General features: G+C 51.6%; 3 protein-coding genes across 8 annotated transcripts; 1 reads left to right on the plus strand and 2 right to left on the minus strand.

Annotated features, from left to right (window-relative positions):
- Positions 1–24,916: 24,916 nt before the first annotated feature.
- MED8 (mediator complex subunit 8) lies at positions 24,917–35,140 on the minus strand. The gene is made up of 7 exons (XM_086462868.1): positions 35,095–35,140; positions 32,138–32,256; positions 30,802–30,946; positions 29,987–30,127; positions 29,494–29,575; positions 28,203–28,451; positions 24,917–25,374 (listed from the first exon to the last, which is right to left on the minus strand). Exons 1-7 carry the CDS (start codon positions 35,098–35,100, stop codon positions 25,310–25,312), a joined length of 807 nt encoding a protein of 268 aa, XP_086318994.1. The 5' UTR covers positions 35,101–35,140; the 3' UTR covers positions 24,917–25,309.
- An 82-nt stretch (positions 35,141–35,222) lies between these two features.
- SZT2 (SZT2 subunit of KICSTOR complex) lies at positions 35,223–93,607 on the plus strand. 5 transcript variants are annotated; one of them, XM_086462863.1, is made up of 73 exons: positions 35,223–35,252; positions 35,528–35,653; positions 35,815–35,988; positions 36,326–36,496; positions 38,235–38,366; positions 40,295–40,454; positions 40,906–41,012; positions 41,203–41,413; positions 42,467–42,637; positions 47,941–48,172; positions 48,820–48,949; positions 50,228–50,370; positions 50,957–51,109; positions 51,462–51,576; positions 53,591–53,796; positions 54,200–54,424; positions 54,842–54,920; positions 55,285–55,382; positions 55,642–55,810; positions 56,270–56,384; positions 57,811–57,924; positions 58,418–58,615; positions 58,735–58,847; positions 59,348–59,489; positions 60,017–60,181; positions 60,877–61,081; positions 61,297–61,409; positions 61,912–62,170; positions 63,589–63,754; positions 63,837–63,929; positions 64,114–64,195; positions 64,332–64,613; positions 64,968–65,106; positions 65,358–65,474; positions 65,586–65,649; positions 66,042–66,227; positions 66,298–66,636; positions 66,767–66,956; positions 68,231–68,305; positions 68,515–68,653; positions 68,888–69,008; positions 69,250–69,379; positions 69,495–69,647; positions 69,759–69,861; positions 70,264–70,381; positions 70,603–70,714; positions 71,168–71,286; positions 71,691–71,855; positions 72,474–72,558; positions 75,545–75,733; positions 75,856–76,053; positions 76,421–76,590; positions 76,769–76,935; positions 77,383–77,480; positions 78,363–78,495; positions 78,612–78,739; positions 79,032–79,162; positions 79,662–79,844; positions 80,277–80,547; positions 80,750–80,829; positions 81,178–81,303; positions 82,999–83,204; positions 83,327–83,420; positions 84,796–84,876; positions 85,278–85,352; positions 86,429–86,494; positions 87,689–87,902; positions 88,187–88,370; positions 88,682–88,804; positions 89,068–89,569; positions 89,890–90,006; positions 90,371–90,439; positions 92,898–93,607. In XM_086462863.1, the coding sequence occupies exons 1-73, from the start codon at positions 35,223–35,225 to the stop codon at positions 93,042–93,044; spliced, it is 10,986 nt and encodes a 3,661-aa protein (XP_086318989.1). In that variant the 3' UTR covers positions 93,045–93,607. The 5 variants fall into 5 exon arrangements, with proteins under 5 accessions (XP_086318989.1, XP_086318990.1, XP_086318992.1 ...); XM_086462864.1 differs by having other exon boundaries at positions 75,545–75,718; positions 75,829–76,053; positions 92,901–93,607; XM_086462866.1 differs by lacking the exon at positions 86,429–86,494 and having other exon boundaries at positions 58,415–58,615; positions 92,901–93,607.
- Positions 93,608–94,218: 611 nt separating this feature from the next.
- Positions 94,219–97,236, minus strand: HYI (hydroxypyruvate isomerase (putative)). Of its 2 annotated transcripts, none has more exons than XM_086463094.1 (8): positions 97,041–97,236; positions 96,849–96,960; positions 95,586–95,700; positions 95,360–95,438; positions 95,137–95,186; positions 94,873–94,942; positions 94,540–94,674; positions 94,219–94,349 (listed from the first exon to the last, which is right to left on the minus strand). In XM_086463094.1, exons 1-8 carry the CDS (start codon positions 97,234–97,236, stop codon positions 94,261–94,263), a joined length of 846 nt encoding a protein of 281 aa, XP_086319220.1. In that variant the 3' UTR covers positions 94,219–94,260. The 2 variants fall into 2 exon arrangements, with proteins under 2 accessions (XP_086319220.1, XP_086319219.1); XM_086463093.1 differs by having other exon boundaries at positions 95,360–95,459.
- Between the last annotated feature and the right edge of the window lie 31,182 nt (positions 97,237–128,418).

Genomic DNA, 128,418 nt, shown 5'->3' on the forward strand with positions numbered 1-128,418 from the left:
TGCAAAGTCTCCAAGGTAGATTGAGAGCTGGCCCACACTCTCCACAGAGCAGTACTTTTATGAGCAGCTTTGGGCTCCTGCCCACTGATCCCCAAACAGAGAAGCAATACAGCATCACTGGCAGACCCATCGCATGAAAGGAATCCATCAGTTCAGAAACAAAAAACAGTTCCTGGTGTCAGAGTTCCAAGTTTCGCATCCTTGTACAAAACCCTCCTGGCAAGAACTACCACCCCATAACCCAGCACCTCAGAGGCTATGTGCATCCTACTTGGCAATGACATTTCCACTCCCCTTCCAGACAGGGGACAGTATATCTCCAGGTAGTGGAGAAAGCTGCAGGATAAGGATATAAGGCTGCAGGGAGGAGGACTGGCACTCCCCACACTTGCTCAGCCTCACTATGAGCACACACCAGAGTGATCCAGATGGATGCTCCCCAGAAAAGCAGAAAGGGTCCAGGCTCTTGCTGCTGCAGGCAAGTTTGAAACACCCTCACCCAGCCCCCTTGTGCTCCCCAACCTCTCGCCAGCCCACAGGATACCAGAGCAGCAGGAAGGGAGAACACAGGCCCAGCCTCACATGATTCACCCACCTGCAAGGGAGGCATTCCCCACAGCTGCTACAAGACACTTCACCTACCCCTTCCTCCAGGAAGGTGCACAGGAATCACTGCCCTCACACAGGCCTGGGGAAACAGGTCCCCAGCCCAGCCTCCCCAGGAGGTTTATTGCTGTCACCACGAGGAAGCACACAGCCTCTCCCAGACGAGCAGCCAGGAGGCTGAAGCCAGTGTAACCTTCTTCCCCATAAGCTGCCAGCTGGGAGTATCCAGCAGCCACTGCCACCTCACCACCCAGCACCAGCATTGCTCCTTCACCTTCACTACAAGAGGAAGAGCTCAGCAAAGTCCTGTCCTCTAGATAGGACTCCAGCAGCAGACATGACCTGTATGTGCTATCAAGCACCAACATGACAGGCTTCACTGGCAGCAATCTTCATGGGGGCCTGGCACACACCATTCTGGCTCACCATTCTCTGCAAGTCACTTTAGTGCAACAGTGCTGACTCTGTGGCTGCCTAGTCACACCCTCTGTGCTCCTCCGAACTGGGGAGTGCCACCCAACCTCTCTGCAGCAGCAGTGAGGCAGAATAGGTCTCCCCCTTCACCCCCACCCCCCAAAGTACCCATTCCTCCAAGCAAGGCTCCAGAGCAGCCTGCACAGCCATGCACCCCAAGGACAGAGCCCAAGAAGTTCTGCTGTACTTCAGAAAGTGGTTCCTCATACCACCTTGGAGGCAGCTACAGCAATAGGGCAAAGCCCCCTCAGGACTAATCCCCAGACCTCAGGGGCACCATCAGCAGAATAGATGCTCACCTTCTCAACTCAAGGTTTCCAGGGATTTAATATCAAGTAATACTCGCTCGTATCACTGTGATACAAGTAATATTTAAGGTTTGGGCACTGCCAAGATTATCCACTTTCCCTATGCAGCAGAGGCCAGAACAGTGTACCAGGAACTATAGCACCCTCAAGAGCCACTCAAGGCTCCAGCTGTGGGAAATGCAGGAAGTACAAGTCCTGAAAGCTGCTGAGCTTTATGCTGTTTTAATGGCTAAGAGCAAGCTCCAAACTTGTCTGTCTAGTTTCAGCTTTCAACCACTAGATCCAGCTACACTTTTTTCTGGATTGAGGAGCCCTCAAGAGTTAGTTCCCAGCACAGGTACCTGACTATTCAAGCTCTGTGTTTATCTTACCAAGCTGAATGAGTCAGCTTTACTATAGGTCCATGGCTGAGACAGAACTCCTGCAGAGTACTTGCCTATTTTGGGCAGGCTGGGATGAGAAGGTAGTATCAGTTGCCCAGGAGCTCAGTGCTACCTATCACATTGCAGGAAAACACTTGAGCTCAGGCACTACAGATTACTTTGATGACCCTGATGCCAGCAAGGCTGCAGCATCACTGGCCATCTAGGACTCCAGCTCTAAACAATCTGGTGTCCCAGGACACTGGAGACTCAGGTGAGAAGACTCACATTGCAGTTTCGCCCTGACAGACCTGCTGAAGGCTGCACAGGGCACACAGCAGACCAGGGTCATCCTAGCTGTCTGTGTTCAGGGCTGCTGCCATCCCCCCAGACACTGGGAGAAGCCCACTTCAACCCAGCACTAGCACAGAAGTCCCCACCAGCGTGAACAGCAACAACTCCCTCTTACTGCTGTATCTTGTGAAGTACCTCCAGCACTCCTACAGCATGCCACAGGGAGACAGAAGGCATTGGACTTGTCCTGAACATGGGCTCTGGGCAAGCACTAGGACTTCTACCAGGGCAGAACTAGCAGAATTAGGCTACAGGCCCTTATAAAAAGGGACTTATACATTTTCCACAGCTTCCCTAGGCAGAACAACATCCTGTTGCATTCAGCTAACAGAGAAACTGCATCTCCAGCGACCCCCCAAGGTTTTCAGGTCTTTGCAAGACCTGGTATCCATACTGGCACGCTACATGGTCTTGCAATAGACAGACTGAAGTGTGCTTCACTCAGTAAGCAGATCAGGTCTCCTCTGTCTCCCAAGGGGCAGCCACCAACCTTGGGGTGTTGGCAGTTGAGCTGCAAAGGGGGAGTTGTAGAGCAGGCCCAAGCATTACTTTCACTAAGCAGGAAGATGCAAAGTGCACTGGCCTACCTGAGCTGTGATTGCTCCATGCCAGCCTTTCTGATGCAGGCAGAGTTTTTCCAGCAGAGCAAGTGTCTGAGAACCTGAACTCAGCTGGGCCATTTCCTCTGCACTTTGAGAGGGGTTCAACAGCCAGCCAGGCATCACTCTTACTGCCCTCCACACTACACTGCACATCACACCAATCACTAAGCTGTAAATGCCTGCGGTGTATCTGTCCTCTGTGCAGGAGAGACACTCTCCTTTGACTCCTTCCAGATCCTGATCCTCTTGGGCAAGGAGCTGGGAAGAGATGGGGAACCCAAAGTTGAGCCTTGAACAGCTGAAGAGAAGTCAAGCAAACAGGTCCAAGCATCCCAAAGCACCAGGAGCCCTTGGGGCCCAAACACACCCTGCACAATACCTAGACACCTTGCAACACATTCCCTTCTACCTCTCACCAACAGGGTGTCACTTCCCTATCTCAGCAAGAAAGTTCCCACTACTTGCAAGCCAGACTATCAGGCCACATTCTGCCCCAGTAACCAACATCAAGGATTAGATACTTGCTTACACCAAGCAATGTGTACACTGCATATTTACAACAAGCTATACAGCTAATTAGTGCTACTTCAGCAAGAACATCAAGGCCTTTTATAACTAGCCCCAGCAGCCCAAGAGCAGTCAGACCATAGCACTGTGAACCACAACATTGAGAGACCAGAGCTCAACCCAGCTAGTTTTGTTGACAGCCTTGCAGGGTGCATCTGTCCCCAGACAGCAACCATCTGCAAGGAACAGACTCAGACCCAGCCATCCAACACTCCTACCCCACCAGCATTCAAGTCAGAAATCAGTCCTTTAATAAGTGCAAAAGCAAGCCATCCTAATCTCCCCACTAGTTTAATTACAGGCAGCATCAAAACTACCTGGTAGGTGGCCACAGAGCTGCCACCCCAGCAAGAGCTGGCACCAGGCTCTTGCTGAACTGGCTAAAGTAGGCCTTGCCTCATAGGGCTCCCAAGGGAATAGCAACCCTCAAAAGTCAGGAGATAACCAGTTGGCCAGATATCAAACCCACCCACATACCTGACCTACAAGCTGGCAGCATGGCTTGCTGCTTGATGCAGCTCTGAGCTCCACAGTCTCTTAGGAAAAAGAGATCTTTTTCCCCCAGCTCGCCACCACAGCACCTGCCTAGCTTCCTGAAGCTCCAGAAAGTCAGAGGCATTCAGCAAGGCCTACACACAGCTCCATGTACCCAGAGAGTTATGTTTCCCAGTAGAGCTATGGGGACATGTGGTTCAGAAGCATCTGCCACTGTGGACAAGAGAGACCAACCAACACAGGGTCTGGTGGCCTCAGATAAGGTATAGACAGGGCTGTGCACAGCACACACTGAAGCTGGCACCTCAAACCATCACCAAGAGCTGCCAGTCACAGCTCCAGGAGAAGCCTTCCTGAGTTTATGCACAAGTGAATCCAGCAAGATGAGAAACACAAAACCATGTCCACCCTGAAGAGCACAGGAGCAGGAAGGCAGTCATAGCAAGACAGGAGGGAGAAGGAGCCCAGCCAGCCCCACGCAGCAAAACCCTGCTCTTTATCAACTATGCAGTGGGATCACTTTAAGATTAAAGTTTATCATGAAGAAAACTGGATTTGGGTCTCCTTCTGCCACTCTGTACCCAGGTGAAAGGGAGAGGAGCCCGTAAGCAGACAGTGCACATTTGCTTCACACACATCTCAGAACACCAGCTCAAGCACATGCAGCAGAAAACTCAACAGGAGAACTATAATCAAGTCCACCTGCATTACTGCTAACAATTTTGTCTGACTGAAGACTCAGTTATGGCACTGTTGTCTACGTGCTACTGAAATTTTTCTTCCAAGAGAATTCAGCCTAAAGAGATGTGTGCACCACCTCATAGGGCACAGAAGACCAGCCTGGCAGGAGAGCATGAGATGCTATGTTTCAAGTGTGGAAAGCCATACCAGCAGACTATGGCAGAGCAGGAAAGTTAGCTCTCCTAGCCTTGCACCTTGGCTCTGAGGATTTGGGGCAGACTCTGACCAGAGTTTGAGGACAACCAGCCCTAACTCTCAGCCCACAACATAACTACAACATCTACAAGACAACTGTGTGCTAACACCACCAGGTAAGTTTTCCTACTTGAATCGCACCCATTTATCACTTCCTATGGCTCAGCTATTTCATGCTGAGTGTCAAAGGACATGGCTAACAGCCTAGTACCATATGCCCTGCATCAGCATTCTTTGAAGTCAGTATAGGAGGACTGTGTTCACAAAGAAGGGATGCAAACCCTCAGACCCCTGATATGTAACAGCTCTTGGAAGAGCTGCCATTGCAGCTGGTATGGGAGTCACACCAGCTGGGTGCTGCTCCTGACACACTGGCTCCAAGTGGCAGGAAGTGACCTGTCTGAAGTTGAGGAGTTTCCCCCATCTTCACCAAGTGTGTGTTAATACTCTACCACTACCTCACACTGTAAACTCTTGAGGCCTTTGCATCCTATGAACAGGCTAAGCTCTCCCCTTTCCATGCTCACTAGAAGCAAGGGGAACAAGAGGAGATTCCCAGATTAGCAGGCAAGCTCTGCAGAGCCTGGGCAGCATAGCACCTCACAAGATTTCAGGAGAAGGAGCAATCCATTACAATAGGGTACTGGTAACCTTGTACAAAAACTAAAGCATATAATCAGACTTCAAGGTCCCACAAGAGCAGCAAAAGGTCTATACGCACAGCACACTTTTTTCAGGGACAACACCTCCTTAGGCTGATCAGGCAAGCTGTTAAGAGTAGTCTTACTCCTTATATTCAACACTGGTGGCTATGTATTCAGGGCACTGATATCAATACAGATGAGAGCAGCCAGGGAAAAAAAGCAAGGAAAGGCAACACTGGGCAGAAAATCTGACTCAGTAAGGAACAAAGGAGTAAGTGAAGGAAGAAAAGAAACAGAGGGTGAGTGGAAAATAAGGTATTTCCTTTCTGAGACAAGGACACTGAGCTCTGTCCACTCCCTTGTGCAGCACCAGGTGAGGGGGGGGGGGGAAGGAGGTGGAGATGGCTGGGCTCCTTCTCTGAAGTTATGGCACCTGGCAGCCCCTCCAGGGTGCACAGGAGAGCACATTCAGGAAGGACAGAACTAGGCAGGGCTAGACCAACCAAGGCCAACTCCCAACACCTGGTTCTAGAAATAAGTCTTCTAAAGCTCTCTAGTAGAGGAACACAGAGCACCCCTATCTGGAGAGGGAACAGACTGTACCAGAGCATTCATCTCTGGTTTTAATCATTATGCAAGGGACTCACTACAAGGCTTCACCTCTGCTCTCACAGCAGTGTCTGTAATCATCACATAGTAATGATTACCACGTTCTGCTCCATCAAGGCCTGTGCATTAACTGGACAGGCACACCAAGACAAGATGGACAATAAAAGTCTACAAAGCAAGATGCAGAAAAGGAAAGGCTCCTAAAATCCCTCCAACCATTCAAGAAGCCCAAGTGTGAACCCAGAGTCTCTTCTCACTGAGACAGGGGTCACTGCCTGGAACTCACCATGACATCAGCTTTGGACCCCCCTACCCTCTGCACTAAGAAGGCAGTGCAGTCACACAACAACCTTCTAACAAGAGAAAGGGGTGTTCTCTGACAATACAAAAGATGTCAGACTCCAGCAGCACAGTATATGCACCACAGATCCCAACAGGCATAAGGCTTAACAGATACCACCTTTAACAGGGTTCACAGCCCTCCACACACACACGAAAAGCATTAGGCCTGATTATCTCCACACAGGTGTAGATGACCACTCAAAGCCAGCACTGTTGCTCCTACTGCTGGTCTTGTACAGACCGGGAAAGCCTCTTATGGTTAAGTAGAAGCAGCATGAGATATAAATCCATATGCATACAGAGCAATTCTATTAACAAACCATGAGAACAAGCTAGCTGATCTGATCCACAGGGTAAAAGCACTCTTTGCAGCAAGGCTGGAAAACTTGCTGCCACAGTGACAGCTTACTAGCCTGATCCATCCCACAGCAAAGAATCAACCAGAAATTAAATGCCACATGAGATGTTAAGGGGAATCAAGAACGAACAGACCCAGTTATCACCTCCACAATCCCCAAGCCACTAAAGTCTCAGATAGCATCCAGACACAGGCATGCTGGTGGGGAGCTGGCTGTGGCAGCTGCAACTTGTCATCTCTGAGCAACAGCAGCCCCACAACTCCTGCAGGGAAGAACCCTGGCTCCTGGGGACCAGCTCCTCCCTGCAGGAGCCCAGGCTGCCTCACCTGTTTGACTAGCAAGAACCAGACTTTCCAGCCCAAGTACTCCCACCATCAGACAGACAGCAGGGCACATGCTAGCACAAATCCAATACAAAAGCACAGACACACTGATCTCTTGGGCCATCACAGGCACCACTCCCAATATCTCCTGTAAACTTCTTCCTAAATGAAAGATCTCAGCCTGAGTGTGGACTGTGCTGTAACTCCAGCAGAAAAGACAAAAGCATTCACCCACAACCTTCAAGGACAGTGCCAAGCCAAGCATGCAGCAATGCACCTGCTTGACACCAGCTTCAGAGCTTCCTGCTGATACAAAGCTTTTGTCCACCAGGATAGAAAGAAGGCATTATGCACCTTGAACAAGCTCACTTATTTTCACCTGCAAAACATGATGCAAGGTACTTCCAGGGCAGAGTGAGGTTTTACTCCCCTAGCCTCAGTTTTAGCAGTACTTTATCTCATATTACATTCTGCCCTGCAGGACCATACAATACCCCCCTATCTAATAGACTTTCAGGAAACAGATGTGAGAATACAATGCAGGGCAGGATTGCAGAGGCCCAGGCTGTGTGGGTGGCACAGCTTAATCCCCACAGCGAAATGCAGCAAGCAGATGCTGCAACAGCTGGCATCATGCTGCTTCTCACAGGAACATGCTGTCAGCAGCAGCTCACACCCATGAGCTAGAGGGGCTTCCTCAGAAAGAGATAAGACACAGTAGTCTCAGTCAAGCCCCAAGGGCTCAGCCAACTGTCTGACTCTAAAACATCCTCAAGAAGCTGCCCAGCAGGTCTGGTGGGAAGGTCAGCTCCATCAAGACAGGAATCTGTCCTGGCTGCATTCTGGTAGAAGAGAAGGTGGTCAATTTGGGGCAGCACAGCAGTATGGATGCGCTGCTGCTCAGGCAATCCTGGCTCTCAAGAGGGAAAGAGATGCTCTGAGAGAATGCACCAGCAGGGAAAGCACCCAGTATTATACCATGCTGCCCACTGAGCACAGAAAGAGGTATTTGCCCAGCTTCATCCACCCCTTAGGACTTCAGAGGTGACAGTGACCTCCTCCTACCAGCATTCCAGAGGCAGAGGGAGGCCAAGCACCTACACAAGCCAGCACTCAAAGCTAACATTGTGTCACAGCAGCAAGAGAGGCCTGGTACTGCCACCCTGCCCAGAGGAGGGGGGAAGAGCCATCTCAATGGTACATTGATGCTGAGGGTTGTGTAGGAGAAAGCTCTCTGGCCACCGAGTGGCCAGCGCTAACACCAGAGGCTGCTCTCACCCTGCTGCAATGAAGCCCCAGCAGACCACAGCCCTCCTCAGCTGTTTAACATCCTCACAGCTTTCAGCCAGGGCCGAGCTCAGCAGCCACACCAAGACAGAGTGTGTCAGGGAGGCGAGCACAGGGAGGGTTCCCGGGCAGCACCCCGCACAGGCCTTACTCCCACCTCCTGCAAGGTGGCTCCAGCACATGCTCCCCACATCCCACTGTTGGCTGGAGGGGGCGCCGAGCCCCGCACGGATCACCTCCCGCCAGCGGGAAGCGCAGACGGCTCCTGGCAGGGCCTCCGGGTGGGGCACCACCGGGGCCTACCGCCGCTCCGGGCCCCGGAAGCGCCATGCCGCGGCCCGGCCGAGGGCCGACACTGCCACCAACGGCGCCTGTACGGCCGGGCCCGGGGCTGCCAGGATGGGCCGCTGCGTGACACCTCAGCGGCTGCTGGCCCCAGGGCGTGTGCCAGCATAGCGATGCCAATCGCCTTCCCTGAAGTTGTGCAGCCACCAGATCTTGACGCGGAGAGGAAACAAATTCCTGGCTCAAGGCCCATCTCTGTCAGCAGCAGGGAGGCAGCCACAACACAGCCGGGACCCTGTCCCCAACACAGGTGCCAGGCAAAGACCCACTGGGCCAGAGACCAGGGTATTGTGCCCTGGCACACAATCAGCAAGCAGAGACAGCTCTTCCTCCTGGCAGGCTGGGAAAGCATCCCAATCACCACACCAAGACAGTACAGAGGGGAATGTCTCTGGCATAGAACTGCCTTAAGGGAGAGCAGCCCAGCTGCCAGAAGGGGATTACACCCTTCCCTAGGCACCCCCGTGGGTGCTTTGGGGCACCACCACCAGGTCATGAGCCTGGATCTCTGAGGAGCACTGCAGCTCCTTGCACCATCAGGACCCAGCTGCTCTTAAAAAACACTTCAACAACCTAACTTGGACTCCACTTATCTTCCTCCTTCTGACACAGGCAGGTTTGCATACTGCTGGCCTGCCACAAGGATCCACACTGCTATTATAGTTATCCCCCCTCCATAGAGGGGTGACAACTTCCACTAGCACCTCCCCACCAGGTGGCAGCCACACCCAGCCTCACCACCTGCCAAGGGCATGTCACAACACCTATCCCACCCATCAGGCTACAGCCTCCCCAGAATCATCTCTCCACCCCTTCACCCCCCAGGAGAGGGGGACACCACCCACCTCCTCCCATGCCCCAGAGCATCCCAGGTGACAGGGACACAGACACACATACAAGCCTCCTACAGCCTCTTCCACTCCCGCAGGCTGTTTAGGAGACACCAAGCCTGCACATGGCCTCACCAGAGCAGGGCCCACCACCCCAGCAGGCAAAGCAGCTAAACCCCACTAAGGCTTGAGCACTCTCCCACTCTGCAACAGCCTTCAGCAAACAGCCCCAAAAGTCCTTCCAGCACACCCCAAGAACAAACCCCAACCAACCACCAAGCTGAAACACCGCCTCTCAAGCCCCCCCCCCCCCCCCCCCCCCGCCCAAACGCAAAAGGACACCTGGGAAAGACCACACACCCCCAGCTCAGCCCCACCAGGCACAGCTGGACCAAGCACCCAACGCCCCAGCAGGGTCGTCACCACCACTACTTCTACTTCTTCTTCTTCTTCCTCCTCCTCCTCCCACCCGCGTACGCAACACCCGCGCAGCCGCACACACTCACCACCAGCCGCACCCCACTCTGCCCGCCACAACCGCTGCCCCCGCCCTTAAATAGGGCTGCCCTACCCCCTCGCCACTGCCGATTGGTTTGGGGGGACGAGCACCACCCTCTGAGGCGGACCTCATCCCCTCAAGGCCAATCGACGCTGGCGCCGGGGCCCGCCCATTCGGTATCCACGCCCACGTCACTGCCCCTCACGGGCCGGGGCTGCGCAGCGCCCTGACATTTTCGGGGGGGCGGTGCTGGGTTTTGGGGCGGGTCTAGCTGATTTTTAGGGCTGGGGCACCTGTGGGGGGAGGCCGAGGGGCTGGAGGGGCAGTAACAGGAGGGAAAAGATGGAAAATGGCTGGGAAAAGGCTGTGGGTTTGGGCCGGGCCGGGTCGGGTGGGGTGGGGTGGGGTGGGGTGGAGTGTGGAGGGTTGGCTTGGCTTGGCTTGGCTTGGCTTGGCTTGAGGGCGGTGGTGAGGGTGTGAGGGAAAGAAGGCCCACTCTCACGGCGACCTCTACTTTCTCTGGTGTTTGTGAGTTGTCCTGTCGCAGTCCAATACCATCTCGACATTGTTTCAAATGGGAGTCCCAGTCCTCCTGCGGGTTCCCACAGGCTGGCTGTGGTACACTACAGCAGACAAAGCAGTAGCATGGTAGGCAGAGAGGCCAGGCAAAGCCTGTCACAGCAGCTAAGGCACAGCATCCTGGTCGCTCACAGGTGGTGGTGCATTCACCTTCACAAGAGCTCAGTGTCGACAGGAGGCCCTCAGCTTGGGTGGTTTAGGTGGACTTTACCAGTCTTACACTTCTAGGAAATGACTAACTATAGATTAATAAACAAGTGGCACATATGCTCTTTTTTTTTTTCCCAGTGACACCACAACAGCTACTGCAAGCATTTGGAAACACAGGACAGAAGGATACCCTGACTGCATGCTGTTTCCAGCACCACTTCATCCTGTATTGTCTTCACAGACTCAGCAAGCTTCATCTTAAAAAGTGGCTGGGCTTTGATTTATGCTCATCTGATCAGTTTCAGGATTCACTATTCTAATTGTCAGGAATCATCTTCTCATTTCCAGCTTAATTTGGTGCATGGCCTGTTCATATCCATTTGTTCCTGTACAAACGTTGTCTTTTATCTCACATAGGTACGTGTCTTGGTATTTATGCTCCAATGTATTTGTAGACAGCAATCATCTCACTGCCAGCCATTACACAGAAGACTAAACAAGTTTTTCCAGCATTTTCTTACTAGTCGGCCCGTCTCTGCACCTAATGTAGTGGTGACTCTTCTGGCCATGCTGCTGTTCAAGTTCCGTCTCTTGAAGATTTGTGACCAGGAGTGGTTACAGACTTTGTTCTCACCTGGTGAGAATTCCCTGTCTGTATACAGACAGGGCTGCATTTGCTCTTCTCAGTCCTGCTTTGCAGTGACAGCTCAGAGTCACTTTTGTAACTCCTCTTCTTCAGGTGCTTGCAGGTCACAAAGCCCTCAAAATGAAGTAAAGAACTGCACTCCTGGTGACTTTCATGCCTTTTTTTTTGGTGGTACAGCCTTCCTTCACTTTTCCCTACAGTGCTAGTGCTCCACAACATTCTGATTTCATCAGATTACACCTAATATTTTTGCCAGTCCTAAATGAAATCAATTTATAAGAACAAAGTACCTCAGTAGTAACCTTCTATGTGTCCTGATATGCTCCTTTTTACCAGGCTCTGCTTTCATCTTGACCTTAACCACTCCTTCCCACAAGACATTCCTATGCTTGTTTCTGCCCCAACATCTGTCAAGGTTCCCAACTAGCTTCCCTGGAGTCCACACAGGACCTATAGCTTTATAGAAAGGTGGTTTTAACTATCAGGTTAGTTAGACATAATAGACTATTTTATCCCACTTCCTATTTCCTGTCCATATGCCGCATTACTCTCTAACTGAATACTGTTAACATGAGACTGGCAGGCCTGCAGCTGTCTGGATCATTCCTTCTCACTTGTTAAGTATAGGCATCAGTCTTGTTTGCTGTTCTTCACTTCTTTTTCTCTTTTGCCCTTCTTTTATTTTGTACCATTACTCTTATTTTCAGTTGATTCATGGTCCAATTCAGTGGAAATCTTGCTATGTTGTTTGTCATGAAATGAGAGATCACCACTGGATTCCTTCACACTCCCTACTAGATACTTTTCCACCTTGTATCCCACATTTCATAGCTTTCTCTAAGCATTCCTTCTTTCCTCTGGATCCACCCTTGCTGGCAGGCTTGTCAGGCTCTAAGAGCGAGCCCCAAATTGCATAGCCCAGGCTCTGCCTGCTGTTGGAATAAATTTCCAGGTCACTCTCTTTTCTTCTACTCTGAATGCTGTTTCTTTCTCTTGTTCCTGGACTCTACTTCCCTGTTGCATCTGCTGTCTCCACCATTATTCCTGTGCGGTATTTGCTTTTTAGTTTTTCCTTGCTATCACATCTTCTGGTTCTCTCCTTAATTCTCCAACACATCAAATATATTTTTCCATTTTATTTCTCCTCTGTTAGTTGTGATTTCTTTTCACACTCCCTTGGTTTGATGCATTATCTCTTGTCTGCATGGCTGCCTTTTTTTACTTCTCATGCTCAGCAGGTGTCTGTAGTTCCTTGATGTTCCCCCTTCCCACGATGTCCCTGGAGCTGCAGCAGCCTGGGCAGGAGCTCCAGCTGGCATGAGGATCCTGGTCTGCCAGAGCACCCTGGCTGCAGGTGAGTGGATCTGGCACAGTGCTGGCCCAGTTACAGCTGGCTAAGGGTTATGATGCAGAGTCCTCTTCTAACCCTTGGGGACAGGCCTCCAGCAAGGACTTGACTAATCTGTTACATGTTGTGGATCTGAGTTTCTGCCTTCCGGCTTCTTTGGAAGCGGGGTAGCATGAACACATGTAGCAAAAAAAAGGGAGGTGAGGGTGAGTGAGACAAGCCAGACTGATGTTGACCTGTTGTGTACAGTCTGATGTTCCCAAAGTGTCTGGAGAGAGACTTTTATAAATGGATATACTTTTGTTTCCATCTTGAATCCTGCCTGTCCGACCTGAAATCTGGGAGAGAAGCTGTTTGCAGCCAGCCAAGCATGTTGCTCTGACTGCAGTCTGTACTGCCAAACCAGAGATTGTGTTGCATGTCTGCACAAGGGTGTCCTTCCTGCACCAACCACTCTGGCAGCATGCAGAGCCCTGTGCGGTCACTAACTCTTTACCTGCAGTTCAGGAAACAACTTGACTGTTGTGCTTTTGGTCACAGAAGCCTGGGCTGCATGAGGCTCCAGTTTGGGAGACCTTAAGCTCCTTCCTCCATTGCTTATCCTGGAGAACAACACACCATTTCCACTGTAGCTTTAGTGGGGGTCTTGCTGATCCTTCTCAACATGGAGATCAGATCAGATGGAGATGGGTGTGAGTCTCTGCACTCCTCCTTTCCGTTGTTCCCTCCACCAGTCCTTGTATTCTGCTTTCTCCTTGCTTCTTGCAGAGCCAGTTGTGCCTCTTTTTCTTCTTGTTGCAGTGCCTTGGTGCAAAAAGCAGATGTGCACTAATGTAACTTGCTGAAGGCTCAAAGATGGAAGCTATCATCAGTACAGAGGATTATCAGACTATCAGATGGGAAGGTCTGGAGGAACTAAGCAATGGAAAAGGAATTAAGTTCAATGAAAGGTTATGACAATAATTTCTTCTGCATGTGATGAGAGATGCTGGTGCAGTTTCTTAGTGTTGCACCTTTTCTGGTGCCAGTCTTGAAGTGTCATAGGTTCACTGTGCAGCTGCATGGGGGAAAGGGAGGTTTCAGCCCCTCCAGGTGCTGAGTTTCATAGGTTTTCTGACAGAGATAGAAGTTCTCAAAATCCTGGCTTTCTGGGGAACTTAAATATCTTTTTGATCATGTCTGATTTATATAGTAAGTCTATATTCTCTGATTCACTGAATTTATAACTATGAAATTTTTTTTAAATACTGAAAAATTGAATCTTGAGCTTTTTATGTGGCAAAAACATTGACATTATCCAACTTGAAAAATCTAAAAGATAATAAAAAGACCAAATGAATTTAGTGAAATTAAACACATGCACTTGGCCCTGTAATTTTTCAGTAATGTATTTGAACATACATAGTTAGCAAATTCACCTACCTTATCACACTTGGGGAGTGAAAAGATGATTTCCAGATCCTCCCATCCTTTTCTTTTTAATCCTGAAAAGCCAGTGATTTTGCATATGATCAGATAAAAACACTGAATGTAAATTGGCTCTCTAACGTTGTTTAACTCTTCTCCCTTTCTCAGGAGGTTGGACCCTAAAGTGCTATCAACCACACATCATTTCTGCACATGTTCTCTGTGACTGCATGACAAAAAATGACAAGTTGGTTATGCTGGCAACTGCAAAACATCCGAGAAATGCTCCTACACCACCTCTGTCTATAGTGAGAGAATAAAACAAGGCTTTCCTGGCCACTAAAAGTGGAGCTAGATGATACGACTTGGAGCCTGAAGGACCATTAAATGCCATAACGTCAGTTTGCGATTTCAACAGATGGAGATGGGCAGATAGGCCATGCCCAAGTGTGCATGCTTCGCTAAGCTCAGGCTGATGTGCTGCCTCCTTCCACCGTTGATATCAGCGTCGAGTGACTCATCTTGTGCACACTTTTGTCTGTTATTTATGCTGATTACATCATCCTGGCAGTAAAGGCCAGTTACCCCATCACTGCCAGTGTTGCTCTCTTCCCCTTCAGCCAGAAGAAGTACCTTCAGTCCTGGAATCGGAAGTCCATAGAAGCCCCTAAAGCTACCAGGAGACAACTCACAACATTGCTGTAGCCTCCAGGCATGAAATCACCCCACTGAAATCCCTGCTGTAAAATGATGCTGTAGTTTTTCTTTAAAACATTACCTGGAAAAAGGCATACTGTGACATAAAAGGGAAGGCAAAAGCATCACCTGGAAGCTTGCAGGCACAGTGATGGTGCACTGGAGCACAGGTGCTTTGATGGCAGACTTTCACCCTGGTGTGTTTAATTGCTGGACTTTGCCTGCCAGCTGGGGTGGGCAGCACACATGACTGCAGCTTCCTGCCAGGACAAGAATTCTTTATCAGCTGCAGAAGAGCCAGCAGCCTCTCCTGTGTGAGCCCTGACACTCACCTCTGTGGGCTGACAACATCACCCCAGCAATGTGTGACACGATAGGGTCCTCCGCAGACATGCCAGAAGTCTCAGCCCACCCTGGACCTACTAAAGCATCCCCATTTGTTCCTGTGGCCTGTAGGATAACCTTATGGAGTAACGGTGCTTGTTCCAAATGCACACAAACCCTGGGTGGGGAAAAGGCAGCAGAGCCATGGCCAGAGCAAGGTGCCCAAGGAGACTAAAAGCCCGGAGAAGCCCATTCTTCTGTGCCTCTGCATGGTAGCTGGCACAGCAAGGCCAGCTCAAGGCCCAGAACAGACTGGTGGAAGGCTGGAAAGTGTGAAGAGGTTTGAGGGCTTCAACATATACAGCACAACAGGAGTCCTTTGTCACTAGCACAAGCATTTGTGACCGTCCACATGCAGCGTGCAGTGGCAGAAGACCACGGCAACTCTGTAAGCTCTGTCTCTGGTAGGAACTTGAAAACTGCCCCTTCTCAGGGAGCTTTCAAGGCTGTCTCATGGCTGCATGCTTCTGAAGACAGAAAATGCAGGTGATGGGAAAGCCCTGGACCTGCTTATCCCCAGAATCTCTCTTTCCATCTGAAGCGATTTCATTTTATCTCTGTGATTTAGAGCCTGCATGCTCTTTTGATTGGCTCCAGCAACCTGACCTAGACTGCCTGGAGCCTGAGATAGCAGCTTGGAAAAGCCACGTGACTTCTCCACCCCCCGGCAGGCAGTTGGGATTGCAGTCAGATTTGGTGACTCGACAGCCACATGCCATGCTCCACAACTGCGTCCCAGGGCTCCCCTCCTAACATGTGGTACAGAAGCTCCATGCAGCTCCATGGAGCGAACAAAGCCAGAAGAAAAACCTCTCCCAAGTGCTCCAGGTTTTGCTGGAGACTTTCCTGGGAAGACTTTGCCTTAACCTGAAGTGGCCAGAGTCACGAGCAGAGGCTGCCCAGGCTGGGGGTCCCAGGTGCTGCACCTCAGCTGTGGGGCAGCAGGGCTGTGGGCAGGCACTGGTGCAAGCTGCCAGGGGTCAGGCTGAGCATGCTGCTGGTCGCTCTGCAGGGACTAAGCCACAGAAAGGACATTGTCAGACCGGTGGATTGTTCTGGGAGAACAGGCCGCACAAAGAGGGATTGTTTTGCCATGAAATGAGGCCGTGTTTTACCTTCAGCCAGGGCTGGGCTTCGCCTGCCCATCTGGGCTGCAGGCTGGCAGAGGACACTCACTGCCTGCTCCCCAGTGGCTGCAGTCCTCCCCAGCAGCTGCAGTCCTCCCCAGCCTGCCTGGCATCTTCTCTGCTTCTGAGGTTCTCCACTGGTGCAGTCAGCAGCCCAGTGCATGCCCTGAGACCCACAGTGAGTGGGGAGGAAAAGGAAATTGAGGGATAAGAGAACTCACGGCAGGTCCTTCTGTGGTCTTCTGTGCCTGCCTGGCAGGTCCAAGGGGCACAGGGGCAAGGGAGAGCAGCAGTGGGGTAGCTTCCATGGTGAGGGGCTGTAGTTTCTCCCAGATAGCCAGGTGCAACGGTCCTCCCTTGAAGTGACAGATATAACCAGGAGGGAAACAGAGATATACAGTAAACTTCTCTGAGATAGTGCGCAGAGAGCCTTCTTTCTGCAAATACTCACCTCTCCAAAAAGTGTTTGTGGTGAACATCACAAGCCCTATTGGATGCCCTTATGCCTTCACTGTGTATGGGGACAAGCATCTTGCATTTGAGCTCCAGCAAGACACAGAAGGGAGCACAGGACACGAAGAAGCAAAGGAGAGGGAGCTGTGTGCTGAAAATGTGGGTTGGAGCATTCCTATTAATTCCTGATTTTTTTAGTCCTTATGTGAGTGAATACAAATGGTTAAGAGCAATGGTGGGCACACCCACAGAGGCTTCATGTGAGCTGTTCCTGGCTCAGCAGCTGCTGTGGGGCTTTGGCAGCCCAGGGCTGGAGGTCCTGCTGCCAGACTTCTGCCCACAGATCCATGCTTCCCAGCTCCCTGCCCAGGCCCAAGCTCTGCAGTGTGGGGCTGCACATGATGTGTGCTCCCCCAGAGCCCCATGCAATTGAGTCATGACCTGGTATGTTTTTCCGCTGACTGGAACAAAATGCTGTGCTACGATGATGATGATGATGATGACTGTGGCTGTTTCTATCACAGGGATGCCGATGGGAACCTAAATATACAAAAACAAGACAGCCAAAATTATGGCTCCTTGGCCCCACTTATGCAGAATGCATTTCTCAGGGGGGATAAAAACCAGTCCTGTATTAGCTACTGCCATTAGCTCTTTAGGCAGTGCTTTGAAGTCCCACCATGCTGCTGCAGCAGAGCAGGAGAAATGAGCCATCTCTCCCATCCCACACAGCTGGACTCTGGCTTCAGTACTGCATCAGTACCAAAAATAAACTCCACATAAACATCCACCTCACACTTCAAAACCCAGTTCCTGTGGGAGCAGCACACCTCTGTCCTGCATGCCAGGGTAGGCAGAGCCCAGGACTGGCACATGACAGTAGGAGACAGACATGTCCCACCAAAGCCACCTGGCAATAGCCATGGAAGGGGGAGGTCTGGGTTCTGAAGAGGAACATCCTGGGGAGTGCTGCAGCTTCAAAAATAAAATTCACAGAGAGCAACAATGCCCCTTTGGCCCAAAGCATGGCCAGCAAACACTCAATGAAAAAAATAATGCAAAAGTACCCTGGGGCACAGCCTTTACTCAGGAGGAGCAGAGGAAAGGAGCTGCCATGCCAAGTGAGACCTTAGCACCACTGCTAATTTGGTGCAGAAACTGATGGTAGCAAAGGGAGAAGCCATATGGCAAGTGGGTAAATCAGTGTCAGAATCTGAGCAGCACTGACAAGATAGCTGCTGCAGGAACCACAGCTCTTGATCCCCTGACTTTAGAAAATAAGCATCTCACTTAGAAAAATACATGCAGTAATTTCCTTTCTTTAAAAAAATAAACACATACATACACAAAAGTGGCACAATTTGCATTACACTTAGGTGCTTCCTCATGTACCCTGAGCAAATTGCAGGTTTTCATTAATTTCTAAGTGCACATTTCCAGCAAGGCAATGTTCATGGATCCAGCCAGAAAGCTACAGTATCATAAGGACAATAAATAAACTGTGGAGTCAGATCAGCCTGAACTATTTTAATGGCATGTATTACAAATACATCCAAGCATCCCTCTCTCGAGCATGTACTTTTACTACAACAGCATCTATATGAGGTGCAAAGTGGTAACATTTTATTTCTAAGACAGGTGAAGATTTATTGCACTCAGTTGGAAGGGAGAGCTCCATGGGATTTTTCAAAGCGCCTGTATATTCATTTGTAGGCACCAGCTGTCACGTAGACATGCCATTAAGCTCATGGGGCCACCAAGCTCGCGGGGGAGCTCAGGGAAATCAGAGAGCCAACCTGGGGTTTCTGCTTCCACCACTCGGCTGTTTTCCCTCTGTTTGTGCCTTTGACTTTCAAGCAGTTTCTGTGCTTTTCAGTGGCTGGTTCAGAGGCATGTTTTGCTGCTGTTCCCATGTGTTTGTCTCGCCTCTGTGGGCTGCAGGTGAAGCTGCTTTGGGAGTAATGCAGCTGCAAAACTTGGCTTTCCGCCTTTTGGCAGCACACACTCCATTATGTTGCCTCTTAGCATAAAAAAGTGCTCAGGATCCCTCAACCCGACCACCAGAAAACTTCTCCTTTGGTCCCAGGTGTTTCTGTCAGAAAGGTCCCATCCCAGCAGGAGGATGGAAACCAGCCCCCCAGCCCACACCGAGACCCTACCTTCCTGCCTTAGCTGTAGTATGGAGAGTGGAGAACTGCAGAGGTTCCCCTCCCTCAGCTATTCCCCTGATCTTTTCAGTCACATCTCCCCTCACACCTTATGTACTTCATCTCCAATGTAAAGGCTTAATGACACCCACATAAAAGATCTGTAGGTTAAAAAACCAAACAAAATTGTTATGTTTTTCTTTCTTAAACAAAAGAAGACACCTTTGTGCACATCTCTGCTTGGGGATTGTAAAAGAGAACAAACATGCAGCAGATGTTAGTCGTGCTGATCAGTGGATGCAGAGAGATTTGGGGAAGTGGTGGCACCACACCAAGCTTCACGCCTTCCAGAGGCAAGGTGGCCCAGGGCAGCAGCAGGACAGGCTGCAGACACCACCCAGCATAGCTGGAGGCACAGTACAGGCTGGAACGGTGGGACTGCGGATAGCTGAGCAGGAAGGAAAGGCAATAAATATCTCACTCCTGCATTTGGGAGGAAGCCAGATGAAGCATTTGTGTCACGAGGGTGAAACGCTTACATTATAACAGCAACTCAGGAAGATGTTAAACAACAGTTGCATAGGGCAAATGTTTAAAACTCAGCAGTGCAGGTATCCTGCATCTCAAAATTAAAAAAAAAAAAAAACCCAAACATAAAAATCTGTTTTAAAAATCCCAATAATTAATGCTGACATTCAGTAAGACAAGGAAGCCTGGAGAAGCTCCAGAGAACAAGCAAGCTGATGTTATGCCAGCATTTTGAAAAAGTAAACAGGATGGCCTTGTAAACAGGTGTGTCTATTCAACAGTCACCCTATGCAAAATAATGACCCAAAAATATGTGATCATATTGATAAAGACTTAAAGCAGAGAAATATAAATACGAATCATCAGGGATTACAGACAATAAACCTGTCAAACTAACATGATAATTTTTGTGGCAGTGTATACTCTTAAATATCAGAGAGCAAGCTGGCTGGTACAGCAGTGTGTGTGATCAAGGAACAAGAGTGCTGGCAACCTGGCCAAGTGCGAGGCAGCAGAGATGTTTCCTGGGAAATTGGCACTGAGGATGTGTTTCTAGCAGGGAGTGCTAAATAATGTAAAGCTCATGACCTGGAAGGAAAGGAAGTCGTGACGGGTAAAGCATGCTGTCCTGGGAGCTGGGGGCATGTCTGTGATCTGGAGCCCTTGGGATCCCTGAGGCAGCTGGGCCACGTGGTGAAAGGTGTCCATCCTCTGCACTAGAGCCTGACTGGTGCTGAGGGGGGGGCTTTGGGGGCCAGAACAAACCAGTGCCCACGCTCTCCATCACACTCCCGCATGTGAGCTGGGGCCCAGACAGCCTAGCAGTGCCTGCAGAGCTGGGGCTGAGACTCCTCCCTGCAGAAATTATCCTACTGGGAAGAGATAAGTTCAAAAAGGGATTGGACAAGGCGGGGAAAAAAACCCTGAGTGCTCAGAGTGGTAGCACATCCCATCCTCATGGGGAGAATGTGCTTCCCCAATCGCTTGCTTGGCCCCTACAACAGCAGGGCACAGACTGAGCCTTTGCCATGACCCAGTAGGGCTGTGCTTTTATTCTGACACAGTGCATTGGGAATGTCAAATCCCTGTTGGACTTGCAGGCCACAGTGACAAGCAGTGGACCATGAATTTCTGCTGCAACTTTATGAGTAAAAGGCCTGATCCTGTTCCCTGTTTAAACATTCAAGCACTGGAAGCAACTGGATAAGAGGTTAGTGGCTCTGCATTTGAAATTCCCATTTCCATTCCCACAACTAGAATAGCGTGTCCTAGTCCAACGTCCCAAAGGACACAGATGCATAATAAGATTTGGATGTGAGCCAAGAAGTGGAAAATGGAAAATATGCCTTAAAGCAAAAGGGACTTCATCAGCTCAGTTTATTGTAAGAAAGGATCAGGAAAGCCTGATCATAATATCCAACTTCTCTCTCTGGGACTAACAACTCAGGGGCTCACTCCCTGGCTGAGAAGATCCAGCAACCTGAAGGGGAATTAAAGAAATGCAGCCTCAATATAATGTGCAATAAGAAAATTAACCTTTAGAACAAGCTACCAGCCACTGTAGCAGAGACGTATCAGTTCAAGATAAACTGTTTTGCTAACAGTGCTGTAATTTACACAAGAACTAATTCAGGGAAGCCTGTGTCATGCAGGAAGTTACATTGGCAAGCCTAGCCGGCCTCCCTGACTCTGTAATCTACGGAAAAAACCATGCCTGTATTTCCCTTCCTCCTGTCCAAGTGTGTGAAAGGTCTGGCTTGCCCCACTGGAAGCATTTTCGGGAGAGCCAGTTTAGCATGGGTAGCAGGCAGCCGCACTCTGCCTGTGTCCCAGGCTGCTCAAATCATGAATCATAGAATAGTTTGGGTTGGAAGGGACCTTAAAGATCATCTGTTTCCAACCCCCCTGTCATGGCAGGGACACCTCCCACTAGACCAGGTTGCTCAAGGCTCCATCCAGCCTGCTCTTCAACACTTCCAGGGATGGAGCATCCACAACTTCCTTAGGTAAGCTGTTGCATTGTCTCACCACCTGCAGGGTGAAGAACTTCTTCCCAGTTCTAGTCTAAACCTGCCCCCTCCCAGCTTCCAACCGTTACCCCTCGTCCTGTCACTGTAGGCCCTTGTAAAAAGTCCCTCCCCAGCCTTCTTGTAGGCCCCCTTCAGGTACTGGAAGACCACTATAAAGTCTCCTCAGAGACTTCTCTTTTCCAGGCTGAACAAGCCCAACTCTCTCAGCCTCTCCTCATACAAAAGCTGTTCCAACCCTCTGACCATCTTGGTAGCCCTCCTCTGGACTCACTCCAACAGCTCCATGTCTTGCTTGTGTTGGAGGCTCCAGAGCTAGACGCAGTATTGCAGAGGGGGTCTCACAAGGGCAGAGTAGAGGGACAGAATCACCTCCCTCGACCTGCTGGCCACACGTCTCTTGATGCAGCCCAGGATGCTATTGGCTTTCTGGGCTGCAAGCACAGGTTGCTGGCTCATGTCCAGCTTTTCCTCCACCAGCACCACAAGTCCTTCTCCCCAGGACTGCTCTCAATCCACTCATTGCCCAGCCTGTATCTGTGCTTGGGATTGCCCTGACCCAGGTGCAGGACTTTGCACTGGGCCTTGTTAAACTTCATGACATTGACCTGGGCCCACCTCTCAAACCTGTCAAGGTCCCTCTGGATGGCCCCCCTTCCCTTCATTGTGTCAACCTCTCCACACAACTCGGTGTCGTCGGCAAACTTGCTGAGGGTGCACTTGATGCCACTGTCCATGTTGCTGACAAAGATGTTAAACAGCACCGGTCCCAGTACCGATCCCTGAGGAACACTGCTTGTCATTGGTCACCACTCGGACATCAAGCCATCGATCGCAACTCTTTGAGTGCGACCTTCCAGACAATTTCTTATCCACTGAGTGGTCCATCCATCAAATCCATGTCTTTCCAATTTGGAGACCAGGATGTCGTGCGGGACAGTGCTGAAGGCTTTGCACAAGTCCAGATAGATGACATCAGCCGCTCTTCCCTTGTCAGTTGATCCTGTAACTCCATCATAAAAGGCCACTAGATTTGTCAGGCAGGATTTTCCCTTGGTGAAGCCGTGTTGGTTGCCACCAATCACCTCCATATTTTCCATGTGCCATAGCAGAGCCTTCAGGAGGATCTGCTCCACGACCTTGCCAGAGGTGAGACTGACTGGGCTGTAGTTGCCCAGGTCTTCCTTTTTTCCCTTTTTGAAAATGGGAGTGATGTTTCCCCTTTTCCAGTCAGTGGGCACCAGACTGCCATGACTTCTCAAATATGATGGAAAGTGGCCTAGCAACTTGGTTTGCTAGTTCTCTCAGGACCCGTGGATGGAACTCATCAGGTCCCATGGACTGGTACACCTTCAGGTTCTTTAGATAGTCACAAACCTGATCTTCGCTTACAGTGCGCGGGCCTTCCTTCTCCCAGTCCCTGCCTTTGGCTTCTGCAACTTGGACAGTGTGACTAGAGCACTTGCCAGTGAAGACTGAGGCAAAGAAGTCATTGAGAATCTCAGCCTTCTCCATATCCCTCATGACCAGTTCTTGTTTCCATCTAGAGAGGGCCCACAGCTTCCCTAGTCTTCCTTTTATCACTGACACACCTATAAAATTTTTTCTTGATGTCCCTGACCATATTTAATTCTATCTGGGTTTTAGCTTTCCTTACCTGATCCCTGGCTGCTTGGACAACCTCTTTGTATTCTTCCCAGTCTACCTGTCCTTTCTTCCACTTTTTGTAACTTCTCTTTTTGTCTTTAAGTGTGTCCAGGAGTTCCCTGTTCATCCATGCAGGCCTCCTGGCATTCTTGCCTGCCTTCCACTTTTTTGGGATGCATTGCTCCTGGACTCAGAGGAGGCAGTCCTTCAATATGGACCAGCTTTCCTGGGTCCCTCTCCCCTTCAGAGCTTCATCCCATGGTACTCCACTAAGCAGATCCCTGAAGAGGTCGAAGTCTGCTCTCTTGAAGCCCAGGGTAGCGAGCTTGCTGTGCAGTCTCCTTGTTACCCTGAGGATCTTGAATTCTAACATTTCATGGTCACATGAAATCGCCCCGGCCAGCCGCTGGCCTCAGTGCTCCTGCACTGAGACATTTCAGCTTTATAAGGAAGCAAGTCTGGGGGGACGAAGTGAAGCAGCATCCTAGGGCTGAGGCTCCATGGATGACAAGTGCCAGGGATCTGACACGTTTCTCTGACAGTTTTCTGCCTTCCTTCCTAATCAAAGCAGGGACATGAGCTAGAGCAGGGAACAGCTGACCCTGTGGTGCTCTACCCCTCACAGGGCATAGCCATGCAGGCTCTGACTCCCTGCCATTGAGCTCCAGGTGTGTTACACCCTGCACAAAACCCTCGCACCAGAGCCAGCAGCGTGCCCCTGCCTTCACATCAGCTTCGTGCTCCCAAGAATGCCAGGAGCTCTGCATTCTTTAGGAGCAAAATGCAATCCCATCAGTCTGGCTGGGCTAGTGCCATTGCAGACATGTAGCTGGGCTCATTCATAGTGGAGCAGCTTTGTTTATTGTGTAAGCTACTTGTGCTTCCAGCTCAACTTTCTACTTCCCAGCTCAGTGCTTTTCAAGGGCCCGAACATCAAAATGGGTCAGTAACTGCCCTAGTCACAGCTTTATGGAAGGTTTTGTTTTGGGACAACAGCCCACAGCCTCCACAAATAAGATGGATCTGATTATCTCAGAGGCAAGCAGTGCAGGAGCAGCTGCAGGCTGTATCTGCTGAGCGGAGATTTCCTCACTCGTAAGATTGCTGACAGATGCTATTGAATAAAATACAGTGCTAGCTTTCACAAGTCAAAAGGGAAGTCCAGGCAAGAGCAGCAAGAGGCACAAGTTGTCTTTACGACAGTGCTGCATGTACTGACATGCTCTGTGGGCATGCATCCCCACCCTTTATTCTCAGAGGAATCTTTCATTAGGCAGATTGCATGTTACAGCTCAAAGGCAGAAAGTACAACAGGGATGGCTTCACAAGGCCCAGTTCCAAAGAGAAACAGGCCAGACCCCACAGCCTGGCCAATTCAGAGGTGCCATGGTCCTGAGCAGACTGAAATACCTCTCTGAAGTGACGAATTAATCCTGAAGTAGCTAAGAAACTTTATAGGAAATGAGGAAGCAGAAAACTACAGAAGTGAAATCAGATCCCACGGGCATTTGCGGCAGCATCAGAATACAAAAGCTCTGTGCTTGTGTTCCTGAAATGCTGCCTTCTTGCTGTGGGCCTTGTAATAAATAGTTTTTCCCAGTATTTTGCTTTCTGGGGAATAGTCATAATGGGTTTACAATGAACAAGATGTTTACTGCTTATGTTTGTACCCTGCTGACTCACTTTATAACAGCTCTTTACACATAAGCGTGTAGCTCCAGCACTCAGCCTCCAACATTTCCTGTTTATTTTAGCTTGGAGCTGCTCTGTAGCCTTACCCAAAGGGAAATGAGAGTCCTTACGACCTGAGAGATGGACACCAGTGTCTCACAGTGTGCATAAAAAGGTCTTTATTCAACAAGAAGGAGTAAAGAAAGAACATCCCGAGTGAACAAGCAGAAACAAGGAGCAGAATGCTTCATGCAGCTCTTCAGGTTCTGTATCAGGAAAGGGTAGTTGTCCTCCAGGCCAGACCTGAAGAAGTTGGGATCAATACCACAAGGAAAATCCTCTGCTCTGACTGAACAGAGAAGTACTTGTGTCCAGGAGACATGGCCACTGGCAGCTCCACGCAAGCCACCCATCATTAAATAAAATCCAGGGAAGGGCCTAACAACCCATACCTCCCTGGATATGGTGTGTGGATATATGAAGGGACTTGGAAGTATGGTGGCTGCAGCAGGAACGATACTGGTAACTGTTGTTCCCTGGGTCTGGTTCATCTCCACTCATCTCTGATATGGATGCATTGAGGCAGATTTGATGTTTGTTTTTATGCCACTTGGCATTTTTCCTGCAGAGAGAAAAAAGCAGTGCAAAACTAGCTCTGTGAGAGGACATTTGCTCAGGAACACGCAAGACTTGCAACAACCTGTTCCACTGCAGGTACCACACTAGGCTTACCTGCTACAGCATCTTCCAAGTTCTCACCTAACACAACCAGTCTCTTCTACAAATTGACATCTTTCTCTGTTGAGAAATCTTGACAATTCTTGTGTCCCCCTGCTATAACCTCAAATTCTATCCTCGTTCCATCTTAAACAAGCCTTTCTCTTTGTCAGGAGGCTCCTACACGCGTGTGGGACTTGTTCAGTCTCACAGAAGTTGCTGGCAGCAGCACTCACGGAAGTACCCAGACTGATCTCCACTTCCGTTTCAGACAGACAAACACAAGAGCCTGTATCCCCTTCTATGTGGCATTATTTATAGCCAGGGCGTACATTTAAATTACTAAGCCCCTCAGATCTCTTAATTTCTCTTAACCACATTGACCTCTTGGGCATTATTACTCTTTGCTGATACCAATCACACATGGGATTGTGTTAAAGACATACTAGCAGCTTACAATAAGTGTACAGTGCTAGACAAAACTAAGATGATCAGAAAAATAATAAGAGTGATTTAAGAGCAGCACAGAGAGATATTCAAAAAACACTCCTTGAGAAAGTGGAATGTGTGTTGAAATTAGAACACAAAAAAAGGACTGCTTCTGAAAATTAAAACTGTAGTGCAGCAGGACAAGTAAAGATTTGATGAGCAAATGGCTAAAAGAATAAAGATTATTAAACTTTCTCAAATATATCCAAAGCAGGTCACTGCCTGCAATGAACTGGCAGGCAATCTGCTATCACTTCAATGCTAACAATCAGTAGACAAATACTGTTAACATTACTCCAAAAGGAAGAGTGAACAGCACTGTGTGGTTCACCCACATCTGGAATACTATGAGCAGTTCTGGTGTTCCCAGTCTTGAAAACAAACAGAAAAGGTGCAGGTAAGAGTGACAAGGATGGTCCAAGATATATTATAATTTTCACACAAAGACATATTTAACAGAACAGGACACATTAGCTGGGGGAAAAAAAAAAAAAGATAGAGAAAGGGAAGAGGACATGACAGACTTCCAAAAGATGAAAACTAGTATGGAGAAAGTAACTGAGGAATGACTATTCACCATTTCTCACAACATGGGTAAAAAGGAAACATGCAATAAAATCATCAGGCAAAAGATTTAAACATAAAAAGGAAATTTTTTTTTTAAGTAAAAGACGCAATAAAGCTGTGGGACATGTTATCATAGGCATTGTAGAAGTCAAAATTGTAATTCAAAAAGGAACTGCAGAAACTGATGACTGCTATACCCACTGGTCTCAAACCAAAGTCTGGCTTAAAATCCCTAAACAACAACTGCTGTCAGGATATACTTTGTTTTTACACTCTTTCAGCCTCGACTATGTGCACTATCAAAAGCAGGATAGTGTGACTGACCTTCGGCAAAACCCAGTACAGCTGCTCTTACCAAAAGGGAACTTCCTGGTTACGCAGGCTGGACAAGTGCTTTTGTTACCAGCTCACTCTGCTTGATGTTCAGAAGCGACTGTCTTCCCATCCTGGAGACAGTATTTGTGGGTATGCAGCCAGAAATCACAGGGGCCTTCTTTGTTTCCAAATCACAGTGGAAATTATTTTCTAACTCTTACATAAATACATAATTAACTTAGGATTAATACTGTTGCTCAAGTTAGTTTCTGAACAACAGTCATTATATAGGCAAGAAAACATCAATTAGGATATCCGATATCCAAAATCTTAATTAACATGAACATAAGAATGACAGTACAGGGTTAGGCCTGTAGGTCTCCCAGGTCAAACCCATTCCTGACAGCAGAGGAGGAATACCAGAACAGAGCAAGCCTGCGGTGAAACCTCTGCAGAATAACCCCCCAGCTTCTAACATACTGTGGCTCAGGGACTTGGAGTCAGAGACGGTATCTTCAGGATTAACTGTTGACTGATTTTTCATCCAGAAATGTACCTACTTACTTATTTTTCCATCTCATATAAACTTTATCTACCTATCACACACTTGGCAATGTACAAGCTATCCCAAATAACAGAGAAGAGGTCAGAACTGCACACAGTATCGCAGGTGTGGGTGCTCAATGGATTTATACAATGGCCTAATGATATCCTCTGTTTCTCTGTTCCTTTTCTAGTAATTCCTAACGTTTGGTTTGCATTTTTGCCCCAACTGAACAACCAGTTAATGTCTTTACAGAACTATTACATCACATATCTATTTCCCAAATACAAGTCCAGGTGCTAGACGTGTAAATTGCTATGCCTATGTGTTTCACTTTATATTTAACACAAATGTAATTACTATTACTAAGTGGAGTCACTTGGTGTATGAAAGCCTTCTGTGACTCTTTAGAGACAGCTTTCGTTTTTTTTCTTACCTTAAATAACTCACTATCGTCAAACTTTTCCACTTTATTGCCTACCCACAACTGAAATTTGACAGCAAAACCCCCAGCATAGATCCCTGCAGAACGACACTGTGATCTCCCTCCATATTGACTCCTATGTTCACTAAGTCTATTATTAAAATGGTATTGCAGTGTGAATTAAGCTGAAGCTGGATGGCTGGGATCCATTTCAACCTCTGAGACAATTTTAAGCAGGTATTTACTCCACTGTTACAACCTGACTCATGTTATTAAGGCCAGAAAGGAACCTCTTGGTTATATCTAAAAGGTGACTGGGGAAGAACGTCTACATCTGCATTTGTCTTTCTTGCTCCCTGTATTTCAATTGTTCTCAGATTTGCAACTTATTTACCTGGCTGTCCTGCTTGTGCCATCTGCACTCCTGCCAGCATTGGCTGCTGCTGAGCTGGTGCACCTGACATTGGGACCTGCTGCATGCCTGAAGCACCTGCAATAATGGCACCAGCTCCTGGTTGGCCTGACTGGACAGATCCTCCAGAGCCAGGAGGCCTCCGGTTTGACAGTCCTTTTCCAAAGGCCACAGCTGCTACCAGTGCATTGGTATCTGCAGGGTTGAAAGTCTGCTTGTTCTGTCGTAAACCTGTGGAAAAAGAAATTATTTTGGAGCATTTTAGCAATTAAGTCTAAAAAGTAGCATAGCTACTGAATTTACTTTTCTGCTATTTTGGTGCACGTAATAGAGATAAGCTTCTAACAAGCTGTCCTACAAGAGTCTCAGCAGGGTCAAAGAAGCTGCAAAATCCAGGGACACTGATGATCCAAGAGCTTCTAAACTGAGAGCAGGGCATACGCTGCTCAGGGAAGGAGAATAGAGCCAACTCCCCCATGCCCACGACAGTGTTCCCACTAAAGGCTCTTCCATGCTGAATCCTATGGCAGGTAACAAGCACTGTGTTTTAGATAAACAATGGCAACATCCCCTTTTGGAGGCTCTTGAGCAGCATGGTGTCTGCAAGTTTTTCTAACACACAACTGCCCAGTTATACTATTAATTGCAGAAACTAAACAGAACCTGTGCTTGGGTCCTTGCTTACACTATGTGTGTGTCAAAGATGACAAAAAAAAAAACCCTACTACCTTTTAGAGTTGTGCATAGCACTCCCAGGAATAGTGAACAGCTGATGGCAGAGACCAATAAAATAAGGATATCCACCATCAGAGTCAGAACCAGAAAAGGTTGTCCATGAGTCTGAAGCAGCTATCATCTAGACGACATCACAGAAAAGCCTGCCAAAAAACATGTTGTGGACTCACTCAGAACATCGCTAAGGGGTTTCCCATTCACTGCCACTGCATTTTCACAGCTATTTTTATTAATCCAAGTTGATCGGGATGTTTTCTTGGTAAATATTTACCACATCCTCAAAGGCATATATAGCAAAGACTTGGAATGACCTTCCTGCCATGCACAGGTCACATAAACAGGACACATCTCACCCACAGGACCCCTTTTCAAATTAGGGGGCTCTAGGACAGCTGACCCTGCATCTTCTGGAATGCTTTTGTCTATGCTGCTCATCTGCATTTCCCATGCTTCAGGCTCTCTGACTTACCTGTTTTGCCACTACTCTCTCAAGCCTGCTCCTTGGACCTTGTACCCCTCTTTCACCTCAGTGACATACCTCCACTTTCAGATTCACGCTCCTCCTTACTGATTTTCTCCAGCAGATTTGAGCACATTTTGTTCAGACTTTGGATCTGTTTCTGCAAAATGAAAACCATCACAAACCACCAGCATACCTCAAATTCAGTACAAGGTAAATGAACAAGGCTTCTCTTCCCAGGGTCTGTGTAACCAAACTTAAGCATTTCAGGAGCAGAGCCTAGAGACCCCAGTGCTGATGCATGCAGAAGGGCACTATGAGGATGCTATAGCCTTCCCCTTTCTCTGACTGGTCTGATGGCACCTCCTGTGAACAGCCAGCAGGCTGGATATCCTTTGTTTGTGAAGCTGTGGAGGAAATTAAATCTCATCTAGGGTCAGCTGAAGAAATCTCAGATAGAAAAGGACACAGCAAAAAAGAAAACTGTCAGGTGGAAGGGTGAAGTAAGCAGAGGTAAAGGGCATCTTGTGCCCTAGGACTAAGAGGCAGAAGTATCAGACTCTTCACCTACCTGTGCCACATCAGGGCTAATTCGAGCTGCATCTGTGATCAGCTGCTTCTCCTGCTCCTCAACCTCAGGGTCAGGTTTAGTTCGAAGATGGTCAGGCACGACCTCATGGCTGAACACTGGCACACGCCCCTCTGTCTGTCGCTGCAATAGTTGGACAAGCCACACTCAGAGCCTTCTCCTCCAGCCCAACACTCAAACAGCTCAAGACCAGAGCACACGCCATGGTGCTGGAACAAGGCTAATAGCATGCTGTGGGGAAACCTCGATTTAGGGAGCATTAGGAAGTTTCAACAACTTGTCTAGGAATCTGCACTGTGCCTGTTTAGTCAGAGCAACCCATGGGGGTCCGCAGTGCAATCCCACCAGCATGGTCATGATCAGTGGAAATGTTTTCTCACTCAAGCAGACAATAAACGTTGCCAGTGCACACCAGAGGTTCTGTAACACACCCCATGTTGGTCAGATGACAACAGTTCACATCTAGATGCAGATGTCTGAGAGAAACAGCACAGCTATGGCAGAGAAAACCAGGAGCTTGCAAGGACGCCTCCCAGTTACACAACAAGACACTGTCTTTTTCAGCCCAAACATCAAGAAAATAACGAACAGGAACACCTCCTGTAAAGTGCATCCAGTGCAAGTGTTTGTAGGTAAAAGCCCCCTAGCAAAAGCAGCTCCCAGGTAGAACTACTCATCATCTTTTCTTTCTCTACACGCAGAGCTGAGGAATGCCAAGCACAAGGTAGGCAAGCTAGAGCAGATACATAAGCACTTTCTGATACTCCAGGGCCAACACTCAGAGGGAAATATCTTACCATGATCTCCTCATCGCGGTCTGGAGACAGCACTAAAGGTATGATAACCTGGTTTCGCAATAGTGGGGTCTTCTCATGCTTTAGCACTTTATTCAAGGTGTTCAGCTGTCCTGAGAGTAATGCAAAGCTGTCCAGAACCGAAGGCCTGGAAAAGCAAATAAAGAGGACAGAACATGGAAAGGGATGCCACAGACGGGTTTTATCTCTTCTTCACTCAAATGGCTGAGAAGTGAGGAAATAACGCTATTACTCCTCAAACCAGTCTACTCCAGACAGTAAGCGGTAAAACCTAGGGCTGAATGTGCAGGTGTGGACAAATCCCAGTCCCTACTGCAAATAGCTCAAATGCTGCAAATTGCGCAGGGACATTACAAGCAGTACCACTGAAAATGTTCAAAAGACGTATAGATGTGTTGCTTAGGGACATGGTTTAGTGGTGGGCTTGGTAGTGTTAAGATAATGGTTGGACTTGTTGATCTTAAATATCTTTTCCAACCAAAATGATTCTATGATTCTAAGTGGCTGTTGTTTGGGATTTCAGTAACATACACAGAAGCAATCTTTTCCTATCACTAACTCTCCCAGCGCAATTCTAGAGCAAGGTCTGAGAAACAATTTAACTCCTAAGCTGTACAGTCAAGAGAGACAATATTTATACCTTGCTATCCAGACTAAGCAATAATGAAGCAAAATAACTGATAATCTTGTCAAGGAGGTCCCCTTCAGCTTGCTGTCACTGGGGAATTACCTCTCCTGCCTTCTACAACGCTATAAACGCTAACTAGAAATGCTAACTGCCTGTGAAGCTTTGCTGCAGTGGCAGGCACTAAGATACTGTATAGTTTGTTAAGCTGTAGCTATAACATCTTTATGCTCCATCAGGAAGAGAATGCCACCTTCCAAGTCTCTCCAAGGGTCTAGTAAAAACGCAGAACGAGCCAAACACAAGAGCTCAGTTTATACCAGAGCCAGAAAAAGCCAGAAAGGTCAAGAAATGCAGAAAGAACCATTGCTTATTTTATAATGTATGTGGGTCTCTAAGATATTTTGTTCAAGAAGCTTCCAGTCACTGCAGATGCAAATCTAATTCTCATCAAGTGTCTAAATTAAAAGGTGTTAGCATGACTCTCTTACAATACAGCATGAAACCAATGGATTTCAACTGTTTTTCTGGTGGAAGACATGTAGTGGTTCCTCCAGCAGAAATGTGAAAAGCAAATAGAAATCTACTGACAATAGGCAATGTTTTTTAATTATACTTTGTGGTTCTTTGAGCCAAGTCTGGGACAGCTTCAGCAATGATCAACAGTGCCCCCAGCTCTGTGTGACACCTTACCACGCGAGTCGGTCGTACTCATTCTCCAGCTTGTAGATAAAACTGACTAAGGAGTTCTTCAGGTCAGCCACCTGACTGATAAGCGCCTCCAGGGTCAGCTCCAGCTGCTTCTCCTCTCTCTAAAAAAAGGCAAGACAAGGGATTAGGACAAAGCTTAACACCTTCCCAAAGTGTTGTGGATCCACACACATGTATCCATAGTCCCATCTCTCCTACAGAGAGACTCCTTTTCATGGGAAGCAAACAGACTCTGGAGATAAAAATCCTATGGTGTGGTCGTGCAAGGACGGACTCTGCCTTCCAACCAATATGATTTCGAGCAAAAGCTGTTTATTGAATGTTCGGCTGCATCTTATATACTGTTTTATTTCCGTACACGTGATGGCGCATTCTGCCAAAAGGACAGAGTCGCCTTGTCTTGTAGCCGACACTTTCTCAGGACTTGCTTATCTTGCAGCTGCAGCTCTTCTTGCTTCTGTCTGTTCTCTCATGGGTAGAGTGGAATCCTCTCAGGGTCAAAGTCGTCCTGTTCAGGGGCCTCAATCCAGCTGAGATCCCCCCACACTGTGGTTTCACACTGACCCCTTCCCCTTGGGTCAGCATACTTGTGCCCGAGACCAACCCTTGGCTAGTTGTCCTCTTTAAGATCTAGATGAGTGTAGCAAAGACATTATCACTTACATCTGCTTTTTACCACATCAGGCAAAGTCATCCAAGTTAGCTCATGCCACTTTTGTGAGCCATTTAAGCCAACCCACCTCAAAGTAGATTAGCATCCCCTCAACCTTTTCTTATAGATGTGGGCACGGTGATGTCTTCATCCAAACCAGCCCTTTGCAAAATGAGTATGAAGTCCATCGCCTGAAGACTCCAGTTTCTGCCCTTCACCTCATTCTTTACTTTCTTCCTGCCCAAGTGCTACCTCCAGCTGCTAAAGAAACTGGCAGCTCATATTCTACTTGTGCCTTACCAGCTGCAGGAGGCTCTGCTATGACAGAGACCACACATACCAACACAAGCAAACATCACCTCCTGCCTTTTACTCTGGATTACATTGTTTAAATAACCTTTTGAACTGACATCCCCAGGCAAGGGAGGATGGTGATAAAATGTCAGGACAGGGGATCTGTGCAATTAAGAAAGTCTACAACAGTGTGCACTGTGTTTGTGCAAGAATTAACTAATGCCTGTATTACAAGTTGGGCTGTTAGCCAGTGTTTTACTGCAGGGGTGCCAGGCATACGCACCCACGACAATCCACCTAGCCTATGCTTATCCAAGAAGCCCTCAAGAGGACGAATGAAATCCTACTGCACACGCATTGCTCTTGCATCAGCAGCATACTCTAAGGCTCCATCTTTCATAGGCTCTCCCCAAAGCCATTGAGTGCTGGAAGAAGATGTAAGCACTGCAAAGCATGCATGCAATAAGACCGATGGGTGTTTCCAAGGAATGCTGTACCTCACTAAATTGCCCCAAGGTAGTAAAGACAGGGCTTATGGGAGGGGTTGCTGAAGGACCTCCTGATATGGAATAACTGAGAGGTAGGTGAAATTCAGAGTAAGTAAATGTAAAGCAACACATGTGGCAAAATAAAAGGGAAAAAAATACCAGTCCTAACTTTCCAGTCACAATGACATTCTCTGAGATATTAACGTTATCAAAAACAAGATCTCCGGATTATCTGAGTGTAACCCATGAAAACATCTGCCCAAGCCTCAAGAAGCAGTCAAGGAAGTAAAAGCGATAATAGGATTTATTATGAAAGCAACAGAAAACTAAGCATCATTATGTCATCATATAAATGCATGCCTCATTTGCATCTTGAATATTATGTGTCACTTTTGTCCCTCCAGATGAAAAGGGATAAGTAGGAATATGTACAAATAAAGGCAACAAGCATGATCAAGAATATTCAGTTCCATAGATGCAGCAGTTAAAAACAGAACAGAGACAGGTATGTGCAAGCAGCTGAAATGAGGAGAAAAGATATAATGAACCCCATAGATGAGGAACTGCAGGAAAATCCATTTTCACTTTCTTTTCCAGTAGGACAATCAGGAGACTTGCACGAAGGCAGCAGGTAGTGGTTTCAAACCAACCAAAGGAGGTGGATTTTACAGCCTGTCATTAGCCTCTGCAACTATTTTCCATTAGACGTTATGGATGCTAAAAACTCACAGCACTTCAAAAAGTAACTAGATCCTTCTTCCATCAGTGAAAATTCATTCAAGGCTATTAAACACAAGGGATGTGCTAGCAATAGTTTATACAGAATTACATCAGTAGCTTATTTTGCTCTCACAGCTCCTTTTGGGCATGGACTTCTTGGCTAGTGGCAAAGCCAGGTTGCTGGGTAGGTGGACCTTTGCGTTTGATGACTCTTACCAAGCAGGGCTGAGAGGGAGAGGTGCACTCAAGATATCCGTACACATGCTTGCCCTACAGCCGTACAGCAAGAGGAGGTTGTTGCACAGGAAAGCATTGCACAACCTGCTCAAGGGCGAGCTCAGTCTCCCAGACACATTGCTTCAGCCCGAGGTGGGTTTGAACCTGGAGAGCAGACGGGCCGAGGACAGGCAGGAATCACCGCCGCAGCCGGCGGGTGAATCGCCGTTTGGCGCCGCAGCCCCCGCTAGGGCCGGGCTAAAGGCTGCAGCAGCGCTGGCCACCGCCTCAGGCCGAGCGCCGTGGAGCTCGGAGCGTCCGTGGCAAGAGACACCGAAACGCGGGGCCGGCTCCGCCACGGAGCGGCCCCGCAGGCCTCACTGACCTCCCGCCTGCGGCAAGGTCCCGGCAGCGGCCCGGGCGAGACTGCAGCGCCTCGGCTCGCCTCGGCCCGGCCCCGACACCGGCCCCGGGCCGGTGCGCCCACCGAGCCAGCACGCGCCCCACCGCCCCCGGATGAGCCGCAGCAACACCCAGCTCCCCTCCGGCCCGGCCCCGGCGCCCCTTACCTGCATGGCGGCACCGCCCCGTTGCCACGGGAGAGCGGCGCTTCCGGGTCAGCTGCGCGCCGCGGGGGGCGGGGCCGGGCGGGCGCGAGGGCGGAGGTCACAGGGCGCGGGGCGGGGCCGCCCCGGAAATGGCGGCCGTCGAGAGGCCTGACTCGGAGGTAGGAGCGGGCTGGGGGAGCTGGGGAGGGAGAAATCGGGGAGCAGGGGCAGGAGCGAGGCGAAGGCTAGCCGCAGTGCGGGGGATAGGGCCGCAGTGCGGAGCAGCGGGGCTGGCCTGGCCGGGGCTGGCCTGGCCTGGCCTGTGGGGGAAGGCGAGGGGTGCGGGGCCGAAGCAGCCTGGGGGTGAGCGGCAGGGCTGGGAGCTGTCCGGGGTGCCCACTTGGGGTGCCCGGCGAGCCCTGGGGTGACCTGTGCTGCTGTGCTCCTGCCGCAGGTGGAGGAGGCAGGGCACGTCTTTCTCCTGATGAAGAAAGACTATCGCATCTCCCGCAACGTGCGCCTCGCCTGGGTCCTCAGCCGACTCCATCAGGTCATCTGGGCTGTGCCTGAGCCAGAGCTGGTGAGTTGATGCCCAGGGCTGGGTGGTGTTGCCACAGTCTAATGTGGCAAGCTAGCTCTGCACCATTGGGCTTTGCAGAAGATTTTAGCCCAGTTCCTTTCTCTGAGTCTTCCCTCGGCTTGGCTTGGTGTTCTCTCATGTACATTTACTTGTTCTTGTAGATAAAGTCAGAAAATGAACTTGATGTTCTCAGCATCCTGCCTAATGGGTGGCAGCCAGACGAGCCTGTTCAGCCCAGGCCCTATCTGCTTGTGCCCTCTACACGGGTCACCTTTCTGGCCCGCCAGTACCGATTTGTGATTGAACTTGATCTAAGCCCTTCCACAGGGATTGTGGTAAGTGCAGAAACTGCCTCTTTGGGGTGTTCTGGGTTAAAAGGTTGGACCTGTTTCTATTTGCTGTGAAAGATTATTGCTCCATATGTTAGTCTTAACTTTTGCAGAAGTCTTGCTTTTCCCAGGGCAGAGGCATGCAGTGCTCCTAGCTAGGCAGCTTAATGGCAGATCCTGTTTCTCTGCTCAGTGTGTGACTTTCGTTTATGGGGAGCTGCCATTTTAATCCTGCTGCCATTGCAGAAGGATGTTTGCTTTGGCTCTGCATGGTGGGGCAACCAGCAGGGATATTGGAAGTCCTAGGAGATGAAAAAGCTATTCCCTTTCTGTGTTTCTGTAGGATGACTCAACAGGGGAGATAATTTTTGATGAAGTGTTTCATGCCCTTTCCCGATGCTTGGTGGGATTGTTAAGACCCTTTCGTATTCCTGGTTCAGACATTATCTACCAGCCAGAGATCTTTGTCACCATCCAGGCGTATTCCTCCATCATTGGCCTGCAGGCCCATCAGGTAAAGTTCAGCCTCTGCCTTGCATGGCTCAGTGCATGAGCAGCTCACTGTATGGACTTCCTGTGAATGCTGAGAAAAGTAGGGCCATGTGGTAGCTGGGCTCAGTTATCTGTGGTGCTGCAGACTTGTCTCATTAAAATATGCAGCCTGGTGTGGTGGGGAAGTGTACGTGAGCAACTTCTCCTTTCTGGGCAGGAAGTGGAGGTTTCTCCTTGGGGAGCAGGGCCCAGCACAGAACACCACCCACAGGCACGGTCTCAGACTGGGCCACGGGCAGTATTTCCCTCATGTCAAATGTATGCTTGTTGTTGTTTTTTAATTTCTGTTGATTAATTCTTTTTGGCCTGTCATAATTAGCTTATCTGCCTGCTCCAACTGTGTAGCAGTGGTTTATCCAATGATAATTGCCTATTCCTACAAACCTTGGTCTCTTTTTGCACTGGTATGAATATGTTTCTCCTTGCTGGCGAGAGCAGCTGGCCTCAGGATTGAGATTATCAAAAAGATTTTACTTGAGCCGAGGCATGTCTGTTTAATAAATTAAAGCCTGGTTCATGGTGGCAATGTGGTTTTTGAAGTTCATCCTTGATTCCTTCCACTTCACCATATTTTCACATTATTTTCACGTTTCTGATGGCATATTTCATCCCTTTGTTAATACCACGGAAAGAGGGTCGTAAAAGGAGGAGCCTGTTAGTTTATGCTTGTTCCCTCCCTCTCTGTCCCCAGCCCGCCTCTGTCCAAGCCTTTAATGGTCTGTATAGTGCTTGGAATTTCGCCATTTGCCAATGATGTTTTGTATGTCATCTTGTCCAGCAGACATCATCGTGTCTTGCCTGGGTATCTTCCCCTGTTTAGACTAAATTGAGCACTCTGAAGTTGCTATATTTTTCTTCTTTGGATCTCTCTAAAGACCCATTTATTGTTTGAGGCCAGGAACTGTAATCTCTGGGTACAACTGGATAGGCTTTGTTTTTATTTCCTTTTATGGGGGAAAAGGCATATATGTTTATCACTTATCCAGGAAAGCTTGTCTATATTGCAATAATTAACTTTTCCTATGTCACTATGAGGTCTTACCCATCTGAGGTTGAGACAATGTGGATAACATGCACTGTCCCACCCGTCTGTTGAGTTCTTTGTCTACACATATCTTCTTTGCCTCCTGGTTGTGGACAGAGATTGCCTGTACAATGGTGGCATCTGTGAACATAAGTGTCATGCCTATCAGTTTGGGGAGTTTCTGTGGTGGCAGGCTCACTCTGTTGCATCACTCAGCCTCTTTTGTAATGTCCAGTTTAATTTTTATTCTTTATTTCAATTTGCTATTCCCTTGTCCAGCCACTTACTGGAAGGTAATTGGATCAGTCTGTAGGTGAGTTAGATTAGAGCAAAGAGGCCTGTCTTAGAAATATCAGCTTAATGGCTTCTAACAAGGATCCCACGTTGCTTTCTCCTGACAACTGTTTATCCTGGAAGAAGGTAAATGAAGTAGCAATTTCTTGCCCAAGAAGGACATTTCCCAAAGAGTGATGTCAGCATCTGCTGCAATGTGCGCTGCAGATGCCGCAGGCAGTTGGCGCTGAGCAGTAATAGTGAGAAGAGGCCTGTGCTGTACCTGTACTTTGTGAGGGATGTGTCTGAACTTACCCGTGCAGAACTGTGCTCCTGTGTACCATTTTGGGGGCTGGTACTACAAAGCTTAACTTGGTGACTGACATGTGTGTCCTTGGGCCAGGTACTGTTCCAGGGCTGTCAGCTGGATGAAACAAAGCGAGAGGCCTTTCTGCACCAAGTTTACACACAGCTATGTGCCTTTGAGAACAAAGTGGCAGAGGTGCTCCAGCAACAGTATGAACCCAGACCACAGGTGAGGAGGGCAGAGGCAGTTGGGGTCTGGTTTCCTGCAGATTTGCACTCTGAGTGCCCTCTGTGGTGGGGTGGCAAGAGGAACAGCAGCATAGGTCTGGAGAAGGAACAGCTAAGGAGTTTATAAGATAACTTTGTGGGATCCAGTAACGAGGCATGAACACTGAGGAAAGCAGAACCAGTAAGTGTTTAGAAGGACTGATGAGAATGGTTACCTTCCCCAAGACTATTGTGCAATAAAGCAGCCTGACTTCTTGTACATCATGGGACAAACTGTAGGATGTGCTCTCTGAAGAAGATGGTGGGAGAGGTTATTATGCCCATATCATTAATCTATAAAGAGCTGCAAATATGCCCTTGGCCCTTGTTACATTCCTTGTTACCATGAAAACTGACCGTGAAACTGAGTAAACAGACGGTGCAGTTTCTAATAGTGCTTGAAATCTGTGGCAGATGCTGTTTAGTAGCCACAGATATAAGTATCAGCAAGTTAATGATAGCACTATAAAATACAGTTTAGGATGAAATTAAAAGTGAGACTCTGTAGGGATTCAGAATGACCATGGATTTCTCATCAAGATCATCTCTTGCGATCTTGGAAATGAAGAATGTGAAGGTTACATTGTGATACTGCCATGTTAAGAAAAAAAACAGTCTCAAAATCAGATGAGCAAGAGGCTACTGGAGGTCTATTGCAGTTGCGTATCTGAAGTGCTTCAAATCTCATATTCTAGGTGAAATTTATATCTTTGAATGCTAAGACTGTCAGTCCTGGAACAGAAGGAAGATTGCAGGAAGTAAATACCTTTACCAGTGTGTCCATCTGGCATTTTTGCAGTGTTTTGTATGCATTCTTGTTTGTTGCATTATTTCTCTCATGGTAAACAACCCTATAACTTCCGTGTGGATGGGGGAAAAGATGCACTTGCAGGCCAGAGGGACTGGCAAGTCCTGCCACAGGCTGTGGGGTGGAGGTGTGAGGCCCCAGGGGAAGGGCAGGGACTGAAACTTTTTTACTTTTGAAGTTGTTAGCTGTATCATTATCAACAAGTGTCTGAATTTAAGGCATCTGGCCAATTAAAGTGATGGGTAGTCAGACTTTTTGCTTACAGCCACAGACTGCTCCCATTTGTGCAGAACAAAAGTTTAGTTAGTTCTAATTTTCTTTTACCAGCTCAAATCATCTGTAACTTTGCAGGGGAGGGTCTTCCCATTCTCTGTATTAGCGGTAAAAATGAAGCAATAGTTTTTTACAGGGTTGAACTGCCAGAGCCTGCTGGAGATGACGGGGCTGTGAACGCAGTAGGTTTGTCACCCATGTAATTATACAAATTTCAGGCTTTGCCTGGGGGCTGTTCTTCATAGAAGATGCAAGAGAAGCCTACTCGCACTTGCTTATATTAGCATGGCATAACTGCCATTTGAACAGGGTTAAATATATAGGCACTAGACTTTGTCCTTACGAGGTTCCTTACCCCCTCTGCTGCAGTGCTTCATAAGTGAGACATAGCTGTCTCTGCCTCTCCAGCATTTCTGGGCTTTACTTAAGTAGATGCTGAATAGCTTCAGCTTCTGTTAAATGACAAGGAAAAAAAGAGATGTTCACCATGTCTTTAATTGAGAACTGCTTTGCTCTGCAGAGGAGCTTTAGTGACCCCAAAGTGTCTCTTCTTTCCCCTTCTGTGAGAAATCAGGTTATAATAAAGTTCTGAGCATGTTGTCCCCTTCTTCCGCCCCTGAGCAGCCTTGCCCAGCTGTTCTAAGGGGCCCAAGTGACCAGGACTTCGGCAATAAAACTAGAATTGGAGTCTGCTTTAGGGCTGTGGTACCATGGGGCTGCTAGACTGAAGGCTGTTTGGGAGAGTGAGAACTAGAGCTAGGCTGAAGTCTGCCCCATGGGGCCTTGTGGGTCTTTTTTTACTTTTCCAGGTGGATTTGTCGCCCCTGAGCCAAGAGAGCCCTGGTGATGTGCAGGAGTCATCTGGGAGGAAGCCCAGTGTGTCTGTTGTCACTGCTGATGTTGGCCTTGTCAGCATGGTTCGGCAGGGGATCCTAGCACTGCAGCTGCTGCCCTCCAACTCCAGCGCAGGTTGTCTTTGTACTCTGGGTTAAGGTTTGCCCAGTTGTTTGCGAAGGGTTGTATTCCTCCTGCCTTGGGCTGAGATTAATTTTAAAAGGGCTGATGTGCGGACCCTTCTGTTAGGGATGAAATTTCCAGAGCAGCTTTTGCTCTGTGCTCTGTAGGAATGGGGACAACATCACAGTGCCACGTGCCACGTGTCAGCATCAGGGAGTTTGTGAGGAAGCACAGCTATGACTGTTGCTCGGGATAACCCAGGGTTTGCAGAGCTGTGCCCTGCCAGAGTGCTTTGCTGTACCTGGTCAGGAAGTTTGCCAGGTCCAGAATGCCTTGGAAGCTCTAAACCAAAGTATTTTCCTTCTTGCTTTTGCCCTGCCTAAATTTTATCTCTGGTGCATATACTGAGAGATTGGTAGCTGATTGAGATGGAAGATGCACTAAGATACTGCCTTATTTACAGGTATAATAATAATTACGGATGGTGTGACTAGCGTCCCTGATGTGTCTGTGTGTGAGACTTTACTCAACCAGCTCCGCAGTGGCACAGTGGCCTGCTCCTTTGTACAGGTATGTCTGCCATTAGCAGGGAGTGTGGGGGCTGCTGCCTGCCAGAGGGAGGAAGGTGGGTTGCTGTCGGTAGTGTTCACCTCCAGAGGGGAAGAGGGGACCTCCCTTCCTGTTTGAGGCCTTTTGCTAGTCCTCTGCCTTGTCCTCAGCACTGCTGTACTCTCAGGTTTCTTCTTTATCCATCCCGTAGGTGGGCGGTGTCTACTCGTACGATTGCAGCTTTGGCCATGTTCCCAATGTGGAACTGATGAAATTCATTGCCATGGCCACTTTTGGTGCTTACCTCTCCACGTGCCCTGAGCTGGATCCCCTGAGCCTTGATCTGAATGTGTATCACAAGGCATTTCTGCTGTACTCCTTTCTGCGTACTGGGGAGTCCCTGAATCCAGAATACTACTGCGGTGAGGAATGTGCATGTCCTCCTTCCAGCAGATGGATGTCTTGCAGCACCCCTCTTTGGGGTGACTCCCTCGGGCTTGGTTATGCTGATGCTCTCCCTTGTCCCGTCTGGGCCAAGCCTCCTGTAGGCTTTGGGCACAATTGGGCCACGAAGCCTCATCTGTGACTCCCCTCCTGGTTCCAGGAATTGGGTGAATTGCGGAAAACTAGTGTCCCATTTTGCACTGTTCCCCTTTCTGTGAACTTCACTTAGCAAACTGCAGTTAGGCCTGCTGTGTTGGGACTTGGAGAGGGTGAGAAGCCTTTGTCTGACTTTTCCCGCACACTGGCTAGCTCACAGATGGGGATATTTTGGAGAGCTTGTCCTAAACAGGCTTGCAGATGGCAGTTTGGATTGAAAAACTAGACCCCTGAGAACTGTCCCAAATGTGTGTCTGTTGTTCTTATTTTGTGAATGTTAGTGACTGAGAGTATGCCAGGAGAGATTAGTTAACAGAAAACGTGGAAACACATTTCGTGCCCTGGCGATATGCTAGTGCCATCTGCACTTTCTGTAACTTGGCAGCAGAAGCCACACACAGTGAGAAGTTTGAAGAGAGCTGGTCTGGGAGTTGTAAAAGTTGAATCTTAAGATCAGATGTTAGTGGTTTAAACTCAAGGCTTCCACATCCTGATACCTTTTAGAAAGCACCTGAGAATTCACGGCTTTCCAGTGAAAGGGGTAAAGCCCAAAAGCTTGCTGTGTGATTATTGCAAGAGCTGTGCAGTTTCTGCCTGTCTAGGCTGAACACGTGCCTTGTCACAAAGGTTGTCTCTGAGTAAGCAGGGCCTGGCAGCTCACCCTACCCCTTTCCCAGGCCTCTTGGCCACACTAGTGGACCTGTTTGCTGCATTGCAGAATCAGGAGTGGGTGTAAGTGGTGCCTGAAGGATGTACTATTCTTCAAGCCAGTGAGTGTTCTTGGCAGCTTTTGTATAGCTCTTTAGGAGGGCTGTTGCTGTAGGATGAGGAACAGGAGCGTTGCTCTCTTGCAACCCAATCTCTGTTTTTTGTAGTGTCCCAGCACAGACTGTTCAATGAGCATCTGGTGTCTGCAAGCAGCAACCCTGCTTTGGCCATGAGGAGGAAGAAGCACACTGAGAAGGAGGTGCATGCTGACCTTGTGAGCATTGTTTCGGTCCGACTGCGTGAGGGCTACAGCATCCGTGAAGTCAGCATCACAAAAGGTGACTGTAGGGGCGTTGGGGGCTGGAGGCTCAGGCAGGACTCTTCTCAACTGTTTAGAGGAAAGTGCAGGGTCTGCCATCTCAGTAGAGTGGCTGGTATTCTGGGAAAGAGCCATTTTCTCCAAACTGTAAGTTTGTTTTCCTGAATAATTGCCTGACACAGGACTGTCTAGTGTTGTTGTGCAGTTGTGCACTTGCCAGGCTCATCCTCTGTGGCTATAAGTGCCTAGGGAGGGACAGACAGACTGTGACCCTCTGTGTCTTGGACATGAGTATCCAGAATTGCAGGAAAACTAGTGACAGAACTTGGGGTTTTGCAGAGTTTCCTGCAATTTCCTCTATATTTCTCCTTTTTTTTCATCCCTTTCTAGTCCTTTGTTCGATGCACTCCAGAATACTAACACAAAGTTGAGCCCTTTGGTATAGCAGATTTAATGCCTCCAAACTGCAGTCTTCCAAAGGAAGAAATTGGGGGAAACAACAATATTATTAGGTGAAAGTGCCAGATCAGTCAGGACCATGACCAATACTAGAAGAATATAAAACTATCCAGTGGTGCTGTTCTCTCATCTGGCACTCTAGAGATTATGGCACCTGGAGTGTGAGAACTAGCTGCTGACTAGGGACCTTGAGGGGTTTGGTTATCCTAAGGAGTGCCACTAAACCCTGCTTAACTTTCCATCTCCAGCTGTGACTAGTGGTAGTGCTTTAACTGAAGGGGAGATGAAAAAACAAATACAGGGTATGAATTGCAAGCAAGAGAAGAAATTGTTCTTGACTGTCATAACGATCAGCAGAAAGCCTGGATGATGGGATTCTTAAAACACAGCGTGAACGTGTACAACACATGGTGATCCAGTGTCTTCATTATTCTTTTTGGGATATTGGTATACAGAATATGTTTTATATCAGAAAATCATTCCAAACTTGCCATATGATGTTTTCTATTAATTTACTGTGGTCTGCCTTAAAACCATGTAAATATCTTATGCCACTGCTCTGCTTGGAGGAATATCCCAGAGCTTCATTGCTCTTTCTCTAGCTTCCTTTCTAAACTGACTCAGACCAAATTAGATCTGTGTGACTTTATTATCCTTGATTAAGTTTATCCTCTTTCTCTCTCTGGCATTGCACAAATGTATTTAAGAACAATGCCTTTCTCCTTGTAACCTCCCTTTTGGCAGGTTAAGCAAGCCAATGTTTCGGGCTTCTTTTGTAAGGGTAGGCTTTCTGTTCTGTTTATTCATCTTAATAGCACTTTTTCTTTCCTCCCTCAGTTGTTCTGTTTTCACAGTTTGATCTCATATTTCTTGAAACAGTTAAGCGTAATGTGGTTTTGTCAGTGCCTTGTTCAGCAACACTAATACTTGTTCTGAAGTAAAATATCATATCTGATAGACTAGGAATCGTATGAGCTTTCTTCATTATTGCATTGCATTGTTACCACAGAAATCCCTGCATCTTTCATGCACCTTTGCTTCCAGCTGAGGAGTCCTTAGAGGGGTTTTATTGTTTTTTGTTTGTTTGATTAGCAGTCCCTAAATGTTGCTGTTCTTCACATAATAGTACTCTTAAGTTCCTCTTAAGTTCATCTCACTCAGTTCAGCTCAATATTCGTGTGTGATGACTGGCAATTGTAGTTCTTCTGGCTTGATGCTTCTTACAAACTGAATGGATCTAAACCAGCTTTCTTGGGAAGGTTGCTAACAGTCATGTTAGGAGGGATAACTTCTAAAGTTGGTCTTCCAGGTATACCCCTGATTTCTTGTTTGAGGAGTTTTTTATTAAAAGTAAGAATCTGCTAAGGTTTCCCATGGAGAATGTCTGCAGATTGCTTTCACTAATCTCCTGTACGTGTGGTATGAGATACTTCCCTTAAATCCAGGCAGATTAGGCCCATCGCACTCTCCTTGTCTAGGATTGTCTGTGAAACAGTCTGACAAGTCAGTTACTGTCCAAGCTGTGCTCAGTATTGTGTCTTTCATTCGTCTATGCATCAATGCGCTTACAGCTTGGACAGCTCTGGAGAAAGAGCCTTTATTTAATCTGGTAGCAATGGTGAAGTGCTCTTGGTCACTGTGAAGTCCTGTATAGAAATGCTGGAAGAGGTAGCAGGTGTGAACCATTCAAAAAGCAATCAGACAAGTTCACGTTGTACCTTTTTGCAGAAAGGTGTAGCTATAACCTCTGGCTCAGGGTATCATAAAGCAGCAAATTCCTGGATCTGGAGGAATGTATCAGAAATATCACCACATGTTCGCCATGCTCCCTGCACTTTTCTCTAAGTATCTTCCTGCTGCCTTTTAGCCCTGGGAATGCTACATGGATTGGCTTTCCATTTTTACAAGAGCAGAGAGCACAAGAGCAGCTGCACTGGATCAGAGTTACATTCTGTGATGAGTATCTATGGGCAGGTGCACAGGAAGGAGTAAGAATAGGATAAACATACACAACATCTTTCTCCTTTCCTTTTTTCTTGCCTTTGAGCACTGTCTAGCTCTTTGAGGAATACTTACTGTGTATTTTGATTACCTTTTTTAGAAGGAATTTAAAAATGAAATGCCTGAGCTATTAAAAATACAGTGAGTATTTCTATGCCAGCCTTCAGAATAGTAGCCGATAGTTTGGGAAGGCTAAATGGACTGGGGAGTTGCTGGCTGTGGTCATAAAAATTGTTGAACTAACATCTTAAAGCAGAATTTACAAAAGAATTTACATGCTAAGGAAAAGCATATTTGGCTAATCAGGGCTCTCTGGTCCATTCTGTAGAGACGTATATAACAAAGAACAGTTAATTAACCTGGATTGCTAAAAGCTTTTGCCAAAACTTACAAACTAAAGGCTGTTAAGGAGCCATCTGTCTGTGAAGCAAGAGGAGAGAGTGCAGTTGTGAACTTTGACACTGTTGGTTTTCTGCTTCACTTTGCCAAAGGCAAAATAGAATAAATAGCTAGCTTTGCGCTCAGAATTGCCTGGAGAGGTTGTTTGTGATATTTGTAAGTGGTCTGGTTACCCTCACTATTTGAATTTAGATATATATAGGCATTTAGAAGGCTATTACGGTTAGTTAGGCATGCAGAAGTGCTTTTGAAAGGGGGAGGATTGGAAGGTATTTAAGGGGGAGAAGCTGTGTCTGAGAAGCTGTGGGACCATGGCATGTAATGGAGCTCAGCTCCTCTTCTGTTTCTTTCTTGGACAATGTCAGAGGATTGCCCTCTTTAACAAAAAGCACGTCTCACTCCCCATTTTGTGTCACTGTGTGTTGAGGAGAGCCTGGAGGATGTTTCTGAAAACCTCATCTTCCTGTGTGAAACAGTCCAGCACCAAAAATAGCTGGCCAGTGAGAATGGCTGTTCTTAGTGTCAGGAATTGGGAAGACAAGGTGAGTTTTCTGAAAACCACAGCTGGACTTTGTGAACGAAATCAAAGCAGCAAAACCTTTTTTTTAGCTATAAATTCACGAATCAGAAATAGATTGCTTTGCAATAAGAACAAGCTAAAGATTCATCTAGGTATGACTTCAAAGTAAACAAATACTGTGCCCGTGCTTTTAGTTTTGCTTTTGTTGGATCATAGGAGTGAAGCCAGGATGACTAATGGAAACGCAAGTGAAAGTAGGAAACATTTTCATTAACAATCTAGGCAAAAAATGTAGGAATTTAGTTATCATGTTTGCTGTTGATGAAATAGAAAGGCTTCGTTATGGGAACCAAAATATTGTGCAGAAAGCAGCAGATGAGCGCTAAAGCAACGAGTGAGGTGGCAGTATGAAATGGAAAGAGACAAATTTATAAATTCTTGTTTAGTCTCTCTGATAAGCTAGAAAATCTTCATATGGAAACAACAGATGGTACAACCCTGGCAAATGCATTTATAGTAATGCAAAGAATCCATTGTGGAAAATATTAGTGACCTTAAATAAAATCCTGGTAATACTTCAGATAGAATACAGGTGAAATATAGTGCACACCTTTGATCGTCTTTGTTCAGGAAAGATGAATTATTGAGGTGCAGGAAGGTCTGGGACTGTTAAGGGGAAAAAATTCTGTCGTAGGCTGATGACCATGGCTTGTTAACCTGCACAGTAACAGCTAAAACTGGGTAAGGATTTCATCCCCTAGTGCACACTCCTTGTCAATGTTCTAAGAAGCTTCATTTCTATAATAAAAATAATTTATCAAAAGAACAACCAAGCATGAATTTGGCATGTGCTTTGGAAGGTTTCTTCTAAACATTGACGGGGGAAGAGTACTCCCGAGGGAGCCACCCAGCAGGGACCATAGGAGCAAAAAGCAAGATGGCTTTAAAATGGAGTGTAATTGGCCTGTGAAGGGGATGGCATGATGTGCCGATGACAGCAGCAAATGCAACTCTGCAGAAAACATAGGATCCAAGCTGATGACCTGTTCGGACGATTTCCAGCACATCCAATCACTTATCTCACAAATGCTGGCAAACTATAGAGCAGGCTGGACATCAAAATAGATGATTGAGCAGTTGAAACAGCAGCGTGGCACTGTTATAGAAAGTCACGTGTTTCCCTGAGTTGTTTTGGTACGAATACACACGCACAGTCAGCAGGAGTGTGACAGTTTTCTGCTCTTCTGGCTCAGTGAGGCTTGCTGTCAGGTGTTTGTGTTAATCTTGCTAGAGATGCAATGGCCCCCTTAAAGAAGAAGGTAGAAATATACAGTTTGAAGAATGGGTGAATATTCATTCTTAACTTCTTACCTTTGGAAAGAGAAGAGAATAAACATGGTGAGAAGCTTTTGATCCTTGAAGTTCTAGATTGCATGGAATACTGTCAGTGCAGGAAGAACATGGAGTTTGTTCAAGAATTCGGCCTCATCTTCCAGGTTGTTTATGATCTGGACCCATTGTGTCCAAATGTCCACGTTTCTACAATGGGATGGATTAACTCTGCAGAGTGCAGATGAGAAAACTTAGCTTAAAGGCCCTGCTCATCTGTGCAAAGCAACAGTTTTCATGGAAACAAAGATGAGGCTGTGAAGAAGAGAGCCCATTGCAAAAGTCAGCACCTCCTCTGAGTTTCAGTTGTCTTCTTTAGTGTAGACACTACATGTACGTTTAAAGAACTGTTCACCAAATGCTACTGTGTAAGCAAAGCCTCCCTCTGTTGGGGAGGAGAGAGAATGACTTCAGCTAGAGCAAACAGTTGTTAGATTACTTTGTCCTCCTCATAGCAATCAAACAATCTCACTGTACTCGGGAGTCCCTGGTCCTAGTTAAAGTCAGATGTGAACCAAACAAGCACTTTAAGTTATTCCTCTGCTTCCATTCAGGTGGATCTCAGTTGGAGGTGAAACTAGTGCTCCTTTGGAAGCATAACATGAGGATAGAGTACTTAGCTGTGACACCCTGGCCCCTGGACCCATCAAAGCGCAGCACATGGGTGGAGGTGACGATGGAGGGAAGCTATGACATCTTGCATGACATCAGTTGCACCATGAGGAAGCCTATCACCAGTCTGTACCGCACAACAGTTATCCGGCGCTTCTGGAACACCTTGCAGAGGTGAGCCAGACCATCCGCAGCAGTTCCCAGTGTCTGATCTAACCAAGAAATTCCTTTCTTGGCATGCTGGGGCATGGGTTATACAGGTGGCCATCCCATCCCAGGGTCCCAAAGGAATGTGTTCGGAGGAAGAGGTGTGACTGGCGACAAGCTTGCTGTCTAGCCAAGGAAAAGACTTGCACTGGCCTGTGACCTAGTCTGTAAGATTGCTTCATGGTGAAGGTGTTGCTGCCCCTGAGTCCTGATCCTGTGATGCAAACCTTAACTCTGACTGCCTTCCCATGGAAGTTCTTACAGCATAGCCTTGCAGCTGTGCGGGATGGTCATGCTAGGAGCGACACCTCCTGTCCCTCGGCCTAAAGGGCCTGTGGGTTATAACCATTACTCCCTGCTATTTGGCACGTTCCTTTTTTAGCACTTCATTCCTGACTCTGATCATCCTCCTTATATATTAGATTGTTATACTTGAACTCCCTTAACATGCTGTTTGCAATCAGGCATTGTATCCCAGCATTGCCCTAGAAAACTATGTTGGTGTAGATGGGTTCCCAATACATAGGAGGTGCTGTGTGGGCAGGCATGGGGCTGACTCGGGCAGCACAGGGGAGAGCCTGGGCTTTTGTGGCTAACTGCCTCTTCTCTTTCAGCATCAACCAGACAGATCAGATGTTGGTTCACCTGCAGTCTTTTGACACAGTCCCAGAACACTTCACCATTCCTGAAAGCACCAAGAATGGGGTTCCCCTCTTCTACATCCCCCCAGGCTCCACCACTCCGGTATGTTCTCTCTCTCTCTCCTATTTGATGTGGAATAGATTGTCACTTCTGCCTATTCTGTCTTGTATCAGGGATGCTTGATCCCAACAGGCAATCAAGATCTTCTGTAACTGTCAGGCTTCATCTCTTGCTCTTTGTCCTGCTCAGTAACAGAGTTCAGGTGCAATGCAGTGAACATCCCATCCCATACTTTTTCCCCTCTGAGACATCACCCTATGTCTTTATTGCTGCAGCTACACCAAGTAGCAAGTCTCCTGTGTTCTGTGAAGCCTTTACCTGAGGTGATGTGGTGTGCGAGACTGATGGGAAGGCTGATATGCTTATTTTTGACGTGTTTTTTTCAGTGGATACCTCGTATGTATGGAGTTGCTGCTGACAGTCTTGTGCCTTGGTGATGTAGCTCAGCACCATGAGGTGAAGGTATAGGATGTGCTGAATAGTTGTTGTTTAATAGGGTTATTACTCTAAGCACTGGTGTGGAAGGTGCAAGAGACATACTTGCCATCTGCACAGCAGAAACTAAACAAAATACGAGCTAATAGTTTCCACTGCAGTGTTCAAACTCATTGAAGCTCACTGAGCAGAAGTGCTAGAATACTATCTGTTGCCTGCTAGCAATGTCCTTGGCCTTGGTAGAAGATGTCTAGCAGATATAAAAGCTAGGGGAACTTTCATTTAAGAGAACTATGCTTTTAATTTTATTGCTTAAGCCCTTTACTGCTTCAGGTTTGCCTAGTAAATTTTCCACTATGTAGGGTTCTATATCCCACAGAATTTCTGGAGCATCCCATCTTATGGCTAACTGCCATTTTACTTCTGTGTCAGCAGAGTTGTTATAATTGGTGGAATCACAGTGTTACCATACAAACATGTTAGAGTTGTATAATGCCACCCATTGCTGGTACCCTATTTGCATGAGCACTCTCAGATGAGTTATCTCAGTGTTTAATTGCTCTGCTGACACAAGCCATATATACCTCTCTCAATCAGAAAGCACACCATTACATATGCCATCTTTTCCATGGTTGATTTACTTGATGCTAAGTAGTTAAACTCCTAATTAACTTGACTTTTCTGGAACTTAATTTCTTTTTGCTTATGTTGTACTGCCTGTTTCGATGTCAGTGCACTCAGTTATTCTGCTAAGAGGCAGTTGGCGGAAGCTAGGGATGTGGCTAGCCTTCTAGGCCTAAACAACTCAGATGCTAGAGAAATTCCTGCTCTTTCTAGATGGAACCAGACAGTTTCTTGCTAAATATTGCCCTGTCATTTTTTCAGGTGCTATCCCTGCAACACAGTGGATCTGACTCAAGCCATTCCCAGTTTGCCTCCTACTGGAAGCCTATCCTTTCCATGGATGCCAACTTCTGGCAGAGGTGGCTGCACATGCATCGTATAGTCCTCCTTCTGGAGCATGACACGTATGTAACTGGCAGGACTGAGCTCATGTGCACAGTGAGCCTGGGAAAGCAGGGCATGCAGTTCAGTCTAGTTGTGGAGTTGCAGCTATCCTTGCTAGTGGGACCTGGTGGATGGTGAAGGCTGATTTATCTGAGAGAGACTGTGGGTTAGGAAGTCATCTTTGTCAAGAGCGGAGGCTCTTCTCAGGACCATAAATTGTTTCTCAAGTCCCTCTTGGGTTTAGATTTCCTGATGGCAGGGGGTCTGGACCATCCAGTTGAAGCTATCCCACACATTTTCATTTGCTGCTGGAAAACATCTTCACCAAAAGATGTTTTCCTGCGGCTGGTCCTAGTTGCAAAGTTATGTGAATAATAGCTATATATTGTATGGAAAGAGAAACAATGCAAGGTGGAGAGCAGGATCCCTGTGCGCTCAGGGAGTGTGGCTCTCTCCAACAGGCACAGGCAGGCAAGGTGCTTGAATATTGGCTGTTGTGGAGGAAGAAGGCTGATGTACCAGACAGCGAATAAGTTGGAACAGATGTAGCAAAGTCTGTGAAGAAGAGAAACTGGGTTTTAAATTACTTTCTGCCACACTCTGCAGGCCGGTACCCAAGCACCTTCACACGCCTGGCAACAATGGCCGCTACAGCACTATCCAGTGCCGCATCTCTCACTCGGCACTCACCTCCTTGCTGCGGGACTGGAGCAGCTTCGTGTTGGTGGAGGGCTACTCCTACGTCAAACTGATACATGGGTGAGTGACTCTGAAACAGCCCTGTGTGGGGAATTGGGCATATGTCCAGACCAAAGATCCAGTTAGACCAGTACGCTGTGATGGTCTGGAAGCAATTGTCTAGAGAAAGGATAAGAGCAACACGAGTGAGTATGTAACTCTGTGTATTCTGAACTGCTGCCACTGTGTTCCAGGCACAGCCCAGAGGGAGAGGGAAGCTGGGTGGGGGGTTTCTGCATGCTAGAATTGACATATGTTGCTTGCCAAGTTGTGTGGGCTGTTGAGCTCTGCCAAGCAGGCCTCTGCTTGGTCTGACACGACAAAGCAGCAAGGTCCATGCTATTTGAGCCCTGTCTTAATCCCTCTTCCCTAGCTCTGAGGATCCCACACCTTCTTCGTTTTATGTGGTGCGGATCATCTCCAAAGCTCCCTGCATGGTTCTCCGGCTGGGGTTCCCCATTGGCACACCTGCACAGGCCAGGAACAAGGTGAGAGCTGGCTGGCTGCTTCTTGGGGTAGGAGCAGAACAGGAAGTTCTGGATATGGAAGTGGTAGCTAGATCACAGGCAACGCTGTGAGCAGGTATGCTCTAGTAACTAACTACTATGTTGAGGCTTAGATGGGTGTGAAGTTACAGTAACAGAAAGGGACAGTTTGGACAAAGCTTTCTGTGTTAAGTCTGTGAAAGATCTAAACCCAAAGACTCAAGGATCAATAGAATAGCTGATCACATAAATGTTTTTCCCACTGCTTAATTCGACTGTGGGGCTTGAAATGACTCAAAGGTTATCTAGTCTATCCTTGTGATGAAAGCACAGTCAATACTGTCTGTCAGAAAGAGCAGATACTTGTCTGACTCATCTGTAAAGACCTGTGTGATGGATGCACTGCATGCTCACTAGGCTATCTGCTTCAGTGAGTGGTGAATTGCATATGTATATTGTATCATTTGGGCAAGGAGGAGTTGAGTTAAAATGCAAACAATGACCTGCATGAGCAGTACAGGGAGAGCAAAAAAAAGTAATACCCAGAAGATGTTTTAAAGAGATGCAAGTCTGCTAGATAGACTTTTAATAACCTCTTTATATTGGAAGAAATGGGCTGCCCTAGTCAGATGTGGAAGGTGGGGTTACTGTGTGGACTGTTTGTCGAGCTCTAATGGCTCAGACAACTCTTGAGTGTTCCTAGGTGAAACAGTAAGTATGAGAAAAATATCCTGCTGTTAAGCTGTGTGAACCTTTTGTTATAAACAGGAGCTTTATCATTAAAACTTGATCTTTTGTTTTCCTGAAAGAAATCTTTGGTTTATCTCACTTAGCTTTGGTGTTAGATTAGTCTGAGAAGAAAGTGACAAACATGGGGAGGACCATCTCTTTCTGAGATAATGAACCCAGATAACACTAAATGCTCTGGCACTCTGGAGGATCTGGCCTTTCATGTCTTTAGGGGATCCAGGCTTTGGGCACTGATTGCTGGGCCAGCAAGTGGGCAGTTGATGCCAAGTGACAGGTTTTCTGCAGGAGTTCCTTCTGGCAGGTGTAAGTTAATACCTGTCTCATGAAGAAGGTGTGAGACAGGCGCCATACCCTGCAGCTCTGGGCAAACTCCAGATCATTATTGCACCAGGAGCTGTACATGGATCGTAAATTGTATCTTGTGCAATCTTTTTTTTTTTTTTAGCTAACCACCTTGTTTAGGGGAAGGGTTTTTCTGTGTTGAACTATTAAAATTTCCAGTGTTTAAGGGAAGGAAAGCACCTGGTACAGTCTGACTTTAGAAGGCTTTTGGTGAGACTCCATACAGGGTGCAACTGTGGAACTGCAGTAGGAATTGGGTGTCGTGAAACAGAAACTGTCTTAGGGAACAAGGCAGGGAAATTGAAAAAGGTGCTCTGTTCTCATCAAAGCAGAAGCTGTGTGTGTGTTTTTTCCGATCTTTTTTCTAATGAAAAGGTAGGGAACTCATCTGCAGGTAAGCCACAGGTAGTGAGCTGGGAAAATCTGCAAGTGGCACAAAGCTGTTTGGTTTTGACACGTGAACAGTAGTGGGGGAACACAGAAGCTGTGGGAACAGTCTGGCTCTGTCTTATATGTACTAGTTTACATTTACTGTAGTCTGTTGAGGAGAAGAGGAGGGGAGGAATGAGGGTGGGTACTCAGTTTGCTTCTGTGGAGGAGCTGGCATGCAATTGGTTTGGTTTTCGTCAGAGTTATGGAAGGTGATTTCTTCAGCCTTGAAATTTTCTTTAGTTTTTTTTTTAACTTCTCTTTTACTTTTAAAAATATTTGTAGTGGTTAAAATGTGGACCCAAGAGCCTTGTGTCATTTTGATCTTGGTCTTGCTAGTGCCTTGGAAGTAAAATTACTTTAACTCCTGCTCATCTGTATATTCAAGAAGTGTTCTATTCCTTTTAGTCAGGCCCTTGTTCTGGAAGCTTATTTTAAGTAGCTTATGTCTCCAGACAAAGGTGGTCATGTTTACCTTTTGCTTTTGCCATGACAGATAGTGGAGGAGTTACGGGACCGAATCTTGCAGCTGCGCTTTCCCCACAGGGTCCAGAGCAAGGAGGCAACTCCAAAAGCAAAGAGGAAAGTGTTTGGCAGTAGTTCTCCCTCCAAGTCTCCAACTGTGGCTGGGGCCCAGTCAGCCCTCTCAGACAGACCCTGCCTTGTTGTTCTGCACAAACCCTTGGAGAAGCTACTCATCAGGTAGTGATGGAAATCCAGGCCATTGGCACAGCCTTCTTGCCCTGGGACGTGGGAGAGAGGAGGGTCTGTGGATGGTGCTGCCCGTTGCAGGATGAGTGCTGTGAAGCTGGTGCTTGTTGGGGTGGGTTTGGATTGCATGGCTGGGAATGGCAGCTATAGTCTGGGAGGGCTGTGACTTGAAGGGGGCCTTGCTGGACAGGCATATTTATTACTCCTAACGAATATTATGCAGAAGTAAATTTACTTATTGCTGTCTGACCAGGATCCTGTTCTGGGCTAGCCATGTTCTGCTGCTGGAGGGCTGTGTCCTAGGCCCAGCAAGCGCGCTGTGAATCCACACAGCTGTGGCTCTGAGCAGGGCATTCTTTCCACCTCAGCAAGCCACACTTCTGCCCTCTCCTAGGTATGAAAAGCTGCCTTCTGACTATCGAGCCCCCTTCATTCTCAACCTGGAGCATCCCCCAGTGTCTGGCCCACTCACTATGGTGGCCAATCGTACTGCCTCTTCCACCCTGGCCTCACTGTCCCGCTACTTCTATCACCAGCGTTGGATCTGGAGTGTCCAGTCAGGGCTGGCACCAGCTGTGCCCATCACTGCTGTAGCCCAACTCCTTTCTACACTCACTGAGTAAGTTGCACGTCTGAGTGGGAGTGCTTTCTCCAGCTAGTCCTGGGGATGCAGAGAAAGCAGGGTGGATCTGGGGCCTTAATATAGGTAACAGTTGAAGCTACTGTGCAGGGGGGTTTGATCCTGTGCACAGCTTCTAGAGCTACTTGGGCCAGTGCTTCACACAGTTCTGCAGCTGCAGTTGAGAAAAAGGAGAGTCCTGGAAAATATACAAAAGGGCAAGAGGTGTTACTGTGTCTGGAGTATGCTGATCTTCGCACAGGCTGTCCTGTGCAAAGTGTCATATCTACCCATTCTCTGTGTGTAGCTCCCTGTCTTAGGAAGGAAGGTATGGGGTGAAGGGCACAGTCATTCTTGTATTTAAGGCTTGCAGCATGGGTAGAGAAGTCCTTCCTGTCTGACTGCCTCTGTTGCCAGGGTGCGTCTGTCAGAGGGTTTCCATTTTGCATCCAGCGGGGATGGAATTATCAGCATGGTGCTGGAGCTGCCTATGCAGGTGAGCCTGGGTACTGCAGTGTGGACACAATCCTTCATTGCTGCTTCTGGGGCGGGTTCACCTTCCTGTGATGGGATTTCCCATCTGCTTCTAGCACACACCCTTCACATGTACAGGGAGACCTGCCTCCTCCCCTGAAGTAAAGGAGCTTGTGGGTTGGGCGTTTTCCTGTCTTCATCTGCAGTTAGAGAGCTGCTTTGCTGGTAGGGGCATGCTGTGCTGGAGGAGTTCTTGGCGCGGGACAGGCTCCCTCTCTCCACTGCTGCTAGTGGAGCTGGGTGATGGGGCTGTGTTGTGTAGGGTGGGCACTGGGTAGGTGTGGGCTCTTGCTGCTGGCAGGGCTCGTGCAGCGTCTCCATTCCAGATTGACAGCTTGAGTGAGAGCAGCAGCGGCAGGGAGAAGCACACCTGTGTTGTCCAGTACATCCTCTTCCCACCACACTCTACCTCCACCAAGGACAGGTGAGGCTGTTGCCCTGCTCCCAGCGAGGGCTGGCACTGGAGTTATGGCTTCAGACTTGCCCTTTGCGGGCAGTGTGGGAAAGAGGGAGTCCCCCATCATCTAGTACAGATGACTAGCTGTCACGGATTGCTCACCAGTTAGGTGGGCTTTGCCTGCAAACCTAGGTTTGCGTGGCTGCTTGCACAGCTCTGAGAGGAGCTGCAGTGGGCCACTGGCCCTGTGCCACCTCACAGGACTTGCGTTATGCCTTTCCTCCAGCTTTTCCACAGATGATGACAATGATACGGAGGTAGAGGCCATTGAGGTGGACACAGAACTGAACCTGGTCACTGAGTGCTGGGTAGAGCCACAGAGTGGCCATGTCCACAGTACTGCTGAGAATTGGAAGCACTTCCATGGCTTGCCCTACCAGAAAATACCTAAAGCGGTGAGTCCCTGAAGGGGCAGGGGCATGAGCTCTTTTGTGGACGAAGAAGGGTTTATTGCAAGTGCACTGCAACACTGCAGGTGAATTGTTCAGGGCCGGAAGAGATGGGAATGCTATTAACAAAAGAGCCTCAGATTTCTAGAAGAGGAACTGGGCTACTGGACAGAAAAAGTTTCTGGTTTGCAAGGCAGTGGATGCAATGCTGCTCTGGGATAGGTGGGAAAATACAGATTACTTGGTAAAGAGCCATTCTATAGGAGGGGTGTGAGCTGGACCAGAGTGGGGATTGTAGGCAGTACTGCCAATGCACCTACTGGACAAGGCAGTAAGAGGCTAAAGGGCTGGCGGAGGAGGAGGGAGCATTAAGTGAGAATAAGGCAAGTCAGGGAACGGGATGAGGGCTGCATTTGGGGGTAAAACTTCTGCTGCGTACAGCTGAGCCTTGACTGCTTATTGCAGCTCTATCCCCGGGACCTTGCATGCATTGCCACCATGCTGACCTTTGAGTACATCAGCCAGTTGTGCCAGAACAAGGAGTGGGTCTGCCCTCCTTCAGACAGCAAAGCTACTGAAGGTAAGTCCAGCATGTGTCCTAGCAGGTTTGGTGGAACAAGAGGCAGCTAGGTCTTGAATGTCTCAGGACCTGTTAGAGGTTTCTGGAAGGCGGGAAACATATTTTGACAATAACTTTTTAGACTTTGATGGCTGCAGATCACTTCATTGCAGTTGTGCGAAGCTGCCAGAGAAATTGCTTCATTCTGGGAAAGACAAAAAAGTATTGAGGCTTTCTGCCTAGGCTGGAGAGGTGACTAAGTGACCCTGCTTGAGCAGGCCGTTAGACCAGATGACCTGAAGAGGTCCTTTCCAACCTCAACCGTTCTGTAATTCTGTGAGAGGGGCTGGCTTCTGGAGCAGATGGAAGATGAGCTCACCTATACAGTGATGGGCAAGATGTACCTGGACAGATGGTTGTACAGAAATTGTGAATGATGTGAAGGAAGAGCTCCTCTGTTCTGGGTTACAAGATGCAGTTTCCAGAACAGTTTGTGGGACACTTGCTTTCTGGTGGTCCTGTTCATCTCTGGACCCTCTGTGGATGCTCCATTAGCCCACAAAGACAGGGAAGGGGACCTTAGGAGATCTGGTCTGTCCTCTTCCTTCAGGATAGGATTGTGCATCTGATCTGACGTGATTAACATAGTTCATTGAGAACTCCAGGAGTACGTGGGAGTTCACCCTTGTCAGGCAATCTGTTCCAGAACCTCACTGTTTTTGTTTTGTTGTCACTAGTTCACCCCATCCTAGATCTTTTGTTTGCTTGCCTTGCAGTGAATAACACAGCAGATACTGGATGAGTTTGAGGGAGCCAGGATCATCCCAAAGGCTGAGGGCAGGACCTGAGGGGAACCCTATTGGATCTTACCACTGGCCCTGTGGGAAGGGGAGAGGGCCCGGAAAGCTCAGGGTGTGGAGCACAGAAACTCCTTCCTGAGGAATAGGACAGGAAATGCCTGCAGGGATGTGCAGAGCCTGCCAGATGGGAGATCTCTCCCAAGAGTGGGAGGGTCCTTGTACTTGACTGTGCTAGTACTTCAGGCTGTGTCTGGCTCCCAGCATGGCCGTTGCCCTCCAGCAGTGTGATCTGCAACACTGATGTACAATTTTTGTCCCTTGGCAGCTCTGGGCCTGAGCTGTGTAAGGCATCGTGGTAGCTCCCCATCCCTCCTTATATGAAGGTGGCAATAAGCTCAGGGGACTCTGCCTCTCTATAGGTAGCTCATAACCTGCTGCAGCTTCTGGCAGGCTTTGCCCTTTCCCCACATTCATTCTTTGTATCCCTCTGCCCTCCTAAGCAGAAGGAGTTGGGGCAGTGTTGTTGTGTATCTTCACTTGTGCTACCTGCACTGTGTTTAGGGCTGGCACCATACATGCAGAGGTGGCCTGGGAGGCAGGGCTGTGTGATGCCCACAGGCATGTTACATTCCAAATTCTTGTTGCAGATACAGACATGGGGGCCGGTTTTCGAGTGGATGAGATCGGGTTCCAGTTCAACCTCATGAAGCTGTTGCCCAGGTGCCAGCAGGTTGAAATGTTCTTCCTAATGCTAACAAAAGGTAAGTGCCTCTTCACCACCTGCCTCCTCTTGTCCTCCCTCCATGGCTATGTGTACCTTGCTCTGTGTGCTTGCCTCCATGGGCAGCAGGTGTGTGAGAGCTGCCATGCCTCTTTCAGTAGCTCAGTGCTGTTCTTTCCATCTCTGCAATCCCAGGGCTGTCCAGGTATATTGCTGTCTTTCTTGGGATGATAGCTTTAGAAGACTTGCTTTTGAAAACCTAGACTGTTGCTCTGTGGTGGTGGTTTATGTCTTTAGTCCCAAATATCTCCAGAACAATTACAGTAGCAGGGTGAGTCAGTGCAGGGTAGCTAATGATGCTGGAACTCCAGGACTTCCTCAACACCCTCCAAGTCAGCCTTGCAGAGGTGCTGGGTGAAAATCCTGGCTGTGTGGAAGTGTCACTTTGCAAAGGGCTGTCTCCTGGGGGCCTGGGCAGGTGGTGGCTGTGGAAATGCTGTCTCTGAAGCTGCCATGGTTCTGTTTTGGAGCAGAGAATGAGGAGGTGACCAAGGACTCTTCGTTTGTGCCCAATGAAATGCTACTAAACCTCTTCCATGGCTGCCTGCAGCATGACCTCAGTGACCGGGAGATCCCCATGACTGATGCTGATCACGTGGCTTTCATGGAGCAGGTTCTGCAACGGGATCGTGATGGCCATCAAGCCCCCTTCACACTTCCTGTGATCAGAGGTAAGGGCCAGGGGTGTGGCAGTAGTGACACCAGGAGCTGGGGTGTTTCAGGAGCCTTGCTTTAAAATCTCTTCCTCAGCTGGTGTTTCTCAGGTTGGTTTCTCTGTGCTGCATTTCAGAAGAAACCCTGAAAGCCTCTGGGACCTTGGAGCAGCAGGATGCTTCTGCATCCTGTCATCTTGTTGGCAGTAATGGCACCAGGGATATGGCTGGCTCCACAAGTACTCTGCAGGTACTGCTATGCTGCTGACCTTCTCCTGAGCCCGCTCTGAAGGCAAGGCAGCAGCTGTTGAAGAGCAGGAGCGTTAGTGGAAGGGTTAAGAACAGATTGAAAGGCTGGTGTTTTCCCCATGCTTGGCAGCAGTTAAAGCTATAACCTGTGGTTGAAGTCAAGCAGGAATCTGATAGGTGTGTGGATAGTTGCACTCACCATGGACCTAGCTTGTTATAGCAGCACTGACGCTGTGCCACAGATTGCTCAGAAACCATGGGCAATCACTGCCTAGAGGTCAGAACTGGCCCCAGCAAAGCTGGTTAAGCATCTCTTGACTGTGTGTGCTGTGTTTCCTGGAGCCAGGCTACTCTGAGAATGGTGCAGGGGGTGGTCAGGGTGTTTTCAGTGCTGTGCTGACCAGCAGTCATGAAGAAACTTGCTCTGTATGGTTGTTACCTGCCTCAACATAGGCCTGTGCCATGTGCTATGAGCTTATCCAGCTTCTGTTCTTTCATCAGAGCCTTGGCAACACGGAGCTGCCTGAGGATGACGTGACCTTGAGTGACACCATGGGGTCCTTTCCCCCACAATGGCGATGCTATGCCAAGCTGGTCAACCCACAGCATGTATTCCTGACCTTCCTGCCAGCCACCTTCACAGGTGAGGCTGCCTGTTGTGGGGAGGGAGAGGAGGCAGCAGTCCCAAGCACCTCCTCAGGAAAACAGCAAAAGCAGAATCGGCTCTGGTGGGATGGAGAGAAAATTGAACAGCAGAGTCTAGACCCGTCTCTTTGCACCATATGGCCAGGAATAGAGTAGTGCGAAGTGCTGAATGTCTTGCTCTTCTCTCCTTGGACATGGTGCTGCCCACATAATGTTTTCAGGCAGGGGATGTGGCTTTGAGTCGTCTGCTGGCTGCAACTGTTGGACTGTTTTCCCAGTAGGGTGATTAATGAGTGGAGTAAAGAGACTGAGGTGGTCTGGGAGGGTCCCCGTTTCTAGGCTTTGGCACTGGTCTGCCTTCCACTGAGCTGCTGGTGAAGGCTGCTAGGCTCAGCTAGAAGTACTCTGTGGAGCTGCTCCCACACACAAAGAGGTAGCAGGACATCTGCCCTCTTGAGGGAATGTGGGTGGAGGGCTTAAACTGTCTCCCTGGACAGAGGGTGATTTTATTTTGTTTTTTTCCAGATGTACAGAAGCTGATGGCTTGTGGGTTGGGCAAACCTCGAAAAGATGAGAGTCGATCTGGAGAGGATACCCTGAGACCTGTCTGTGCAGAGCAAGTCAGGGCTGAGGCTGAAGAAGGGGATGCTGCAGTGCCATTACCTATCCTCAGCATAACACCAGCCCACGGTACCACCCTTTGGACAGCACCTTGCTAAAGTATTAATATTAATATCCTTGCTATTCCCAAGCACACTGTTGGGCAGATCATGGTAGGTGGAATAACAGACTGCTACAGCCTGTCAGCTGCTGCCTGGCAGTCAGCAAAGTCAGGGACAGGAGAAGGGGCACAGTGAAGCCTCAGCCAGCTTTCATGATGTTCATAGGCAGTAGGGGAGTGTAATGTGAGCTGAGTGCCTGTGGCCCAAGGCTGGCTCCCTGTGGGCAAGGAGGTTGGAGGCAGATAGAAGCTTAGGAATGGCAGTACTGGGCTGAACTGGAAAGTCAGTGACTCTTGGATCGTGATCCAGACTGGCCCTGCTAGCAGCATGTTGTCTTAGGCACAGGTCTTGAGGTATATGGGATTTGCAGGCCTGGCTGACTTCACCACAGGCCAATGCAATCAATGAGGATGAAGGGTTGTGCTGCTGCAGAAGGTGGTGGGGGTGAGCAGTCATGACTGCCCAAGAAGGGGATCAGTGTGGCCAAAGCACTGGGCTGAGTGATTGAGTGCTGGGTTAGGAGAATGGCCTCTGAGGTTTGAGTGGTGAGAAACTTGTAAAATCAATACCTACTTGTGGGTGCTGCTGTGAGAGCTGTGACCTCTTAGACCAGGAATGAGGAGCCCACTGAAGCCCTTTATCTCAGGATTGTTTCTTTTGCAGAAGTGAGCTGTGACCCTGGAGAACAGGGTGGCCCCTCGCGGAGAGATGTACATATCTCCTTTTGTCGCCAGAACTCACAGTCTGAGCTAGGCGAGTGCCGCCGATTTCGCTGCCCCATTTACATCTACAGCTGCTCTTTGGAGCTGTTACGAGAGCAGCTTGTCAGCCCACGGGCACACTGTCCTCCCCGGGACATCTTTTTGAGGTAATACCAACCATACTTGATTCCTAGACAGGAAACAGAGGAGCTTCCTTAACAAGAGGCTGGTTCTAGCCCTGCCTTATTCACTTGGCTTGGCCTCTGTCTTGCAGCAGCCACTGCCTGTGCACGCACTAGGGCCCTGCTTTACTGGCACCAGAGCCATATATAGTCTAAAATGTGCTTCACTGGTGCTGAAGTCTGTGGCTCCTCTTTTCTAGGTCCCAGTCTCTGGAACGTCCCCCTACTGCTGCTTGGCTAGACCACAAGCATAAGGAGTTGGTGAGTTACTGCACACTGCTGCAGGAGCACTCTCACCAGTGCTATGTAAAAGGTGAGGAGCGGCACAGTGGGACCTGAGGCAGGGTCGGGGCTGGACCCTGGATCTTCTTTTAAGAAAGCAATGTCTCATTTTTCGTGTGATCTTACACAGAGCAAAGGGAGGAGCTGTGGGACTGATCTCCCACCAGGAGAGATCCCTATGGGCCTTGTGTAGGCTGATCCCACATTCCCTATGCGCCTTGTGTAGGCTGATCCCACATTCCCTATGGGCCTTGTGTAGGCTGTTCCTGGACCTGTGGACTGCTGTGGAGTGGGTGTCCCTTTGACTTTTTCCTCTCACCTTCAGGGTGGCAGATCCCTAGGGCACTCTGGCGTGACACGAGTCCAGGATAACACATAGCATTAGGCATCCTGGCTGAGTCTTGTCTCCCAACACCTGCGCTGACTGCAACTCTGTGTTGGGAATTGGTGAAAACCTGTATGTGGCTGTTGCCTGACTTCCATGGCCTTGCATCTTTGCAGCAGGGCACTCAAGCACTGTGTTTGATCTCTAGGGCTGTTCAAGAGTCTTCAGCAGTCACACAGCATCAGCTCCCAGGACCTACTTACAGCCATGGACTACTGTGAGGAGCTGCTCCAAGAGATTGATATCACCAACTTCCTGCTGACAGTGTGCAGCCATGTCCGCTCATTCCGAGAGAGCCACCAACATTTCCATACACACTCCAAAACAGCCAGCTTCCAAGTGGACAACATAGAGCAAGAAGAGGAGCAGAGCTGTAGGGAACAGGGTATTTTGGTCTCTGAATCAAGGTAGGGGCCCACCTTGGTCTTGCTTCTGTTCTTAATGTTGAGCCAGGACAGATCTTTCTTCAAGCATCTTCTACTGCCTGCTAGAAGGAATGTTGCAGGCAGGGTCTAATAGAGCCACACAAAAGAACAAATATTTCCAGTGGGATACCCAGCTGGTATGGTGTCCACCAGGGCCGTCTCTTTTTTTATAATCTCTGGTGACATCCATCTTTCTGCTTTCTCTTGTAATCTTAGCTCATTACTGTCCCATCTGGCCTGAGCTGGAGGGCAGTTTGTCTGCAAGTAACTGTCAGACTTGTTTCTGGAAAAATTACGCTACTGGACTCATTTGAGTTTGCAGTTGACTCTGAAAATTACAGGTTTGTTATCCTTTTCTAATGAATACAGTGTCATTCTTTAAATTAAAACTCTGGGGAAAAAAATCACAAGAGAAGTATCAGGGAAGAGTATGCTTGAGCTAAACTTCTGTCCTTCTATTCCTTAGGGTATTTATGAGGTTTGTATTGCTTCTGGAAACTGAAGGAGGGGAAAAAGTACTCTACTGGAGGGGAAAAAAGTACTCTACTATGCCATAGTGTCTGTCAAAGAAACATCCTCTTTAGGTCCTTTGTCCTCTGTTTGCACTTGACTATCCTCAGTTCCTTTATTTGAATTCACTAGCATTTGTTGGGAATCTCCAATCTTGATTTATTCGTATACTGTAAGTCATGGAGATGAGGCTGTGGTTTTGAAGAACACTCAGTGTTTGGGAAGTTAGATGACTTCAAGTGCTACTTTCCCAGAGAAAAACTGTGGGAACAAGTCACCAATCAATGCAGATTGTATAAGCTTTACTGAAGGACATACAGCTTGTGACACATTGCACCCAGATCTGCCATCTTTATTACTAATTTGAGTACCTGGGGAGTACTTTGACCAGTTGACATCCCATGGCCCAGGTATTTTTTTCTGAGTTTTAGGGACTGATTCTGTCACAGAGCTGCTGAGTGAGCATGGGCCTGAGCTTTGCGCTCTGCTCTGTGCTGCCAAGATACTAGGGGTGCTGGCGTGGTGGTATTTGCTGTGAGATGCCCTGGACTGGGTGTTGGTAACTCACATTGCTCCAGGCCTGTTCCTGTACTCAGCCACATGTCTCTGTTTCCCAGAGACGGTGTGTAGTGGGATGTAGAGTACCTGGCTGCAGGATTAGCATGGTTAAACTACCTCTGGCCTGGCTTCAGCCAGCCTGAGCACTTGTCTGGGTCAGCGGGTGGCAGGAGGGTTTCTGGGGTCACCCGGGTGAGGCCTGTGTAAGTCACATCGTGCTTACACAGATGAGGCATGGGGAACTGTGAGGTGGGATGCTTGCAGGATAGATAATACATATAACTACTCTCGTTTCTTGATTTGCCTGTCTGACCTGTCCACAATCCTGTCAGTATGGACATGGAGGACTACAGTGAGCAGGACTCCCGTAACATTGCTAGCCCCACAGAGGAACCAAAGAGCAGTGTGGGCACCAGCTGCTGTTCAGAGTTTCCTCTCTCGCTGCTTGAAATTGGACAGCCTTGCCAGGCGCACCCTGACTTGCATAGAATTATCCAGGTGAGGAATCTGGAAGCTTGACATGGCTCCTGCAGGAAGGTAGAGTGGAATGTCTGCTTCACATTTGGGATTTCTCTCTTAGGAAAAATTCCTGGAAATTGGAAGTTTACATTTCAAGCCGGTGCCATCAAATCCTCACTATTTCTTCTATTGCCCACCATCAGCCAAGAAAGAGGTAGGCCTGGTGCTGCCCTGGAAAGCACCTAGTCCTTGTGAAGGGAAGTAGCTTTGTTTGGTCTCAGCTCTGGATTTGGGGCTGGCAGACCCATGGGTAGACTGAGCCCTTGGGGGGGCCCATCAACAGCCTGCTTTACTGCCTGGCATGGTTCTAGTATCTGCCCTTCCTCTCTCCATCTCAGGAAGAGGCATCTCGGGATCAGGCAGACAGGAAAGGCAGTGAGGATGTGGAGGGATCAGAGGCAGAACTGGCAGCTGAAGAAGGTAAAATGTGCTTCTTCTGTCCTGGAGAAGAAAATGTATGTAGTCTCACTGGTGGTGCCTTTCAGAGCTTGGCTGTGTCTGGTGGGGTCTCTGGGGACATGGGCCTGGTTTGCTAACAGGGAACCTCTATCAACAGGAACTGTGTCTGGGTGCTGCATTGCCACAGAGAGTGACCCAGAGCTGGAGGTGGAGTACCGTGAGAAGCTGGAGCATGAGTTCCCAGACACAGATTCCCTCTCGGACTCCAACACAGTGAACCAGGATGATGACTCCTTCAGTGTGCTGGGAGGGGACTCACTCAATGAGCAGGAGTTTGTGGAGCAGGAGATGCCCCCACTCTTTGTGCACCTTACCTGCTCAGTGAAGCTGCGTAGCCAGCACAGCTCCATGCCCGTGCAGTCCCTGCCAACTTGTCTAGGTAAGAGCAAGCCGTGCTGTGAGGTTAAAAGGGAGTAGGACTGCTGTCAGGTCCATGCTGGCTAAGTAGCCCCTGGAACAAACATGCTGCGTCCTAAACAGTAGTCTGTCTGGACCAGCCCTCCCTGTACGGAGCCTTCAGGGGCTCCCAGCATCAGACAAGGGCTTTTTCACCAGGTCTCCCACTTGCTGTGGGATTGGTCATGGAAGCTTGAAAGGATCATGGAGGATGGTGGCCTTCTTGAGCCTATCCAGATGTGTGACAGACAAGTCTCCGTATTTGCCACTAGGCTGTGTATGTGTGTAAGCAGAGCTGTTTGTTGCTTGATTCACTTAGTCTGTGATATCTCCTCAGGGGAAGTTCTGGGCTGCCTGGAAAGCTGCCAGGGCTTGAACACCATTGACTTGGGGGACCTCTGTGTGACCCTGGACATCTTCGTGCTGACATTGCCCCTGGAGATAGAAGTTGTGAATGCAGACATTCTCCACAACAGGTAGGTGGAAAGTGACCCAGTTGCTTAGCCACCCTCTGCCTGCCCTTCCCAGCCAGCCAGTCTCAGCTTCTCTCCATGTGCTGAGACTCTGGATTCTCCTCACAGAGCCTGCCAGAGGCCTAAGAAAACTAAAATTTTTCCAAGATAGGCTCACTTTTTTAATGATCCATTTTCCCCTCTCTGGACCCTGTGTCGTGTTTATCTTCTCTGGCTTAAAAGCTAAGAGAGCTGGTCTCTCTCTCCTGTGACAGATGCACCTCTGAGAGCAGCGTGTCCTTCACACGCTCTCCAGGGCAACCATCCTCTTTCCGCTCAGATGAGGATATCATGCACAACTTGGAACGGCTCCCGTCTACAGTAGATGAGAGGTATGGCACTGCAGGTGTAGCAAGCCCCTCGTGGTTGCCTTCTGCTCCTAGGAGCTACACTGTGCTGGCTACATGAATAAGAGTGACTGTTTGATTCTTCTTCTATTCTAGGCACCCTGCACTTTCCAACCTCCCTGGAGTGCACAGGCAGGCTATTGAGGCCACTATGAATGAGGTAAGCCAGCCTTGCCTACTTCTTCTTGCTTCCAGCTGGAGCAATGCGGCCACAGTGCACAACTACTGTTTCACACTTCCTAGCCTGCTCCAAGCTGCAACCTCCATCAACTGAACTATCAGGCCTTGCTGGTATCACACAGGCCGTTGGCCTTGTGCTCCCCAAAAGTGTGGGATTACCCTGACAAAATTCTTACTGCAGTTAGAGTGAGAGAGGCGGAACTCTCTTCCAAAGGACTTTTCTTAAGTGCATTCAGAAGGAGATGAGGAATGTAGGTGATGAGTGGCTGCCCTCGTCCTGTTGGGACTTGAATAAGAATTGTGGCAGCCTTGCAAATGCAGGTCACGTAAGTCTTGTTCTGTATCCTTGCTCTGTGTCCTTGCTTTTCTCAGATTCGCTGGCTCCTGGATGATGAGATTGTGTCCGCATTGCGCCACTCGCAGGTCATCAGCACCTCCATCCTGCACCGGGTGGCCACCCACATCTATAACTCCAAGGGACGGCCCAGCTGCCACAGCGAGGTGGTGCTACTCCAGTTTGTCTTTGGACCCGAGCACTCTCTGGAGAAATTCAAGGAGGTAAAGAGAAAGCCATGAGGCAGCGTCATACACTTAGCTTGTGGGATGCTTATTTTTTCTTGTATCGCAGGAGTTCAGAAGAATGTCTCTGCCAGGCTACATGCTTAATGCGGAAGGCAGTGACTACCACTACATCTCCATCAGCCGCCTGCACTCTAGGCGGGCAGCTCCAAACCCTTTGGGGACACCCTGCTTGCACCAGTCAGCTGAAGGGGGCACCAGGACAACCCTGGGGCAGGCAGGCCACGAGGGGAGTGGTGAAGCAGAGGCAGAGGGCTCCAAGCTACACCATGTAAGCTGTGTCCTCCCAGAAGGAGCCCAGGGTGTCTGGGTGTGGCCGGAGAGTGAGATGCGCATTGTGCAAGACACAAGAAACCCCATAGATGGGGTCAGCCACACACAGGATGAGGTGAGAGACACTGAGGTGGTCTGTTGGTGGGAAGATGTGGGACATTGTGTTAACAGAAAGGAGGAGGATGATGGAACTTTTCTTGGTGACTGTTTTTCTGGTCATTTTTGCAACCTTGGCTTGTGTGCAGGCCCCGGGAGAAGCACTGAGCCTTGAGCAGAGCAGAGCACCTGGCCGTGAGTCCCTCGAGGAGGCAGCTCCAGAAACAACCATACAGTCACTGCCATCCTCATCGTCCGAAAAGGGCAACAGCGAGAAATCGCCATTGGTGATGCCATTAGCAGCAAGCCTGGCTGACTCCGTAGCACAGGGCAGGGAAGGTAGGAGCTGCGAGTGTGGGCAGGATGTACCTCAGCCTCAGAAACTTTTAAGGGAAGAGACCATTTATGGCTGTGGCATACAAAATATGACTGCTACTCCTACTCCAGGCCCTGAACACCAGAAGTGGTGCCCAAGACTGTTGGTTTCTTCCTTGCCAGGATGTTGGCAATTCACTGCTTAACAGTACCCAGGGTACTAGGCTGTGCTGCAGCACTGATATCCCAAACGACATGAAGTTCCTGGTGACTGCAGTAGTTGTTGTGAGAGCCCCATTCCCTGGCACTGCTTCACCATGGCCAGCACTGCCTCATTGTCCTGTGGTGTAATGTTTCTCCAGCACATGGGGCCTGTGAAGGGTCTTGGCAAATGCTTTCATGATCAAACCCCTCTTCTAGGGGTGGGAGTTAGGTGGGAGTGTTGATCTGCTTGATGGTAGGGAGGCTCTACAGAGGGACTTGGACAGGCTGGATCAATGGGCCGAGGCCAACTGTATGAGCTTCAACAAGGTAAAGTGCCAGGTCCTGCACTTGGGCCACAACAACCCCATGCAATGCTACAGGCTTGGGGAAGAGTGACTGGAAAGCTGCCCAGCAGAAAAGGACCTGGGGGTGCTGATTGACAAGCAGCTGACTGTGAGTCAGCAGTGTGCCCAGGTGGACAAAAAAGCCAATGGCATCCTGGCTTGTATTAGGAATAGTGTGGCCAGCAGGAGTAGGGAGGTGATTGTCCCCCTCTGCTCGGCATTGGTGAGGCCACACCTTGAGTGCTGTGTGCAGTTTTGGGCACCTCAATACAAGAAAGACATTGAAGTGCTGGAGGGAGTGCAGAGAAGGGCAACAAAGCTGGTGAAAGGCCTTAGAGAGTAAGTCTTATGAAGAGCGGCTGAGGGAACTGGATCTATTTAGTCTTAAGAAAAGGAGGCTGAGGGGAGAACTTATTGCTCTCTACAACTACCTGAGAGGACATTGTAGAGAGGTCGGTGCTGGTCTCTTCTCACAGGTAATTAATGGTAGAACAAGAGGGACGCAAGCTTCACCAGGGCAGGTTTAGGCTAGACATTAGGAAAAAATTTTTCGCTAAAAGAGTTGTCAAACATTGGAACAGGCTGCCCAGGAAGGTGGTTGAGTCACCATCCCTTCATGTGTTTAAAGGCCATTTAGATGTGGTGCTTGGTGATGTGGTTTAGGGGTGTACTTGGTAGAGTAGGGTTGATGGTTGGACTTGATCTCAAAGGTCTCTTCCAACCTGAATGATTCTATGATTCTCTTTGCAGGCTCCAGCAAGCAGCGTCCCAGCCGTGTGCAGAGCCTAGTGTCAAGCCAGGGCAGCATGGATTCTGACCACCTGGGTGAGTCTGCTGGGGCAGGGCTGACCAACAGTGGGCAGCCAGGTGCTGGCAGTGACATAGCAGTGCAGGGGTGTGGGGGGACTGTGTGCCTGAGCTGGGGCGACCCCTGATGACAGGGCTTGCGAGTGACTCTGATCTCCCAGATCCTGCTGTGCCTAGGGAGGAGGCTGGCTTGCCAGGCCTGGGACTGAAGTGAGGATACATTGCAGGTTATGATGGAGGAAGCAGTGACTCGGAGTATGAGGAGGCGCTAATGAGCGACCAGGAACCCAGGTGTCCCCTCATGCCAGATTTCTGGCTCATCGTAAAAATCCATCAGGACCGAGTGGAGGTCTATTACCACACACGGTAAGGAGGGTCCCCTGTCTGGCCACTGCTTCCCTGTACAGGACGTTATTGCCATTCAGACATCGGTGGACAGGATCTCCCTCCTGCACAGTGTGGGTGGGGAGCTGTAGGACTAGACTGGTGCTCCACAAGAGGAAAACTGCCATCCTTCCCCACTGTATTTCTGCTACCAGCACACAAGGATGGGCACTGTCCAGGTGCCATGCTGACCCCTCTCTCGTCTTCCCTGTAAAGCAGCCTGAGTGTGGAGAAGGCAGCATCAGCAGAGGCAGAAGAGGAACAGCCAGGGGAGTGCCAGAGTCTCAACCAGGTGGTGGTGAAGAAGATCAGTGAAATCTGCAGGGTTGTCAATCAGGTAACAAATCTGCAGAGGGCAGGGACAGAGCTGCCAGTCATGAGATGGCTTAGGTGAGAAGGGACCTGTGGAGGTTGTCTGGTCTGGGCCCAGCTCAGAGGAGGGCCTGGGGAGACAGTTCAGCTTGTGGAGTCTCAGCTTGGGAGTCAAAGGAAAAGGGACTCAGTTGCGCCCTCAGCCCTTCTTGCTGTGTTCTGTGGGCCATGCAAGCCACAGAACAATCTTTTCTCATCCTTTGTAGCGCCTGCTGCTGCAGGACCTGCATGACAGCCACATTTGCAACTCATTACTGGTGGCCGAAAGTGAGGAGGACATCTGGAAGAGTGAAACACCCTATACTTCATACAGGCAGCGCATCATGCCCACAGACGGTATGAATACTCCCTTGGCCATGCCTCAGCAGCAGTGCTACTGCCTGGCCCTGAGTGACTGAAAAGATGATAACTTCTATGCTATGGCTCCAGCTGTGTCCTATGTTCTCTGTAGATTATTCTGTAGAGGAGAGCTACCAGCCCCGGGACTACCTGGCTGCCACCATGCAGTTCATGCCAGGGCACTTTGCTTGTGATGTTGTATGGAGCACACTTATCCATGTGCATTCACGTCTCAAGATGGGCCCCAACATGGGGGTCTCACGAGGTGTGTGCAGCCCAGGTTCCCTCTCATTTTGCATACTGAGTCTGGCTTCTGGCTGGATTGGTACACCAGAGAAGGGTATGTGGGAGAGCTAACATCCCACGTTGCCCACAGCTATCCAGGCGCTTCGCTCAGTGCTCAACGCCTTCTCTGTGGTGAACAGGAAGAACATGTTTGTCTACCAGGAACGTGCCACTAAGTCTGTTTTCTACCTGCGGTAAGAAGCCAGTGTGATTTGTTGACCTGACCCTGCGCTTCTATGTGCATTACAGCAGCGTGAGAGCTCCTTGGGGCAGAAAGTGTCTGCCCAGCCTCAGGGACCTTGCTGTGACCCAAGCAGCAAATACTTGATTTCTGATGTGATAAGTCAGAGTCACATCAAGCCAGGCCCCTCCTGCTCTCCCTGTGCTAAAAGCCTTTACATGGGAGAGGAAAGGATGTTTTGTTTTGGGGTTTCTCTTGAGGGAGCCAGAGAGCAACTTTTCCACAAGCTCCATATCATAAGGACTTATCCCCAGGAAGTGCACAGGGTTGAAGAAGGAAGATGTGGATCTTCTGTGGAGGTATGATGCTGTTGTCCTTGGGAATGGAGGCTGACATGTCTTTCTCCTGTATTCAGACTGACTGAAACCACCTACAGTGGGAAGGTGTGGGAAGCAGAGAGCGTCCTTAGTCCAGCATCTCGCTCGCTGGCACTGACACGCAGCCAGGAGCCCATCTACAATGAGGATCTAATGGTGAGTCTGCTGTTCTCTGGGAGTGGATGTGGGTGCTTTTGGTCACAGGAGTGCCCAGAATTCAGTAGTTCAAGCAACCTGGATTTTATGTAGAATAAAACTTGATGTGTGGAGTGGGGCAGCGGTGAGTGGGTTCTGCTTGACCTTGCTGACAGCCCGGAAAAATGATGGATTTATAATTCACATGAAATGCTTCTGTGTGGTTGGTTTTGCTCCTCCAGGGTTCTCGTTCCTCTCTGGATGCAGCCTCATGCCGTAGTGTGGACTCTGCACGCCCTGTGGGACAGGTAGACAGGCACATCCAGCTGATGGTCCATGGTGTTGCCCCAGCAGGTAAGTGTTGTAGCAACTGGCAGCAGATGGACTGTGCTGATGTAAAGCAAAGGAATAGAGCTCTGCTCCCTGCCCTCTTTGCTTGAATAGCAGAGAAGGTGTCTCCTTCCTGAGCAAACTGGTCTTCCTTAGCCCAGAGCTGTTCTCCATTCTGTCTGGATAGGAATGTGAGGAAAGGATCCGTGGCCTACAATGAAACCTCCTGCAGACCAGGTGGCTTGTGCCAGTTTCCCCTATGGAGGAGTGCATTTATCTTTACCTGCTGCACCAGCAGTCTTTTGTGATCATGAAGGGGTAGAAAGATGCCTGAGGAAACTGATGGTGGGGAAAAACATGTTCCCTGTGGGAAGTGAGTGTGAGGGTGGTATGTCCTGAACAGGCAGAGAGGGGTGGCTGTGGTCATTCTTATCGAATGGGGTGGAAAAGCTGCTTGTACCTCTGCTTACTTTTCAGGGCATGAGATCACAGATGAGCTGGTGAAAGTGCTGCGCAGACGCCTGGATGAGGCCACCCTGGACATCATCACCGTGATGCTGGTGCGGAACTGCAAGCTGACCCCTGCAGATGTGGAGGTACCTCACTGGATATCTGCTGTGCTCATTCCAGAGCCCATAACACTTTCCTACTTTGACCTGTCTCAGCCTCTCCTGCCCCAGGGTGGGGCAGGCCAGGGCAGTTTGCTGCATCCCATTCCCTGCTCCAGTGCTAGCTTAGGCTAGCGTTCACTGAGGTACATACTGTGTGGGTGCTACGTTAGGTGGGGCATCCCCTTTGCTGGGCTTTGCAGCATGGCAGGGCCTCCCTGGGAATACCCTTGGAATATTTGCCCACATCTGTCTCAGGGTACTGTCTGTGGGCCTGGGTTCTGCCCAGTGCACTCTCCCTTCACATAGCCAGCTGGCATAATTTGGATCAGTATCAGAGCCCCAGGGCATCCTGCTAGTCTCAGCTGAGTTTTAAAGCCTTCTCTCTGCAGTTTATCCAGCCCCCTGGAACACCACCCACAGAGGTCCTGCAGTTCGCACTGCCACCTTCCGCCCTGCCTTGGCTGCATGCGGTGGCTTACTATCTGCGCCAGAACCTGCTCATCTTCCTGCACACCCCAAAGTACACGGACAGCAACGTGGAACACCACTTCAAGGTGAGGAGGGCTGTGAGTTGGGACAGCAGTCTGCCCAGCTTCTACCTGCTGTTGGGGGCATGTGCTGGGGCAGCTCAATCACCATGTTCCCAGCTCTGCCATGTAGTGTTAGGGAGGAAGTGGCACTGAATACTGAAGCCTGGAGTAGTTTTGCAGGGCTGTGAGCAGTTCCTGTTTGGCCTGGACGGGCCTTGCTTTCACATGAGCAGTTGCTTGATGCACAAAAGGCAGCAACTACAAAGCTCATGCCTGCAGTCATCTCCAAGGAGCATGGGAGAAGACCCCCTTGCAAAGCTGAGCTTGGCTCCTTGCATGGCTCCCTCAGATCTAAGAACTGAAACGTCAGGATTAATAAAAGTTTGGGAGCTGCTACCCACCCCCTCAGCATGGCCATAGCAAGGATAGAGGGTGAGGCCAGATGTGTGGTGCCGTATAACTGCATAGAGCTGTAGGGGGTTCCTTCAGCCCAACAGTGATGTGTGCTGTGCTAGCAAGTATTTTAAGTAGGTTTGGATTGCTTGCTACAGATCTATGTGGGCTCTGCATGTGCATCAGCCTCTGCTTTCAGATAAGGCAAGTTCTCTGATCTCTGACACTGTTCTTTCTTGCTCTCCTTAGCACTACTTCAACCACGGTGGGAGCATCTCTGACCAGGATCTCTATCTGTACAACAAGCCAGGAGGCCAGGGCACTGGTGGAAAAGGTAGCATGCTCAACTCTTCTGAAATAGGGTATGGGGCTGCATGTTGGAGAGCTGCTTCTCATGTTGGAGAGCTCTGAGTGACTGAGGAGGGCCGGTGCTGGGGTAGTATGTTCCTTCGATGGGTAGGAGGTAGGCAGGGTCTGTGCCTGGGGGACCGTACGCCCTTGCATGTGTGGTGGAGCGAGCTAAGGCCTCCCACAGAGCAACTTGCTAAGCTTGGCCTGTTGCTGTAGGTAGCAGCACTAGATTGCAGTAGCTGTGGGGCAAGACATAGCGAGACCTCAGTAAGTGTGGGGCACAGAGGCTCTGGGACTGGAGGCGGGAGCAGGGACAGTTGTTTCAGGAGCCTTGCTGCAAAGGGGTAGCTGGATGCTGCGTGTAACTGAGCGTAGGCTGTGGGAACAATGTCGTTGCTCATTTTTCTGGACTGCTGTAGGAGGGACTGGATAGGGCCCATCTTGCAGCAGGCTGTTATGTCATGTTTTGTCCAGGCCATCTGGTCTGTCACCTGGCCATCCTGTGTCTTGTGCCCCTCGTGTCTGAATGTTCTTCTGTTATGTAGGTACCATGTCGGACCTTGTGCAGCACCTCTTTCCACTCTCCCACTTCCAAGGTAGCACCTGTGGCACCAAGTACTACTCTGGTTCCCTTTCCTGTGCAGCTCCCTGGCCCCTCTGGTCCCTGCTGTTCTTCTTTTCCTTGTATTGTGGCTTCAGCTCTGACTGCTCTGTGTGTTTGTGTGTGTGTCCATTTAGCTGAACCTCCTCTTTCTTGCTGGCTGGATAAATGAGCAAACAGAACCTGCTGCCCTGAGATGGCAGCTCTGCAGTCCCCAGCTGCTGAGGGTCTGTGTGCTGCCTTGTTAGCTTGCAAGCAGTGAACTTCAAAATCCAGTACCCTTTTTTCCCACAGGTCGAAACAGGCATCTCCTTCCTGAGGAAGACAGGAGTCATGATGTTTCAGCTGTGGTTTCACACTACAGGGTGTAGCATCATCGCTCTCCCAGTTGCTGTGTCCTGGGGTGGGAGGTTCTCTTGCATACCAAGGAGCTGGAGTGGCCCAGCATGACTAGATGTGTACTTTGTATTTCAGTGAGCCTGGGTCAAAGAGGGGCTCAGAGTCCTCACAAATGGAAGGTAATAGCTTTCTAGCACCCCACCTTTCCACGGAGTGCCATGGATGACTTATGTAGCCAAACTCCAGTGCAACAGGCAGCAATGTCCTTGGCAGCTCTTGCTAACTTACCTCTTCCTATAGCCCCAGAGCTCTCAGATCTTGAGTTTCTTACCTGTTTCTTACCTGTGATTTAGTGGCTGTATTTCAGCTTCTCTGTGCTTCTGTAACAAGACTGGAAGCCATGTTCCCTGTGGCAGGAAGAGGTGGGAGAGCCCCCGTGTGAGGCTCCCTGCCCTGCTCAGAAGGGGAATTAGGCTGGGTAAAGTCCTGGTCCCCTCTACCTTTGACATTTAGGAAATTACAAATTTCCCCATTGTTTGCTGGATAAAGGGTTGTTCCTGTGCCTGTCTCGGGGAGAGACATGTTGGAAGCTGTTGCAGAGCACCCCTGCGACAAGGCAGCTCCTGTGCTTCTCTTCAAGTGGAGGGGTTCTCATAGGTGTAGTTTCCTTTCCTCAGTGTGAGTGCAAGTGAGCTGCCCTCTGACATGAATGCCCACCTCTGTCCTTTGGGAGCAGCTCTCTCCATGCCAGTGCCCTCCCCCTTGCATCTGGCATGTCTTGGAGGACATACTGCTGCAGAGCTTACGCTTCATTAGGAATGATGGAGACCAGGTGGTTGTGCTGCTGCTTAGACATGGGCACAGTCTGCTGGGGCTGGACTTGTCTCAGCATAGGGAGGTCACCCATCCTCCAGATGGTGCTATGGATCCAGTCAGGTGCAGTTTAGCTGCTCTGTGGCAGCAGAATCTGGTGTCACTCCCATCCTTGCTGGGATGGAGAGGGACAGAGTATGGGCTCAGCAATACCATGGGGCTGAGGTTGTTTGTGTCTGGACACGTCACGCTTTGGCAGTGTTGGGGCAGCTTTGCCATCTAGTCATCTGAGTACTGACTTAATTGGTCAAGGGGCTTTGAAAGGGAGTGGGAGCATCTGTAGCTCACAGCTATTTCTATGCTGCTGCTTCCCTGGTGCCCTGGCCGTTCAGCTGGGCCATGGGGAGTGAGCTCCTGTTTCCACTCTGGTCTATAGCAGGGCTTCTCCTTCTGCACGGCCCAGGGCACACAGCATGTGGGCTGTGAAGCAAGTACCACACTTCTGCTCTGCATCTTTGAACGTTCCCGTTGTGCACGCGTAGGGCTCAGCATAGAGAGGCTACAGGCAGGGCCTGAATTTTACTCTGCAGCAGCTGCAGGCTAATTCTAGGTATCAACCTGCTTTGTCCCAAGTCCTGCTAGTTGGAGTGCATGAGAAAGGCACGTGATTTTATACAGGTGTACAGTGAGGAGGGGGCTGTGAGTGTAATCTGCAACAAGATGTCATGCGTACAGTCTTCCTCTACAGGGGCTTGAGGTCCTTCATAGCCTGGAGAGGGCTGCTGGAGAGTTTCTGGGCTCTGTACTCTGTCCCTTAAGAGGACAGGGATGGTGAGCCCCATCCTGAACCTCTCTGCCTAAAGGCCCTCCTGGGGCAAATGGAGTTAGTTTTCCCTTGCATATGGGGCTAGACAACCCAGGAAGCTCCTGTAGGGCAAGGCGAAAGCTGCTGTGACTCTGCAGGACAGAGATTCTTGGAGTGGTGGGGACACCCTGTGCCAAACATCGTACTTCTTACCTTGGCTCCCCACAGGTGCGGCTAGCCTCTGCTCCCCTGGCTGCATCACCTCCTGTGGGCCCTGCCTGCCATGTGGCACTGTGCAACCCAAGTGGTGACGTGATGGTCCCAGGTGTGGGGTGGCAGGCTGTAGGCAGGGCTTGTAGGGGCGTACTCAGTGCTGGGCTGACGGAGGCTGTCTCGGGCTCTCCCCTGCAGGAATTGCGTGCATTGCACTGACATTCATGGATGAGCACATCAGCCCCACTTCGCTGCCCCACAAGGAGAGGCCTGACCCTCTGAAGCTGCATTCCTCCTCGCCCATCATAGGCCTGCTGCAGGACACCAACTTTGAAAGCCTCACTGCAGTCAGCAGGCACCAGCCAGAGGCTGGCACCCTGCATTCAGGTAAGGAGTGAAACAGGCTGCAAGCTGCTGATTCCCTGCTGTCTCCGCATCCCAAGGGGCACCTAGGAGGGCTGGCGAAGGTTGGGGGTGCAGAGACATGCAGGACTGCCCTTTCCCCACAGAGTCCCAAGTGCTAGTGCGCCTGGATATCTGGGAGAAGGGCAACATCAGCCTTCTGCAGCTGTCGGAGAAGCTGCGCGGGGCCCTGCGCCATGCTCTCTGCGATGCTGTCATGGAGTTCCTCGTGCTGCCGGCCCCGCTCTGCGTGGAAGCTGCTTGCCCCCTGGGTGCCGCAGACTTGGAGGAGCTGAGCTCTGTGGGTGAGAGGCCAGCCAGAATGGCCACCCTGAGCCCCCAGCCAGCCTCACTCCTCCCACCTGGCCTGTGGGAGCTAGGCTGTGCTGGGGAGACTCAGAATGGGGGGGTTGGGAGGGAGGAAACTGCTCTCCCCTCTACAGGCTGTGCTGTGTGTTGTCTTGGGGAAGAAGCATCACAGAGTTTATGGTTGGAAGAGACATGTAAAGGTCTGTCTGCTCCCCAAGACTGAATCCACTTTGCTGGATATTACTGAGGGCTCTCTTCCCTTCTCTCCTGTCAGGCTCTGGCCAGCCACAGTGGGGTGCACAGGGACACCAGCAGTGTCACAGCAGGAGGCTTTGGGGAGTCTGATTTGTTCTGTCTCCGCAGGAGGCTTAAGGAGGACCATGTCAGAAACGAAAGGCCTGGCCCTGGCCACTGGTGGGGCTGGCAGGAGCTGTCTTCCACCCTTGCACTTCACCTCTGCCCCTTCATGCAGCTCTGGGGAGCCAGTGACACCCACAAGCAAGCTGGGACGTCGCAGCTTCTGGGACATGCTGGTAATGTTGCTGAGGGACCAGTGGGGAGCGGGGCCTGTTGTTCCTCATGATGTGTCAGGCCAGGAGGAATGGAGAGGAGATCTGGCTGGGGTTGGGAGGCCAGACTGGTAGCAGGGACTTTTAGATCAGGACACTAGCTAGGCTGTGCATTTGTATTAACTTACACCCTTCTCCCTAGAGCAAGCCAGAGTCCTTGGAGCTGGGCAGCCCCAAGACTACTGATGATATTGTGCTGGAGAGGCCAGAAGAAGCTCGCACAAGGCGGCGGCACAAGACTGAGAGTGTCAAGCAGTACCTGAGCCAGGATCGGGCCACAGCCACAGCTGAGCTGGAACAGGCACAGAGGCAAGTACAGCCTGCAGGCCAGGCAGATAGGGTGGTGTTCCCTTCCATCTCATTGTACATGTACATTGCTCTGCAGCCGGACATCCTGCTGGCTCTATGTGTGTCTCAACCCTCTGGACCACATCCCCTTTCCTTGTAGTTTCTCCCTTACACAGCCAGTTAGGGGAGCTGCCTTTCACACACAAACCCTCGATCCTTATTGGAGTGCTGCTGGGAGCACTGGTGGTTCTCCCTGCCAGAGATCCCTTCTGGGGATCTTGTGGGGCCCTGTGCAACACCTGATACCCCTATGGCTACTGACACAGAGGGACCAAGATCAAGGGCTGTAACAACCCAAAAAGGAGGCTACCTGGGCTCTGTTCTGGAGCTGGGAGGGAACTTGCACTTTTGTGCCTTCATTGATGTTGACTGATCTGGTGTAACTGTGCTTTCCTTCCCTCTTCCTAGGCGCCGAGCCTGCCAGCTGGAAGAAGGGGATGTAGGTACCATGCACCCACTCTTCAGTCAGACCTGCCAGCAGTGGATGGCATTCATGAAACATTTGGGTATGTCTCAGGCCCCAGCTCCTCCAGATGGGCTGGGAGTGGGCCTTTCTACACAGAGCTTCAAGGACAAGCCCTCATGTGGCACCAAGCCATCTGTCTTTGTCCCTTGCTGATCTCTACCTAGTTACACACCCTGTCTCTCCGCAAACCTCACCGGAGTCCCATTGGTCTCAGGGCCAGCATCAGCGTTACAAAGGTGTAGCAGGAGTCCTGGCATGTGTCCATGCACCTGAACAAACCTGCTAAGGCCTGTGGTTTCGTCTGCCATGCACCGAGTCCAGGGCTTGCTGGACTTGGCTGCAGCTGCTTCAGAGAGACCTGGACTCCGACAGCAGCTGCAGTAGTGATTTAGCTCCCAGATGCAGCAGGGAAGGAGGATCTGAGCCTCTGCAACGTGCTCTGGGGCTGTGAAGCTGCATGGGAGACCCCCATTCTTGCAGGGAGGGAGAGGAGGAGGGATGCTCTTCATATGGTGGGATTTGGGTCTGCGTGGCTGGCCTGTTGCTGCTTTCTGGATACCTGCCACACCTCCTGCTGGCTAGGTAGAGCTGTCCTCCTCTGATGAGGAGTAAGCCAGGGAACAAGGAGCAACATGGGGAATGAAGTGCTGTGCTCAGGGCATGCAGGGACTTTGGTCCAGGTCCCCCTTCAGTCCAGAGCCTGAAACCAGGAGTTATTTTCAGCCTTCATCTTCTCTTCTTCCATATAAGGACTTTGTTCTCCAGCTCTGCTTGCCTCAGTCCCTGGCAAGGCAGGAACTTGGTCTGCTCTGGGGCAGCAGGCCTGCAATGGGGCTCCCTTAGCCCTCTCCACTGCCCAGGCAGGCAGGGCTTGGCTCTGGGGCAGCTTGGTATCTTGTCCTACAGTACTTCTTCCATGCAGGGTGCCCATCTGTGCAGCAATGCTCGGTGGAGATTGTGTCCCGTTTCCTCTTGTCCTCCATCCTGGTGGAAGTGGTGAGCCTGGTCACTGCCCTGGCGAGCGACACCACTGTCAAGGTGTTTGAGCGGATCTGGTGAGTTATGCAGGTTGTAGGGGGCTGTTTGGCACCAGCAAATGCCTATCAGCTGTGCCAGCCTCTACTCCCATGGCTCTACTTGTCAACCGCCTTTGGCGCTCTTTTTTTTGCAGCTACCATTGGGGCACTGCTTTCCTGCCCTATAAGCCTGGTCAGAGTACTAGCCCTCACCCTGCAGCCGTCAGACACTTCATCGTGCTGGGACGCAACTTCCAGCAGTGGCGTTGCAGCACAGAACAGGGTGAGTGCCCAGCCAGGGTCCATGGGACTGTTTGCTGGGCGCTCTTGGGGTGGCCGATATATGAACAGGGTTCCCCTTCTTGCTGGGACAGACTGCTTGTGCCTGGAGGTAGGCAGTGGGTTGTCTGTTTTTTCAGCTCCTGAGACCTTACTTTCAAATTTGCTTATAACTGCTTATTTCCAGATAAGCAGAGCAGTACTGTGGCAGAACAGCCTGTCATGCCACCTTAATGGCATGTGGGATATAAAAGCAGGATGAACTGGTACTGAGGGTTGTAACTGGCTTCTTCCAGCTCACAAAGGGCTCCAGCGCTTTGAGGCCATGGAATTCAGCTCAGCAGAGAGAGGCTCTGATCCCAGCCTTGTTGGACGAGACCTGGCACCCCGGCAAAGGTTCCTCTTCATGGAGATCATCGACAAAAAGGTAGCCATGGTGCCTATGTGATGATGTCTTCTGAAAGCCAGGCTGTTCCCAACTGGCTCAGGACTAGAAAGAGGAGAGGAAGAGTGCCTCTGCAGGCAACCAGCCTCCCCTAGGCAGGAGCCCTCTGAAGCAGCTGTGCAGGACATCTCTGCTTGTGCCACAAGCAGAGCTGGGGGTTCCCCGCAGCACTATGGGGAGTGCTGGGGGGGCAGCAGTTCTTGCTGTCTCTGACTTCAGCTGCCCCACTGTGGGCTATAATTGCCCTTTCCCTCCCTGCAGCAAGGCCCACATCAGGCCGGGCAGTTGTGCTGCCACACCTGTGGCTGTTAACAGGGGGGCTGTGAATGAGCTGTTGCCACTCTCCCTATCCCAGCCTTGTCATCTGAAACTGGCTGCAGCTGCAGCAAATACCACCTGGAGCACCTGGGGCAGCCTGTGTCACCATGCAGGCTGTCTCTGAGCAGGATCTTCAGCGTTCCTCCCCCTCCTCTCTGTCCAGCTCACACTCTACATCTACAACTGGTCCCCAGACCTGGGAGCCAGCCTGAACTGCTCGCTTACCCGCCTGCTGCAGTGGCAGAATGCCCGGTCCCACATCGTGCACTGCCTGATCAGCCAGAAGCTGGGACTTTTCCACCACCACTGCTTCATGGACACACCATGGCATGAGGACAGCAAGCAGGTAGGGCACCCTGCTGGGCAGGGCAGTCCCTTTTCAGGAGGGACCATGGCAGCTCAGGGGTCTGAGGAAGATTGCAGACACTTTTGTGCTTTTGTGTTGCTGGTTGGAAAGGAGTCCCCAGGTGCTCACGTGTCCAGCCAGACTGTTGCTGCCCACTCTTGGAGACAGCCAGAAGTGGAAAGGGAAGCAGGTTCTGCTGTTGGCAGCACTTACCTGTGACTAGATTGTGTAGGGTGGAGGAGGCTAGGGAATGGGCTTCCTGCTGTGTATTAGGGCCATGCTGGGCCAACGCCTGCTATCCTCAGGACTAATGATGGAGAAGGCCAACAGATGTGTCTACAGGTGGCCAAAACTGGGTTTACTCTGTTCCTGTGGGTCCTTGCTCTGAGGCTGGCAGTAAGGAGGCTTTCATGGCTGTGTCTGCTTGCTTAGGAGCCAAATGCTTTTCTGAACTCCACTTTGGAGGTGGATGCACTGATCCGGAGCTCCAGCCCCCCACCTAGCAAGGAACAAGGCCGTCTGAGCAGCTCTGCCCGCAGCCTGCCATCTCTGCACTTCCATCCCGATGTGGTGCCCTTTGATGAAGCTCTGCGGGATGTTACCACTGTCAAGCGCATGCTCCACGGGCCTGACTTGGGACCTTTTGACCCTGTGTCTTGGCATGGGGCCCAGTTCCTAGAAATCAAGAGCATGGAGAGGAAAGGTAAAGCAAAGGGCCTAATCATCTTGCTTCTGGGAAAGGAGCTCAGAAAGAGCACAACAAGAGTTCTGGCAGAGGGGACAGTTCTCAGCTCCTCCTGTCAGGGTGCTGTGAAGGAACGGGTTATGGCCTGTGCAGAGTGGGAGTGAAGGGGATTGGCAATACTTGGGGCTTGATACTCTTGTGGCTGCTCTCTTTCCTCCAGAACTGGAGAAGCAGATGAAGATTGAAAATCTCTTTGTCACCTGGCAGCAGAGATCGGCGCAGTCCAACATGCCTATCAGTGTGAGTGCAGCCCAGGCGGGTGGGCAGCAGGCAGGGCCTTCTAACAGCACACTGGTAGCACCAGCTTCCCTATGGCAAAGGGGAGCACTGGAGCTCAGAGCAGGGTGTATGTCAGGGATGGTGTTTGGCAATGGAACAGTGCTCTCTGCTTGAACTTTTGGGGTTGTTGGGCTCTAGCACTGCACTTGGGCATGGGTCCTCACTGCCCAGCATTGGAAAGGCTGTAAAGCAGAGGGTTCCTTCTAGAGTTTGATCTCCATTTGAGCAGCAGTGCAGTGTTGTGGACAGCTTGTTCCCTGGCTTGATGAGAGATGTGTGCTGTAACCATGTTCCTCTTGTGCTGTGCAGCTGGCAGACCTGGAGACCCTGAAGCAGTCCTCACGCCTGGTTCACTACTGTGCTACCCCCTTGCTCTTTGACTCAGCCTTCCGGCAGCAGATCCAGACTGACCAGCAGGGCAAGGTAGAAGGGAAGGTGAGTGTCAGCAAGCGCCAGTGGGGTTGGGCTTTGTGTACTGGGGCAAAGGTATCTTTTCCCAGGGCAGGGCTGCTCTGAGCTGACTCCTGCATTGCAGGATGAATTTGCACCCTGTAAGGTGGAGAAAATCCTTGGGTCTTCAAAGCCTTTGTCCTGCAGCCACACTATCGCTGGGGAAGACTGACTTCCTTTTTCTACCCAGGGAATTCAGGGCTGAGACTAGCAAAGCCATCAAGAGCGTTGTCTGGTATGCATTCAGCAGCCAGACCTGATAAACTTTGCCTGGACCCAGCAAATAGCTGGAACAATTGAAAGCAAACCAGCTGAATCCTGGGCAGGTTGCAACCTGACAGACTAACTGGTGCAGATCCCGTACTGGCTGTTCACAGTCCGTATGTGTGTCGGAAGGGAAGAACGGGCTGTCGTGATTTATCTAAATGTCAAAAGGATTCTGACAGGATCTTTAAGCAGAGGTTGCCACAGAAACTGGGCACTCGGAAGCGAAAGGAAAAGTATCATCACAGAATGAAAACTTCGCTTTGTTTTTGGAGCAAAATGAAAATTGGCTGTTCAATTTGAAGAACCTGGCAGCAGGGGTTTCAAGGTTGTGTATTGAGTTCTGTATCTTCCAGATCATTTATCACAGTACATATGAGATGCCAAGCTTTGCAATGCTGTATGGCTGTTCAGATTGGTCAGAACAGAAAAAGACTGCAAGGAACTCTAGAGGGACCTGAGTAGCCTGTGAAATGCGAGACTGTGGAAGCTGGGACCTCGTTCCCACTAAAACAGAGCACAATGTGGAGAGAAATTTTAACTCCTCCTATATTGTACACTAGCTGCAGAGCCTGCACAGAGCAGACAGCTCAGTGTATTTCTTATAATTCATGAACAGTTGGATACGAAAGGCAAACCATTTGGAGTACATCAGAAAGGGGTGTTAGTATTATGGGTAATGTTCCAGTACATTTCTAAAACACTAGTGTATTAATGTCTTCATCTGGACAGTAAGCGTGAGATCAAGCATATTGTGGCAAAGGCACTGAACTAGAGAAACTCAGAGAAAGTCAGAGAGTAGCCGGAAAAACTGCATGTAAAGAGACTGCTCCTGGGGTAGGTGAATGAAAGGGCAGATGGAAATATGTAAGAGAGCCACAGGCTTGAAGTAGAGAGATCAAGAAAAGAAACCTCAGTCTCTTACAGCACAAACACAAGGAGTATTCAAGACACCAAAAGGAGAATTGAAAATGGTTAAAAGGAAACACTATTCCTGTTCAGTGCTACTAAACTACAAGTGAATCGTAAGAAGTCAGCAGGATTCATAAGGGAGTTGGACTCTTACCATGGCAGTATGAGCTGAAGCTCTGTTGAGCCTTACGTGAAGCAGTTGTGAGCCGCTGCCACTTTGTGGAAGTAGTTCTGTGGGGGCAGATGTGAATTTTCCCCTTCTGCCAGGGCACCTTTTCCTGCAGTCTGTTACAGTACTGTTGGGTCAGTCTATGGCTGGGTAAGTCTTGGATCTTGTGTTTTGGCACATGCACTAAGACAGTCTGGGGAATCAGGTGTTAGTGCTCTTTGGCAGAGGGAGGTCTGCCCCTCCACTCAACAAGGGCATCTGGTGGTGTCCCAGCAAATGTTACCTGCTGCGGCCAGTCACAGCAGGTCTCCTTAGAAAATTATTTTCTCTTCCAGAAGCGCCACCGCTCTAATGACTCTACAGCTTCAGGGAGAGACCGCAGTCACAGCTGTGACTCGGCAGAAGTGCTGCCCTGCAAGCTGAAGGAGGAGCCCTGGCTGCAGGAGATGTGCAATGCCTTCTTGCAGCAATACATCCAGTACCTGCAGAGCATGGGCTTCATTCTGGTCCAAGTGCGGCCACCCTCACCCACCACTCGCAGGTCAGTGACGTTCTGGGAACCCTCTTGTCAGAGAAGGGCTGAAACACTGTGCTATGCCCTGGTTTGACGCAAGAGGAGATATTATCTCACCTGCTCAAGGCTGTCTCTGCTGTCGTTTCCAGTAGCACAAGCCGGATCCGAGCTCTGGCAGCAATGGGTGTGGAGGGGAGAGGGTCCTTTTCCTACACAAAGCCAAAAGCAGAGGGGAGTCCAAAGGTGAGTGCATGTCTGTTAGAGGGGTGAAAATGGGATGGAGGTCAGGCTATGGAGTGGAGCAGTTCTCCTGATTGGCTTTTGAGTCAGTTTCAGGCAGAATGGATGGGAGAGGGCAGGAAAAGCACCAAAGCCAAAAATAGCCTGTCTAGACCAGCGCCATCTTTGAAATGTTTGGTCAGATGAGACCTCCTTGCCCTCCTGCATGTCCTCCTGCAGCCCTCGGAGCCCCTTCCTGGGACTGGGTGAAACCAGGGCAAATCTCAAAAGGACAGCAACAAGTTGGAGGGGCCTCAGAAGAGGAACAGGGTGACCTGGGGCCAGGACAGCTGCCTTTGGTTGTGATTCTGGAGGTTTACCTGTCAGAAGCTTCAGCATCTATAGTTGAGGGTAACTCTGGGGCAGAAGGATCTTTAGTTACGGTGAGATGAATGCTGAAGAGGTCAGAGAAGATAAACCTGGAGTGGCTCTACTGTGAGACCAGGCTCAGGTCCCTCATTTCTGAAGAAGTGGCAACTAGGGAGGAACAGAACAGAGCTCTACCAAATTGCAGCTAACCTGGAAAGGATTGACTATTTGCTGTCTTATTTGATACACCTCCTAGACACCATCAAATAACAGTATTGGGAGCCAGTTTCAAAGCTGAAGGGATATTTCTTTGTGCAGCAGGTGACAGTAGTCATTATCAAAAGGTTTTGTGAACGCTAAGAGGTTACAGGAGTTTTGTGAACACGAGCTTACAAGGGAGAATAGGTATGTACCTGGAAGAGGAATACATCTGAGTCGCTAGATAGGCAGAAACCACCTGTGGCTCATGAAATTGTACAGGGATGATAGGAGCATATAGCATTTGCTCACCCTTTTCTGACACTTTCTGGCACCTGCCTTTGACTGATGTTACTACATGATTGTGAGCCATACAACACCTTGCAGTTAAACCAAGACAGAGCAATCCACTGGAACAACTTAATGGGGCAAATGAATATGCTGGCAGCTAAGATCTGAGTCCAAACTGGATGTCAGGCAGATGTGGTGGTCTGTGGAGAGCACAGCAGAAGAGGTGGAAGCGAGGTTTTGTGGGCAGCATCACCCCTCAGCTCACAGTGTCATTGAACTCGTAGGGACACTCTGTGCCGAGTAAGCAGGAGGTAAAGGGAGCGGTGTGCGTGGTGTGCTCTCTCGAAGGCTGTTATTAGGTTTGTTCATTTCACAGTCAGCTCTGGCATGTCTGCTCTCCTCCCTCCAGTGAGGGTGCTCAGTTGATGAGGCTCCTCTATTTCCACCTCTGCCACAGAGCCTTGTGGCAGGCTTGCACTGTGGTGTGCAGGCTGCTCTCCTGTGCCAGAGAGCCTCTTCAGCTTTGTTATTCTCTTCCCAGAGCACAAGTCCTGCTGTTGCCACCTATCATCTACAGAGAGCTCTTCCAGGTGGGATTGTGCTGATGGAGTTGGCCTTCCAGGTAAGAAAGAAGAAGAAACAAAGTATGATCTCTGGGGGTTCAGGAACAGTCTTCAGATGTGACAAAGTGAATGATGAGAAGGAGTGCAGCGGGGACATGTGATTCTTCATTTCTTCTGCTGCCTCTTCTGTGGTCCTGCGGGACCAGCTGGAGATGGTTTTGCAGGGCTCAGAGTGGTAAGAGTTGCCTGGAGGAGGGCTAATAAAAAAATAGAAGGGCTCAACACCAGTTAGGGTGCTCTGTGCTCAGCCATGTGTTGGCTGGGCTGTCTTGGTTCAAGACAGGAGGGGAGACAAAACATGAGTGTTTGGGACCCAGCCCAGAGACTGGAGCATGGAGGTTGTTCTCCTTCCCTGGAGAGGCCCAAGGCCTGTGCTGTGCTCATGTGCTTTCTCCTCCAGGGCTATTACTTCTGTGTGAAGCAGTATGCGCTGGAGTGCTCTCGGATCCCCATGGGCCAGTCTGTGAACTCTCAGGTAATGGCTTTGCAGGCACAACTGGGTACGACTTGGGGTCAGGGGATGCTTTAGGGGAGGCAGCAATCTCTGGGTCAGAGTGGACATTTTAGGTGTAGCAAGTTCTGGAGAGCTTTGCTCCCATCTCATGGAAGAGCAGAACTGCACAGAGCCTTCTGCAGCCACGTGCCCTCCATAGTGTACTGCTTTAGCAGCTCTGGAGTGCAGTGAAAGGTGGTGGGAGATCTGTCAAAAGGATGACTCTTGTCTATCTTGGGGAGCAAGACAGAGTAGACTGGGGAGGAATAGGAGCAATTCTGGCAAAGATTACTGCTCCAGGGAGTCAGTGCATGGAAAGCAAGAAGCTCTTTTCTTCCCTTGGAATAAGAAGGAAGCGGAATGGAAATGGGGATCTGTGAACATGGTTGGCTACCCTTTGCTGGAGGAGATCACTTTCTGCACCATGATTCCTGGTTCTTGATACCTCTATGCCTTGCTCTACAACACCATGGGGTTGCCTTCTCACTTCTCTTTTGATGTGTCAGCGTGTCTCCTGCCTGTCCCCAGGGCATTGGGTGGCTGCCTAGGGGCTGGCCAGCCCCAGCCTGTCTGAGGCAGGAGGCATGCATGACCGTATTGTCCTTTCCAAGGTGGTTCTGTAGCAAGGCTGTATTTTATGTATGCCAAGAGTGGCTCTCCTAAGCTTAGAGGCTGCCAGGACCTCGCCTCAGAGTTTGCTGACCTGTTCCTGGGAAGCCTGCTTGTGCACAGGGCAGGGTTACCAAGCTGCAGCTGGCATGACAGGGAACATCCAGGCTCTCTCTGGCTGACTTGGGAAGACTTTGCCTGGTTTTGCAGTGGGAGGGGATGGTCCTGGGAGCAGCAGGCAAGAGGCGCAAGGCTTGCTGCAGGGGCCTAGCCAGCCTTCCCATGTGCTGGAAGCAGCTCAGAGTTTCCCCAGGTGGGGCAGTTGAGCTCCTCTGCCCCTTCTCTCCCCTTGTCCCACCCTGGGCATGTGCAGCACAGGCTGGATGCAGGAACAGGGCTGGGCAGTGCCTTGTCTCTCTTCCCATTGGCTGTGCATCTCTCTCCATCAGGGCACTCTTACATCCAGAGCTCGCAGCAAGAGCTGCATGGGACCCAGCTCCGTCTCTGAGTCTGCGGTATGTCCTCTCCTCCCCCTGCCAGTGCAGGGCTGAACCTCCCCACTGGCTGTGCTTCCACCCTTCCTGCCCCAGTGCCCGGCTGCGGGAGCTGCCTCTTGCCTCCTGTGCCAGTGCCTTCCATAGCAGTACATGCCGCAGTGGGCAGCACAGCTTGGGAGGAGGATGGGATAGGCCCCAGGTGCTGGCACGAGGGCAGTGCCATGTGTTTCTTGTTCTTTGCCCTGCCTTTCCTGGGGTGGAGCTAGACGCCCTGGGCTCATCCTGGCTGTGCTGGTTGCCCTCGGGCTCATGGCAATAGAAATGCAGGTGGCACAGAGAGCGAGGGCAGCCTGTTTTCCTGCCAGTGCCTCCTGCCTGATGGTTTTCCCTGCTTGCTCTGCTTTTAGTGGGGATTGTGATCTGGGTCAACTGCTCAAAGGTGTTAGAGAGCCAAAAGACTTTAATACTGTGGGCTCCTGGCATGAGGGCAAGGCTGAGGCCTTCACCAACACTGTCCCCTGGCACAGTCGCTGCAGATGTGCTAGGAGCATGGCCACAGGTGAGTGTGTGAAGGCTGGTGCTCCCCTGGTGAAGAGCCCGCACACTGTGCAGAGGTGATAGCCATGTGCTGGAGGGATCCTCTCCACTGCTGGATCTGGATTCCCAGCAGCCAGCATGAGTCCCTGTTAGTTACTGAGCACAGGGCATTAGCAGCTCTGCTGTTGCCCATCTCTGGGTCCAACCACTCCCCACAGGTGCCTGTGCTGCCTCCTGTGCTCAAGGGATATCCAGGGAGTCAGTCTGCCTGTAGATCCAGAATTTTCTGGGTCTCCAGCCCTGATGTGTCCTGTACCTGCTTGGAGACTATGCAGTGCATAGCAGCACTCAGCTGAAAGGAGGCTAGGTCCTCCTTCACAGCCACGTGGCTTTCAGCTCAAGGTGGGGATGAACCTCATTCCAAAAGGGAGGCAGTGCTGATCAGTCTGTGCTGCTACTGGAGACCAGGAGTGGGGTCAAGTGTGGAAGGAGCCGCCAAGCTGGATCCCTTGGGACCAGGCCTGCAGGTCTGCTGTTTGCACTGTGCCCACAGTTTCTCAGCTGCATCCTGCTCTGGTGACAGGGTAGGGGTGGCAGCATTGGCTCTGCCATGCCTTGTAGGAGGGTGTGAGGTGCCTGGTAATATTCCTGCATTGACTCCCTGTCCTTCTGCAGCTCTCTATGCTCTTCACGGAGGAGTGTGACAAGGTGCGGGACCTCATGCATGTGCATTCATTCAGCTATGACTTCCACTTACGTATAGTCCACCAGTATCTGCTGGGTTCCCACATGACTCTCCGACAGGGCTACCATCTCACCAGCTTCCTGGAGGATTTCATTGCCCACCACACTGACATCCCCAAATTTGGCCGCAACCACGTTTTCCAAGGTGTGTAGTTCAACATGTGATCAGTCAGGGGTTGATCACCAGCCCATAACTTGGCAAAAGGTTTCCAAGTGCTTTACAAATAAACTTGACCTTTGGAGTATCCAGGGAGATGACAGGGAGAGGGTGACATGAGGGACCCAGCTCCAGGGGAAGTCCTTGCTGCCCTGTTGTGAAAGGGAGGTGGGTTGCTTTAGAGCTCTGTCCCCCAGAGTGGTTTGTAGGACACTGCCCAGGTAACAGGCATTGAGCATCTCCTGTGATAGCAGTGTGTCCTCTTCCACTAGGCATGCTGGCCCTGCCGACCAACATGATCACTGCACACCAGCTGTATAACTACATCGCTGACCACGCCAACACCTACCACATGAAACCCCTGCGCATGGCCCGGCCAGCCACAAGCAGTGACAACAAGAAGGGGACACCAGGCACGGAGCAGAATGAATATGCACTGGTCTCTGTTTGGAACAGGTGAGTGCATCTGCTGCAAGTTCCTGGAGGTGATGGAGATGGGTGGGCACCCCGCTGGTCCGGGGGACACTGCCCCACAGTGCCAGCAAAGCTGACTGTTCTACCTAATACTGGGCAGCAGTTCTGTCCAGCTTTTCTGAGATGGCCATCAGGGGTGGTATGCCTGTGTGCACATGCCTTTGACGTTTCCGATAGCACTTCTGAGGAGTCCTGCTGTGTTGTATTCCCCATGCCCAATAGTTCCATTGTAAACAAGAGCCCTGGGGGAACAAAGTGAGGTCCCCTTCATACTGATGTGGTTTTGCTCCCAGCTCGGGTTCCTACAAGGACTCTGAAGGTCTGCGTCATCATGATGACTTCGATGTGTCCCTCCTGGTGTGTCACAGTGCAGCACCATTTGAGGAGCAGAGTGAGGCAGAGAGACGCATGCTCCGGTGAGCACTTGGGGCCCAGAGACATGACACCAAAGCTTCCTGGCTGGGGAGGAGGGCTCTGGGAGAGACTGGCTCTGTCTGGGACATCACAGGCAGGTTTGGTGCTGTCTGGGGAGGATCCTTGTGGGGAACTGGGCAGTGTGGTTATCTGTCCTTGTCTCAGCAGAGAAGCACCCTTTCTGGCAGGGACATAGAGGCCCATGATTCCCAGCTGAGAAGGGGAGCAGCCCTTCCCCAGGTCACAAGTGTCTCCTTGCTCTCAGCTTGCGTTTCTACGTCATCATGACTAGCCAGCGGGAGCTTTTTCCCCGGCTCACAGCTGATAGGCGACGCTTCAAGAAGCTGCCGCGCTTGCAGCGGGAAGTGCTGGAGCCTGTGGTGGGCCGGGCGGCCTGGGAGGCAGCGGAGCCAGAGACGAGCCTGGGGCGGCAGCAACCAGCAGAGCGGGAGCTGTGGCAGGATGTGGAGGACAACAGCGAGTTCTATGCAGGGGGCACACAAGTCAAACTGGGGCCAGGGCTCTTCTACACCTCGCCGCTCTTCCCCTTGCTGGCCTCTGAGGTAGCCTCAGCCCAGAAGCAGCTCAGCAGTATGGTGCAGCTGGCCAAGTGCCACTGCCGCAGGGACAACCTCTGGAAGCGCCTCTTCCTTCTGGAGCCTCTGGCTTCCGACAAACTGAAGCTGGGCAAACTCTCACTGGTGGAGCTGGAGGAACTGCTTGATGCTGTGCATGGGAAATCCATTGCTGACGTCGACCCCCAGCTGGTAAGCAGCAGGGTTGGGGTCACGGTGCACAGCAGCCGCTGTTCTCCTCCGGGGATGGAGTGGGGTGCTGGGTGAAGGGCCTGCAGAGCACATGTCTTCCTGCTTGGTTGGAGGATGGAGGCAGGAATGTAGCGCTCTAGCTGCAGGGGAAGGGGGAGGCTGCATGGACCTGTCCACGGAGAGTGAATAGCCCCAGGTCAGCATGCCTCAATGGGCTGTGAAGGATGCATCTGATAGGGGTCTGAAGGCTGCTGTAGCATGATGGCTGCTAGTGCCATGGCTAGAGGGAGGTTGAAATCAGCCCTTTTCCATGCCCACAGGGATGCTTCCTCACCATGACAGTCTCCTGGTACCAGAGCCTCATCAAAGTGCTGTTGAGCCGCTTTCCCCAGAGCTGTCGGCACTTCCACAATGCTGAAACTGGCACCCAATATCTGGTAAGACACAGCCTGTTGCCCACCTGAAGCCTCTCTTCCCTATCCAGGACCTCTGCCTTCTGTGGCTTCTCACAGTGTGAGCCTGGCACATGCTGTCAGGACAACATGGGCACCATCATGATGTTGCTCTCCACTCTGCTACTGGTGCAGCACGAAGTGTGTTCTCCTGTGGTACAGCAGTGTCTGTCTGCCCCCAGGCAGGCAGGATGCTCTGCACCCCGAGAGCAGGTAGACTTGCACCTTCACGGCTCTGTCATGCCACTCATTTTGCATGCCAGCATGTCCCTGCATGGGTGTTGTTTGTATCCCTGTCCTAGGGTTTGTACTGTCTCCTTTCCAATGTGTACTGTGGCTCTCCTGACAGGTTGTGCTCAATCAGAAGTTCACGGATTGCTTCGTTCTTGTGTTTCTCGATTCCCATTCAGGAAAGACGGTAAGAACTTGGGAACAGAAGAGCAGCTATATTGGCTCAGACCAGGGATCTGTCTAGATTCATCCAGCAGTGGCCAAGGGCAGGTGCACATGGGGAGAGTAAGAGCAGGTCAAGAAGCTTGTAACACCTTTCCTAAATACTGTCCCAGCTTCTGACAATCTGTAGCTCAGGCCCATCCTGAGCTAGAAGCAGCCTTTGCATTTATTTAATAGCCCTCCGTGGCTTTATTTCCTTTGGTTAATTTCTGGCATCCATGATTTTCCATGACTTGCAGCTCCGTGAGGCAATTACAATATAGGTGAAGAGCTACCTTCCTTGGCTTGTTTTAGAAGCTCCTTTTCATGTGATGTCCCTTTGTTCTTGTATTGGAAAACAGTGAGCAGTTGATCCTTTTTTCCTTTACAGGGTTGCTTTTGGATCATGCTCTGATCATGTCTCTCTATCTAGGCTAAAGAGTCCTTCTGTATTCAGTACAAAGCCAGATCACCCGGGGTCTGGTTGTGGGGGGTCACCAGTGCTGCAGGCTGCTCCTACGTGGGCAGAAAGGAAGGGGACCTGCACTGTGAGGGTCCCGGCAAACCTGGATGGGCCTTGGCCTTCATTGGACTTGAGGGCAAAAATACTCTTCTTTCAGGTGTGCTCCCAGGTGGCATACAGGATGGGTCACAGGGAATGCAGGTCCATGTGAAAGCAGGGGATCTACAAGATGCTTTGGTCCACAGTGAGGCTTTTGCAGAGACTGCAGTGTAACTAACCCCTTTGTAAATAAATCACACTCCATCTTAAAAGCAAGCAGGGGAGACAGAGGTGGTGCCGGTGCCTGCTGGAAGGCTGCTCAGTGCCTCCTGCCACCTGATGATGAAGAGCCCTTCCCATTTTGTGCTGGAGCTTTTGTTGTGGCCAGTTCTATCCTCTTCATGTCAGTGTTAGCTCAGAGCTGAAACTGCTCTTCACTGCGCCTGTACCCATTTCCTCTCTGGTCCCCTAGATTCACCTCCACATCTGAAGGTGAAATTTTGGTAACTCTATCTCGCTGTGTTAAGCTGCGCTCTTAAGTCTCCCTTCCCCAATGGCTTCATTTGTCATTCAGAGCCCTTCAGGACTCAGGTCAGCCTTTGTAAATACAGGTGCCTGGGACTGCCCCAGTATTCCTGAGGAATCTCAGCAGAGCCTTCTCTGATTGCACAAAGGCTTTTCTGTCCCTGCCCAGTGCTTCTCATACAGCTATGGGTGGTATTTGCCTTTTCATGGTCATGTCTCACTGGTCATAGTGTCACCTTGTGATCATTGATGTGATACAACTACACCATCACCTCTCCCAATGACTCCCATCTTGTAACAGAAATCCTTTGTGTTCCTCATATTTTGCGCTTAACATTCATCCCATTTCTGTGGCCTCTCAAAAGTCTCTAGGGCTTTTTTTTGCATTATCTCAATCCTCTTTTGTGTTAGTGCCTCAAATTTTATCAGCATACTGCTCATCTTTGTGCCAGACTCATTAAAGTACTAGGCAACGTGAGTTCCAAAACCTGTCCTGGAGGAACTCCATTTGTAACAGCTCTCCAGCCTGCTACTTCCCCTTTGAGCACTACCATCTTCACCTTCTAGTTTTTGCATCAATTCCTATCTTTTCAGCTTGCCTAAATTTCCCATGTGGCACTACATCAAATCCTTCCTGAAGCTCAGATGAGATATTCCTTTGTCTAGAGACAGTCTATCAAAGAGAACTCTAGTGTTAGCACATCACTTTGATAACACAGAGATGCATTTTCCTCATGGTTCTTTCTCTACAAGCCTGCTCTAAAGCCTTGCGTGCTGCTGGAGTTAGCCTCTCAAATCACTGCCTCTTAAATGATGGTGATGCACAGGCTGCACAATCCCTGTGTCTTGCCTCCATGATGCTGATCTGAGTGCACAGAGTTGCTCATGTGTTTCTTCTGCTTCAGCACCTGCACCCTTCTCTTCTGAACTGTGTTCTCTGCTCCCTTCTGCCCTTGCACTGCCTTGTCAGTACAGTCACTAATGGGAATGGAGCAGCCAGCATTTATTTTCAGGATTGCAGTTATTACGTTTGTCCTCCCCTTCCCCATTTGTTGCACTCCTACCTTTTTGCCTTAGAAGAAATTTCCCTCCAATTTTCCTGGAAGGCCCTATTACTGTGGAGGCAGTAGGATCCCCTCCTCTCCTGCGGCTGTTGCTGGGGTTGGTATAACTGCAGATGCATGGGGGCTGGGACAGAGCGAGTGGGCAAGTCCTTGCACCTAATTTCCACCAGGAAAATTGGGAAGAGGCTCAAACATCCTCTGTCACAGGAGAAGGCACTACGTTAGTGCCATTGGCATTTTGGGACTTCTCCCAGTATCTGCCTGACACCACCAAAAAAGTGCCCACACACCTGGGTTAGGGACTGCATAGTGCTTGTCTGAATCCTGTTCCCTGATCTGCTCCTGCTTCTCAGCAGAGCCTCACCGTGGTTTTCCGGGAGCCGTTCCCAGTGCAGCCCCAGAACAGCGAGAGCCCTCTGCCACAGCTTGTGTCCACATACCACCACCTGGAGTCAGTTATCAACACTGCCTGCTTCAACCTCTGGACAGGCCTCCTTTAGCACTGGCACCCACGTCCTGGAGCAACGGGTACTGGACCTCTTGGCGCGGCTGTGCCATGGGTGATGATGGGGAAAAAACAGCCCTCTGGGAGGGACCTGTGCTCTGGCACTGCAGGCAGCGCTGCTAGCAGCATGCGTGGGTACTGAACCAAGGAGCCTGGGGATACGCACCTCCATCACTTGCTCGCTGGCTGGTGGTTTTGATACTGAATGACCTTGAAGCAAACCACAAGGGCAGGAGTGGCTTGGCTGAAGCAGAGCGACTCTCAGGGACACAGCTTTGGCATCTGCAGGTCAGTTCTGCCTGCGGGGAAGGCATAATGGAGCACACACAGCACCATCTTCTGCATGGGCCAGCACTGCACAGCACTCTGGCTATAGGCAGAAAGACTCCTGGACTTCAGGGCTCTGGACAGTGAGGCTGCCCACTTCTGGCCCTTCTTTCATCAGGAGAGCACCACAGAGGACAGGAGGGGTGAACTGGACCACAGGAAGGTTTTATGGAGATGTACATTAAAGCCCTTGATGTATCTGTGAAATAAACTGAACCAGATCCCTGCTCACGTGCTGTAGGCTAGGATGTGGAAAACCTCCCATAGGGGGTGCAGAGGCAACCCTGACTGGAGGGGCTGGTTGGGTTTGCACCAGAGTCTCACACTTGCCCTGGAGCAGAAGCAGCACGGCAGCCAGCCCCCAGCCTGTTGCCTCGGTTCAGGCAGCCTGTGAGGGGGCTCCTTGCTTCACTTTCCCCACCTGCTGCAGGGTCAGTGCTGGGCACTGGCATCAGCATCGAGAACTGCAGAACTTGGAAGCCCAGAGCCCTCTTCCCACAACTCCAGGCACCAGCTGGAGCTGAACTGGGAAAACTCACACTGTTCCCAAGGAGTGAATGCTCCCCTCAGCAGGGGAGACTAGAAACCGTTCCCTGGACCCCCCTGAAGACTGGAAGTGAAAGTTTTCCTGTGTGCTTGAAGTCACCTACAGTGGTGCTCAAGCCATCCCCAAATATGATATGCTGCAGACAGTACATGAGTAGGTGAAGGTCCAGCTGCTTGGGCTGGTCCAGTAGGGCCTGGGGAAGGGAAATACGACATAGATTCTCCTAACCTCGCTCTAGGAATCATCCCACTCACCACCACCCCCTAGTGATAGAGAAGACACACATGCTCCTCTGTTAAGCTGTTGCTTTGACTTTTATTCCAGTGGTTTCCTTGGTTTACTCTGATGCCTTGTTGGTCCCAGCATGCTGCAGCCCTTGTCTCTCCCAGTATGAGTGCAGCCAGCCCAGACCTTCCAGGGTGTCTCCTGCACTGACAGACAAGGTCTCCTGCTGGCACGCCCAGGCAAGCTGGAGCAGCTTCTGCTCTGGGCAGGGCTCTTATCCCCAGGTGGGGACTCGGATGCCCACTACCTGCCAGTCTTTGCATAGTACCCAGCCAGCTCATCCATGCTTGGACCTGCCAGTGGGGCTTGGACCACCTGCAGGCCCACTCACCCTTCGGAGCATACTCGCACCCCACATAACCAGTGTAGCCGAGGGACTCCAGGAGCTCAAAGATGTAGGGGAAGTTCAACTCCCCAGGGCTGTCGGGCTCATGCCGCCCTGGCACCTGTGCAATCTGGATATGACCTAGGGAGGGAGGGAATGGGAGAGGCTCTGCCCAAGGCAGCCCTGGCTGCAGCCTTCTCTAGACATGAGACAGGGGTGGCCCAAGAGCAGCCCCATGCCCCCAGCCAACCACAGCCGAGTGTGCAGCAGGAGGGCCCCATCTCAAAGCCACTCCTGCCCCATGGACATAGAGGAGCCAGTTTGGGTGTAGGGCATTACCGATGAGTGGGAAGTATGTCTCCAGGTTGCGTGACACATTCCCATCCATGATCTGGCAGTGAAAGAGATCCTGTGGGAGAGGGAGGAGGCGGATGGTGCAGCTGTTCAGCAGTAAGCAGTCAAGGACAGCTATGCTATGGTCCCTGTCCCTCCCCATGTCCACAGGAGGGGATGACAAGCCCACAGACCCTGGGACTCCCCTGTGTGCCTGTGGAAGGCTCCCTGGTGGAGGGTGGACCCTGGAGATCGTCAGTGCTGACTCACTAGCTGCAGCTTCAGGTTGGGCCGTCCCACCTTCTCCAGGATGGCTGCAGCTAAAGGTGCAAGAAATGAGACCATCACCCCCCGTTTCAAAGCTTCATGCTGAAGCCCTGAGACCGCCCCCGCCCCCCCCCAGCCTCCTGCAGCTGAGGCAACCTCCTGCCTTTCAGTCTTTGGGGATCCTTCTCCTCCCTTGAAGTAGACTGGGGAGAGATGTCTGCCTTACCTTGGTGTGGGGTGTTCAGATAGTAGCGAGGGTCAGTGATGCGGTTGTTAATAGGTTCCAGCAGTCCAATCATGTCTTCCTGTAACACAGTAATGTCACCCTGCGGAGCATCCTATCACCTCTGCAGCAGGGAGCGCTGTTTCCCCATGCCAGGCTGGTGGAGGATTCTCCATCCTCAGTACCCTGAGGGCTGAACAACATAGAGCAGGACCCATTCCCCACTTACCTGGGCCAGGAGGTCAGCAGCATATCTGAGATTCTCAATGAAGGTGGTTTCCATCTTGCCTGTCACTGCTGCCCGATCTGCACCCAGAGGAACCCGCCCAGCCATCAGATGGATTCTACAGACACAGAGAGATCAGCCACAGGCAGCAGTTCCAGTCTCTAAGCAGCTGGTCAGATCTAATACACCTTCCTCTGCCAACGGAAAATGAGGCTAGTCTGGGGGAGCAAACACAGAAGGGATAAGAGCAGCCACTCTCATGCAGGAGGCATGACAGGTGCCAGCAATCTGCAAGGACACAAACACGCACCATCCCACCTCAATTGAACCTTTTGCCTGACAAATTACAGACCTTGATTCTTCCCTCTTTTGCCAGCTGCCTCTTTCACCCCAAGGCTGGACCTTTCTTGGGGTCTTGTTCCTGGGGCTGCCCTGAGGCCAGCACGATGGGCAGCAGGCATGCTGCCTCTGCAAGGGCAGGTCAGACACCTTGTCTCACCACTTGCTGGTTTAGAGCAGGGAGGGGACAGTGGCCAGTGCTGCGCTATGCCAGGCTGCATGCAGCGCTCAAGGGCCAGGCAAAAGCAAGGCTCTTCAGCAACCATTTAGGGAAGGTGTACAGTGGAAACAAAAACTATTTCAATCTGCCTGTTCTCAGAGAGTGCAAATGGTCCTGGGCAACCCCCGTCCCGCCTGGCCCATGCCATCCGCAGGGCTTGGGACTGCATTTTCTAAGCGAAAAAATGATGCAAAGTAAATGGAATAAAAGGGCCACATTGGTTTTCTGAAAGGGGTTGTGCCAGGCTAATTGCACCTCTCAACAGTGACTCTGCTGTGCTGCAATTAGTGTGGGCTTCAATAAAGCAACTGTTGTGGTGTCCTGGGGGAAACAACTGATATAACTGAAGAGGAGAAAGGGATGATTATCACAGGGACTGTTGTGCAGAGGCACAGACAAGAGCCTCCACAGCAAAGGGCAGGGTTGGACGAGACTGTGTGGCAACTTTGGGTCAGCTCCCAGCGAACACATTAAGACCACAGCCCTGCATGCAGGGGTCTGCAACAAACTGGCTCCCACCCGACACAGCCACGCTGCCTGGGAGAGGCTCTGTGAGCCTCTGCTAGGCTGGAGGCACAGCAGTGCAAAGGGCTGGAGCCGGAGGGCTGCAGAGGACGGCTCTGGTGCCGCCGAGGCCGCGAACTCGCTGCCGTGAGGTCGGGGGAAGCCAAGACGCCGCAGGAGCAGGGGTCCTGCCTCGCACCTACCTGGGGCAGCCCACCACCTTGGCATACTGCACCGTCGTGGCCAGGCCCTGTCGGAAGCCTGCCTGGCGCCCGGGCACGGCCGCCAGCCCCATCTCGCCCGCCTCCTGGTCCCCTAAGAGAGAGCGGCTGGGTCACAGCATCGGGGCACCCCGGCGCCCCCCATCCACGCACCCCGGGAGAACGCGGCGGTACCGGGAGGGGTGTTGAGGAGGACGATCCGCACGCCCGCCCGCTCCGCCGCGGCCCGCAGCGCCTGGGCCGGGCAGCCCGCCGGCCAGGCCGCCTCCACCGCCCCGAAACCGGCGGCCGCGGCCGCCTCAAGCCGCGCCGGCAGCACCGGGAGCTCCGCGAACAGCCACGACAGGTTAGCGGAGAAGCGCAGCGACATGGCGGGCGCGCAGGCGGGGCCGGGCCGAGTAGGGATGTGGGACATGGCGGGGTAGGGGCGGGGCCCAGGCGGCGAGCTCTCGCGCCGCCGCGCGGCAGGGGGTGTCCAGGCGGCCCAGCTGGTGGATCCGGCGGGGGCAGCCGTAACCCACCTGTGCGGCTGCTGAGAGGGGCCCGGGGTGCGAGCGAGCCCGCGTCAGCTGGGGCAGTGCTGGAGCGCGGCCCTGCCCGGCAGCTCACAGCTCCAACACCCATAGCGCTCTGTCCTGCAAGCGTGTGGCGCAGTGATGGCTCCAGGGCGTGCCCATGCCAGTGCATTGTTCCACGGGGACCGTGTGGGCCAGCGGCCCTATGCCGCACCCCAGAAGGAAAGCCAGTCCCGTGCTGCCTGCAACACCAGCGGGGTCACTGCCTTCATCAGAGGGACTGCAGGACAGGGGCATGGTGGGGCCAGCTGTTGCACAGGGTGGCTAGCATCCTCCCTGGGAAAAGAGTTTTTGCCAGGTGTTGGCCTGACATACACAAAGCGCCATGTTAATTGGTTTCCTGGGGAGCTTGTCTCTAATAGTGTCTCATTATGTGAGAAGTGCGTTCTCTTTTGTCCCACGCTCTGCATATTTTACTGTAAAATGTTCATCTCCACTTCTGCAGAGCTGTGGCTCTGATGTGCAGGAGTCCAGCCTCTGCAGTGCCCATGACCAGCCCTGCGTCCACAGTTGCTGTCTCCCATGCTTTCTGCACCCCCAGGCACAGCTCACAAGCTGCTCAAGTGTCATGTGTGTCCTGTCCAGCCCATGGCTGCCCAGGGGCTGTGCTGTGACTGGCAGAGGTGGCACCATGAGCCACGGACGTTTTGCAGCCCCTTGAGCCTGTTCCTGGAGGCTCTCACCTGCCTGCCTGCACCTGGAGCTCCCTGCATGCTCTGGATCTTCTGTGACCGGGGCAGAAGCCCTCTGCAGCCCCTAGCCCTTTGGCCTGCTTGCAAGCCCCAGAAATTCACAGCAGTTTGGGAGAGCCCAGTGGTAGTGCTGCCTCAGCAGAGGCCAGCAAGGGGTTTTTGGTAGGAGGTCAGGGCACTGCCAGCAAAGGGGAAAGCAGTGTCAAAGCTATCCATTAAAGAGTCTCAACTCAATTAAAGTTATTGATTAATCAATTAGAAGAAGCTTGACTCAACTTCTCAGTAATAATCCAAACTGCCCTCAGTGATGGACAGCTATGCAGGGTCTGTGTCCCCGGCACATATGTCCCTAATGCACATGTCCCCAGGCCACACCCCACATCCTTCCTTCCTGGGAGAAATACAGAGAAATTGTCTGAGCACCCAGGGATCAGGTTAGGAAAGCCAAGGCTCTGATAGAATTAAACCTGGCCAGGGACATCAAGTGCAACAAGAAAAGCTTCTATAGGTATGCCAGTGACAAAAGGAAGACTAGGCATAATGTGGGCCCTCTCTGGAAGGAAACAGGAGACCTGGTTACTCGGGATATGGAGAAGGATGAGGTACTGAACGACTTTTTTGCCTCAGTCTTCACCAGCAAGTGCTACAGCCACACCGCCCAAGTTGAAGAGGGTAAAGGCAGGGACTAACAGAATGAAGAACCACCCACTGTAAAACAGGACCAGGTTTGAGACCAACTAAGGGTCCATGGGAGGCATCCGCAGGTCCTGAGGGAACTGGTGAATGAAATTGCTAAGCCACTATCCATCATATTTGAGAAGTTGTGTCACTCTGGCAAAGTTCCTGCAAACTGGAAAAGAGGACACATAACCCCCATATTTATAAAGGGAAAAAAGGAAGACCCAAGGAATTACAGGCCAGTCAGTCTCACCTCTGTGCCTGGCAAGATCATGGAGTGGATCCTTCTGTGCTAGGGCACAGGGAAAATAAGGAGGTGATTGGTGACAGCCAGCATGGCTTCACCAAGGGCAAACCGTGCCTGACAAATTCGGTGGTCTTCTGTGCTGGGGTTACAGTGATGGTGGATATAAGGGAAAAGCAACCGATGTCATCTACCTGGACATGTGTAAAGCATTTGACATGGTCCCGCATGACATCATTACCTCTAAATTGGAGACATGGATTTGATGGATGGACCACTTGGTGGATCAGGTATTGGCTCAATGGTCACACTCAAAGCGTCACGGTCAACAGCTCAATGTCCGAGTGAAGACCAGTGACAAGTGGCATCCCTCAAGGGTCAGTATTGGGACTGGTGCTATTTATGTTAAAACATCTTTGTCAGCAACATGGACAGTAGGATTGAGTGCACCCTCAGCAAGTTTGCTGATGACACCAAGCTGTGAGGTGTGGTTGACACACTGGAGGGATGGGAGGCCATTCAGAGGGACCTTGACAGGCTGGAGAGGTGGGCCCATGCAAACCTCATGAAATTCAACAAGGCCAAGTGCAAGGTCCTGCACCTGGGTCGGGGAAATCCCTGGTATTCAATACAGGCTGGGCAAAGGGTGGATTGGGATCAGCCCTGCTGAGAAGCACTTGGGGGTGCTGGTAGATGGAAAACTGAATATGAGCCAGCAGTGTGTGCTCGCAGCCCAGAAAGCCAGTAACAGCCTGGGCTGCATCAAAAGAAGTGTGGCCAGCAGGTCAAGGGAGATGATTCTGCCCCTCTACTCTGCCCTCATGAGACCCCACCTGCAGTGCTGCATCCAGCTCTGGAGCCCCCAACACAAGCAAGACATGGAGCTGTTGGAGCGAGTCCAGAGGAGGGCCACAAAGATGCTCAGGGGGCTGAGGCACCTCCCCTATGAGGACAGGCTGAGAGAGTTGGGGTTGTTCAGCCTGCAGAAGAGAAGGCTCCAGGGAGACCTTCTAGTGACCTTCCAGTACTTAAAGTGGGCCTACTGGAAAGGTGGGGAGGGACTCTTTGAGGGTAGTGATAGGACAAGGGGTAATGGTTTTAAACTGAAAGAGTTTAGATTAGATATAAGGAAGAAATCCTTCACTGTGAGGGTGGTGAGGCACTGGAACAGGTTGCCCAGAGAAGCTGTGGACGCCCCCTACCTGGCAGTGTTCAAGGCCAGGCTGAATGGGGCTTTGAGCAGCCTGGTCTGGTGGAAGGTGTCCCTGCCCATGGCAGGGAGTTTGGAACTAGATGATCTTTAAGGTCCCTTCCAACCCAAACCATTCTGTGGTTCTATGATTCTATGTCCCCAGCACACGTGTCTCCAGCACAAAGACTGCTCCCTGCCTGCAGCCACCATGCCAGGGGACTGCTGCACCCTCCACACATCCTTCTGCAGCCTTGCTCCATGATGCATGGGTATTGGTCTTCCTCTTCAATCACGCCCAGGAGGTGCCTGAGTGTGCTGGGCTCAGCACCACCTGGCAAGTGGGTGGCAGAGCCGCACAGGTATGGGGAGCCCCAGAACAAGGAGCGGCACCTGCCTGGCCTGGGGTTGCAGCCTGACTGGGTCCTTGAGCCTTGGGACTGGAAAGGCACCTGCTGAGGCCATGTGCCACTCCAGCCCCAGCAGTCCCAGTCACATCTCCAGCTGAAGGCCAGGCAACAAGCTGGGCAAAGCCCAGAAGGCAGCAAGTGGGAGCAGGAGAGCTTAGCTGGGGGGAGCAGAAAATAAACACACAGCTGAGCCCCACCATGCAGGTCACCCAGGGAAGTGAGATGGGAATCTAGGGAGCCCTCACAGCAAACCTGCCCTGCCAATGGCAAGCAAAGCTGCTGGGTTCCATGATGAAGCAGTAATGGCATCTTTAGATCTCTGGTAATATATCGCATTGATTTTCTCTTGTTATAACTGCAGTTCATACATTGCAGGCCAGTTTTTTGTCACTTTACCTCGACAGCGTGCAGTGGATTTACTTGCTGCCGTGCCACTTGTGGCTCCGGAGCCATGCGCCATGCTGGCGCTGGGGCCTGCGCCCAGCATCCGCTGTTTAGGGGATCTGGCACGAATGTGGGGTCAGACTGGCACATGTGTCTCCCCAGGGAGCCAAGGAGGAGGCTGAGTGGGGCACTAGCATTGGAGGGCAGCTCAGTGCTGAGCATCCCTGCCGCCACCCAGGACTTTTATTGGCCCAAAGAAAACTTAGCTCCTGCACTTTTTATTTGCGAGCTGACATTTCAGCGCAGACCCAGCTCTGGCCTCTATGACAGCCGGGGTGGGGAGGTGGTGTGTGGGTCCCACTCCCCGACGCAGTGCCTTGGGCTGCCCCATGGTGCCAGCAGCAGCAGCCAAGCCAGCCTCCCTGCAGAGCCCACTGCAGTGGGAACACCAGACATCCCAGTACCCCATAAATCCCCCAGCTCATTGTGCTGCAAGGAAGGTTTTCTCTCTCTCCTTCTTTATGAAACACATTTTAATTTAAATTGGCATTTCTGTTTTAACTACCTGTTCCTGGGCTCCCAGGTGGCTTGGCTGGCACCCCAGGGGCCAGGAGGGCCAAGGTGCTGTGGGCTGGGGTGGCTGGGCTGGGTAGCACTGTCTCACTGGGGCTTGTCACTCCTGTCCCTCCTGGGCACCCTCAGACCTGCCTCACTCCCCCTGCACGCTGCTGCTGTGCGAGGCAATCTGAGGCTGGGCTGGGAGAGGGCACCCTGGATGTCCCTTGCCCCTGCGCTTTCTTCTCTGCTCTAAAGCACCCCAATATTTTGCAACTATGTTTGGTTTTCAGCTTTTTAAGGTGAGTAAATTCTAGCCTTTTTGTGTGTAGAAAAAGGCTGGGAAAAATAATTCCACATGTGACCCAGCATCTCACAGAGGCAGCTGCAAGAGCTTTGCTTGTATTAGATCTCACGATTTTTCACCAAAGATGTCCTTCCTCAAAGCCATCCCCTCTGGGTACAAAAGGACCAAGCGATGAAAAGCCTTTCCAGCAGGACCCAGCACCAACCCAGCCCCCACCCTGCTTGTGTCCCTGAGGCCAGTGTGTCTGGGCGATGGCCATGCCCCCCGCCCCATGTCCCCCAGCCCCTGCCAGGGCGTCCCTCCTAGCTCCCCCGTGTTGGGGCAGGCTTTGCTGAGCATTGTGACCTGGCCGGCTGTGCATGTGTCCCCAGTTCTCCTCCTTGCCCAGAATCCCACATGCAGTTCTTGGACTTATCTGTTTTCATGGCCCTAGGCACCACCAGGGTTTGGGTTAGGGACCTGGCACTGAAGGGATGCCAGACCTAGTGCCCGCTGGGGACTCCTTGGTGGGATCCGTCACTCTACCACGTCCTTCTCCACTTATCACAGTCCATGCATACTGTGCAGAGTTGATTTATTAATTAGCGTCTTTCTGCTGCTGAGCTACCTGCTTTACTGCCATCAAAGTCTGCTGTGCCCTTCACAGTCACCTTTGTTGCTCAGCCTGTTTCCCCCTCCTGAAACAAAGGACCTGCCTGGGTTACAAATGGCTAGTGATGCGGTGCAGCAGGGCTGTGCCATAGCCAGGGCTTGCCCTGGTCCTGTGGGGTCCTGCCCTCCTGGTGGGAGCACCCTTCTCCTCCTCCTCCTCCTCTTCTTCTTGTTCTTCATCTTCTTCTATCCTCTTCCTCCTGCTGCTCCTCTCCCTACCTCCCCTCCATCCCTTATCTCCTCCATCCCCCCATCCCCCTGCATCCCTCCATTCCCTCTGTCCCTCCATCCCCCAGTCTCAGGCACCAAGCAGCTTGTGGGCAATGCAGGGAAAGATGCCAGCCCCTCACAAAGTTATGATGAAGATTTCTGCAGGATGCCTTAACAAGCACGTTGCCCCTCTCAGGCCTTGCTTTCTTACAGCCTCCAAAAATACTCGGGTAAAAGAAAATCTGTACATCATATTATGGGAAACAAATGCCCAACCTTTGCCAGTTTATGGCTATTCTTCATCAGGGAAGATCGAACCAGGTGCGAATGTCATACAAATCCCAGCAGAGCCAAGATAAGGAGGCAAGGACTGACCACTCCCGTGTCCCCGCAGCTCCTGGCATAGGTGGGCTCTCAATCGGCTGGCCGGGATTTTTCGCTAGTCCAAGATTTCATGGGAAATTAATGACGAGGCCAAATTCTCCTTCAGCTCTTGGAGGAGGCTGGGGCAGGTGGTGCCTGGGCCCGCTGAGCTGGCAGATGTTGTTTAACATTCCTGGCAGTAATTAATAGACGGCTTCATCACTCTTGTATGATTCAAGCATGTCATCCCACTTCTCTCCAAATACAGAACAGAAATATTTGTTAAATGTGGCTGGTGGTTTTGCCTGATCATTAGTGCTCCAGCAGCTCCAGCAGCTGCAGGATTTATCGCCTTGCCAGGATTTCTTTTGGCCTCATGATACCGTCGCCATCCCTTCCTCTCCTGCCCGCCCCTCCTGGCAAGACGCTCCCTTTATCACTTTCCCTCTGATTTACATCCTGCCAGTTGAAACCTCTCCTTTACACCACAGTTATGGATTCCCCCCTTTTCTGTTCATTACACTGCAGCAGGATGGGATTCGGCCGAACCGTCTCCCTAACCAGGGGTTCCTGGTGAAATTCAGCCCAGCAAGGTTCTGCAGGGATCAGTCCCACCACCCAGCGCCCATGGCAGAATACAGGGGAAGGGTCACCCTGCAGATGCTTCACCCCACAGTGCCCTGGTGGGCTGGCAAGGCTGCCCCGAGCAGTGATGTGTGTGGGTCTGGGTACGGTGACACCAAGCAGTGGCTTGGGGAGCAGGGGCAGAGCTGGCTTGGGAGAGGTGGCAGCCCATTAACCAGCATGGCCAGCGCCACAGGGAATCACTACAGAGACAAATTAATAGGAGCCTTGCAGCTTGTCCTCGCTTGCAAACAAAAGCAAGCAGGGTCCCCCCAGGAGTGCCCCGCTCATGCTAGTGGCGTGGCACAGTGTCAGTCCCCGTGCCCGAAGTAGGGACATGGTGGGGACACAGGAAACAGGCACTCAGCAGGGCCACCTTGATGGGGGAGAGTGGGACCTGGTGAGGGAAGGGGATGCACCCACTGCTGCCTGCTCAGCTGAGCCAGGGCTGCAGAGGTGGCTGGGGTCTGGGCTCAGCCTTCCCCTGGCTGGGGTACCAGCGGTCCAGTGCAGCCCGACATCTCCAGGGCACAGCCCAGCCCTGGCTCCCATCCCCTGCCAGCATCCCATGGGGCTTAGGGACCAGCCCCAGCTCTGCCTGCCCCCACACACTAAAGCCCCATGCCCCATGCTGTGGACTGCAGGAACTGGCCTGCATGGCACCCCTCCCCAGCATGGCCCTCTGCAGCCTGGTCAGCATGTTAAGCCATCTCGTAACTAATCAGGCTGATTGTAATGTGTTTTTAGGGTATTGAAATTCAGTTGTGGAATTCTCCGCTGGCTGGGCTTGCAATGAATACAGAAGTTTGCCTAATTAGAGTTGACACGCAGCCGGCGGGAGAACCAGACAAATGGCCCCACCAGGGCTGCCTGCCTCACACCCCTTCTCCCTGCCCCCAGCATCTCCATCCCTGCTGCTGTGGGGAGCAGCACCGACAGCCCCTGCTGTGGGCACCCAGACCCTGCCGTGAGCACAGGGAGGGCAGCGCTGCCTGGCCATGGCATCCCTGGGGACAGGCCCAGCCATGCACCTGTGCCAACCTGCTGGCCAGGCATCAGCCAAGAGCAGTGGAGATGTTTCCTTATCAGCAGCATCAGGTCTTTGCTGTTATTACCACAGCAATTATCATCTTATTTGGAGTCTTTAGCTGCCATAATCTGTCTCTTGCACTGATTTATTCCACAGGCCTCTTCCCCAGCCATGCAGAAGGAAAGGAGCCATCAATAAAGAAGCAACAAGCTCTGTCTCCTGGGAAAGCCTCTCTCTAGCCGGAGTGGAGCAGAGGCGCCCCATGGCTGGAGCATCCTCCCAGCAAGAGCAGGGCTGTCCCCACAGCAGCGCATGACCGGGGTCAAACTGAAACCTGCCACCTCCTGACACCAGTTTAGAGCCGGTTCCTCCAAAGTTGGTGCATGTTTATTAGTTCAGCCGCTGTTTGCACCAGCACACATGGGACTGAACAGACCGTGCACATAAGCAGGCTGGGAAGCAGAGGAAAGTGTTCACTCCCCAGGGACAGACAGAGGGATGCCAAAGCCACAGCTTCCTTGTCTTTCTCCTGTCTTCAGATTGGGCTGTTGCCTCTCTGTTTGCTGCAGTCACTACTTTCTGTGACTCTGCCAGCCACCAAGAGCTTCATTGAGACTTTTCTCACCTGCATTTGCCAACTGCCAACTTGCACTCACTGCTCTCGGCTTTCCCATTTCCCTGGGCTCTGCACAGCTCTCGCCTCCTCTCTCACCTCCCCTCATAACCAGGATGTCTGGGGCTTTTCCAGACAGCAGTTTGGTGGCAGCCCCAGGATGGCTCTAGCCACCAGGCAGAGTGCCACCGGCACAATGTGTTGCCCCAGAGGAGAGACAGAGTGGTGGAATGGGGACAACAGGACAGTACCAGGTGACTGCCAGTCCCAAGTGAGCTCATGCCATGACCGGAGTAGCCTGGGGGCTGCTGCGTGCAGTCGCCACAGCTCCCCTGGCTGGGGTAGTGCTTCTGCCTGGCTCTGGAATACGAGAGGCTATGCCAGCAAAGCCCTGCTCCCCGCTACCTGCTCCTCTCACCACCCCTCCATCCCTGCCAGGAGGGAGTTCTGCTGGGCCAGGCGCAGGGTAGGCTGGGGCCATGCTGTGGGGCTCAGAGCTGGGGCATTCCCTGGGACGGGCCCAGCAGTGACAGGTGATGCAGTGGGAGACCATCTGCTCACACCAGCTGGCCCTGCTGCCCTGCACTCCTTGGGCACTGCTGTCTTTAGCATCATCCCAGGGAAGGAGGGGGGTCCCCTGGCTGCCATGAGCAGCCAGCTCAGCTCCCCCCATACACAGGGGAACCCTAGGCATGGGTGTTGGTGGCAGCAGCCACCCTCACTGTGTGCATGGAGCAGGATGCCATCCCTGCAATGCCTGCAGGAAGGACTCTCTGTGCCCCTACAGCCTTGCTGACACCCCGAGCAAGACAAACCCAGTGCTGCAGCAGTCCAAGTGCCCATCATTGCTCCCACCCGCAACCCCATGCCTGTGGTCGAATGCCTGGGGCAGGTGCCAGGTCAGTGGGACAAGGGGAAGCCACTGGGACTTGACACAGACAGGAAAATACTGGCTGAGCCCAGCTGTAGGGCACAACAGATAGGAGCAGGCAGGATGTCAGTGGTGCCACCAGTCCTTGCAGCTCCATCCCAGTCCAGCTATATGGCTCCCACCCCACCCCCTGCACCCACCATAGCTCAACCTGCTTAATGGAATCCATTTATATGCAAAATCCCCAGAAAAAAAGCAGTAATTAATGAAGTCCCTTTCATTACCATTATGCAAATGTGATTAATTTCAGCTGTTATGAATATGCAAATATTACAATTATGATCTAATTGCCAATGTGTGTAGGGGAGCAGGCAGCATATCAAGTCTCATCCCAGGCCCCAGGAGCTTTGGGGCACGGAGCTGCTCTGGGTTGCAGAGGAGGGGGGAGCCTGGGGGAGTATGCCTAGCTGAGGGGAGCTCTGCCTGCTCCTGTGGGTGAAGCCAAAACACGTGTGGGGCCAGGCAGCAGGGACATGCGTTGGCTGCCACTTGCCTATGCCATGGCACCTGCATAGTTCCCCAGTGCTCTGGGGCAGGCTCCCCACTGCACTGCAACCCCTAGCCCCTGTGCCAGGTAAGTCTGCACCAGGGCTGGGGCCAAAGGGCTCCCCAAAAACACTGTCCATCCATCTACAGCCCAGTTCAGCCCTATAAAACATGAGGAGGAATGAGGAGGTGGAGGGTTACCAGGCAACTTGGTTCCTGGAGGGCAAGGAGGCAAATGGCATTGGGAGGCAGGGACCTGCTGTGACCCTCCTCCCTCCTGATGCGGGCAATGGTGGCCCCGTGCCCACACCTCCCCCTGTGGGGTGCCACCACTGTTAGCAAATCCCAGCTGTATGTCATTGTCCCCGCTGCAATCCCAGCACAGAGTCACCATCACCCTTGACACAAGGGGGTCCTGTCCTCTGAGCCAGCTGCCCCCCCCCCCCCCCAGCCCTTCACCCACCTTCTTGTGAGGGGTTCAGCATCCCACGCTGCCAGGGATGCTCTGGATGCTCTGGGGGGACAGGCAGCATAGCTGCTCTGGCAGGGGACAGGCCCCAGTGCAGAATGAGCCTGCAGCAGGCAGGCTGGGCTGTGGGGATGCCCTGTGTGGGACCATGGGAGTGCTCTGTTTGGGGTTGTGGGGATGCCTTGCGTGGGACCATGTGGATGCCTAGCATGGGGCCATGGGGATGCTCAGCGTGGGCCCTGAGTGAAGCCATGGGGATGCCCTGTGTGGGGCCAGGAGGATGCCCTGCGTGGGGCCACGCTCCCGCAGGAAGGCAGGCTGCAGGCAGGGCTGGGCTGTGCAGCCGGCAGCCAGCAGGCTGTGCTCCTGCACCCCACATCACACAGATGTCACGCAAGGAAAGGCCAGCAGCAGGGCAGGGCCCTCCCCGTGCCCGCTCCGGAGCCAGCGGGGGGAGCGGCCCGCAGGGCTGCCCCGGCTGCCCCGGGAGGACGATGCTCTCTCGCCTGCACCACTGCGCTGAGCCCTCACGCTCCGGCGCGCAGTCCCTGCTCGGCCTGGTGGCAGCCGCCGTCGTGCACAAGGCAGCACAGCGGCTGGTCCCACTGTGCTCACAGCTGGCAAAAGCACCTTCCCCGGGGGCAGAGCGGTTCACATCTGTCCCACTGCTTCCCAGCCCCGTCCTGCCTTCCCTGCCAGGGCGACAGCCCCATCCCAGCCCTCACAATGGCCCCACGTATCCCCAGAGAGCAGAATAGGGGTGCAACTGCTGGCTGACGGCGGCGCTCCAGGCAGGGATTTTGTTGTGCTGCAGAGGAGGGGTGTGCTGGTGGTCCGAGGAGACCTTCTTGCCTTGGGTCCCTCTGTCCCAACAGCCCCCATACTGCCAGTCCTAGGCCCCCACTCCTGGCCTTGGGGCTCTTTTCCCCACCAGTGCAGGGGGAGCCCAGGCTGCCACCCCAGGGGAGGCATGGAAAGTTGGGAGGGGCTGTAAGGACATTTTCACCACCCTGGGGACCCTGGTACCTGCTCCCCCCAGCCCCACATCCACAGCCTGGAGAGGCCAATGGCCCTACTCTGGGGCTGAAGAGACTTTTGCTTGCCCACCACCATGATCCTCTTCCTGGCAGCAGGGACTGGTTGGAATCCACATCTCCCCTCTGTGCCCCCTATGTGGGGATGGAGCGAGACACCCCCCCTATTGCTCATGCTAATTGGAGCATTGCTTTAATGGGAGACTTCTCCTCATGCCCAAAGAGGAGGAACAGAGCAAGGCAGCAGGCAGCAGGGTACCCCAGTGGCTGGCATGGATAGGCAGCCCCGATGCCTGCACCCAGCAGTGGAGCCTGGGCAGCCTCTTCAGCTTCTCCCTAGCCCCAAACACCCAAATCCCTCGGCCTCTTCCCATGGGGCTAGAAGGAGGAAGAGAAAGAAGAGGAGGAGGTGGAGAGGCTTCTTAGAGCTGCTGTTCAGTTTCCAAGGCAATGAGATGTAATGACTCTTTCTCTTAGCAGGGTCATCCTTCTGTGCTGGAGCCCTGGAAGAAGAGGCATGGGAGCAGATGCAGACCCTAGCCCCAGTGTCCTGGCTCCCCACCACATTGGGAGCTGCTGAGCACCCACAGCCTCGTCCTCGCTGGTGCTCGCCCTGCTCCATGTATGTCAGCGCAGGCCAGGCACTGCTCAGGGATACAGGGAATTTCACAAAACTTGTTCCCTGTCAGTCACCATCAGTGCCAGGGATGGAGCAGGATGTTCAATCCCCCAGCACAGCTGCTGCCATGTCCTGCAGCTGCTGGTGGGGTGCCAGACCTAGGGTAACCCCCAAGGGTTGCAAACCAAGAGAAACACCAATGCACGGTGTTTCTTCCCCCATCTCTCCAGGGCAGTGTGGGCACCCATGGATACCACCACCACTGTGTCCAGAGGCCCTGTGGTGACTTGCAGCAGGTGCTGGGTGTTCCATTCCCCCGGGTATGACAAAGGCGCACAGCCCCAGCCCCACTCCCCTCACCACCCTCTGTGTTTTCCCAACTAATTGAATTCAGAGAGATTTCTTCCTGGCAGTGCCAATCGATGAACCCTGTGTTATCAGCCCCTCCACTGGCCCTCAGGATAGATATGGGTGAGGGGAAGAATTAATTTGCTGCCATTTTCATTGGGATTTAATTGGGCAGTCTCACCTCATTGCCTTAATCCCAGGCGCTGATGCATGCAGCCAAGCCGGCAGCTCCCCTTATTTATCACTTTCTAAATATTTGCCTCTTCACAGTTGTGGGAAATCAATGCTCCTGCCCGTGGCATGCCAGGAGCAACCTGTCTGGGCGGCCAGGCGGCTAGGGATCCATCAGCCACTGCCTTTGCTATCGACAGGGCAATTGGGGTTTAAGAGGCACTTTGATAGCAGAACTGGCACACATTAAGTGCTCATCATCAGGGGATGATCATGACTTATTACCACTAATTCTCCCTGTGCCGCGACAGGGCTGCAGGGCTCTTCCTTGCTAATGGCCAAGCGGCTCTGTCCCGAGGCACCAGTGCAAGGCTTTCGCCCCAGTCCCTGGGGACAGAGTGCTGTGTCACACCATCGCTCCTGGCTCAGCCCTCGGTGCCTTTGGAGGTCTTGTCCCCAGGGTGCAGTGTGTTGCTGGAGGGCTGGGGGATTTTTCTGCCCCCTCACCACACATCTAGCCTGGGGGAGGTTGAGTCCCTGCCGGGCTCCTGCCAGCCCAGCTGGGCTGGCGGACGGGCTGCAAAGCTTCGCTTGCAGCCACAGCCATGGGCTCCTGCAGAGGGGCCAGATGCCCGTGCCGTCCCTCTCACCCCTCACTGGTCATCCCCAGGCCCCACCACTGGCTCCAGCCCCCCTATCTCGCACCATCAACCCCCCTTAAACCACTAGGTTCCTAGTCCCTGAGGGTCTCATCTGGACAGGAGACAGGACCAGCACCTGTGAGAGTGACAGCACCGTCAAGGTCACCTGTACAGCTGCCATGCCAGCTGAGGGACAGGGGACAGCTGGCCTATAGAGTGTCTGCCTCTCCTGTGTGCTGGGGTACAGGGGGAGCTGTCTTCCTGGGCTTGTTCCAGGTAGCTCTTGGTGCCAGTGGTCGTGGTCATGCTGGCTTGGCTCTGGCCCCCTGTTTGCCTCCCTGGGTCCCTCCTCCCTTGGATGCTCCCAGATCACTGTGCAAACCTGGGCAGCCTCCAGCGCTGGTGGCCCCATTCCCCAGCAGAACTATGGCGTTGCAGCCACCAAGCACTTCACTGACATGGGCTCTCACTGTGAAACCAGCTGGACTAGTGTCATCCAGGCCCGTTGCTTGGAATGTGTCCAGTAACGAGCAGCCGGAAAGAGAGAGATCCTTGGTGGCAGCAAACAGATGCCGCTGTCGCCACGCAGCGTCTCTGACACATGCAGGCTGCCAGCTTGGCACTGGGAGCGGGACCACAGAGGCATTCAAAACCCGCCTGGACACGTTCCTGTGTGATCTACTCTAGGCGGTCCTGCTTTGCCAGGGGGGTTGGACTAGGTGATCTTTTGAGGTCCCTTCCAACCCCTAGCATTCTGTGATTCTGTGACCCTGTGAAAGGGATGGGAGCAGTGGGGGACCCAGTCCTGTCCCCTCTGGGTGGGGAAAAGGGTCCAAGACTCCCAGCAGCAGCAGCACTGGGGCAGGCAGGGAATGCTCTTGGGTTGCACAGAGGTCCCCCAGCCATGGTGCAGAAGACAAAGGTCTTGGCAGCTGGATGCCAGAGCCTTGCTGGCATGGGGTGGGTGCACCCAGGAGGAAGGGCACGTGGAGCTGGGAATAGCCCTGTACGTGGCTGCTGCGATCTCACTGGCACTCATTCATCCCTCGGCTCTGTCACCAGCCAGGCTTGAGCTTGTGCCATGGGCAGTCCTGTCTTGGGGCCACGCCAGGACCGGCTGCTCTGGCAGTGAGGACCCTGTCTCTAATTTCCAGACTAAATTTATTCATGGCCAGTTAAAAACACATCATACCTGTGCCAATGCTGTGCTTCAGCCTGGCAGCTCTATGCCCTCCCAGGTGCTCATCCTTGCATCAAGTTTGGGGAGAGAAGGCCCATCCCTTCCAACTCCCAGGGGAGGTGCGTCTCCATGGGGACCTCCTCAGATGGACATCGGGATTTGTGCCAGAGGGGCTGAGCCCAACTTCCCTTCCTAGGCCCTTGCCCTGCACCCCCAGCCAGGTCATGTTCCCTGCTGCCTGCCCTGTGGTTGCAGGTGTCCCTTCCCTGTCCCCAGAGCCACCCCGGGGTGACATGCTTCACCTGCTTGTCCCCCATTGACATAGCAATGAGCGCTTGCTGCCATCCATCTCACAGGGTAGCCCTTAACACGGGGCCTGATGAAATAAAGAGGTCAAACTGGGCCTAATGGGGCTGGTGACATGCTGCCGACCCCCAGCTCACGTGGCCTCGGTGCCACTGCCACCAGTGACCCCAGCAGGGTTCCCCGAGGCCGTGCCACCCATCCCATCGCAAAGAGTCAGGTGTGCCCCAGAGTGCTCCGGAAAGGGCACAGAGGCCAGCTCCCCTCACTGTTGCTGCCATGTGGGAACTCCTTTCTGGAGATGAAAAATTCAGTGGACACTGAGCTGGGATCTGGGGCTCTGCACAATGGGAATTGGTTTCCTTGTTAAGCACTGGGTTTGGTTTTTTTAGCAGTCTGTTTATGGGAATGGAACCGCCTCGGCATGAATTATTCAGGCCCCTTGCAAGCTCATTCTCAAAATATCAGTTTCTCCCGGTCACACCAAGCAGCACTTAAGCCTAAAAGCTTTGTTAAAATGAACCACTGGCCCAGTGAGCCAGGGAGGCAATGGGAGCAGCCCAGAGCAGGACTCTGCGGGGAGGGCCCTGCCCTTGGCCCCTGCACCCGCCCTGGAGCTCCCGGAGCCGTGGGACAGGACACCGCAGGAATTACAGGAGGGGACCTGGCACGGGGCAGGGGGTGGGCATGCGGATGGCAGGCATCACCTGGGAGGGGAGCAAGGGAAACTCATTGCAGTGCCCGGGGACTCTCCCTCGGGCACTCTCCTGAGTGAGCTGCCTCCCAGGCAGGAGGGACACACGGGTCTCCCTGCTGCAGGCATCGCGGCAGCATTTACAGTCACATGAGGAATTAATCAGGTGGAGGAACAAGGATGAGTGCAGGGGGAGCTGCCAGAGTGGGTGGGAGGGAGGGAGCTGCTGTGGGTCAAACCAAACCAGCTGCGGCTGCAGACGGCATAGTGATGGTCCTCCCCCTTGGGGCTGCAGCCAGGACAGCGGGACCTGGTGCATTCACACAGAGCCCTGCTCATCAAGTCACCCTTGCCTGCTGGGGCCATCAGTGCTAAACCCTCTGCTTATCTGCTGGTGCAGGGAGGAGGACAGGGCAAGGACATTTCTGTCTGCCGGGAGCAGGGGCTCAGAGGGCAATGAGTGCCAGCCAGGGCACCACACCAGAGCCACCCTTGGCATCTGCCAGGGACATCCAGCACGAGGCAGGTGCAGTGCCATGACCCTGACCCTCACGCTGCCCTGGTGCAGGCAGCCTCAAGCAGCAGCAGGGACTCCGCAGGCAACAGCTGGGCCAGGGCAGCACTGCTGGTAATTACTAATGAAAATGCAGATGCTCCCCAAACTGCAACTTCTAGTTTCTCTAGCAACTGCTAAATCAAAATAAACGAGTCACGGAAACACCTAGTCATGCAGTGGGTGCCACTGTGCAGGTGCCAGTGTCAGTGCAGGCAGGAGAGGCTGGTCCTGCCCCAGCACCCCCCAGACTGGCCATGCAGCTGTTCATGGCATTTCCAGCCTTGATGCTGGGGAGCCAGCTGGTGGATGCCCCACGATGGGCAGGAGGCTGACCCATGGGGACCAGCAGGCAGCACCCTGCCTTCCCCCTGCTTCACCCCAGCCTGCAGCCCCCAACGCAGTTCCCCACCACTCCTAGGCAGGAGGGGCTCAGCTCCCGGAAAGGCTATATTTTCTCCTCTTCTCTGCCTTCTTTGGGCCTGCCACCCACTGCAGATCTCCTCACCCTCCCAGTTAACCACTGCTGAGCCAGTGCAGCCCGCCTTTGCCGTGTGTTCATGGTGGTGTCAGGCAAGCGGACGGCAGCATCCAGCCCATGGCCAGACTGAGCATCCTAAAGTGGGGATGAGGTCTATTTCTCCCCAGGACCATGCTTTCCTGCCTCTGAGTGCAACCACTCACAGGAAAGCAAAAAACCTGAACAAATAGAAAACTCAGAGTTTAACATGCCCTGCCCACAGAGCTGTGTTAAAACGTGTTTTAGGAAGGAGGACACCCCATTTCTCTTTAAACCTCCACCTAAACACCTCCCTGGTGTCACCCCTTGCATTGTGGCTCCCTCTGCTGCACTCACCCCAGCACCTCATGCTGTGGTGCTGCAGCAAACCATCTTCTTCCTTGTCATTATTTCACAAGTCTTCCTCACACTAGCAAAGTTTTTGCATCATCACATTGCCTGTTGGTGCAAACAGTAAATAGTTTTGGTCCCCAGGGCCTCTCCTTGGCATAGCCCTTCCCTGATGCCTCCCCATTAACAAGGCAATCTGTCCATGAGCGGTCTTTTAATCCATCTACTGTGTCCTCATAAACAAGTTTTTAATCAAAATGTCTGCTGGCAATAAGTGAAACTTTGGAGGCAAATCGGTGGTGCTCTGCTGTGCTGCTGCTCATACCTGCCAGGCTGTGCTCCTGGCCAAAGAGGCAGCGGGTCTGTTGTACAGGCTGATGTCAGATACACAGTGGTTCCCCTTCTGGCTCTTTGACATGACCCCAAATGAACTCTCTGCTGTTTTGCTGAGCTCAGCACCTCCCCACTTGGTCTTTGCTTTTTGCACCGTCCTTGTTTCTTTACCATCCCAGTCCAAGGGAAAGTGTCTCTGCCTCCAGCATACAGCTCAGGCCAGGCTCCAGGCTTTAGATATGGCTCCACTTTTCCATCATTTGTCCAAATTAGCAGCTGGAGGACTCGTTGGCAAGACCTTTCAGCATTGTGGTGGGTTACCTGCACCCAGAGACCTGCCCCTGCTGCACCCACACAACTGCTGCCGAATCCCCTCCCACTGCAGGGCTGCAGATCACCTGCCCGCCATCACTGTCAGGCCCAAAGCGGGTGCCAGCTGGCTGTCTGTGATATCCAGGTGCCCTGGGTGGGAGGATGTCAGCATGTGACAGTGTGATCATTTCCATGGCAACGGTGTGTGACAGCGCAAGCACCGGCTACTCCATGGTGTTGGTGCAGGCACCTGGAGCTAGGGTCACCTGTCGGTATGCTGCTTCTGCAGGGAACCAGCACGGTGTGGCTACCTGATGTTGATGGCAGGATGCAAGGGGCTGCCACGAGCCCAAGCTCCACCCAAGCAAACCGACAGCTGGTCCCTGACCTCTGCTCTGTGAGAGCCGGGCAGAGGTATGCCCACGGCCTACTTGGTGGAGGCAGTGTGGGGAGCTGGGGATCAGCAGTGAGGGCAAAACCCACTTGGGGAGCGTGACAATTCAGCAAGTGCTGCAGCTCCTCTGCTAGCACGAGCCCCCAACCCTGGCAGGCACAGGGCAAGGCAGCATCCCTGCGTGCCCTTCCCCAAAATGGATGCACCAACATACAGATTACAAGCACAGTATCCCTGCTCTGCGCAGAGCCGTGCGGAGACCCCCTGCCGAGGCTTAACGCACAGGGGCCCAGCAAGCCCTGCTCTCCCCTGTGCAGGCAATGCTGCAGCCCACACTGTGCCCAAGGTGAGCACCCATGGGCCGAGGGTTGGCACCAAGTGTGGTGGGGGCTGCCATGGCTGGCTGGCAACACAGTGGGGAGGGAGGGCAGGTGACCAGCACAAGAATTCTCAGCCTTGCTCCCATCCCCAGCATGCCTGTTGCTTGGAGAGAGCTGCCAGGGAAATGAAGTGGCACTTAATCTCCCCCTATAAGTTTAATTAATGGGCTGCAGTGCTCATTCTGTGCTGCTGCCTTAATTAGTACAAGCTGCAAATGCTGTGGAGCCTAGGAAAAAACATTTGGAAATAAAAAATATATTAAGCAGGAAACAGATCAATGGCTCTTAATGAAGCTGATTCGGGGCTGCCTGTTGTCTAGAGTCTAGGGCCTGGGACCACTGCTGCCCAGGCTCCACGGCCCCAGCACCTGCCCTCATTAGTGCCAATGAGCAGCCCTCAAGACGGGAGCGGCAGCTCCTGTCCACAGGAGAGCGGTCTGGGGCTGTATCTGCTCTGTGCAGGGCTGTGGGGCTCTTCCCCTGTTTTGGGGGGCAGCTTGAGCTCTCCTTACACAGCTGGTGAGCAGAGCCGGAAGACCCAGCCCCGCACAGCTGGAGAATCCTTCCACCCCTGCACAGCTGTGGAGGCACCCCCAGGCACAGATGAAAAATCACTTTGCACATCTGCAGCCCCTGGCACAGCTGGAAGGATGTCCCCAGCACAGCTCGCCCACATGGGGCTGCCCAGGGCCAGCCCCAGGAGCACATCCAGCCCTGTGGGGCCAGAGCAGGATGGACAAGGGCTGCAGAGAGCACTGGCCATGTTTCACAGTGGTAGTTTAATGCGAGGGCATGGGGGCACTGGGGTGGATTTACATGAGGGGGCCAGAGGGGTGGCAGGGCTGCACTGAGAGCTGTAATTGCCTTGGTTGCAGCAGATATTTACACAGGGGAAAACAAAGTCATAGCTCACCAAATAAATAATCTCCCATGCGTGGCGCTCAGGTAGCAGGTGCCCTGCTTGCACTTGCACAGCCACCTCAGCACAGAGCATCTTCCACCATCCCCAGAGGGCTGGCAGCACCTCCCAGTCCACACACTGGGGGGCAGAAAGGGCACCCTGCGAGCTAGGGGGCAGGTCATGGGTGCTGGGGTGCAGCAGTGCAATCCTTCCCACTGGGGACAGGAGGGTGAGAAACCAGGGATTGGGTGTAGGCAGATGCAGTGCAGTGCAGTGCAGCAGTGCAGAACGGGGCAACCCCTCCTCCCTCCCAAATCAGTGAGGCCAGAGGAGTCCTGCAGATGTTCCACAAGCCAATCAATGCACACCCCAAGAGCACCCATCGTCTGGGGCCCAGGCCCGTGAGACCTATAAATAGTGCTGAGTCCTGGGTGGGAGCAGGATGTTGTGTGGGAAATGGGGACCTCAATGCTGGCTGTTTCACACAATACATTCCATTTAATATTTTACATTTTGCTTCATCTACTTGATGGTTGGCTAACAAATTAGCATGGCATGGTATCAGTAACTCCAGACTGCATAGATTAAAATCTTTAACCAATAGATCCCAAGAATAAAACAGCGAATGAGGGCAGTGCAGCCACAAGGGCTGGGATTCTGCTGGGGCTTCAGCACAGCTGGGAGCAGAGCAAACTGTTTGGGTGACATCCAAGGAGGCTCAGCTACCAAGTGACCAAGTGGAAGGACCCTCTGGCTCCCAGTGCCAGCAGGAGCAAGGAGGACTCCATCACAGCCTGGTCCAGCTGTGACTATGGAGTATGCGGGGACGAGCAGCCCCTCCAGACCCCTCTGCTGCCTAGCTCAGCTTGGCAATGGTCTGAGGTTTGCAGGGACCACTGATCTTCTGCTGCTAAATCCCAGCCCCACTAATGTGATTGCCAGCGGCACATGGTCCCTAATGGGGAAAGCACACTGCAGCCTGTCTACCAGCCTGGGACAAATTGCAAATCTCGTTATAGGGTTGCATCCAGATTTTTAATGTGGTAATAGCTCCCCAGCTCAATTATGCCTTTGGCTCAGTCCCCTCATGGTCCCCAAGAAAGGGCTTAATCATCTGCGTTCTGATGTGCTCCTGGGGTAAGGGCAGAGGCAGGGGGACAGGGTTGTTTATGGGAACCCCTTTACAATACCGCAGGGCCCCCAGAGCTGCCCTTTGGTGGCAGTGGCCCCACATGGTCCCCCATGATGCCTGGCTGGTGACAAGCATGTGCCAGCCACACTGCCCCACACAGAACCTCCTGCCCCGTGGGTCTGGCTCTCCATGCTAATCCCAGGGCTGGGCAGCAGCAGATTAAACCCAGCCCTGCATTTGTCTCCCTCCTGCTACGCAGGGACACTTGACCCCCGCCGGGCTTGAGTGCAGCCATGCTGCTCCCAGTCGGCCACCACACATGGCTGCTCCTCCCAGCATCTAGTTAGGAAAGAGAAAGAGAAAAGCCACCCTGGATAAATAATTAAAAATATGAAATCCTTTGCACCTCTTTAGTCCTATACACTTTTAAAGCCCGGCATGCCCATTAACTAATGAACCACATCAAACATACTCTCACCTCACATCTTGCCGGCCTCTGTTTGTCTGTACCAGCCTCTCCTGACTCACTGTCCCTAACCCTTCCCCAGCCCCCTGGCATGTCCCTACCAACCCTTTCCCAGCTTGGGGCTCTGTGGCGACAGCCCTGGCCAGGGCAGACAGCCCCATTGCAGCACTGGAGTGCCCATGAGTTCCCCGTGACTCCCCTCTGCCATGGGCTGTGCCCGTCACTGCTTCTGTTGTCACTGGTATTACTGGTGAACACTGTAGTGGAGGGATGGTGAGACTATCACATTTCATTACTTGGTATCTTTTGCAAGTTTTCGAGAGTGTTACGGAGTTAAGACCACATAAGTACAGGGATCATTTTCCTTCTCCCATATCCGAAACACAGCCACCCCACAGCAGAGTGTAATAGCTGTTTAGCAACATGCAGGGATGTTACTCAGCAGAGGGGAGAAGGATCGCACATCCCCAAAAGGTGATGGATGCATTAAGTGTAAAATATTCAGTTTGAGTATTTAACTGCAAAAGTGGTCGGCTGGGGCACAGGGGTCACGCTCGGCCCCCTCTGTGGGTTACATGCTGCTCTCCACTCTGACACCCACTGTAGCCCTCCTGGCTTGGGAGTGTACAGAAAATCACATTGCCAGAGGTCAATGTTCACGAAGGAGACAGAGGAGGCCTGTAAAAATCAACTTTATTTGAATAAAGGGAGACCCCACAGGGATATGCCCAGTGGACTCTCCCTTTATTCGAATAAAGTTGATTTTTACAGGCCTCCTCTGTCTCCTTCGTGAACATTGACCTCTGGCAATGTGATAACTCCATACAGGAGTGACCCCTGGTCCCAAGGGACGCACAGCTGTGTCACCAGCCAGCCCTGCTTCTCGTGTCACAGCCCCGCATGGGGGATGCTCAGGGGCCCCCAGCCCCACTGTGGGCAGAGTGATAGGAGTAGGCAGGGCTAGTGCTTACAGACAGCCTGCTGGGTGCAGGCCTGCTGCCTGCAGGATGGCAGGAGATGTGGGGTTTAGTCCACACTAAGGTTGACTAAGAGGTGTTTTCAGAGGGCTGAAATTAATAACACAAACCCTAATTCAAAATTATATTAGGGTATCAATTACTCCCTGAGCATCCAAGAGCTTTGCTGGCAACATTGAATTGTCAGCTGCGGTAAATGGTTTTATTGGAATTTCATAAAGTCTGAATTATTTGCAGATAGGAAATTTTCATAGATTAATTAAAATTTTGTAATGAGCTGGAGCGGTTTGTGGCAGTCCCCCCCCCCCCTGCTGGCCTGGGGCAGGGTTGGGGGGTCTCCTGAAACATGTCCCCAGGTTGACCCCATGGACTGCCACAGCACGGGTGGCCCCACTGCTGTTGTGAGAGCATCACAAGGAAAAATCCTTCGTGTTTGGCAAATTGGCAGAGCCAATTATCAAAACCTGAGTGGCTGGAAGACTGCAACATGCTTGGCTTGAACCAGCACAGCTTCTGCACCAGGCCATCCAGCCTCATTTGTTATATTAGAGTTCTAATACTTCAGTAAAGAGTGGGTAGAAGAAAAAACACTCAACATAGTTTATTCAGATTTTCAAAAGGCCTTTCGACAAGATCCAGCACAAGAGGTTACTATAGAAATTAAGTTGTAGTGGAGCGAGAGGCAAAGTATTGCCATGGATCAAAGGCTCACCGAGAGAGAGAGAAAGCAGAGGAGGAATAAACAGGCAGTTGTCATCCCAGTGCAGGGCAGCTGTGAGGGCTTGCAGGCTCCACCACAGCCCCATGTCGCTTAACACACTTGTGGGGTGTCTGGGGAGAAGGAGCAGCACTTTGAGAGATGTGATGTTGGAGGTACGTCAGGGTCCAAGAGTCTGTCGGACATGGCAAGCATGATACTGGCGTGCAGGTCATGGCAGTGCCACAGGGCCACCCTGTGGCAAGCATTCCACGGTGGCTGCTCATGGGCAAACACAGCCTTGTGCCTCTGCAGACCACCATGACATTTCTTGGCTAACAAGCTACAACCCTGGGGGACAAAGACTGCAGGTGAGGGGGAAAGGGGGAGCGGTGGGGGGCTGCAGAAGCAGCTTGGCAGGCCTCCTTGGCAGCTGGGCAGACCACCCTCCACATCCCTGCTTCTCAGCCCACACTGTCCCACTGTGGTTATGGTTATAAACCCAGCGGGGAAGTGGTCTGGGGCAGAACCAGCCCTGCTGGGCTCTGTCTCCCTGCCCCAGGACTCCTGTGCAGGGCATTGCCCCACTGGGTGGGTGACACCCCTGCTCCTATGGTGGCAGTGCCAGCAGGAGTGCCGTGGACATGGCAAGCCCCCACTAGAGCTTGCAGGCAGGTCGTGGCAAGGACCCGGTGCCAAGGCCAATGCCTTTGGGGTACAGATGGGCTATCCCAGGCTGTCCACGGTGCATCGTGTCCTCACACGGCACCTTGGTGCACGGCTCTCAGCCACCGAGGGGCAAAGCCGCACCCGCGGGGCAGAATGCCCCCCGCGGGGGCACTGCCGGGGGCCGCTGCAGGCAGCGCCGAGGCAGGGAGCTGGTGGGCAGCCCACGCGTGGGCGCAGGTGGGAGCGTGCGGAGCCAGCGCCGTGCTCGCCAGTTTCCCAGGCCTACAGCAAGGCCCCGGCCAGCCTTTCTTCTCCTCTGGGCTCCACGAGTTCCCGCCTTTCCGCCTCCAACTCCGCCCGCCGAGAAAGTTCCCTCCTTTAACCGGTAGCGCTGCACGACCCCGTTTGCAGCTTTGCTTTCATTAGCCCCGGCAAGAGCCCTGCCAGCGCGGCCGCGGCTCTCTCCCTCCCGCTACCGTGCAATTACCAGCCGAGACGAGAGAGCCGTGACTGCCGCACGGCTGGCTGCTCCCCCCAGCACTGAAACCCAGCCGCGGGGATCGGCCCCAGCCCTGCCTCGGCTGCCCTGCGCCCAGCTGCTGTCCTCACGGCTGCTCCTCCCTCCAGTGGGTGCCCGGGGGGTCAATGGGGCTGCAGGGCTGTGGGGTGCAGGTGCCAAGCGACGCGCCCCGGGGAGCCGAGCGCTGGGCTCAGGCAGCTCCTGCGCAGGTCCGGTACACGCTACCTTGCCAGCCCTGCCGTGCCGGTACTTGGGGGAGCATCCCAATCATTGTCAGCAGCAGCCAAGTTCTCCCAGCTCACAGGCTGCAGGCAGGACAGGCCCCCAGGACCCGTAATTTCCTGGGGATGTGGTCAAGGCTCGATTTAGCGAGCAGTGGAGGTAGCGGTCTTACACTGCTGTGCAGTGCTGTCCCATCCCTGGAGTCACCCTCTGCCCTGCCAGTGTCCGGGGTGGGAGAGGCTCAGCACCCAGAAGCTCAGCACCCTCTGGAGCAGAGCCGTAGGCACTCAGGCTCAGGGCACAGCTCTGTCTGCCTGCGCTACGACAGCAAGTGGGATGCATCCAGGGATGCATGACCCCTAGCTCCTCCATGGGACCGTTTTGCATGTGTGTCTCCTAGGTGCAAGAAGCAAAGGTGTATTTTCACCCTGTCAGGCAAAGCCGAGCAAGCAAGACCATGATTGGCGGCTCTGAATCACCCACATCCCCAGATCTCAGCTGGAGAGGTGTGGACGCTGGAGGGGAGATAGGGTGTGTTCTGGAGAGCACCCAGCCTACCTGCCTTACACAGACACAAGGTCAATAGGGCTTTGGCCCATGGCTGCCCTACCCCGCATCCCTGTTCCCGAAGGCAACCCTGGCCTCCCGGGAGTGTGCAGGGCCAGTGCTGGTGCCCAGCTCCCCACTCCCTCCCCTGAGAACCTGTTCAGTGGGAAAAGGGGCCCATGGGTGCCTGCACAAAGATAAAGACGGGAATGTAAACACCTGTTGGCTCTGGCTCCGGCATCCCAGCTATCTGAGGTAGCAAGTGCCTCCAGAACAAATTCCTCTCCCTCCACCTCCCCTGTCAACTGCAGGGCCCTCCTGCCCTGATCTGCAGGGACATTACTGACCCTTGCTATCCTGCAGCCACCCATTTTCATCCACCTCAGGTGTTTGCCTCCTTCCCCACTGACTCCACCCGGCTCCCCGGGAGCCTCCCAGAGCACCCCACATTGTCATCCCATCCCACCAGGAGCCTCAGCAGAGGGTGGTAGTGTTTACCACCCCACCCCCTTTCCCCCACTCCAGCAGACTCAGCCTCCTGGTCAGACTGGTTTTGCCAGATGAAAAGTCTCCACCATGCAACGCTGCCAGCAGTGTCAAGGGGCATTTCTCACTGATTGTGGCAGCTGGAGCACAGCCATGCTAGGGCAGGAGAAGCCTTGGAAGAGGCTCAGGGAGCTGCAGGGCATGCCAGTATGGGGCATCCAGCATTGCTGCCTGGTGTTTTGGCTGGTGTCAAAGGATAAAACTCTCCTTCCCACTCTAAAATCAGTAAAGACAGTGCCTGTCGATCCCCTTCTGCCTTTTGTGGGCTGGGGTCACAGCCCTGCTGCCACCGCAGGGGAGCAGGTGCTGCAGGGCTTTGAGAGCAGCCACTGGTCCCCACTGCTTCCTCACTTGCCTGGTCATGGGCTCAGTGTCCCACTCATTCCCATCAGCGCTAGCTACAGCTGCTCACGCTGCAGCCTTTCCATCACAACCTGGTGCCGTTGCATGGCAGGGATCTGGCTCTGCCCTATAGGCAGCAGGCTGCAAACTGGCAACACCAGGAGAAGCAAAATGCACCTGGAGACATTGCCTGGCAGAGCCCGGGGAAGGCAGAGAGGAGAGAGCACCTGAGAGGATGTGGGGCCACAGCAGCATCAGGGGCTTGGCGTGGGCCAGGAGGACTCACATCACAGCATCGCAAAACACTTCATCCACAGTGAGGGGCTCTGCTGGAGAACCTGTTGATATGGCAATATGACAATGCTGTGTGGGGAGGCGGGGGAGCGCCTGCCCCACTCTCCTCTCTGTCCCCTCCATGTCCCCTTCACATCCAGCATCCCCCAGAGCCCTCAAGGTGCCCCCAGCCAGCATGGTCCCTGAGGGCCACAGCTAGGCCAGGAAACTCAGGGGCGGGGGGGGGGGGGGGAGTGTCAGTGAAATACAGTCAGGTGAAGCAAATGCCACACACATGCAATGCATGTTTCCATTGACATTTGGATAAGAGACCTCAACATCCCTGCATGCTCCTCTCCGCAGTGCCAGCAATGCTCAAAAAGGCAATGAGGAGAGGGATGGAGGGATGCTGGAAAGAAAACAGGCACTGTTGCGGCAGTGCATGCTGGTGCGGCAGGGCCACAGCCTAACCAGTGCAGCCAGCAGCTGCCCCGGCTCAGTGAGAGACCAAGCACCATCCAGGTGAAGTGACAAGCTGTGGCCAAGTTTTTAGTTGAGAAGAAATTCAATAGTCTGTGAGTCTTCATCAGTATTCACTGATGTGTCTTTCAAAACGGGGAGAGCACCTGAATGAGATGGTTTGGCAGGTTTAAAATCAAGGAAATATTTTCTTATGACATGCAGTTAAACTGCGGAGCTCAATCACCTTTGGCTCTGGTGGGGTCAGAGCAGGTTCCCTCCCCACCTGCCCTGTTTTTGCTCATTTTCTGTGTATCTGCGGGGTCTGTGAGAGCAGACAACCCTGGCAGCACCCTCTGGCTTCACACAGCCCTATTCGGCTGCTAGAAATGCTTCCACATGTCCACCAGCGGAGTCGACTTTGGAGCAGCTCTTTGCCTAGGACTACCTGTGTTTGTCAGGAGGTGGGCACCTTTGGGCAGAGCCCCACCATCTGCTCCCACTTGTTTTTGGAAATGTGAGTTTTCCTGACTATAAAAAGTCACAGCACAACGAAAAGCCCCCCCATCCTGCACCGCTGATGCTTGGGGATTCGGGGGACACACAAGCCTCCCCATGGCACCCACCAGCACCATCTGGGAACATTCACAATGTGTCAAAGAAAAAGGTGGGAAATGTTGCTGGGCACATTGGGCTTTGGCTGCTGACACTGGAGGGGTCTAGGGACCCAGGCACAGGGGGACTGCCCGGTAGCACTGCCAACTCTCGGGGCTAGGTTTGGAAAAGGTGCACTTGCACTCGCCTGGGAGTCGCTGGTGGTGGCAGATGCCAGCTCTTTAAAATCAAGCAGCGCTTAAAATTAAATCTCTTCACTGGTGACTAGAGTTTGAGGGATGAGCGGCATTTCTCTGCATCTCTCCTGCTGGACTCCTTGCCCTCACCCCAGATGCCAGCCCCAGACATAGTGATGGCTGAGCTGCCCTTGGGAACACACGGGACACCCTGGCTGTGACCCCCAGGAAAGGTGAGTGCAGACAGCAAGCAAGGAATTGCTATAAGATGTAATTAAACCAGACGAGGAGCAATTCCTCACTGCACAGAGTTGCAGTGGTCAGATCCATCTCAAGAGGCACTAAGCCATTAATCCCACCTGCTAATCCCCTACCTGAACCTTTCCCTTCATCGTCCAGGGACTTCGGGGTGTTGTCACCACAGGATTGTCTCTTCAGAGGGACCCCCTGAACTTTAGTGCCTCCAGCAGTCCCTTTTCTAAGGGCCAGAACTGGTGCTGACACCTCTGCACAGGTTTCTTTCTGACATGGTGGGATGGGGCTGTGTGCCTGAGCCCCAGTGCAGCTCCAGCCTTCACAGTGATGCTTGAGCTGCTGCTTTGTGACGCTCTGGGGTGTGTGCGCTGCCAATGGCTTTCCCTGCCCATAGGCTTGTTTCCTGCCTCACTATGACCTTCTGTGCCCAATGTTACTCCCAACCCCGGACATGTTGTAACAGCTTGGGAGCACTCAAGGAGCTGCACAGACATGTCCACCGGGTGTGGGGCTGCAAAATCAGCAAGTGTAGTCAGTGCTAATGCAGTACATCGCAGCCCCAGTGCAGGAACTGTCAGCCTGCACTGGAGGGCTTCTCCTAGGCAGGGAAACGAGTTTGGATGAAAGGTAGAACGGCTCCTTGCTAGCAGCCCCAGAAGTATGGTTGGTTGATGGACCTCAGCTGGGTTTTCCCCAGAACCCCCCTGCCCTTCTGCAGGCACTTGGGGCAGCTGCAGAGAAGGTGGCTCACCCCAAAAGCCATCCTAGGGGCAAAACTGTGACCCTTTACAGAGCCCTTTGCCCAGACACAGGATGTGGGGTGATGCGTGCAGGTGGTGGGGGCTCAGGCACAGCCTGCAGGAGGGAACAGGGCCAGAGAGGTGACCTTCAGGAGCAGTGGCAGTATCAGCTGCCAGCCCCGCTTTAGGAGGCTGAACGAGGAGGCCATTAGGAGTGTCAGATGTCTGTAATGCCATTACACATGTGATGCCTGTCCACACACCTAGTTAATTATTAATGGGGTCCATGTTGTTGCCGAGGGGAACACGGCCAGTCTAACCCAGCACCATCATTCTGTTCAGTGACTGGTGCCAGAAGTGAACCTCCTGCTGGAGCACAGCCTTTCCCACAGTAGCCCTCACTGCCTGCGGCACAGCTGTGAGGCAGCCTTCGGAGCAGGGAATCCCGCATCCCACGGAGGAGCTGTGCCACCAGCCAGGGACAAACATGCGTTCACAATAACGCCTCTTTTTTCCCCTGCAGAATTTGTGTCTTTTTTCTCTTCTCTTTTCCTCTCCTCCTGACTTTGCCATATGCAGTAGGAAGTAAATAAAGAAAACTGATATAAAAAAAAAGGATCAAGGGAAAGGCTGGAAATCCTTTCCCTGGGCGCTCACTCACACTGGCCTTGGGGCTCCAGGGCTTCTTATACATGTGGTTTGCAGGGCTATGGGGCTGCCTGCTCTGTGCCCTTGATGCCGAAGCGGGGAGGGACCAGAGGCAGCCAGGAAAGCATGGCAAGCCCAGCTGCTGTGATGGCATGGGGATGCCACTCAAGGCCATGACGGGGACTAGAGGAAGGGGGTGACTTGGACAAGCACAAGAGGTGACTCCCAGTCTGAGAAACACATTCACTGTTTGGTGTTTCGCAGTATTTTCCCCCAACAGGTCTCGTGCAAGCCCCAGTGTGTCTTTCAGCTGCTGTTGGAGTGGCTGGGGGAAAAAGAAAAAAAAATTTCTGAATTTTGATAGGAGCCCCCTTATCTCAGCCTCCTCCGTAAGGCTGCTCCCCATTCTTTGCCCTCCAGCCTTCTTCATGCAGTGATTTACATGGTAATGGCCTCTTCAGCCCACGGCTGGAATGGGGAATTTGCACCGGCAGGGTCACAGGATGGAGAGGGTGGTATCTCCCCCTGCCCCATCCTCCTGCCCACAGCAAGGGTGCAGCAGGGAACCATGCTGGTTAGTGCAGGCGAAGGTGTGAGGAGAGCCCTGGGCAATGGGGTGTGGGGTACCCCAAGGCCACCCAGCACACCGGGGTTTATGGGGCATGTGGACGGCAGGAGCCTCCCCGCAAGACTGCTTGAGCTTGGCACTCAGCACTGCTTCTTCCCTGCTCTTGCCAGATGGTGACTGGTGCAGAGAGGCAGAAATGTTTAGTAGATATTTCTGTTCTGTATTTGGAATGAAGCAGGAGGATATATTCAGCTCCAGATGATACTGTGGATGGAATATAAATCCTGCCATCTGTAACAATGGGGAACGTGAGGCATGATCTCCTCAAATTCAGCATTTGCAGATGATCTGGACAGCTGATGCTCAAGAGTCTAGAAGGAATTAGCTCAAGCCAATGCTACAGTTTAACAGACCTTAGAAAAATGGGAAAATTCCAAAAGATTGGAGAAATGTCAGTGTAGTTGCAGTGTTCAGAAAAATTTAAAGGCACAGCCCAGAGACCTACACATCAACCAGTCTGCTTATCGGGTTTTGTGGGGTCTTTTTTTGGATGGGCTTGTAGGTCCATCTATCTGCTTGATAAAGGCAAGTGTACCAATATAGCAAACTTGGATTTCCTCAAAGTATTTTGCTTATTACTACATGACATTTGAATTAAAGAACTCACGCTCTAAAAGGAATTATCAGGGCACACACTAGATGGACTAAAATCTGCCTCGGATGGATCTCACTGTGTGGTGGTTACTGGGGAGCCTTCAGAGGATGGAGGTGTCCTTAGTGCAGTCCCTTGGGGAATCTGTTGCTGTTGCACTGTATGTTTTTATCAACCTGATCACTAAAAAGCTGTGATGGTGGAGTCTGCAAGTGATGGAATGACTGGTAGGGATGTTAATAACAAGCAGGACAGGTTGCTGTTCTAGTATCTTCTGAATTGTCTGTCATAATCCAACTAAATACGTTTTAATACGGCCACATAGAAGTGAAGGCATCTGGAAACAAAGACTACAGCCTTTATCTCCAGGATGGGACTTGGAAAGCTGCAGCTCAGAAGAAGGCTCAGGAATGATTCCAGGTAACTGCTGCTATACGAGCTCTCATTTCAACAGCATTCTGAAAGCAGCCACCACCTTCCTTGAATATATAATGGGAGAATATCAAACAAAATTAGGGGAGCCATCTTGCCTCTGTTCACGTTGCTGTTGAAATCCTTACTATGGGTGTTACTCCCAACTTGGGTGTCCAGAATTAAAAAGAACACCGCAGTTATGCAAAGGAAAGCCATGAGTATCATCTAGGCACCAGAAAACAAGCTCTGGTACAAGACTGGAATTGTACAAACTGCTGAAAGAAGATTGAGAGATGCCCCAACCTTGGCGAGAAGAGCTCCTGACAGTTCAGCAGCCTCTGTCTCACAGAGAAGCAACAAGATTTGAAGGCTGAAGCAGAAGTTAGAAAAATGCAGCCTGGAAACAAGAGAGAAGATCCTAGCAAGAAGGCAGGAGATGCTGGAAGACCTGACTAGAAGGCAGCAGATTTAGCAATTTTGCAACAAATTCCTGAATGTGAGACAGGTAAATCCAGATTCTGGGGAGGGCCCATAGTCCTGGTGTGCACAACCTCTTCTGCACCCAGGGATGCTTCAGCGGCCCCATGGACAACAGGACTGTGCTGGCCTTGAGATGCTCATGGCCTAATGCCACAAAGGATAGGAGGTGGCTCAGGAGTGATTTTGTCTCCCTCTCTCCTTCCTTTCCCAGGATGGAGAGCCCAAGTCAGCAGGGCCAGGCAGCTGCTCAGTGCACCAGGGTCAGAAACCCTGCAGAGATGGTCTGGGATGCCAAGCCCTTGCTGGTGGCTCTGCTCCATGTCCTCCAGGCTACATCCTGACAGTGCCCAAAAAATGCAGCAGTATTGCTCAACACCAGGTACCTGCCCTGTGCTAAGCCGAGCCCTAAGGCCATAGCAGCACACCTTGTGCATACCCCTACCCAAGCATCTCTTCAAGCACCCTGCTCCTTTCTGGAGCGTGCAAGTGACTCATTTGGTGAAAAAATGCTGTGGCTCAAAAGCAATGTTTTGTTGTTTCATTTTCTTTTTCATAAGAGAATATATCTATTTTGTTGAAATAAAAAAGTTTGGAAGTTTGGAGTGCCTCTTCTCCCATCTTTTCCCATTAGTTGTTCCTGCTCCAGAGCAGAGCAGAAGGATGGTGGGTGGGGACTGCCTTATGACTTTTCCCTTTCTAGCTGGAATGGGGCCAAACTTCCTCAACTTTGGAAAAGTGACAAAAGGAAAAAAAAAAAAAAAAGGCACTAAATTTGGTGATTTGGAATGGCAGAATAAGAAAAAGAGGGTTTGGGGTTTTGGTTGGGTTTTTTCAAAGCAGAAGAGGAGAGGGAAAGGAAAATCCATGAAGAAGCAGGTGGACAGAATGTGGATGGACAAAAATGAGGGAGGCTGTAAAGAGAAGCTGAGATTTGGAAAGTGAAACAAATTAAGGAAAAGCTTTCATTGGAACCAAGCAAAATGGAAACTTGATTGAGATTTTTCATGAAGTTGCTTTGCCATTTGTCTCTG

The sequence above is a fragment of the Leptosomus discolor genome, chromosome 3 (assembly GCF_034619465.1).
Source record: "Leptosomus discolor isolate bLepDis1 chromosome 3, bLepDis1.hap2, whole genome shotgun sequence".
Taxonomy (NCBI): domain Eukaryota; kingdom Metazoa; phylum Chordata; class Aves; order Leptosomiformes; family Leptosomidae; genus Leptosomus; species Leptosomus discolor.

Coding starts and splice junctions, on each gene's coding strand:
- MED8 (XM_086462868.1), bottom strand. Junction 30,128..30,801: donor ACCGCGATGAGGAGATCATG/GTAAGATATTTC, acceptor CAACTATTGCAG/CGACAGACAGAGGGGCGTGT. Junction 25,375..28,202: donor GGCACAAGCAGGACAGCCAG/GTAAATAAGTTG, acceptor TTCTCTCTGCAG/GAAAAATGCCAAGTGGCATA.
- SZT2 (XM_086462864.1), top strand. CDS start 35,223: ATGGCGGCCGTCGAGAGGCCTGACTCGGAG. Junction 51,110..51,461: donor TACGTCAAACTGATACATGG/GTGAGTGACTCT, acceptor CCTCTTCCCTAG/CTCTGAGGATCCCACACCTT. Junction 58,848..59,347: donor GCTCCACAAGTACTCTGCAG/GTACTGCTATGC, acceptor TTCTTTCATCAG/AGCCTTGGCAACACGGAGCT.
- HYI (XM_086463093.1), bottom strand. CDS start 97,236: ATGTCGCTGCGCTTCTCCGCTAACCTGTCGTGGCTGTTCGCGGAGCTC. Junction 95,701..96,848: donor AAGGTGGTGGGCTGCCCCAG/GTAGGTGCGAGG, acceptor CTGTGTCTGTAG/AATCCATCTGATGGCTGGGC. Junction 94,943..95,136: donor CCAACCTGAAGCTGCAGCTA/GTGAGTCAGCAC, acceptor CCTCTCCCACAG/GATCTCTTTCACTGCCAGAT.